The 115,313-nt window shown below is 32.6% G+C and overlaps 5 protein-coding genes across 10 annotated transcripts; 1 reads left to right on the top strand and 4 right to left on the bottom strand.

Moving 5' to 3' along the window:
• Window positions 1–18,147: 18,147 nt before the first annotated feature.
• Window positions 18,148–19,691, bottom strand: LOC140052558 (bone morphogenetic protein 10-like). The gene is made up of 2 exons (XM_072098167.1): window positions 19,511–19,691; window positions 18,148–19,010 (listed from the first exon to the last, which is right to left on the bottom strand). Exons 1-2 carry the CDS (start codon window positions 19,689–19,691, stop codon window positions 18,148–18,150), a joined length of 1,044 nt encoding a protein of 347 aa, XP_071954268.1.
• A 4,778-nt stretch (window positions 19,692–24,469) lies between these two features.
• On the bottom strand, window positions 24,470–43,595 carry LOC140051582 (phosphoinositide 3-kinase regulatory subunit 4-like). Its single transcript, XM_072096838.1, has 29 exons — window positions 43,571–43,595; window positions 42,606–42,802; window positions 42,101–42,236; window positions 41,583–41,732; window positions 40,666–40,767; window positions 40,073–40,266; window positions 39,218–39,344; window positions 38,354–38,526; window positions 37,491–37,623; window positions 37,071–37,166; window positions 36,847–36,941; window positions 36,662–36,701; window positions 36,297–36,458; window positions 35,820–35,894; window positions 35,455–35,574; window positions 35,132–35,233; window positions 34,775–34,909; window positions 33,980–34,117; window positions 33,388–33,567; window positions 32,884–32,984; window positions 32,578–32,776; window positions 31,785–32,073; window positions 31,430–31,619; window positions 30,619–30,834; window positions 30,263–30,465; window positions 29,310–29,435; window positions 28,652–28,809; window positions 28,216–28,394; window positions 24,470–26,335 (listed from the first exon to the last, which is right to left on the bottom strand). The coding sequence occupies exons 2-29, from the start codon at window positions 42,740–42,742 to the stop codon at window positions 26,125–26,127; spliced, it is 4,167 nt and encodes a 1,388-aa protein (XP_071952939.1). The 5' UTR covers window positions 42,743–42,802; window positions 43,571–43,595; the 3' UTR covers window positions 24,470–26,124.
• A 4,217-nt stretch (window positions 43,596–47,812) lies between these two features.
• Window positions 47,813–87,010, top strand: LOC140051754 (rho GTPase-activating protein 24-like). 6 transcript variants are annotated; one of them, XM_072097059.1, is made up of 7 exons: window positions 47,813–47,893; window positions 51,184–51,239; window positions 77,792–78,062; window positions 79,288–79,413; window positions 82,846–82,978; window positions 83,516–84,668; window positions 85,014–87,010. In XM_072097059.1, the coding sequence occupies exons 3-7, from the start codon at window positions 77,819–77,821 to the stop codon at window positions 85,098–85,100; spliced, it is 1,743 nt and encodes a 580-aa protein (XP_071953160.1). In that variant the 5' UTR covers window positions 47,813–47,893; window positions 51,184–51,239; window positions 77,792–77,818; the 3' UTR covers window positions 85,101–87,010. The 6 variants fall into 6 exon arrangements, with proteins under 6 accessions (XP_071953160.1, XP_071953158.1, XP_071953156.1 ...); XM_072097057.1 differs by lacking the exons at window positions 47,813–47,893; window positions 51,184–51,239 and adding an exon at window positions 54,228–54,433; XM_072097055.1 differs by lacking the exons at window positions 47,813–47,893; window positions 51,184–51,239 and adding an exon at window positions 62,490–62,699.
• Window positions 87,011–87,876: 866 nt separating this feature from the next.
• LOC140051753 (uncharacterized) lies at window positions 87,877–104,499 on the bottom strand. The gene is made up of 18 exons (XM_072097053.1): window positions 104,372–104,499; window positions 100,509–100,797; window positions 99,883–100,011; window positions 99,373–99,530; window positions 98,193–98,963; window positions 97,790–97,942; window positions 96,911–97,507; window positions 96,254–96,494; window positions 95,971–96,129; window positions 95,216–95,701; window positions 93,629–94,724; window positions 93,379–93,541; window positions 92,434–92,916; window positions 92,064–92,235; window positions 91,069–91,814; window positions 90,009–90,816; window positions 89,492–89,731; window positions 87,877–89,009 (listed from the first exon to the last, which is right to left on the bottom strand). The coding sequence occupies exons 2-18, from the start codon at window positions 100,771–100,773 to the stop codon at window positions 88,918–88,920; spliced, it is 6,759 nt and encodes a 2,252-aa protein (XP_071953154.1). The 5' UTR covers window positions 100,774–100,797; window positions 104,372–104,499; the 3' UTR covers window positions 87,877–88,917.
• Window positions 104,500–104,894: 395 nt separating this feature from the next.
• Window positions 104,895–113,259, bottom strand: LOC140052557 (short transient receptor potential channel 4-like). The gene is made up of 14 exons (XM_072098166.1): window positions 113,172–113,259; window positions 112,731–112,855; window positions 112,369–112,473; window positions 111,701–112,000; window positions 111,299–111,397; window positions 110,520–110,707; window positions 110,198–110,331; window positions 109,812–109,954; window positions 108,827–109,383; window positions 107,962–108,160; window positions 107,556–107,702; window positions 107,158–107,196; window positions 106,925–107,046; window positions 104,895–106,247 (listed from the first exon to the last, which is right to left on the bottom strand). Exons 1-14 carry the CDS (start codon window positions 113,257–113,259, stop codon window positions 105,899–105,901), a joined length of 2,595 nt encoding a protein of 864 aa, XP_071954267.1. The 3' UTR covers window positions 104,895–105,898.
• Window positions 113,260–115,313: the final 2,054 nt, after the last annotated feature.

Here is a 115,313-nt window from a genome sequence, read left to right as displayed (position 1 = left end):
AATATGCAACATTAAACATCACATGCATTCTTTACATTTTGTTTTGACAGTAACATTACATTTTTCTAAAACTTCTTCAGACATTCTGACGCTAAAGACTAAATTAGACCCTCAAAATCAAACCTCTTTCTAAAAAAACTTCATAGGTTCAAGAGATTCAAGCTGGGCTACATTCTTGTTGGTTTGCCCCCGGCAAAACATTGTTTTAGTGCTGCTCTGAACAGCGTTTACATTGTATCCGTAACCATATCCATAGCCTACACACACATCTTTCATTGCTCTATTTATTATAGTTTATTCATTATTAATTTATTATAAGGAAAATTTTGAGGAAATTTTACAATACTGATACGATACGAATCGTCATTTATAGACATATTGTTGAAAGACATGTAAATTCTCGAGCAATCAGCGTTTAAAAGAAATGCACATTGTCGGAACCAATCAGATTGGTTCTCTAGGGACACGAGACACATATGGACCAATGTTCGCTATGAATGGGGAAAGAAAGAATTGGAACAGGAAAATACATAAGAAATCGAATATGTAGGCAATATGTGGGATTTAATAATATTCAGACATTTTCTACACCCATCCATCACACACGTAATTAGAGCAATGAACACCATTCTATATGAAGGATGGGTCAGCTTTCGTTACACAGGCACCTAGTTCAGGCGCTCAATGAAAGGCATTTTCCCTTGGTATTTTTGTCTTAATCAATTTTATAATTAATTTTAATCGGCTTTACTACCTTTGTATTATAATACAATGTAATATGTTTGATATCTATATCCTAAACCCCCCCCCCCCCCACCCCCACCAACCCTAATTATGTCTCCTCGGGTTCGAGTGATAATTTGGTCGGGTCTCTTGTACCCAAAATAGCATTGTTATCAAGTGACTGCATCTGCCCTGATCAATGTACTTCACACCTTTTACCTCAATACGATTTAATTTCTGTAAAATGGAAGCTACTTGATTGTACTTAAGTAGTTATGCGTTAAACGAAATTGACGTAAACAAGATTACATCAAATAATTAGAACGAACAGATAATTGGCTATTCCGTTTGATTCTCACTAGGACGCAACGTATAGCGTAAGCGTAACGCAAGCCGTTTGACAAATCATGACGCGATTGTGATTGGTCAACCGCCTTGCGTCGCTAAGTCATTGCCTCCAACTACAAAGGAACTGAGCTTTAGCCTTCCCATGCTTTTGCCTGACGTAGTACTGTTACGTTTCTGGTTTCCGTGATTTAGCATTAGGTCTATCGTGTGCGTAAAATGTAGTACTGTCTACATCTATTATTTTATTCAGTCCAGTTCCACGAATCATACACATATAACGCTACATCACAGAACAAACAATGCCAGATAAACGGGTTAAACGTGAATACAATGAAAACGCAAATGAACATTAGAGAAACGCAAATGAACATTAGAGAAACGCAAATGAACATTAGAGAAACGCAAGTGAAAGGAAAGCGCAAGTGCGCACAGCGACGCGCAAATAAAAACGAACATTAATTACAGCCGTCGATTCCTCACCTTTGTATGGCACACACCCTAATAATTAACCCCAAAATAAATAAAAAATGAAGTAATTGAAAAGTGACGGTACGGTATTACGGTACTTTTTTTGCAAATCATCTAGAGATTACAAAAACGTTCTCATTTATTAGGTCAGAAAGACCAGTGAATAAACTTTTAAAATTATTTTTAACCAAACAAATAATACATCAACACGTTTCATTGTTTATAGCAGGTTAACCTTTAAACCATTTAAAAATGTAACGTCCTAGTTTAACGGTAGTGAATCATGTATGGACATGTTCACTAAATCCATACAATTATACATGACACATTCATGAAACGTGAACACAGTAAAGTGTTTAAGCACAACATATTAAGTACAAATGCCAATCATTTTCAAACAAGCTCCATAGTATAAAATGCACGTACGTTCCTAGTTTATAATCTTTATAGGGAAGAGAGACCACTCAACGTCCGTTACATAATAAACATGGATTCTATTTAACAAAGTAAATTAGTAAATTGATTGATAATAACATTAGATGGGACGGGACTGAAGGATCAACACATTGGTGTCTTTATTGAGAAAGTGTTTTTTTTTCTTTTTTCATGGCCGAATTTGCTCACAATTCACAATTTGATGATTTATTTAGTTTCAATCATACATAATCACAAAACTCGGAGCACTAACCAAATACGTATTCCATTTTACAAAACTACTGTACGTCTATTACATAGGCCTAGTATTTAGTTCACTGGTCCAAAACTCTGGGATAACGTACCAGTTCCCATCAAACGTGCATTTATAACAGTTTTTATATCTTAAATTAGTCGGTAGGCCCTACTCTGAAACTAAAATTCGTTAGCTACGGTACAGTTTTGTCCTGTCCTGTTTTTCTTTTTCAGTTTTATTTGCTGCATCTCAAGCTTTGCCTTGTTTGGCCGTAGCTAACAAATTTAAGATATAAAAACTGTTATAAATGCACGTTTGATGGGAACTGGTCGTTATAAATAAATGTTACGTTTGACTTTGAATAACGTGTCAGTTATCTATTTTTCTCAGTTATTTATACATTAAAAGAATTGAACTTAAGAACTACTGTAACTAACGATACAAAACATTGATATAACGTGTCTATAAAATGCCAGTAAATAACATAACACACGCCTTCGCATTTGCCATGGTTACTGTCGGTTAAATATACATTGATTGAAAGTTTAGAGAACCGAATGAAATCATATGTGTGAATATCCACACTCTCACTGCAGATCCGTGGTTGTTATTTGTTACTGTTCACAGTTAATAACAGTGCATTTAACAGTAAATATAATTACATAGCACTAACATTTAAAACATTGTCTGTTAACATTATTTATGGCATATAATATTATTATTCAACATTTATTTTAAAAAAGAGAAAGTCTTTAAAAAAATCATAAATTCGTAGGCCTACATTATACGATCTACTCACTTTTTTTAGGAATCAAAAGTAAAATCGTCAATTTATACATATTATATTATTATTTTTTTCCAGATATTTTCGAGTAACAAATAATGTATTAGTTAAATAATAATCACAGCTATGAACTAACTTTGATAGAAAAAAAAAAAGTAAACTTGATTAATTTTTTAAAAATAGAGGGTAAAATGTAGAAAATACAGAGGGCACTATAATACTAATTTAACGTGGAAATATTATTCTTCAAAAACGTTAGGAACAACTTGATGGCGCCTGACACATTAAGTAGACACCTCAGAAAATCGTTAGTTGTTGAAAAGTGATGATGGCACTGAAAACATAGTACAATATCATCTTATTCGTCTTTATATAAATTGAGAAAAAAAAAGTTGGTTGTACAATTTAAAAAGATGTAAATGATTGACTTTATTCGAAATTCTCATAAAACAATAAAATAAATTAAAACGGAAACAAATAAAACAAAACGTAACAGAGAAAATTAGAATAACCTATAAACAATAAAGCTTGGTTTCCTAAAAACATTTAAAATCTGAAAATTGAGAAAAAGAAAAGAAAATGTATAGATTTAAAGCTTTGTAAAATAATTCACAAGTTAAAAATAGATAAAATACATTAAAAGGACTGATAAAAATGCTATAAAAATTATAAAATATTCATTTAATCGAATAAAATTCGTTTATGATAATTTGTCAAAACTAAAAAAAGTTTTTTAAAAATCATGCCGTAAAACATGTACTGCTGGTGGCGATCCATGCTATTTAGCAAAAACACTAAGCATCCACGCGCCCTCTTTATCCATATAACGTTAACCTAAATCTGTCTTGATAATAAAAAGACACTAAAGCCTTTTAAATCTTTTAAAACATTCGGAAACATCGACCGTGATCAAAAGTAGCATCCAAAGTGGAGGTCGCGATGTTTCAAATTAAGAAACCGATTCAACAATACTGAGTTACGTTATGTTGTGTAGGAGACAAAAAGTCTTAACACAGTTAATAACAAAGGAATAATAACAATCTACAACCATGACGTCATATTCAAACAAGAGAAATTGCAAACAACTAATGTAAATTGCATAACATTATTGTTTAATTAATTATTACTTAGGTTTACTTAGGTGATATACTGATATATAATCATCATCATCAGTATCATCATCCTCATCACTATCGTTATTATAATTATTACGTGCAGAGCCTCGTTTAAGCAGTCCTATAGTCGTGCGTGGGATGGTAACGAGCTGATACTGTGCTTCCATTTCCAATTTATTTCTTTCATTTTTATATATTCCGTTTTAAAAAACTTCTCTGTCATAACATTTTTGTAATTGATATATTATCATAATTAAAATTCCAATCAATTAATCCCTCAAGCATTTATTCATACAATTTACATAATTATTCATATTTGTCATTTTTTAATTTTACTCATTATGATTTTAATCTGAGGTTGTATACAGAATATTAAAGCTGCATGTTATAGGGCTTAGCGTTGTTTTGTTATGATCTTCCTTGTGTTCGTGATATTATATGCAATATGACTCATCAAAGATGATCACTAATACAATGTTCTCATCATCCGAATATGAGTCAGGATTTACATATAAAATGCTTGGAATTCAAATGTGTACGTCACGGGATACTTAAGGGATATATTTCTATGATACCAATCTCTTAGGCCTATTCAAAGTTAGAAATGATGTTAATTTTTAGCCCAATTAAAGTAGGATAATGTCGATAATTCATACTTCAAATTAACCGCAATGTAGGTTAGGGACACCACCCCAACAATTGTTGTAATGTTTTCAATAATAATCGTTGATACAGTAGCCTAATACTTATCATTTCCGACATAGTCTGCAAAAAACACAACAACGCCCCCTATAGAAATCAAAACGTAATTTACTTTTATATAACTACAGCTGTGAACGAACAAGCAAGGTCTGTGAAATTACATGCCGATTCATTAATCGGTCGTTCTTGATTAAAACAAAACAGACTTGAAGTAGAAGGCTTCAATTAATGTCAGTTATTGCTTCATATATGAAAAAAAAAAACCACTTGAAAAATAGTTAAATAGGGCGGGCCTAGTCATACACTCTACATACTGATTGATCGTACGTAGGCCTAGTTTTGTCTAAGTGTCTAGTTACAAACGCGTAATTTTTTAGCACAAGTTCGAATTCTCGAATTACCTTATTTACACATAGATTTTCTCATTTTTGTCTTGATGGACTATCTCTTTTGGTTACAGTTAATTGCTGTTCAAATTGTGATAATGGAATGATTTTTTGTCAACAGAACGAAATGTCACGATTTATTGAACATTGCTGAAATACAATCCAAAAGAACAAACAAGTGTGAAAGCAATAAAGAGGAAACTACGCGCGTTATAATCGACATGCTGCAGTATGAAACGCCGTTGTCTGTTCTGTGGGTTGACGTAATGACTTTTGAAACAACCTTCGCAACAGGAGACGATGGTAATGGCGTTCCATAGAGTGTTATAGCGTACTCGCCATGGATCCAACAAGGATGCGTTGCGGCTCCCATGCTAGAATTATGTTCAATTATCTTAATAAGATGGAAATGTATAAATGTATAATCGGTGAAAAACAATCGAAACCGTTGGCATTTCCAAGTGTGTAGGTTTGTGTCGGCTGTGCGTAATATACGGTACGGCAGCGGCGCCGAGGGTACGACTCGAGGCAAGGTCTGTGTAGATATATTGAAGAAATAATCAAATTGCTATATCTAATCACAAATACGGTGAATACGTAGAAAACTACTGCGGTACAACAATAACCTAATGACCATTGCCCTAATGGACTTGGGTACTTTAGAGTGATGTAGGCATATAGAGGCAATAAGACGATGCAAGATTGAACTCGCTTAGAGTGTAGATAAAACATACGTTGCTTAATACATTAAAGTTAAATAACATAAAATGTATGAGGCTTATATATAATTGGAAAAACTGCAGTCGATCAAGGAATTTTTCATTCTATTTTATGCTGTTTTTTCGATATGCACGGAAGCTAAAAAGTGCTGAGATGAGAGCTAAAATAACTTAGTCCTATCTTGGAGTAATTATTATTACTCCATGAGCCTATACCTATATATCTATTGATTAAATAATGAATGTTTTTATAGGCTTCTCTGACTGAATCATTAAGCATAGTAATCACTCAGGCAAACCATGGTACACTACTAATATTAATTTTTATGCTAGCCCTTATAAATATAAACGATTATTATTAGTAACACGAGGCACGCGAAATCATTATGGTTAGTAGACATCGATCAAGCGATACTAATTAATACAATATGTTATGTTTTAAGATGAGCTATGTCAGAAACATGATGAGTTTCATTTACGTCTCCATCTCAACAATCAAATTATTCTAAAGCGTGGTTCCCACTAGCGACGCAACGTAACGCAGCGAGGTTTTGACCCAAAGTGCTGTATTGCGTAATATAACAAGTGGGAACCGACGACGTAACAATGCAGCAAACATCGCAGATTTGATTTCACGCAGGCGGGGGCAAACACAATTATCGGAAGGGAACCACGCTTAACTCGTGATTGTCGAAACATAATACGAGCTGAGCTCAAATTTAATAAAAAAAAAAGGTTTCCCTGTTTGATATATTGGTTATAACTGCATTGGCTATAAATAAGGACGTTTTGTACAATATATACATTTTAGAAGTTTAGATAATAATTATTATTACTAGGCCTGAAATGGTTGATGTGAAAGTTGGTATGCTTTCGTACATCTAAAATCCAGGTGTATTTCAAGGTAGGCTCCTATAGATTACAGGACTATAGCCAGGATCTGTCAGCCAGGGAGTATTTGGGACACTTGTACTATGGGGTACGTATTTGGAGGATTTTCAGAGATGGGGGTGAGGTATTGGGCATATCGGGGATGGGGTTCGCAGTCGGTTAAGGGGGGTTCGCTGTAAAGGGGGGATTCCCCCGAACCTGCGGTCCCGGATTCACACCAACATTTGATGTGGTTTAGGTAGCGAACCTTGTAAGAATTGGTAAAGATTCAAAGGTTTTACGCGCATTCAGCAAATGTTATTCGAAAAAAAACCACCCCAAAATGTTGTAACAAAATGAACATTATCCCAAACGGCTCTCCATAAACTTTCTTACAAAACTGTAAGTGTAACTATGTGAACACCGTTGAAAACCGGAGCTTCTTTTCGCATTCATTCATTTCGTTTCCTATTTATATACCGTAGGATACGAAATCGATGAATCTATCTTGAAATGCAATTTGAACATTCTAGAAAACATCAGTCAATTTCAAATATTTTTTTATAATTAATGTTTATGGTTCTTATACGAGTTTTATTTGTCAATACTAAATGAATGGAAACGAAAAGATACATCCAAAACGTCATTCCACAAAAGGCTATAAACAGTCTACGAAGAATTAAGATGCAAATATAAGTGAATTAATGGCGCAAACTAGATGGACTGGCATCGTCTGGGTAATTCACCGCCTAAAACTATCACTGATATACACAAAATGACATGTATTAAGATTTAATTCATTTCGTTTGCATTTACATTTAGTCGTTTCCATTTATGACAAAGATACAGGAAAGGGTAATTTCAAACTGTTTTCCGATTTGACATTCAAGTCTACCAGAGGCTAAAAGCATCCTCATATTTCAGGTAAATCAAGAGATTTACAATATTGTCTATTGGATTAAAATACAAATTATACATTCAGTGCATAATGATATAATGTTCTAAATTAAATTTACATCATTTACACACACACACGTACACCAATCAAATAGGTTATTAAATTAAAAACGACATGGAACGTACACATTGAAGCTTTTCAAACATTGACGAAAATTGTAATTTATGTTAATGTTAATTTAAATCCTCGTATTAAGTTAGGTTTAGTGATGAATTAATGATGACATGCCTCGGGCATTGTTTTGATGCGCTATCGGTAATTATGAGCCACTACTGCAATTTGTAATTACAATGGAATGATGTCTTAATTCAACCTTAAGAAGACAATATCTAGAAGATATTATTTTTAATGAGATATTCGCTTGTTTTGAGAGAAAATGGCTTGTTGACGGAATTTAAGGAAAAATAAAAAACGATAAAGAAAACATTTTTTATAGATAAAAATACGTTTAATAATTTTAATAATTTTAAAGGTCTAACAGAAATAAAAACAAAAGAAAAACACCAACATCAATATAACATCAATTATGAAAGGTACAAAAAGAGAACGAAAATATATAAATTGGCTAAAATGTACGCACGTACATAGTACGGTACCTTACGCAATGGGCATGCGCAGTCAAAATTGCACTGTTCCATATACTAGCTTGAGAAAAAAAGTACTGAATGTCCAAAATGTGTTGTTTACACAAACTGAAACGAAAGTTGGAAGGTTGGTTCACATAGATATGTTTGTCAATATTTGTCGCACTTAAATGGTACTTAGTCCTAATATGTTGTTGAAAAGTCAAACAAAAAACCACTTTTCATACAAATAAAGAGTATACTGTAATTTATACAGATTGAAATATTAACAGTTATAATTATTCTGGATTTCGAAGTATTACTGATAAACTGTATCTATAAATTGCCTGTTTCTTTCAACACTTTGAGGTTAGACGTTGTCTTCTTCGTGGAAAGTGAGGACCTCTCCATGGGCACTCGAATTGGGATTAGGTGTGAGTCGTCGTTCACTGTCTTGAAAACATCATTTCCAGTGTTTTTCATCTAACACTATTCTAAAGTTACTATTCTAGAGTTTAAATATTGTTCATTCTTTGTAGGCAGAAATTTCATATTCAAGAAAATATAGATGCTGTCATAAAACAAGTTATTATCATTTAGATAGATAGATTAAAGGTAGATATATTCTGTTCACATAGTTTATACATATTAGTTTTCTTCACATTGCAGTAAATAAAGTCAAAACGATTGTGTGATTTAAATTTAAAAATGGTGTCCATTTTTTATTCTGCAAAACTCGAAGAACTCCTTTATTATCAACATTACATCAACAGGTCTTGTTTTTCAGAGAAACAGTATTGCCAATATTTATTGGTCACTATTGAATTTAAATTATTACAAGTTTATCGTTAATGCTGTGACCATTTCGTTTTCATTTTTTTCTTTCATCTCTCTAGATTTGAACGATATCACGTGCAAAAGTTGAAATTAAAAGAGGCAAATACACGATACTGTAGGCTGTGTGATGTTACTAGATATACTACCGTACTAGAATTGGCAGGTAATATAATGCCATAGCTGTTTTTAAAACTTGTCAATCACCAAGCAAAAAATAAATGTTACTTCTACTGAATTGGCTTGCTTTTGTATGCGCATAGGGCTGTCATGATTGTCAAGATACACTCTACAGACAACACAAATGTATAGGATATAGTCCTTCTGAAAATATTTGAATGTTACAAAGTTCAGGCGTAGGATAATCAGGTTTCGAGAGTCAGGCAATGCACACAAATGCTGGAAAAAAGATACTGATACTTCCAAAACGTCATTCAGTATTTTCTTGGTGCGAAAATAATAAAGCGATTTGGATAGCACAGGCTACGATTCTTGTCTTTGTACCATAGCATAATGCGTCAACTGAGCCTCACTCTCTGAGTTCTTTCGTCTATGTAACGTCCCTGTTAACGCATAGCCGGAATAAAAATCAGACTTTGTAACGAATGAAGTTAGAACCAACACAAATTCCGGTAAAGGATCGTTCTTAATCTTTCCAGTTATATACACCATTCCATCTTTTGTGTCCATAAATTTAGCATGAGTTTTTATCGTTTTACCTGCCGACTTTTGAATAATCATGCAACGTTTTTTGTTCCACCAAAGTATTTTAAAAGTCCAAGTCGTTTGCAGTGCGACGCAAATCCATCCTTCATACGGGAACAACATAATCTCAATTGGATTTTTCAATTTCCGTAACAAGCGCGTGCAGGGGGCTCCCACGCTTTTATAGTATCGTAGATTGACCATTTTGCTCAATATGTAAACAACAGTAAGTATACACAAATAAGAATATCGTATAGTCGGGGAAAATAGATGAAAGTAAAATCCGTATCTATAGAAACAGCATGGTAAATAAATCTATGTATTTCTGTAGATTTAGAGTGCGTTCTAAGTTAAGCTTCTAGCTGATGTAAATCTAAACACAGAATGGTATTGCATTCAAAATCGATGTTGGCGCTAACGCTTCAGAGATGATAGTGGCAAAAAATTATAGTACGCTGTAGAACTTCAAGCACGCGAGATGCTTGTTATTATTAGCATTATGACAGACTGAGTTATCTTGGAAACTGGCCTAATCGCCGATCCACGTTATCGATGGAAATTAACATTTAATTGTTTTGCCTAGAAGAATAATTGTGACTATCAAAACGTAGAACAAGGATCAATTACACACAGTGGCCGCTGGTTTACTTCTTTGCAGGTGTATTGAACATTCCTCGGAGCGTGTCAGGTCGCTTCTTCAAACGTTGTAATTAAAACATGTCAACTAATTCATCTTACCTAAAAATTGAAAAATACTATAGTTATGAATGATGCGTCGGCATTGGTGACACAACTACTACTGTCTTTTGCGTGACGAATATGAGGTCATAACCTCGTAAATCAACAGAATATCATGATTTTTCGATCTTCTGCTTTTGATATATAATTGTATTCAGTCCTGATAATCTGCTGACTATGCACGAACGCGCAAGAAATGGATTAAGCTGTCGAATGGAGCAACCCCGAAGCAATACACTAGATGCATTAGTATACTTGATTAAACTCATCGCATACTCAGCATTTTACTTACCTCTTCTCTTACGTTTCATGTAATAAATGAGCGCGAATTGATCATACAAATTAGATTAAAAATCGTCTGCATTGTGTAGCATCTTCGTAGTCACCGTTCCGCCTGCTTGATGCTCAAATTTCTGGATATATCAATAAATTTAGCAATAATTGTCAATTCTAACTAAACGAAAGTTAATTCCTTCGTTTTTCTTGTTTCAACTTTGACTGGTAATCACAAAAGCGTATTTCTCGGCACGCGATTGTTGCTACGAATGAATTCGAATGGCATGTTTATAGTGTCTCTCAAATATTGTCTATTTCACCATCCATCAATCATTGTAATCCCGCGCTGTCCACGAACCTAGAAAATTAATAATGAGCCTCTTCCGAGGATTTCCATCGCTATTATCTTAGGTTGTGTGAGCTATAGAAACACAGCATCAACCCACATTATACGTTTATAATAAAGTAAAACTGCCATTTTCAATCACTTCAAAACTGCAAAAACACCGTAATTACAGACAATTAAGCTTCTTGTTGTAGGCGCGAACCTTCAATTATTTCATCACAATAAACCACCAAGACAACAGAGCGTCATCAAATCTCTTACTTTATCCAAGGACTTGTGTTAAGAATGGACGAAATGGTATGAAAGCTCGTCGAGCTTAACGTAATTTTGTGTGATAAATTAAATTTCCTTCTTAAAAGGCCTATTCACTCTGTGCTAATGTAGATGTAAGAATAGAAACTAATACGCATATGAGTGACTAAATAAAAGGTGATTTGTTCGTGTTAAAAGGTCAGTAATATAGTTGTATTTTGCGTCAGAAAATGCATTCTAATGGTAATTCTTTTCTTGATCATAATACAATTGGCCCTACATTATAATATACAGCTGAAAAGCTAAATATCGGAGTTGGATTGAATCGCCTCTTACGTTGCCAAGCAAAAATGACTCGCGATCATTAACATACAAGTGGCGTAGGCACAAAAATCAATATAATATTCAATGGAGCGGTTTAAATTGGCGAGGATTGAACCAGATGGAAACGCTGTAATATACTAAATTTCTAGGATGAATACGTTGTTGATATAAAATATATACAAAAATGCACATCTTCTACCACTTAATATGCATAAAATGCTTATTAATATCATCATTATTCTTTGATGTATACATTATGAATATGTCTAAACTATTAATATACATCAAATCAATAATATTATTAGTACAGGAAATGTCCTTATTTGTTTGTAGTCATCTTTATTCCTGATCTAATCATGTAAAGTGCGATTTTTTTTAATGAACTTATGTTGCCAACCTAGATCTACTATCAGGTCACATTGAATTAGTACACTTCGTTGTATGTATTAGTTATAAACTTAGAACACTTTAAACTATAATAGTGTAATTAAGGAAAACGTGACATTAGTATAAACAAACGACGACAAAATAATATCATATCAAGTCCCTAATATCCCATATGAATATAAGAAATGACACCGGCGATTCGTTGTACTGTATCTCCACATATTGCACTATATCTGTCCAGTCATTATTGGCAAATTCAATAATACATTGTCACATATGTATCACATGTGACGCATGTATTACGTTAAAGTTAGTATTAGGTTAACCGTAGGCGTCACACATGATAAGTATTTGATACAATACGGAGAATTATTAGAAATAGTGGCTGTAACTTAGAATTGTCATAAAGAACCGGCTATTAAAGGTAGAGTTAGAAATGGGAATGAGAAATATTACGAATATAAAATTCGATTCATTAACATTTGAAATTATTGAGAATAGCCTGAGGAGGTTTATATGACTATGTGTACGTGTTATTGATCTGTTCACACCGGTGTCACACATCGATATTGCACATGACCGGGCCTACATTAATGTACGCTGATGATATTTGTCCGACAGTTAAATACGTTTGGCATCATGTTGTAAACTGTTTCATGAAACCTAGATACATATCTGAATTAAGGTAAAGAGAACTTGATTTGTAATTTCAATGTCACACATTTCATCCCTTAAGAAACTATAATCCAAGGGTTTTGAAGATTTCATATTCAGGTTTTAATCAAACGCGGTAAAAACTACGATGCATGTTTAGTCACCGACGTGTTAACAAAACTGCCGCTAGTTTCAATTTTTATTGTGAACTTATCTGTTAAATTTTTAAAAATCATAACAATCCTAGGCCTATAAATTGTTAATATAATATTTAATTGCTTATCAAAAATAAGAATCGGTAAAAACAATGCTATGAAACGAACGTCAGAATCGCATTTATATCTTTGTCAGAAATAACATTGTAGTATGATCGTATAAATTCCAATGTACTGTTAGGCCTACGATAAAAATTGTAAGATTTCTCGCCGCTCCTTTGGGCAGTTATATTCAAGAGAACGGAAGCATAAGGAATCAGCTACCATGCGGTGATTAGAAACTCGGACTGGTCATGCGCACACCCCCAAAGCACGTCTGGGAAAAGAGAGTCTATTAAAACATTTGCTGATTGTCAGGTGCATGTAAACGGTAGTTATCGTGAGATGAGAGGCGTTTTTTTTGTAAGAAATATTGCTTGTTTAGGATCGTTTATACAGTGCAAACGGTTCAAATTGCGCAAGTCACGTGCCTTTTATTGAAATCTCCCTTTTTTTTATTTTCAAACACGTTATGTACTAACAACATGCGATAGCATCAATCTCATGATATAGGAAATCGGCTGTTTTCTCTTAAAACATTCCGTTATAATTGACAAAAAGAAGGTTAAGATTTCGTTTATGTAACACTGACGTCAGAATTGCAATAGATAAGAGATTGTAAGAAACATAATGTGTCATCAATGTAACGTAGAATATGGGTAGACAGACGTAGACGTAGGTGGTATGTAAACATTACGCGTCTGATTCAATCAATTTAATTGCATAGAATGGAATTACTCTGAACATAATTTAGACTAAGCTCTAAATATTTAGCCACAGCGTTCCAATTTGGTAAAAGTGGAATCCATCAACAAAGTGTCTTCGTAATGGTTGTGTTCCCTGAATATGGGTAAAGCCCTATCTACACTATCACACTTTATGTGACAACAAAATGTTATGTGCCCATATATGGACATGGTGATGTCATACCATATTTAAGCATACCAATACCATATTTGGGCATGTCAAACTATAGTTGATAGTATAGACAGAGCTTTAGCTTTGTGTAAAGAATTGTATTTCATTCTGTTGACGGAAGTGGCTCAAAGCAGTGTTTCTTTTTATTTACAAGTAGCGTTTTTGGATAAAGTGGGGTCTATGTCGGAAAATGTCCGTGGTTCGAATCCCAGCAGATTCTCAATGACCAATCTACAATCTATTTCTTTTATTTGTAATATTATAGAACTGTTATATACAAAAAGAAAATACAATTACTTTCCCGTGCTCATATTTCTGTTCTTTTTTTTAATTTAAAAGAACATGATTACAGACTAACTGCATATTTTTTTAGAATGAAGAAAGGTTATTTAATACAGATTTAAAAATAAATTCGAACATTTTGAATTTAGTTCACACATTATCCAAAAAAAATGTTTGTTTTCTTATAAAATATCATACTGATTTGTAGAACAATTTCAGGATCTAACTTTGTTTTTATAATTTTATTTTAGATTTATGAGGTTTAAAAAAACCCTGTATTATGTTATTATAATACACAAGCGTAAAGAAGTAAAGTAACATTCATTCACGATCTGAGATTATGCTAGATCATCAAATATATCCCGAAACGACAAATACAGTTTGTTGATTAATGATTGGTCGTGAAGCTAGGTTAATTGGAAGCTCGTGTGCCACGTCAAAAGCATAAACTTAAATGATTGGTACGGTGAATCTGTTGTAATTCAACTGACTTTATTATCTAATCCTACATTAAAGAGGTTCTCCGATGTTATAACAAGGATAAACACGCGCAAGATCCTGCTTAGAACTTCTGAATTCGCTTATATTGACAAAATCGTAATTTGGAATAGTTGCGGAAGCTATCGCAACGATGTTGATTAATATTGTACGCAAGTTATATTTCGCAGTCTGCTTGTGTGCTGCGTAATGCAAATTCAATGCAAGTGTTTCTTTACTGAAAAAAAACACTAGTATAGGAAACCAATTAAGTTTGTGTAACTAATGTAGGCCTACGTTACCAAATTAAACATTAATTGCGTCATGACCCATGTGTTATTAGTAGTATTATTGCTCAAGCACTGTAATTTTAATACTGTTTGTTTCTATAAACACAACTGACTTCAGCTTTTTCATATATTAGTATAAAATAGTCTTGAGGTTCAGGTCTATCCTACCGAAATACCAATTTACAGGATTATGTCATGGCGTAATTAATTATTAGCTATTCATACACATGGCTATAATGATTAAAACCATTAAATTTACATTTTAATTTAAAGCTACAATTTATTGAACAATCATTTTGAATTATGTTCCAGAATCCATAAGCTGCTTTAACATCAATTTTTACTATCCTAAAATAAGATATGTATTGGTATCTTCAATGAAAGGCGGTAGGCATATGCTAGAAGCTATTCGGTCAATTATATACAAATGAGAAACATATCAATCAAGTAGTAGCTGATTTGACAGTGATTGAGCATGCGCATAATGCTCTTGGTAACAACACCAAGCCCTCTATGTTCGTGATAAACCCAATGTAATTCCAAATGGTTTCAAAAGTTAACCTAAAGATTCCAATTAATAATAACAATCACGTTTATTTTACTAATGTGTACGTCATCATAATTAAAACATGACAATACATTTGATAATGTTGATGTTTAAACCGATTTCGTTCATGTTTTTTAGATAGTATCTTAGTTGCTCAGACTGTTGAAATTGGCAAAATATCCCTAAACGTTTCATCTTTTTTAAATATCAATACAACTTCGAATATATGTTTCTGTTGCTATGTATATTAGCGATTAATCATTGAAATATCTTTATTTAATATTCTTACTGGGTACAACTACTAATTCTATAAATCTGTTTTAAAAATAGTTTTGTTACAAAAAAAATAACAAAGGAAAAGAAATTAGATCTACATTGATTTACCTTTCAAGAAACGTCAAAGTTAAAAATTCTATGTATTTAAAAAAAAATATCTTTAATAGATAAATAATTTTGATGAATTACCATACTTCTAAATTTATGATAATTCTACGTGCAAATAACCCCGAAGGAACATTGATAGCATGTTTATAATGTTTAGTCAATAAAACATTAATCTGTATGAACTATAATTAAAATTCACAATATGTCCAAAGAAAGGTTGATCTTAGTTCATACAGTCAAGGATTTAACTTGAATGAATGTCTATTTATCCTAGTATTACGCCTATTATTTTACTTAATATTCATCGCACAAAACAATATGTTGAATCAACAATTATTCCCAAGAGGTATTTGTGACTGTTTTTCAATCTTTTAGAAGCAGGTTAACATTTCTTGAATACAAATTGTCATTTGAGAATAGAAAAAACGATATTTAAATTTCTATAAATGTTGATAGAATCTTGGTTTGTGTACTAAAATGCATGTTAGGAGGTATTTAAGTTGATCTGTTTCAACCTAAACTCAAAGAGTACAATTCCTGTACAAACGATAGCAGATTTTATGACTTTATACAGGTAATCACTAGATGGGGACGATCATGCCAGCGTCCATAAAGGAAAAGAAATAGAAGAAGAAAATTAGCAAAAATCATGATGGAATTTTTGGACTGGATTCCTCAATTCCTTATCGTTCTTTTTACTTGAAAACTTCATAGAAATTTTAAAAGTAAAATCAAATTCGATTTGTACTACCTTAATTCCACGACACGATTTTCAGTGCTGTATCTCCACACACTACAATATATGCCCAGTATCAAGGTATATTTGGTAATACAGCACCTCATTTGGATATATCTGAAACACATATGATGTTTTATTACCAAATATTCCATGATAATATGGAGAAATCTAGGTTAAAACCAAAACTTTCGACTAGGATTTATATGCAGTATTGCTCGTTGCCTGGACCTGTCACTGCATGGAATTAACTAGTCACTTAAGCTTAATGTTGAAACATATTTCTAATTATCTTAAGATTTGTTTCAAAGAGATTAACATTTATTACAATTAGCTAAAGATCAAAAAGTAAAATGCTTTGACTGAAAGTACTAATATAGATTATAGAGATTGACATAAAGCATATTTTCCCCACGCGAATCTCACGGTTTGCTTGGTTACACATTTTAGTCGTACTGTAACAAACAGTAGATACAATTTGAAAATCGACTGAACGAATTCGTCATTTTTTAAGTTACAGGTGACCGAAGCCGGCTTCCTACTCATTTATTTTATATTGTAGTATCATTAGGCCTACAGTATTTACTTCTGCAAGGAAATATATAACAAAGTAGTATCTTCATTGCATTTAATCAATTCCAGTTACCTTTAATACACACCCAGCACACAGGTAGACATCTTCAATTACACTTTGTCAATTTTAATTATGAGTAATTCATTAAATACAACGTTTAGTCAGTATTAAACAGATTACGTAGGCAGAGCTCATCAATATCCTGCATGGCCACAGCGACACGGATTACTACTAGTACAAGCAAAAATGTTATATAAGATACTGAATTCGCTGTTTCCGCGTACCAGTCGACAAATAGACGTGTGGCGTTGACCTAGTAGCTAATGCGTCGAACAACAAATGAGTCTACGTCGCCATCGAGACGCCGTCTAGTAACTTTACTGATCAATATATCACATGTTATAGGTGATATCAATTATTAAAGACGGAAATTTCAATACGTCATATATGCAATGTTGTTTTATAGTTTGATTTATCGTCATGTATCTACAAAAAAGAAACACCGTAATGATGTTCAAATCGAAATGAAAGCAAAAATTGATGCTATCTTTCGTAAAATGCCGCCAGTTAAAAACATAATTCAAATTCTTTGCAAATTAAAATAAAGAAAAGAGACGACGGATTTAATAAAAGATATAAAAAAATAAGGAGCGTTCGCCCCAACAAGTACACTCACTTCCTAAACCTGGACCGCTCTACTTTGGCTATTATACGTATGAATATTATAATGGAAGAAAACTGACTTTTGCATTCAATTTTTACTATGATCTTTAATTAGATACAGATTAAGAGTATACAGTGAAAGCAGGTTCAAGATTTAAGCTATTATTGGAGCTTAGATAATGTTTAATTACGAACCATTTCTACCGACATGCGCAATCTTTAACCACCATTCCATCGTATTTATGTTTGTACGTTATAACGCCCTCATTGATATACAGTAAAGAGATTGGTTCCAGATTGTTTGCAACACAGCAAGGCTTTGGGAATTGTTTCGGCTTAAATTCGTGAACCAATATCTGTATAACAGCATGTTTTGTGGGACTCCAACGATCTGTTAAGGGGAAGATACACCGTCCACTACAATGAAAAGCTTGATAGGATTTTGGAGCAATGATCCAATTATCGTAACCGATTTCTTTAAAATCAACCGTCATCTCTCTTTTCCGGCAGTAGTTTTTTCTATTTAATCCTCGTCTGTTTCGGATCTTCCCAAGGTTGTTGTCAATTTTAAAGTTTGCCGCCACTTCTTGATCTATCATATTGTCCAATTCGTTTGAGTCTCTCCTATGTACGTTGCTTACAACATCATCAGAGTATATAACAAGTAAAGGTTGATACTGGATGTGTTGTGAGGTATCTATTAGCATCTGCGGAATGATGTCATCAATTTGAACACGCAAGTAACACACGTGTTTGTTATTGGTCGAAAGTCGTTTTATGACGTAATCCGTCAAATCAAAAGTTTCCCAACCATTATTTTCCTTGTATATATGTTTTATGAGCACCTTTTCAAAATGGCCGTTGACATTTTCTTCATCGTTGTCATATATAGCGATTTTGACAAAGGCCCCAGTTCCTTGTTTTTGTTTAACTATTGCAAAAAGACGAAGTTCTGCTAGAACGACTTTCTCGTGAATAGGAATTGTAACGTTGAAACGTAAAAAAATCTCACTAAACTTTGTTAATGATTCCAACTCGTAGTTTCCAGAAAACTCATCAACCTCTAAGGTATAAACAAATGTATACTGTATCAGTTTAATAAACGGAAAACAAATCAACCATTTATTTGTTAACGTTTATAGATTTTAATAATTGTACATTTAACTGATAACCTAACTGTATAGCTTCAGATTGGTTTTATCCCAAAATAATACAGAGATAGCAAATTGTAAGATCATGTGCTTGTAGAGCAACATTTTTAAAGCTAATTTTTTATTTAAAAAAATTAATTGATGGTAAAAAGTTATATTAAACAGTTATTATCAGAAAAACAGCTATTCTTCTGAAAAGGCTGTGTTTAGAGCAACTTAATTTTAAAAGTGTTTTTATTTCATTGGTTTTGTAAAAAAAGAAATGATCTAATTAATTTGTTAATACAAACAATATGAACATCAAATAAAGAGTGCAGAAAGAAAGGAAAATTGATAGTAAACAATAGACATTTAAAAAACTAGAACACATTTGATCGAAAAGAATGTTGTTTTTAAATTAAATTAAACTTACCCTCATTTAGAAAACTTCGAACGATGTTAGAACTTGGATGGGCGTACCGATTTGATGAGAAGCGTTGGTAGAGTTCTATCATATATGGCGGTGCGCGAGAATCATTCTCCTTAAATTCTCTTTTCTTTTCTTGAAACTGTTCGTACACACTCTCTTCCATAAGAGCAAACTGCTGATGCATGACATCATTTTTTGATGTTTTTAGCTGAGTGTCGGAATACTTTTGTTGATTGTTAAGTTTATCGTACTGAATGCTGCTCTTCTTAAGTGACAGTGATAACGACAATTGTAGAAAGCAATAAATAAATAATACTTTTACGTTTTGAAATGTCATTCTGGTTACTTACAAATGTTGTATCAATATCCTATCGTGTTGAACAATTTACAGACTACTCTCTGGCAATCGTTTGCGCCACGGCAGTCAGAACAGTTTCACTTCCAAGATGTCGTTTTAGAGAAGCAACACGTCCTAAACAAACAGCAAAAATTAACGTGTAATCAAGTTAGGCAATTAGGCCTAGATTTGTCCCGATGAAGTTTACGTCGTTAATGCGGTACAACAACTTGAAATCCATTGACATTATCTTACTTTGAAGTTGCTAGAAACTATATCCACTATCTTTACTCAAACGAAATTGTTCCGGACCAATTAATCTTCACAAAACATGCACACATAATCAAACACATAATCTGGTAACGAGTTAACAGAAAATAAAACGTCATTTTCTACTTAACATTGCGAAAATTCAGAGAGTTTACGGTAAGTTTTATCAATGTTTGGACTACTCTTAGTAACAAGATAATAACATAGTAAGGTTCTTATAAACTTGTTAAAGATTTTTAAGGCATGCCTTAATCTCTACAGTTATTAAAGTATTTCAACTATTTTATTAACGAGTTTGTTTATTCTCGAGAATTAATTGTGGATATATTAAAATGTTCTTAAAAGATAGACATGTTATGTATAATCTATAATGTAGGCATACATTGAATTTGGGAATGAATTGAGATACGTCTATTAACCTTTTCAAAAGTTGGTTTCACAGAAGGAATTTTCGACAGGTATGTTCATTTTACCTATGTATGTTCGAATTCTCTAGAATTATAAAATCAACAGGAAAAGTCATTAAGTTAAAATTATAATTATGAATGATCACAATGCTTCAGTTGGGTTCTAATGGCCATAATGAGATAATGCTTTTAATTAAGAAAATTCAATTTACTGCTCTTCATATTGCTCAGTAATTTTAATTCATTATCGGTGTCTATTTGAGCGCTTTGGTGACTATGTTGAAGGAGGCGGGGGTTGACGGACGTCCTTTTGTGATAGCTTGAGCTACATTAAAAATGGAGGGGGAGAGGGATAGAGGGATACTCTATATAGTATAGATATGTGTGTACTTTCTTATCTCAATCCTACACTTTCCTTAGCCCCTCCTCAGGTTCTTAAGACAACATCTTGTTAGTCAACCTTTCAATTATAACCTAAATCTAGACGATATAGCCATGTATTCTTATTTTGGCCAGAAAACCACTAATAACCCATGATTTACGCTTAGGCTTCAAAGATTGAATAACTTTAGATGAAATAATACGAGTGTATTCTCTCCAATCAATCTTTTTGAAAATATTTAATTTTATTTAAATAGATAATTAATTTAATTTAATTTAAATTTTTTAAATCAATTTAAAATAGAAGTTAAATGGAATTAACCGAAAATCAAATGTTAAAAATGTGTGTGACGGTGAACTAGTACTATAATCACCGGTGGTATAATACAACGACGGCTACAAGTCGAGCGAATGCAATATATAAGCAATATAATAATCATCATTCAGTGCTTGTTAATGACGACATACATGGAACGCGCACTAACTTGTCATTTTTTCAATTGAAGGAGAATGTGATAATTATCGTAAAAGGGTATTTACAATAATTGTTGATCGCTATGAAGCAAATGACGTCAACCCTGTTGTCTAAGAAACGAACGTAAAATAAACGCTGGCCTACATGAAGAAGGATTATCGGAGCGACCGACACAATACGATAGCATTTATTGCAAAGATTGCTCGTCCATATAACTACAGTAAGTACAAAACGTTTTTATTATTTTTTGTTCCTAGTAAATAAATTATTTTTCTAATTTGCATTGATAAATTTTAATTATGTCAAATTTAATTTTTTTTTAAAAGAATAAAGTAAGCCCCGTGAAAGAGAAAAACACCTTTAAATTATGTAATATTGTTTAGATTCACGCACATTTTGTGGGACACAATGCTACTGTTTATGTTTTAGAAACTTTTGACCTGATCGAAGTTGACTGGGTTTTACGAATTTTACTTGAAACGTTACAACATAGGGTACCGTGTATCCTCAAATATCACTTCAATTGCTTTTGAACGTGTTTCAATAAGATTAAAAAATAAGTTTGAGTTAATTTACAAGTGAATCGAATTTTCAGACGTTCCACTACTATTATACGATTGGTATCCCGTGTACTGTATTTAAATACTAAACAAAGAGACAGAACATCTTATTTATTTTATTTTATTTCAACTACATCCAATTGTAGGATGCCTTAAAAATATTTAGATATAAATATAGACATAAAAATACAATATGAAACATACACATTTTGAGAATTCAACGTTCCGATCTATTTAATCCCTATACAGTATTATTCTGAGTTACACAAGTACTATTTTTATCTGAATATTTTCAATGGATCATCTGATATTGGTTTGGGTATGTCATTGGGTGAATTTGTTAAGCCTATTCACAATGTATTTTGATAGGCCTACTGTATCTCAGGGCATACGCACAGCTTCTACAAGCGGGTTTCAAGCTCTTGAGAATAAACTTAAATATTTCGTGTTTCAATTACACGAATACCATTTATTATGAAATAGAACATACATTTTGTCATTAAATACTTTAATTCGTGTAGAGTAGGCATAACATTAAACCTTATCACAATAGATACAATTTCGCAGTGGTTGTCATTATTCTATAATTACCAAACGATATGTCACAATTTCGTTATTAATTAGAAACTCACAGAAGGCCAAGCAACAAAGGAACTTTGTCTTTAGTTAGACGTCTCATCCAAATTTCATTCAATAATCATGGACGATACAAAACCTTATATACCCCTTTTTGTCGTTTGTGGGTTTGTCCCACCTTTTATTTCATCTATGATTCATTTTTAACATTATATTCACATCCTCACCAATCTATACAATGAAATAAAAGTGTAACAATTCAATTAAACTTTTTTTTTCAGACAAACTGTCCATAGATAGGCCTACATATAAATACAATTTTTAAAAAAAGGACCAACCATCAGAAAATTCTGATTATCATTATCTGTTGACATATGGTGCCTCTCTCCATTTAAAACACATTCTGGAATCTAATAATATACAGCATATACATACATATAACGAACAAAATACAATAAAAAGGTGAAAGGTTGTGTACGTCCATTATTCTGAAATGAGTGTCTGTATACAGTTTCTCTATACATTTCTATACATTTATTGATTCATTATTCACACTGTTGTCATTGTTAGATCATGTTGTTATTATGTATGTATGTATGTATTGTAAAATCTTTCACATCTTGTAAAGTGTAGCTCGTGGATTCCAACATAATGTGATAAAACAATGATGCAAGAATGAATTAAATGACTAGTAAGAATAAATGATTTTAAAGCGCATGAAACATTGCATTGTCAATGTACAGATAGGCCATGGTTAACATTGAGTTTTTTTCTTACAGAAAATGGGTAGTAGTCCGTCGTGTAGCAAAAAGAATTTGGAAACCAAAACAGCGACAGAAACCAAAAAAGTAGAATCACAAATAACAAGAACAATCACAGATAATAAAACGCACGAAGAAGATTTTAAACGCCTTCAAGAAGAAAACAAAGAACTAAAGAATACATTAAACAAAATGATATCTTGTAAACACTGCAGCAGTTCATCGTCTTCGCAAAATATAAAAAGTCCGCCACAAAAACCGAGACAAACTTTTAATGGAATAAATACTCCGAAAAATGATATTGATGCGTACGGAAAAGGACTGGCGCCAGCGGGTATTTATACGAACAGTCATAGAAGGCGGCATCGGAGGACCAGTCGTCCAAACAATGATAGGACTGTTGATCTTCTTGGCTCAAGAGAAATTGGCTCTCCTGGAAACTCTTCTTATACCGAAGAAAAATCAGACTCAACGACGGTTCACACGTCATGCTCACCATCTTCAATCGAGATGACACGGTGAAACTTGGGAATGATGACTTATTTATAATGAATTATATAGATACGGATTTGTTGACTTAGGCCTATACGAATTGACTACTTATTTAAGCCTATAACTGTCAGTTCAACTCAATTTAACTTCATAAACATTTAGGCATATTCAATTAATATATTTATACAGGCTATGTTTTTATAAATGAATTGATTGAACACATAAGGTTTTCTACCTAGAACACTATGAGTGAAAATGTACCGAATCTACCTACCAAGCAACTCGACTCATGTACTCGGACATAGCGTTTAACTCATTCCCTCGTCCCTTTAGTTTTAGAACACAACTCATAAATAAATTCACGGAGTTTGTTTAAGATATCGGTGACGGATCAGGAACGGACACGGTTATCGTTTGCAAACACCCTTCTTTGGACCTTCATGAGGTCATTGAGTTGCGGGAACGTATTGATTATCGATCTCAAACACATCTTTTGTAAATACTGTAATTAAAAAATAATTATATTGTTAGATAATTAATCATTTTGTTCAAAAGAAGATGTAGGCCTAGATTAAAGAGTGCAATATTAATACAATTTACTGTGAGCCTAATAGGCCTATTAAACGAAATTACAGTGTTTCTTTTTGCCTGTTTTTATTGAATGCCATGTTTTATTGCGCATCTTGTACATTGTTTCCCGCCGATTGTTGATGTATTACTTTATATTTTTACGTCATCATTGTTCACACTGATTTTCACGGATTTAATATGAAATATAGATAGAATATTGGAACGTATTTGGTTGGTAATTGCATGCTGAATTGTTCAGGCTTTGGCTGCCTTCTGCTTGTATGGTTTTATATACCTGAACCTGACCTAGTCTTCTTGGCATGATCGATTCTTTAAAAACAACATTTTCTTTTATATATTAAGATTTTCAGTAAAACAACACAGAACATAAACATTACTGTGCTATGATATCGATTTATTTTTTTAATAATCTTTATTACAAAATTAACATGTCTACTGTCTGGCTTTACAAGATTTAATAAGCATTTTATAATCATGCTAGTAGACAAATATTACAAACAATACACTTAGGTATCATCTGGCGATTACTGGACACATCTAGGGATCATAATAATATAATAACTAGGTTGGTATTACAATCCAATTCTGAGAACTACAAATTAAACTTTTTAAAGCCAGAACTTATGGTGTATGTGTTTTTGTGTTATGAATTGATTGCCGCTGTCTTTGAGTAGCACAATACTATAATATTGCAATTATTCAACTAAATACCATAAACATTATCAGGTATTCAAGAAAGCATATTAATATTCCTTTTGTTTAAACAATACACAATACATTTGAATGAAATATACAATTTGAATATATACAGTAGTCCGATTTACACTATCAAACTTTATGTAACAAAACAAGACCATGGCTGAAGTCGCGTGCGCAAATTTTAGTCGACGTATTGACGCAAAGTGCTGTATTGCGTAATCAAAAGTGGGAACCAACGACGATAATGAACTATAGAGTCGCGTTGCACGCGACTAAAAAGTGTGATGTGCCTAAATATGATAGTGATATGCTTAAATATGGTAGTAATATGACATCATGCCCATATGTGGGCACTTCACATTTTGTTGTCATATAACGTTTGATAGTGTAGACAGAGCTTTATATGCACACAGAGTACTATTTGGAAAATTTCGTGTAGAGAACAATGCCATTTATTTTGAATAAAAGTTATTAAAAACTCGGATGATAACCTTTGATAAAGTTTAAAGTTTATACGCATGTTATGATAGCATTTTGCAAAGATGAACAATACGTATTCAAATATTTATTTAATGTCTTTTTGAATATTTGTTAAAATGATAATCCGGAAATTAAATTTCGCGTAAGTAAAATGACAATTGAAAGATTATTAAAATTATAATATGTACAACAAATAAATGGTATACCTATAACATAATATTTCTTTGATAAAATAATACAAAAAGAGTACTGAAATGGAAAAATATGGGGAAATTCACCAGGAATGTTTGAACAATAGTTTTCTTCAATAAAAGTGTTTTCGTTTAGACCTAATTATGATTGGTTGTTTTCTTCACCCCATGTAAAACGAAGGCTATCTCAAGTTTTTGATAGCCTTGCCAAGTACCGTTATTAATCCGTTTTATAACTAAAAACATGACTATAGTATTTGAGTACAAAATATATATTTACAATTACATCTCCCCTATTTTATTTGTGAATTAAATTGTAAAATTGTATCTCTTCTTCATATAAAAGTTATATCATAATTATAAGTAATATATTATTACATATATATATAATGAGTAACTATTTCCAGATTTTAATGACCCCATCTCTTGACGTAGACACTATGAATGACTGGTCCGGGCTTGTGTGAAACACACCAATATCTGTGATGACGTCTCTATGCCCCGGTGCCACTTGTTCAGGACCTCTACGAGGTGAATCTTCGTTCTGCGTGGCCCTTTGTTTTCCATATGTCTCGACTAAAACTTCATCCCCATCCACAACTTTTTGTCTGATAAAACAAATGTTGTAAAAATAGAAGAGTTTAAAATGATTTATATTCAGTATTTGTAATTTAAATAAACAAAAAAGTATTCATTTAAAAACAAATTCTCTACATTAGTTTCTATAACTATATAACATACATAGCTTTACTAATGATAATGATTTTGGTGATAATGATGATTTAATGATAATGATGATTTAATGATGATGATGATGATGATGATGATTAAAAGATGATGAAGATGACAATGATGATGATGATTTAATGATGATGATTTAATGATGATAATGATGATGATTATGAAAATGATGATGATGATTTAATGTTGTGATGATAATGATGATGATGATTTAATGATGATGATTTATTGATGATAATGATGATGATGATTTAATGATGATGATTTAATGATGATAATGATGATTTAATGATGATAATGGTGATGATGATCATTTAATAATGATGATCTGATGATGGTGATGCTATTTATTTGGTCACCAATAAAAATAACCAGGATTGAGAATGGGCTGAAAATCTCAGGTAAATAAATAAATAATAAATGTTGATTGTAAATGTTCTTCTGGTTTGTAATAATGAAACTATCAGTAAGTATTTACCATTGGTTTGACAATAAAGAAATGTCTATATTCAATAGTAGTGTTAAGCTCTGTCTACACTATCAAACTTTATGTGAAAAGAAAATGTGATGTATATGAACATGACTACCATATTTGGGCACATCACACTTTTTTGTCACATAAACTTTGATAGTGTAGACAGATTGTTTTTGTAAAAAATATAAGTATTTGTTGACATTTACTATTTTCAGAATATTATATTTGAAATATATTAAAGTTAAAATAAATTTAATAAGGAGAAATAAAAATTAGGGACAAAGAAAATCTATTTCTTGTGTGCATTCCTTCTAACCGTTGCGAGACACATAAAAACCAGTATTTAAAACAAAATCAGCATTTTGCTCCTGGTGTGTTAATGGTTTGCAACAATTAGGACCAATTATCTTCATATAATGATAAAAGCATTTATGTGTATATAATAATGTCAAATTATAAGCCACTCACAATAAAAATTACTATCATAAAAATTCTGAATCTTTAAAGTAGAATATTATCAAGTAGAATAGACCAGTCAGGCTTTTAACAAATTAATAATTATTCTGTCACTATATTAGTGAAAGTAAAATGTTATTACATAAAATCCGTTTCACCTTCATCTCATCTTGAATTAGGATATTGAAGGTTAAACCATTAAAAACGGCATATCTCTCATTTTTTGCCACCGAATGGAGCATTTCAAATGGCATCACAGGGTTGCTTTTGGCAAAATCATTATTCACCACTTTTAGTTTTACCGTGATGCGCATAATTCTCAAAATGTTTGGAAAAAACTGACCATGCAATGTAAGTACGCTCAACCATTGAAATGGGAGACAATAATTAACCAATCAAATGTCAATGATATAAAATTATATAAAAAATTGAAGCCTTGCATCTGTCTTACTATATTCATACAGAATACAGAGTCCTTATTGGTCCAATAAGGAAATTTGTATTAAAATTAAGATAAGGTTAGATTATTTTAAATAGTATTCAATTCTGATATTCTTTGTACATGAAAGAAAATAAAAAACATCTGAGTTGTTTTACAATATTTTCAAATGCCTTAATTATTGTATGGGCTTAAATTTCATGTAAATCAATTACAATAAAATTGAATTAAAAAAAAAAAATTGCTTTAATGCATGGTGTAGAATATGAACTTCAGTTCAAATTCAAATGGTTTGGTCTTCTGGTGGAGGGGACTAATTTGTTACCAAAAGATGGTTGATATGTTATACTATACTACATTAATAGTAGATCACTTACTTATATGATACATTAGGTTGTGTTTGAGGATCATTAGCGGAGCCAGCGATGATGTAAGATCTAGCCGAGTGAGCCAGATCCCAGAACCTAATACGCTGATCCGATCCTGCTGTTATCATTGCTGAGCCTGTTCCATTTGTTGGATAGTGGTACATACTGTTAACACCATGGACTGTGGCCTAGAAAAATTATTTAAACACTTTATTTATATTGGTATTATCTCATAGGAGATTTTTTTAATTTTAAGGATAAAGTGTTTCACTAAATCCTTTGTCTACACTATCAAACTTTATGTGACAAAAACATATCACTACCATATTTGGAAATATCACTACCATATTTGGGAGCATCACACTTTTTTGTCAAACTAGTTAGATAGTGTAGATAGAGCTTTAGCCTAAGTGTGAATGACACTGATAATTCACAGTTTTCTCACCTGACTCTGTGACAGGGGCGGGGATGAACTAGCCCAGAGGGTAAGTTGCCGTGCACCAGTTTCCAGGTCCCACATTGAAACCTCATTATTTCCTTGTATACTGGAGATAATACCAGATGTATGAAGTGAATTCACCATTATTCTACGAACTCTGGCACCTACGAAACAAAGCAACAGTAACAATTTTTAAATTATACTTTGAATTAAATTTTTTGTTAATTGATAACCAAGAACTATATACAGTCAAATCCTCGAATACTGGACACCTTTAGGCTGGCCTAATCTGGTTTTCCGGAAAATCTGGCATTCAAAATGTGTCTTTAATGGTAAAAATAAATTTGCTTATTATTTTGAACCTCAAGAAGTCTGGTTTTGGGAGAGTTTCCAGTGAGTTCGGTACAGTATTGGGAGAGTTGCTTGTACTCAGTGGAGTAACGGCTATGAGCGCTTACTGGCTAAACCAAGGGGCCCTGGAGCTTATGGGGCCCCTGAGTAGTGCCCAGAGGAAGAAACATGCATTAAAATGTGTCGAAAAAGGCTAAAAACGCCTGAGGCCTTCAACGTTGGAGGGCCACTTTAGGGTTCCAAAACCAGGGGCCTCAGGTCTTAATGTTACGACACTGACTGTACTAGATAGTAAAATTTCATAGAAACGTACTAGTTGGATGTGCTATAGTAGTGATAGGTAGCTGAAATCTCATGTCCCAGCATATATGCTTGCCACTACTTGTACCTACTGCTAACCAACACTGCTTCTGATCGACTGCAAATGTAGTAATCAGACCTGTAAAAAAACAAATGAGGAGAAAATATTCAAAAAAATAATTAAATAAATTTTAATCAAATTAAAATTAATAAATTATTACAAATAGTAACTAAATACCACACAAATAAGTCTAGAAAAACATATTTCTAAAAAAAAACCCACCATATTTGAGATAAAATCAATTGATTTGTTAAAAATACATTAATAATTCGTACAGACCTAAATGTACTGTACATAAACAATACAATTACAGATGATACGTGACTATCTCTCATTGTCTTTAAAGTAGTGGCTTATGTTACATCCTTATATTACAACATTGTACTTCTCTGTGTACTTAAGTTAGGTCATTGAATACACATGCAATATTATGCTATAATTATATTAACATAAATACATTACTTTAATGGTTAAAGTATATGTTGTTGAAATATAAATAAACAGTACAGTATTACAAATTAGAATAAATGATTGAACGAATACAATTTGGTTTTTCAAAACATGATTCAATATAATTTCATTCATTCATACACATTTATTCAGTTATTTGACAATAACTGGGGCCCGCACTAGAAGCATTAGCTTGTCTCATGAGGGCCCCTGCAATACAAATATGCAAAAATACATAAAAAGAAATATTGTATAAAACAATGAAATAAGTCAAAAAACGAAAAGAGATAAAATATTGAGCATAACAAAATTAAGTTGTTTAAATGGCTAATAGGTAACGGTTTACAGCTTTTTTTTAAAGTAATTAAAGATACAGAATGTTTTATTTTAACAGGGAGATTGTTCCATAGTTTAGAATACAAAATACTAAATTTAGAAAAAAACCATGTTATTACCATATTTGAGGTCATTTTGTAGCCTCCACGCAACGCCAGGAGCTCTTAAATCCCAGCCCACAAGTTTTCCCATCACGGTTGCGTAGGTTAGCACCGACTGTGACCCTGTATCATAATGACTAAGGTCAACCGCATGACCATCCTCTGCAAGGTCAAGGTTACGGGTGTGTAAGAGAGTTGTCTTTGGAGATTCCGTTTCTATTCTAAAATGTGAAAATTGATAATTACACAATAGTAGTGTTATAAATCAAAAGGCAAATTACTGAAAAGAATGACAATGCTGTAGTACATCGCCTCATAGACTCACTGAAAAAGAACAATACTGTGTGCTAGATATACGAAAGATTCAAACTTACTCAAATACATACAAAGAGCCATCGTCGGAAGCGGAAGCAATGCTATGTGAGGATTGACAGAACGTAAGTGACTTGATGCGGCCATTCTGTCTTGAGAAGGTCTGTCGTGAGCGGTTTGTGTTACTGTTGCCAACTAGTTTATTACAGTCCCATATTTTGACGGTGTTATCATTTGAACAGGTTGCGAAGAACATGTGATCATGACTAATATGTAACCTGCAAACAAGAAGTTGTTTTTAATAATTTCTAACAAATGTTTCAAAAATTTCTATTATTTAAAAGTCGAAGATAGTCAGGTATCGGGTCCATTCTATTGTCGTCACAGATTGATATCTTCATCAGTACTTCTATGAATGGATGATTAGGTGGGAACACGAACGCTAGTTGATCATTCCCAGTACCTCTTTGATCATATGATTAATCGGGAAAACACGACACTATGGAATTTCAATCATTTACATTGGCACTTGCACAAAATTAGAATTGTTTTAATACAATCAGCATTTCACTTTATAAAGCAGTATAACATAATGGTAAGGATATCTAACTAAATTAAAACTGTATTATATTGCTTGTACACTATTACTCTTATTGCCTCATTCTCTGGATGGAACATAAAGCTGTTTGTATTGTGTGTATTTATTGCACATGTGCACAATAAAGTACATGGTACACTATTTGAATAATATAAAGAATATGGGATCGTCTTAAAGAGGTACATTTGAAAAAGCATTTTAAGGATGTTAGAAGACACCACCAAACTTCTTCCTATACACAACATAGAACTGATGGTTAAAAACGCAATTTTTACCTGTTAACAGAAGCCTTGTGCTCATGTAAGTGGGCTATCAAAAGCCCCTTTGGCCTCCAGTTGTCTTGCGGTACTTTGGTATCAATTGTTACGTATTCTATTAATCGCTGTCTCGTTTCACTAGATTGGTATTGCTCACGCTTCTTAGCTACAATTTTACGAAGCTGAATACGACAGGCTGCTTGTCGAACTAGAAAATTAAGTAAAGAATGATTCAAATATATGCAAGATATTAAAATAACAAATTTGACCTCTTGAAAAAAACCTCAAACTATCAATTTTGTTTGTTGTCTAGAAAAACAAAAGATGTAAAAACTATCATTCTTTATGGAGTATAGTACCAATTAAAACATACTTTGAGGTGGGGCAGATTTAGCTTCTGGAGATGGCGTCTTCTTTAAACTTAAGCCCTCTGTAGAGGCCTGAAGCTGCGACATGCTTATAGGTGCATTGGCTGTAAAACCTCCATGTTGTTGGTCTGATCCTGTGTTTGCTGGGGTTCTTTTGGCACTCTCTGCTCCCTCAGATGTTACCAGACTTGAATGAGCTTCTTGTGCTTTTTGTACTGGCGCTGTAGACTGTGTTTGCTTGTTTAATGTTTTTGATGCTTCAACATTACCAAACATACTCTTCCATTCTTCATTCTGAAAAATAGTTAACAGTCAGAACAAGAATATAGCTATAAATTTGGTCTCAAATAAAACAAATTTGGTTATGGTTTTAAATATAGGATTGAGGTATTATGAGTTTTATATTTCCACTCATTTCAGTAGGATACTTCGTTTTCATACAAATGAATGTCATCCAATTATGGATCTCATGCTATAGTACTTACATATATCATGTACACTATAATTTGTCTTTCGCTAAACTGTCTAGTTCAACACTAGAAGGGCATGACAGCAATAAAGAATATTATTTAAACACCAAGATAAAGCTATATCCAATTAAATTTTTTTTAGACTGTCTACATTATCAAACTAGTTTGACAAAAGAAGTGTGATATGCCCAAATATGGCAGTGATATTCCCAAATATGGTAGTGATATGACATCATGTCCATTGGGCACGTCACATTTTTTTTGTGACATAAAGTTTGATAGTGTAGACAGAGCTTCAGAATAAAAATCTTTGTTCTATGTTCCTTACCACTACTGAGTCCACATGTGATGCTCTTCTCTTTTGTTTTTTAGTTGTTGTTTTATTGCCCTCATCCGCGCGTAAGTTAACAGGTTTCAGCATGTCAGCATGGTTACGTTGAATGTCTACCTTCAACGCAAGGTTAATGGATCCGGGCATGCTCAATAGGCCTCCATCAGGAGTCGGGGCATACTCGTTCATCGACAATCTAAACACAAACAATGATTATAATAAGATTTAATTCACCAAAAATGTAAAAATAAGAACAGATAAATCCTAAATTCAACTTTAATAAATAAAAAGCAAAATTCTTACGCAAACTTTGAAGTGCTTAGTTTCAGTAAAATCCATTTCATGAGAAGAAGCTTTTCTTCATCGTCATCAGTCATTCCTTGTGAAAATAATTTTTTATAAACCTACAAAAAATGATATTGAATATTGGAGATGGTTTACAAATTAATACATTGATCTTTTAATCATTTCGATCATATATAACATACTAGTAGGATGTGAACTTGCAATAGTTTTACAGCGAGTGGAACCAGCCAGTGGCACCACAAACGACACCATAACATTGTCACAGCTATCCTTGATCATAATTCTGGTGATAGAAAACTTTTTTGTTGGGTAAGGACTTCAAACTAGGGTCTCGTTTGCACTTAAAAGAACCCAATGCATGTTTCAGAAGGAGTAGGTTATTACACCGGTGTACTGGTCAAATCTGCCGTTTGTTGGTAGCACTCAATACAAAAGCACTGGAGATGAAAATTGGTGTGCTTTGTGAGGGCTCCTATAAATTTCCAAAAATTCATCCCTTACCTGGACAAGGTCAGGATCCTCAGCACTTGTGTAATCAGGCTTGTGGCCATGTCTTGTAATATTTCGTATGAGTTGCCTATCTTGTAGTGAATCTAGTAGTTGGTTGAGATGTTTGATGCGCAGTATGTAGTCATAGATTGAACGTGGTACTGACGGTTGTAATGCACTTAAAAGAATTGGCTTCAAAAACAAACAAAAATTATTATTTAAATTTACTATAGTTTAGATGGTGTTCACACAGTAGTATGTAGTCATAGATGGAACGTGGTACTGACGGTAACGCACTTAAAAGAATTGGCTTCAAAAACAAAAAATAATATGATTATTTAAATAAATTGATTATTGTAGTCTTCACAATACAGGTGGTATTAATTCCCATATTTTCAATTAATGGCATATGATCTATCTTTAAAATAAAAAGCACATGTCATGTCTTATTCAAGATATTCTCAGGAAGCACGACTCTTCTATACAACTTGGTTTCACCTCATTGAACAGAACAGTCAACCTTTCTATTCATGAAAATATTTTCCCTATTCAACTTATAAACATTCATTCATTCATTCACACTATTTAGCAACCATATTATTACCTCTTGATCAACTTGAATGATATTTTCCTTTAAATATGGTTGTAAAAGTGGTAGAACATAGCAGAAGACGTCCGCTTTGTTTAATTTTCTTGCAACCGTGGCAACCACACCAACTGTAGCATGACGAATCCAATCACTCTGAAAAAGTAGCACAACTTAATTATCAAAAATCATTTGTATACAACTATTTGAGGTTACATACACTGATTACATTATATCAACCATGTATATCAATACCACCAAACATTTAGTTAAAACTTGTGACTGCCTTTAAATACCTGGACATGTTTCAAGAATACTATTCTCATCTTCAGAACAGAAATCAACGGCTAGAGTACTTATATACCAATAACACAAACAATCATATGGCAAGTGTGACGCCTAAGTTATAGATTTGTTTGTTCAAGGAAGGTTTCCTCCATGTGATGTGCTTCCTTGACCTTAAGTTTAAAGGTGGAATCTGCAGAATCCAGAATGGTGAAGCATTGGTATATAAGTACTCAAGGCGTTGATTTCAGTTCTGATGATGAGAATAGTATTCTCGAAACATGTCACATATTTTAAGGCAGTTTGCCTATTTACCAAATGCGATTTTTATTTTAACTTGCATTCTATCATTTTCAAAATGACAGTGAGTTGTTTTGGTTGTTTAAAGCTCTGTCTACACTATCAAACTTTTAATAAAATACAATTGGGTAGGCCTAGTAGCCTAGGCCTAGTGAGCACTATACACAGTAGACTAGACACAAAAAGTATTATAAGGCTCTAATTGTTGACAATTGTGAATGTACTTACTGGATGGCAAAGGTATGGAATAACCTCACTGGTAAGATCTCTAACAAGCAGTTTATCAATCAGGCCAATTTCAACTAGACTAGAAAAAGCATTTAGTGCTTTACATATAACAAACTCCTCACTATCTGCCAGGCCCTGAGAATGAAAATAAAATTTATATAAAGCAGTCAAAATGGTGCGAGTTTCACAAATACCTGGATAAACAAACATTGGTCATCTTTTTCTATGACATTTGACCTATTGTTCTTTGTTTTCAACTGCAATTCATCAGGAAATCAAGAAAAGAATTTCTTTGTGTAAGTATAGTAATTTTCGAGCACAGCTGAAGACCAAATATAGACTAAATAATCATCTTACTTGTTGTATTAAAGGTTTGAGTATGAAACTGCTCTGCCAACCAACATATGCAGCGACACCAACAATATTATCAAAGAACACTGCCCTCAAGTGCCAATCATGCTGAAAATTCAATACTTTTATTATAGGACAAACCTAGTAATAGGTGCACTTGTTTATACATAGTTCCATTTTAATCATTGTGATTGTAATTATTTTACTTTAAATGTTTTATTTTTGTAAAATTTGTCATTGACGGTTGTTTTAAGCTATTATTTTATTCATGTATGTCCATTTTTGGAGTGTGCAATTGTAACAAATTGTAGTGTCCAAATAAAGCTTACCTTGTCGTTGAGAAATGTGATCATGTGAGAAAGCAGAATGTCATTTGCTTTTTGACGACCAAAGAACACACACAATTGGGTTATACCATTATCTAAAAGGGTTCTTTTTACAATATTTTCCTGAAAAATTGACAATAACATTTTAAAACATGACTGCTGAACTGAGTATACTGATTGAGTACACTATTAATTATATACTGATTGAGTACACTAATTTAGTATGCTAATTTAGTACACTAATTTAGTATACTAAATTAATAATCAATTTGAGTACAGGGAACTAAATTCAGTAGATTATTTGAGTACACTAATTTAGTTTGCTAAAAAGCTCATTTTTAATAATGGCAAAAATATTTCACACTTACAGAGTCACTTAAAAGGCGAACAACCATATATTGAATCATATCATGTAGATTTTGAAGTTCAAGATCATAGCTAACCTACAAGATAAGTTAAATAAACAAACAATTAATTATGAAAACATTTTCTATCAATATTATATGAAACTAGAAAGGCGAGTGCATACCTCCGCCTACTGTAAAATTCCCCTACATAAAGTTATTTCTTCCGAAAATATATATATTTGCTTTATTTTTGTGCCTTAATGCTGTGTAATAAAAAGTGTTCCATATCTATCTGTGGTTTCAATTTGGTAAAGATCTGGCTATAACTTTTGAGTAATCCTGTCAACTAACAAACAAACGATTGACTACATAACCTCCTTGGCAGTGGTTACAAGAAAGGAGACAAACTTTGATAGATGCTGTCAAATGTCACCGATAACTGTACCAGTAGTAGGCCCAGGGTAGACACACATCATAATATGGAAATGGTTGACTTACTGTATATTGCACATTAGAACTAGGGGTCACCTCTGCAGAATCTTGACTAGACTGGCCAAGTTGAACCATCTCTAAGAATCTTAGAGCTGTTTCAGCAACTTTAGCAATATTCTCCGCATACGCAACTCTAACTTGAACTACAGGATCTTGGGCGAGTGATGTCTACGTAGGAAAGTGATAGAATAAATTACATCAAATACTAGCTATTTTGAAACAAGATAAAATGGTTTTATAGTTCTGTTGCCTATTTAGAATAAACTTCTTTTTCCATTTATTACATTGTGTTCATTCATGCATAAAATGAACCCAAGATGGTGTCCCATGAGAAGTGGTTGTTATACTCTATATGATAATCTTACACTTACCAGTTTGGGTAGTATGTACTCAGGAAAGATGTTAGCATCACTAAAAAAACACAAATTTTGTTTGAGTTTAAAATCAAGATATTTAAATTCTGATTCGATCTAATATATTTAATTTATTTAAAAAAAAACCAACCAGACATTTTCAATTTTAAAATTAATTTAATCCATATATTAAGTTCACTAACCTCCTTGGTACAGACTTGACTAAAGCAACAGTATTTGTGAGTGTTGTAACAGCGGCTGCACGAACTCTAGGATAGTCATCTTGAACAAAATACAACTAGGAAAAACATGTAAAAATGTATTATTTAAATGTTACGTCTTTTTTTTCTGTTGGCATAAACCTTAGTAATTATACTAATATACTATTAATGGTGAAGGGGTGTTAATAGTGCTTGAAGAAACTTACAATATTTGGAATGACTCTATCAAGAATAACCTCATTTGATAAATGTTGAGCAATTGCATAAAGCATTTCAAGGCCAGCCAGTTTGGAAATGCAAAACTGAAAAATAAACAAAACAGAAATATAAATACACATATAAATACTGTGCCTAGTCACTACTAAACTGCATTTTTTACATTATCTTATTATGAAGCTCTAAGTGGTCTAAAAATGATGTGACCAAATATGGTAGCGATACTGTATGACATCACCATATCCATATATGGGCACATCACATTTTTTGATAGTGTAGACAGATTATTACTACTTGAATACTGGAAAAGAGCAGTTCAGTGTAAATGTTAAGATCAAAGTGGGTACAGTTGTATTTGGGGGAAAAACATACATTGTTGATCAGCCAATGGGTGTCCGGTTTCCACTTACTTGTAATGTACGTAGGGAGGACGTAAGCAACGACAAAACAATCACTAGTCCCTTTTTGCTCTCTTCGACGATCCTTTCATCAGATACGGACGGTGATAAAGTTTCAATAATCAAAGGTATGTCTATGTTTAATCTGTAATCAAATCAAAAACATTTTTATTTTTGATGTCATATAAATGCTGAATGAATCGGGCTGCCAGGTTAATTTACCAAGTACCTATGTTTGTTAGTTCTAGACCTCTGCTTTATGAATTGCATTGGCTACCTGTTGAAAGTAGAATCACTTTTAAAGTGTTACTTCATGTCTACAATTGTATAAATAATAATGCGCCCTGTAATCTGAGCAATCTCTTACGGGCGTATAGATGTGCTAAGAGAGGCCTGAGGTCCGAGATAGATCACACTAGATTGGATCACTGTCTCGAAAAGCAGACCTCTGGAAATAATACTTTCTCAAAATTTGGACCGGTGATGTGGAACAAACTCCCATCTGTGATCCGGGAACAAACCACGGTTTTAAAATCTTAAAAAGCCCTCAAAACACATCTATTTCCTAAGAAGTAACTCATTGTTGGGTCTGCTGATGTAAAGCGCTTTGATCATTTTATACTAATTTGGAAAAGCGCTACATAAATAAAATAATAATAATAATAATAATAACAATAATAATAATGCTCACAACAGCATTTACAATTAAACTATATGATGCATATATTGGGTAACTATTTATATGATATGAGCAACAAAATTGATGACATCACAAACAAACTGTAATCTACAATTGGTTGAAAATGGAACATTTTTATTTTGTTTTCTCATTGTAGTATGGCCTTAAAATAGGTAATTTAGTAGAAACAACATACTTCCTAATCTTCTCATCGGATGGCATAATTGGTATAGCAGCAAAGTCACCTAGATAAACTTTCAAGTATGTATAGAAGTAGTCGGGGAAAACCGTATCACGCCACTTGACAAGATATTCCTCCGCTGTGTAACGACATCCAGGATCTCGTTGCAACATATGCTTCACTAATGCCTGTAGGACAATGAAACTACCGTTTGTTATGGTTTCATTATGTACTATATTAGGGACTTTACGAAAAACGGGAAGCCACAGGACGGTGCTCATAAATAATTTATGCATGAGCTTTAACAAAGTAGGCAGAGCTTAGCGTGAAATTCTGTCGTCTTAACTTTTTGAGAACGATAAAGTTACCATTTTCCCGTTTGCGGAGAACGACTAAAAATAACGTAAATATAACCTTAAGTATACAGTTCAAATTACACTTAAATGTGGAATTTTCAAAATAATTTTGAATAATATTTGAACTTCTAATTTAATTGTTTAATGAAATAACATTTTTATTGGGTTGAAATGGCTGTGTTAAAAGCAAAACATTTTGCACGGCGTTTGAATGCGAGGCCTCTAGGTAGGAAGGCTAGGTCTATGCTGTATCACCTGAGCCAAGCAATCCAGAAGGTCGAGCAAGGGAGAGAGATACTGCCGGTCGTCATCTTCATGGAAGGGTGCATAACTAATAAAACAGCTTTGTCGACAGTTGATTTTACGCTCTATCGAACACAGGATATTCGTCATCCTTGTTCTAACCGTCGTGTTTCGTAAAGTCCCTAGTGCCATTTAAAGGCAACTGATTTTAACCACTTGGCAGAATCAAATAAATCACTTTTCAAAAAATGTAACAAAAAAGTTGTTTAAACTTCATTACCTTAATGTGTACATCTTCAATTCTGTCTAAAATAGCATCTGGACTGTACTGACCACTTCTATAGGCCAACAACTGTGAGAGGTCAAACGGGGCATGACCTTCTGTGAACAGTTCAGCTATCACACATCTATATTTAATGTTACCAAACAATGTTAGAACAGTGCTAGTATATTCTATTTGTACGTAAAATGGTTTGTTTAATAACATTATGAATCCTTAAAGAATGCTTTGTACATAATATTGCATAAACTGAACATAATATTGTAAAAATTGTATTTTTTGTTGTATTGTGTGCACAACCCCAGGGAAGAACAACCATGTGTTGACCTGGGCCTCCGTGGTTAAATAAAGTTAAATTGAATTTTAGGGCCTACTCATACTATCATTTGTCTTATTAAACACCATCACCTCAAATGAAAATCCCCCTTGATCTTAAAAGAGGGTAAAACATAGTAGTTCATAGTTTGGTATTAAAAAATAATTGTGGTACTGTGGCTTGGTGGTTGACATGTTTGTCCCAGGTTGCTTGGTTCAGTCTCAATTACGTGATTATTCTAACAGCCAATATAGCACCACTACCAAAGCATCATATAAAGCTCTGTCTACACTATCAAACTTTACATGACAAAAAAATATATATGGACATAATATGATATTATGATGTCATATCACTACCATATTTGGGTATATCACTACCATATTTCGGCACATCACACTTTTTTTTTTGTAAAACTAGTTTGATAGTGCAGACAGATCTTTAGACTTTGTTTAGAATGCGTCTCTCTGTGAGAGTCATGTATTTGCTGATGGATGGATGAAAAAATAGACCTTAAAATTGTAATAAATTTATTTTACCCTGTAGAGAATATATCCATAGCAGCCGTAAGCTCTCCCTTCTTGACGTCTGTAACTTCCTGAAGACCTTCTAAGTTCTCCCCAGCCTGCGAATCAACCTGTTTCTGGCTTGTGTCTACAAAACGCTCAGGAGCAATGTAGCAAGTACGACGGCGAGACGTGTCGAAGAAGAACGAAAAGTCTGCTGGGTTATCCTGTAAAGATTTATAATAAAACTTTGAAAGTAAAAAAAATGCATAAACCTAAAAAACATCAAATGGCATTTTACCGTTTTGTAGAGAAAAAAAACCACTGCACATGGAATAGAAAAGTTATGTGTATTGCTAGATTTATTGGACAGGAAGATACTGGTTCATGATGATGGTGGTGTTGTCTTTGTTGGTTTATCCCGAGAAGAAAGTCAGAAATAAACTATCAATTGAGAACGAAAGGTAATTTTCAACCCTTTTCAACAAACGCTGCAAATTCAATTTTATACTATACTGCAACAGAATATAATTCAAATAAACAAAAAAGTGGTTCTATATAGGCACACATTATTTCTCAACTAATTCAATTGTAGATGTCATGTCAAAATGGTTACTGATATTCACCTCTGGTAGATAAGTTGGCTTGAATCCAGCAAAGTCAGAAAGCAGAACCCAATTCCAACCTGTTACCATTACATTTTCACTTTTGATGTCTCCATGGTATACCTTAAAGAAAAAGAAGCAATTTGAATATATGGCATAAAGAGGCGAGGTACAACTAAAACAAAACAGTGGCATTCATATCACACAACAATCCCAGAATGAATTTTTCTTTTTTAAGATCATATTTTTTTCCTCAAACATTTTCTAAACATTTTAAAATGATCTAATAGATCAGAACATTGAGTTTGAAATGTCTTTATTTAGAGTAGTACCAGTTTCAAATGAATTTGTGTTTTCCTAGTATTTCTAATTGTGTCAGTTATCCTTTAAAAAATGTTTACAGTTTTTCAAGATAATGGTTATTTTTGTTTAAAGTGCCTTTTATATTATTGTGTACTTTTACCAGAGGCACCATGGTTGCTAAAATTAAAAAAAAATTAATCACAAATATCACCTTCTAATGAAATCAAGCTTTTAAATAATTTTATATTCTCTATGTATATTCTTGTTCCTAGAATTAACACCAAATCTTATGGACAAAGGTCTTTTATGTTCTCTGCTGCTTCTCTTTGGAATTCTCTCCCTCGTCATTTTACTAAATCAACTTCTATTGCTATTTTTAAAAAAGAACTTAAAACGCATCTTTTTAACATCCAATATAAGCGCCTTTGATTTTTACTTCGTTTGAGTTGATTCTGGCGCTATACAAATACCTAAATTATTATTATTATTATTAAATTATTATTAATATATCTTTAATGTTTGTTATAATTTTTGATATTTTATTCATTTTATTTAATGTAAATATTGTGACAATTCAGCTTTTTTTGCTACTAAAAGTTTAATAAATAAACATTGAATAAAACATACCTACTTACCTTAACCTTATGTGCTTGGTTGACAGCGCATAGCAACTGAAATGCTATCCATTTCTTCTCTACAATATTTAGAAACGGTCGAGTACTGAGTCTGTCGTACAGATTGTTACGGACATATTGACGAAAAAGTAGTGCTGCCTTGTCAGACAACTGTAATAAAATTAGGATCTAAATTAATAAGCAAATGGTATTTTCTACTACAGTATTTCATGCATGTTTATTCTTAATGTGTAATTATTTAGATATATTGTCCACTGAGAAAGAATATTTTTTTCTAATTTGTGTTGTTGAATTTTTCTGTCTTCTGAAGAGGAATTACTTGGTATACCATGTACAAACCTAAAGCTCTGTCTACACTATCAAACCAAATATGGTAGTGATATGCTCAAATATGGTAGTGATATGACATCATCATGTCCATATATAGAAGCATCACATTTTTTTGTCACATAAAGTTTGATAGTGTAGACAGAGCTTTACTTTACTCTGACAGGTTAAAATAAAATAGATTTATTCACTGTAGTGCGTTCAAATGGTAAACAGTTGGAAGCATCTTTGAGTTGTAATCCAACGTCTTCTACATGTTCCTTATAAGGTCGTAGACGTAGAGATGGATCATGTATAGCAAATACTTTCACAACGGTTAGTCCTTCCCTGTAAAAGTTACAAAACAGAACAAACTATGAATCTCTAAAAACTTAGCTTTGTAATACACAGTTTTTTTATCAAAATAGTTAAAGGTAAAGATGTAGAAAAAAAAATTATTTCACTTATAAGTTATAAAAAGAAGGCTTTGTTTACTTTAAATTACATTTTTTTTTTCAGGTAAATAATTGTTTTTTTTAATCCAGTTTTTGGTCAAAGTGAATAACTATTATGTGACATTAAATGGCATATTAAAAAACAAAATTGAAAAAAAAATAATTTTTTTGGGACAATTATATCTTAAAATTATCACATTTCTAGTAATGTATAATAAAGTTGTTCATCCAGCAGTAGCATTATTATGTGAGTTATACTCACTTGTATCGTGCTCTTGCAACTTTAAAGAACCTGGTGCTTCCAAGGCTAATATCAAATGAATAATCCGACACATCAGTTAGATAGTGCTCAACCGGTAAGATCTGTGAAGGTGCTACACCGGTGAGTTGGTTTCCCATTCTACACTACGAGACAATAGTATTTTATCACAATAGCAACATTAGTGTTTTTATTCAAACCTAAGATAAAATTAAAAAATAAATATCATTGTAAAGTGTGAATTGTAGATTAATTTTAATGAATTAAAAAAAAGATTATTGTAAGCTGACTTAATCATTGAAGTGTAGCCTCTTATTGCATTCCATCATCATGACACGGTTTTTGTTGGCGTATGAAATCTTTTTTTTACTTTTGTTTTCACAGACACAATTTGTGCCACCCTTTTATACTCTCTTGCAAGAACAAACTAGGCCTAGGCCTAGTCTACGGTCTAACTTCATACATCAACAACAGACAATAAGCTCTTTTACTAGCTAGCCTTTAAAAATCCTAAACCCTACAAGTACAAGGTGGCTATTATTAATTATTTAACAAGTATAGGCCTAGGCCTACTCGTTCTTGTTCTTTTTTTAATAATGTAATTTCATTATTTCCGGATCATACTGCAACAATACCCTAGCTAGACTAGCTATAAGCCGGATTTTGAAATTAGCACTCCAGGCTGGGGAGTGAAAGGTTTTTAAATGAGGCTCACTAGGTCTAGGCCTACAGTACTATAGTACAATTTTTTTCTAGCCTACAGGCCTACCCAGGCGCCTAGGCTACTTACTTGTCTCGATCCAGCAGCAGGGCAGGCCTAGCCTAGTCTCTAGATATCTAGCCTACTCCACTGCTAACCTAGACCAGTAGGTAATAAAACAGGTGCTAACTAGACTAACTAATGATTGCCCAAGTTGCCTAAATTTTAAAAAAGTGAAATGCCTTATTAATTTAGATGCAAACAATACATTTAAAATGTATTCATTCACTTGGCAGCCATTTATCGAGTGATGAGGTATTGAGCGTCATTTCGCTCGACGATCGAGCATTCTCTACTTCTACGGAGCGCCATTTATGCCTTTATTTACTTCAGAAATAGAAATAGTACTACGGTATCGAGCATTCTCTACTTCTACGGAGCGCCATTTATGCCTTTATTTACTTCAGGCAATAGTACTACGGTAAACTGGTTCAGTGGACCAAATTTAGCTCCAGTGGAGCAGCACAGTGATATAAAATAGAAATAAGTCACTCATTTTAATATCTTTTCGTATGTTAATACACTGTGCTCAAGTGGACCCAATTTGGAGCCAGTGGAGCACAGTGATATAAATAGAAAAAAGTCATTGAATGTTAATATCTTTTCGTATGCCAATACACTGTGCTCAAGTGGACACAATTTGGAGCCAGTGGAGCACAGTGATATAAAATAGAAATAAGTCACTAATTTTAATATCGTTTCGTATGTTATTACATTGTGCTCATGTGGACCCAATTTGGATCCAGTGGAGCACAGTGATATAAAATAGAAATAAGTCACTTAATTTTAATATCTTTTCGTATTAAGCATATTTGAATACCTACCGGTATGGTACCATACATGTTCGACAATACAGTGTCACATATCTCTATTTAAAAAAAAAACAATATTCCAAAAAAAAAAATATATCCGTCGAGGTTCGAACTCCAGCCGCGTGCATTGCATGTATCACACTTGGGAAAACAATCACCATTGTATGGCTGGTCCTGAAGACTTATATATTTTGTCATTCTTAGCTCTGCCCCAACCATGGTTAGCTTAACTGGAGACTTAATATTTAATTTTATATTTCAATAAATATTTTTTTCAAAATTGTCTTTGCTCAGCCCCAATTATGGTGGGGTAGCGAAGACTCTTATATATCATGTTTCAAAATACTATAGGTGTCATTTCTGGGGACCTTGTAGTTATTTTAAACAGTTTGGTATGCCATGCGTTGTTATGCAAATGAGTTTGTGCAGGTGTAATGGGGAAGATGGCATTGTTAGTCATTCGCGGTGAACACGCCACAAAATTAAATTTAAAAGTTAAATTTTGATTTTGCTAATCTTTATTAGAAATTCAAATCATGTAAAGATACAATTTTCCGGGCGGGAACCTAGAAGCTCCCCTCCTTTAGTTTGCAAAAGTAATCTTGAAAAGAACCCCATGCGGAAAAGAAGCTTACCCGTTGAAAAGAAGCCCACCGTACCCAAGAGTACTAAAAAATGAGGAACACATGGGCTCTTTTTGGGGTTTTATGGTGTCTATTTAATGGAAAAGTGAATGCCATACAAATAAAAAATATAAAAAAAAACAATATTCATAAAAAAAAACCAAAACAATATTTATAAAAAAAAATATCCGTAGAGGTTCGAACCCCAGCTGATAACACTCAAAACTGGGCATTACCCGTTAAGCCACAAAGTACATGACGGAACAGCTGATAATAGTCTATTTATACGTGTATTATGTAATTCATCATTACGTAATTAATATCCTATTAACCTTGCTAAAACCAAAATGATCAGTTAGCTCAGTCGTCTGAGCGTCGTGTTAACACACGTATGTCGTGGGTTCGATTCCCACGCTGGTCGGTGGAATAGAGTTAAGGCTATGCGAGCCACTGTGTTTGGGGTTCACAGATCATACGTCCCCCTTTCCACCACACATCATGAGGCGACAACATCAATGCATCTGGTGATGTGGTGGAAACGACCCCAAAAGGCTGTGGCAGGGCCTTAGTGCTGAGGCAGGGAGAGCACATTACCATCTTTTTTTTTTGGCTCTCGCCAACTGCTTTGATGGTTTAAATTTATGTTTAGCGCCCTCAATTTATTTTAATGTAAAAAAAAGGGGAATTAATTCTCTTCGTTACGTGTTTAGAAGAGAATTAATTTTATCTCATCGTAGTTTGTTATGCCGTGCGTTTGTTATGCAAATGAGTGTGCACATGTGCTGTGGGAAAGATGGTATTGTTAGTCATACGCGATCAACACACAACATTGTTCAATCTTTATTTTGTTAATCTTTTACATTATAATTATAATACCGTTACACATTATAGTGTATTTTTAAATATCCGTTTTATGCAAGATATTGTATTGTAGGCTTACTAATATTATGTTGTGAATAAAAGTTTATGGTAGAATAAATAAATAAATATGTTTTAAGCAGATCTTCGAAATTAAAGCATATGAAGTCAAGTTTTTTAACATTTTTATTATTTAATTTTACTATTTCAATAAATATTTTTTCAAAATTGTCTTTGCTCAGTTCCAAGCATGGTGGGGTACTGAAGATTCTTATGCATGTTGTTTGAAAACATAATAGATGTCATTTTCGGGTACATTGTAGCTCTATTTTAAACAGTTTGGTATGTGCGTGCGTTGTTATGCAAATGAGTCTGTGCAGGTGTATTATGGTAAAGATAGTCATTCGCGGTCGACACGCCACACTGTTAAATTTTGATGCTGTTAATTATTTACATTAGAAGATTTTTCAAATCATGTAAATAAAATATTTAGCTAGCAGTTCCCCTCGTTTAGTTTGCAAAAGTAATCTCGAAAAGAACTCCATGTGGAAAAGAAGCCCACCCAAGGATACTAAAAATGAAGGAGCACATGTGCTTTTTTCGAGGTTTTATGGAAAATAATGCCATGCAACTTTGTTTCTGATTTTAAAAAAGGTCCACTTGACATTTACAATCCTCAAAATATCTCTCTTTCAAAATAAAAGAAAAACAATATTCATTATTTTCTATTTAAAAAAATCCACTGGCGCAAAATTGGGTCTACTTGAGCACAGTGTATTAACATACGAAAGGATTGAAACTTGAGTGACTTTATTTTTATTTGATATCACTGCTCTCCTGGTCCCAATGTGTCCACTTGAGCACACTGTTTTTACGAAAATATATTAAAATTTAGTGACTTTATTTCTATTTTATATCACTGTGCTCCACTGGGGCCAAATTGGGTCCACTTGAGTTGAGCACATTGTATTAACATACGAAAAGATATTAAAATTTAGGGAATTTATTTCTATTTTATTTTTTTATTAAACCTTATTTTGTGAGGGTTACCCTAAACAGCATGTGCAGACAGTCAAAAACATATATGAAAAAAAGGATGAACCATGTTATATATGTACTTAAATACAAAAATATAGCCTACAATACTATACAAAACGTTGAGTTTTTTCTTTTGGGATTAAAAATTTGTTTAGAGCAGACTTAAAATTATTTATTGTTACCGCATTCCTTTGTTTGGTGGGTAGCAAATTCAGGTATGTTGGTGCTCTATAGGCCTAGATGAAGTTGTTCTTAAAAGTTTAAGTTTTAGGGAAAGGGACGACAAATTTCCTCTCACTGACACTTCGGGTACATCGATGATTTGGACTGTATGAAGATTTAAGGTGTTGTAAATGTTAGTTCGTGGTGTGACAGGATGAGATTTAAGGATAATGCGAAATGCTCTTTTTTGGATGGTCTGTATTCGGTCAATATTCGATCTGATTCCCCAAACACTACATCAATAGTCAATGTGTGGGAGGATTATAGTGTTATAGAGGAGTATGGATGTGTGTTTATTAATGAAATGACCGAGCACGCGATAAGATGGAGATGGACAAGCCAGTTTGGAACGGAGTTTATTTACATGAAAAGAAAAAGATAAATTTGAATCAATGTGAATGCCAAGATGTTTCTGTTTTTCAGTTTGTGATTGTTATAATAATACTACTTTAGTATAGCGACCCATATACTGATAAAGTAATAAGACACCATAGTCATACCATATATAGATTAACCAATCACGAGCCACCTTACTGATATCACTTTGTACAGCTCAGTTACAGACTTCATACAATAAAGACTATCCTTACTATACTTGAGAGTTTCTTCATTTATTATTGATGTGGGTATATACGAAACGATATTAAAAGTAGTGACTTTTATTTCTATTTACCGTAGTACTATTTCTATTATTGAAGTTAATAAAGGCATAAATGGCGCTCCGTAGAGAAGTAGAGAATGCTCCAGTCGTCAGAATGACGCTCTGAATATACCTCAATGACGCTCTGAATATACCTCTTGAAAATAAATAAGAAAACGTCGCCCTCTATTTTTTTGTGACGCTTGAACGGTTTGAGGAAATAATTAATGATGCGCATGCGTAACAAAAGTAAACAACTTCCTGGTGCTCCTCAGTCTGGTGTGTTGTCAAGACTTTATTCTCTTATTTTGCTGCGTAAAATAGAGAACTATTTCAAAGTTAGTGGGTTACCATACTTTGGTTAATACACATTCAATATATTAAATCAATTTAAACTGTATTTTTGTTTGTCTATTTTTTTCTACAGCCAAAGTTCGCCAGAGGTAGTGACTAGGTAGTAGCATGGAGTATACTCCATGGTAGTAGTCCACATTATCAGGCCAGCTAGTTCACATGGATGGGTGGATGTGTGTGAAGGATTTCTAACCCATGTACTTACTTTCGTTTTTATTTATATATTGGCATACGTAGGCCTAAAGTTAAACCCACATATTGGAACTATAGTACGCAGTTTCAACATATGTAGACACAGTTCATAGTGTTTTCAACTCCTTCAAAAGTTTGTCTTGTTGAATATATGTAGAATATAATTTCATTTTGTAAAAATAAAGTTGATTTATTGATTTTAAACCTTTAGATGTTTTGTTCGGAACGTTATTGAGTCACAAAAATGATATAATAATTGTAGCATTCTAATTCCAGAGGCAATTTATAAGTTTCTTCTCATGAAAATGAAAGTATACCAAGATGACAGGATCCAACTGTATCACCTGTTGGTCCTTTGTGTCTTATAGAACACCAGTACATACTTGACGACTTAGCCCTCATACAATACACTAATACCAGGTAGAATAAGATAATTAACAGCTTCCTCTTTGAGAATCCATATAATTGTATTTATCTGTTATTTCACCGATTTGCGGTGAGTCAAGCATTAAATCTGAGTGTAATTTCCTATTAAAACACCTGTGCTTTTCGAATAATTTTAACAGGTGCTTATTTAAATCCTCTGTGTTGTTACCTGGATGACTGTGCTGCATCAAAAATGTCATTAATGTTTACAAAATGATTATGTAAATAACTAAACTTGTCATGTTGAATTGTTTAGAATTGTTGTATATTTTAAAACTTTTTGTTGATATTGAAATAATTTGTTGGATATGATTTGTTGGTTTCAGGATAATTTTTTGAAATTTTCAATATTGTAGTTTATATTGTAATTTTAAATGTTCCGCTCGCCATTGTTTGTGTTGTTCTTGGTGTTAACGTTTTTATTTTGTTTATATATATTCATATTTTCATACTGTATATTTTGAATTTCATTTATGAGACGGAGTGACTGGCCTGAGGGTCACTGTGTCGCTTCACTGGTGAAGAATAATATTATTTCTGTTTAAGATCCAAAATAGGCCTAACTGCTGAAAATGTTTTGTTGTTTTATTATACATTTCAGTATGTTATCTCATGTTTACTATTATTAACTACTGTACCAAGACTTAAATTTGTATTTAAAAAATAGTATAGTAGGGATACCAAAAATGTCCTCAATAAATGTAATAAAATACTGTACTGTAGTGTAGTGAGCCCTCATATTAGTAATAATTATTAGTACTGTATAATATTTTATTATTATATTCAGCTGTAAACTTTCTTTGCCTGTTATGCCTTGACCCTGGCATTTAAGCAATGAAAAATATGCAGTACTACTGTACACCCTGGCGGCAATTCTGGCCGCTATCTCCCTGTCTTCTGGACACATCACCTGGTCAATACTATCATCTCCTCTCCTATAGTGTGACTCAACCTTTGTAGGTTTCCCTTTTTTCTGCTATCTGGTGTCCAGTGTAGGACTACTCTTAAAAAGTTGGCTTCTAAAAAAAGGAATATCCTATCCAGTTCCAGTACCATTTTGTTATCTGTTATCTTATATGCCTACCTATCTACTACCATTGGAAGAGGGTGTAATAAAACAAATATTGCTCCTGTTTATTATGACCATGAGACATATTATTTTATGATATATAAAATATAGATGGTAGATTTGTTTCATACAGAGTTAATTACTAAAGTAGACTTTCAATTCTATACGGTCTGCTATAATTAACCTCATCAATCCTAGTTACTGTACCTTCTGTTTGACAGACATCGGCCTTAGAAAGGAAACTCTGACAATACTCTGTTTCCCCTGTGTGTCTCTTAGTTTATTTTACAGTTTTGTTATTAAATACAGTGACACAATATTTTCTTAGTCTTGGGTTATAGTAAATTAAATAATTTTGTTCAGTTTGATTTTAATTCTGTAGTGACTTTTCTTCTTTGAAATATCCACGGCGGATCCAGGGCCTAAAGTGTTTGCCATAGAGCACTACAGTACATTGTCGCTAATAAAAGTAGGATTTAAAACCACAATGCTACCTGGCCATATATAGTATACTTTATAAAGATAAGTTAAGAGGCAACGTTTAGCAGTTATACAAAGATATTTTCCAAAACCCAGCTTATTATGATTATTTGATCAAAGATGAGTTTTTTCACAAGCTTTTTGAGAGAAGGATATATAATCTTGATCTTGCAGCATGAAGTCTAGTGTACATTATGACATCTTCAAAAGCAAAGAAGAACTTTTGTTTCAAAGCAATCAGAATATCAAAATTAGTTTAGTTATTTCAGCACAGTGGCTAACATGACATTCAATGGTGAATTTCACAAAATTTAGCATTGAAATGGAGTTTACATTTTATACATGATGCCCATTTCTTTTTTTTTTTGCCTAGTTTTGTCTATTATTGGCAATGACATGTGTACAGTAAGCTCAGTTTGTTGCTATATTATCTACTTTTTGTTGTACACGTTTCAACTATAAGTAAACGTGAATGAAAACCCTAAGGTATTATCCGTTGACAGTTCACACAAGCGCCCACAGACTTTCCCAGATATCCATGCTTTACTTGGACATCTTCCAATTATCTAATATTAAACAGTGTAAAAGAAAAGACAGGTGGAATTACACTAAAACTTGTAATTTCTGTTTCTCATTTGAATTTTGAAATTTCTGCGTCTTATTTATGAGATCTTCTTTTCCCTTCATGCACCTGCCTGTTGTTAATATAGATCATGGTGATTTGTTTTTCTGACCTGGTTCAATAATAGTTTTTATTTAACCTTAATTTTGACATATTTTTAAAACAAAGGCATGCAGTGTTTTTTCCCTCTAAGACTAAAACCTGGCCAGAAAACCCCCCAAAATGTCGTGGTTTGCATCAAGAAAGGAAAAAATGGAACTGTGTCATAAAGTTCGATAATTATTAATGAGTATTTTGTGTACTGAAACTCTATGGTGATTTATATTGTTGCCACTTCAAAATTAACCAAAATGTTGGTCCCTTCCAATTCACTTTATACAATACTTCGGAACAATTGAAATGTTTGAATAACTAACAATAACATATATTGAATTGTCTATTATTATTATTCATTTAATGTAAAGAAATTCATTTATTTTACCTAGAAATCAACCAGCAGTACAAACTGAAAGACGTACAGTAGCTGTGCTGTTCACAGAAAGTGAGTAATGTGTGTTTTTATGATAAATTAAAAGGGAATATTTCTCAAATTCCATAACAATGCAAGTTTTTACCTTCATACAAAGATTGACTTTATGCTTTATTGAACACGATTTTGGGTGTATTAAGGAAAGCAAAACTTTTAGGCTCTATAATAACTGGTAAATAACTTGATACTTGGTTTTATCATAACCTAAGCTTGTGATACTGTATATTATTTTATTTCTTCATTCTGAAGCCCACAAAGCATATAAAAGCAACTAATTTCTACTACGATTCTTAAATAAATATAATAGTTTAATACAGTAAATTTTAAAGTATATTTGTTTTGTTCACACCTATGGAATTATGGTTCTGTATGGTACAACGCTGCGTAAACTTGATGGGTCTGCATTAAGAAAATGCAGTACGGTTGGTAAGGTTTCAATCTGACCACTTTTTCACAAAAGCCTTTGACAACCCATTGGCTTAAACAGAATTTTTTTCCTTTTCTTGCGAAAAACCGGACCACATTATTTCTTGTGGCTACATCGCTGAAAGATTACAGGAAATGGATTCTGTTGCGAAAACAGATTAGGTAGCAGATTATTAAACGATATGAATGTTTCAAAAGTCATGCATCAAAGATTTTAACGTACACAAAGTTACCAACCAATCAAATAGCCGAAAGAAGACAAGCAGAGGAACTAAAACATTACACATCAGTCGCAAATATCATTGTCTATTTTGTGCCTAGCTTACCTGGATAAACCGCCAAACGTGAGGGAGAGCAATGATATGAAAAGTTTAAATTATTTTAAAAATTTCTCTGCAATAATTGTCTAGTTCACTAACAACAACTAAATGTTCATTATAACATAGGCTAAGCTACTGTATATACATACTTTTAAGTGTGACACTTTTCTTGAGAGTCTGTAAGACAATTCGCTGAAGTTTGATTCTTTCTATCTCTTCCAAGTTTACCTACTGTAACATATTATTAGCAAAAAGCCTTTTTCGTTTGTTCACTCAAGGAAATGTACAGAACTCAGTCGTGCCAATTATTTTGGGTTTTTTAGTATACATGTTTATTTGCTTTTAACACGAAATGCCTACAGCATTTCATTTTTCTCAAATCTGGACTAGTCTAGTACATCTGTGATGATAGAGTAGATTTCTTGTGTAGATATCTAATACTTTTTAAAGCATCTTGGGAGTAGATAATCTACAAGGAAATTGGGTAGGTTTTAACTTTAAAGACTGCAGATTACAGTTTTGAAAATATAGTACACTTTTGTTAAAGAGCTTGGTTATAGCGAATAAGAATGAATGATTTAGATATTACAAATATAATTCTTTCAATTCATCATTTATTTTTGTTCTTTCTTTCTAATCGATCCCTCCTTTGTTAATTAAATTATGCTTTATAAATGCAGACCTATCAACCTTTTGGGTAAAAAAATCTGGAATTATAAATAAAGAGCTGAATTTTCCAAAGTATACAAATATTGAAATTCTTTATTTGCAACAAAGTAAACATTGTTTAATTTACAATATTTAAAAAATAACAATCAATAAATTATTTAAAATACAAGTTCACATTACAACTTATAAAAAAGACATTAAAATATATAAAGGAAAAAAAGAATGCAAGAAAATAACCAATGAGGATGCAAGATATTTAAAAACAAACAACTAATTATTTGCTGCCCTCTAAAAAAAAATAATGGCAACTTTTGATTTTGAAATGGCTTTGTTATTTATTTCATCAAAAAGTTTACGAAAATATGAATACTATTGCAATATAAAACAATATCAAATCAATCAAATTTACACATAAATCAGAGTATCTTCCGAATAATTTGTAAAATCAGTATAATGAGAGTACATTTGATCAGGAGAAATGATGATAAAAACAAAGTGAAAATTGCATTCAATAGGAGGACAAGAGATTGTATTAAAATTGAGTGACATACAACAGAGTCTGGTGAGATGGCAGGTCTGACAGTGGTATGTCCAGTTGTTATACTGTCTCGATTTTGAATATTCATAGTTTTAAGAACAGAATTCATGACAGTTGTAATAGTTTAATAAAAACCACAATCTAACCTACATTAGCGTTGGTGCAAATTGATATTTTAGGATGTTTTTGTGGAAGATTTTTTCTTTTTTAGTTTTACATGTTTCCGAAATAAAGGAAATGGATGAAGAACCATCAACAATTAAGTAAGAGGACTATTCATTTATTTCATTTATTTACAATACAAGGCATATTAAAATTTATGATACATTTTCTGCTGTACAGGAAATCTAGATTTCTACAAAATGAGACATATTTACAAGAAAAGATTATTTGGATGAGAAACAACGTTTGGGCTGTAACGTGGTTTTATAAACCAGCTTATATCTTGCATTACTCATCAGCATAAATATTAATCACTTCACACAATTTGTAGAATAATAGAACTCAACACTTTAAACCAAAATGTCACCTATTCAATATAAATAATAGATAGTACTGTTTAGTAAAGCATGGGTTCCTATTTTGGCAAGATGATTTACTCTCTTTGCCTTGTCCTTCAGATGAGACGTAAAGCCATTGATCCATGTATGGACTAATGCAAATGTTTCCCAGTTTCAATTTAATTTACAGATGATTATGATTACATATGAACACATTTAATAAAAACCCTAGACCGCTCCAACATAAAAAAAAAAATGATACAACAGGGAGCATATAATTTCCCCCATGCAACATAGGCTGATAATAATCGAAGAGCGTTGAGTGGTGAACGGGAGTAGAGTTAAGCGAACACTAGAAATCCCTGCACTACTTCTTGTTAATGTAAAAAAACAAATATTCTCACCTATACAAGAAGTGTTTTATATTTTAATATTTGTTTTTATTTATCAAAAAAATAAGAATTACCCTTTAGACTTTCACTATCATGAATATTAGTTTTATGAGATTCTCATTGTCACATGCAATTGGACATATTTCCTTGATTTTTGAAAATTGGCTGGTATCAATAGCAATCAAATAAAAATTTAATCTAGGCTCTATAATTTAAAGACAAGACAACACTGTCTAAGTATATAGGTCATTTATTGTGTAGCTGTTATACTGCTAATCATATGGAGGCTGAAGTATCATAGTGCCAGCTGTTTCATATAACAATCCAAATGGCCAGGCCTTTGATTCAATTTTTTAATAATGTAAGTAAAATTGCATTTGTAATTTGTTATTTGACGATTCTGTTATTATTTATTGTTATGTAATATGTTTTTTCCGAATCATTATTTCATACATTTGTAGCTTATTATTTTGATGATCAGTGCATTTCCTCTGGATGCCGCACCTCCACCGGGAAACAGTTAGTTAAGCTGCTAGCATGCTGCAATAATTTCAAAACAATATCTAATTTTGCAATGTATATTGTATTACAAAAATGGTTATTCATTATTATCGCTTTAATAAACTATTTCTATTATTCATCGATAATCATACTATTTTGTATTTAAAACTTTACAATGTACCTGTCTGACATGGTTATCAATAAAGTGGTTTACCAATGTCTAATGGATGGGCACCATCTACTTAGTGAATTATTGATGACCTCACTGTGACCTGATTATAATGTCGGGAATACGAAAGAAATTTACTGCATTCGGTCGTTGCAAAGAAATTTTTCTTTTTCCCAAATTCATAAAAAAATGTTGTTTTATCATTTCCGAATGGTGAAAATGTTCCCCAGCCCGAATGGTGTGAGTGGCCGTCAAGGTTTAGGAGGAGATAGGATAACACATTTTGGGCAGGCCTTGTCTTTTAAAAATCATAGGTGTGCTACAAATTGCACTCCTCAATACATTCAGGGGTGCTGTAGGTGTGCTGTTTGTATAAATAGTTTAAAACTGCTGTTTTTACAGATTTTTTCGAGAGCTTTTCCAACTTTCAAGTCCTTGATTGAAACCGAAGTCTTTAAGGTGATGTTGTGAATAATTTAGCTAAACTTTAATCGAGGACTTACGAAAGCTCTTAAGAAATCCGTAAAAGTAGCAGTTGATATAAACTACTTTAAAGTTGTAAATCGTTCGCATTTTTCAAAATGTATAAAATATATAAATACATGTACCAAGTTAATTGTCGAGTCTTGACCTGATTTCTAGGTGTAGGATCTCTTGTTAATCATCAACTATCTACTATTCTAAATATACATGCCAATGGTCAAACCAAAAAGTTAAAATTAATGTATACTGATTGATTGGTTACAGGTCATGTAAAAACTAGACAACTGTAAATGAGTTCTTAATGGTCAAGGGAAATACTAGTCTAGAGCAACTTATGGTGGTGTCTTGAAAGGCAGCGGTTCAATTGCCGAATGTCTTAATTAAGTCGTTTACATCCTTTCATTAAGACGTTTATCCCCGAATTCAAACATCTTCTTATCAAGTCTCCAGTGTAAAGAGGAAATTAACAGAAAGTTTTAAATGCCAAGGATTTGTAAAACTTTATTTTAATGAATCTTTATCTGATATAATATTGAAATAAACAAATTTGTGACTGCTTGTGGGTGCATTCGACCTTGATAAATACAGAACCTTAAAAAATGTGTTAATTGTGCTCATTTTTGTTTTTATCCAATCTGTTTCAATTACCGTCATTGCATTTTTTGATATACAAAAATAAAATTCATAATATTATATGATTTGAAATTGTGTAATTTGTAAACGTGCACTACTGTGTATGTCAAGGTTAGTATTTTATCCCTTCTTAGGTTTTAAAACTTCAGGGGGGAAAGAGTTTAAAGCTGCTACTACAACCTTGCCAAGTCTGTACTATCTTAGAAAGTGGATTTTTAGCATCATAAGAGTATTCTGCACTTAAGATTTATTATAAAGAAATTACATAGTAATGGAAATGCAAAAAGTGAAACACAATCAGCTAGTCGGAATATTATTTTTATTTTTTTTTTAACTTTTTAATAATATTTTAAGGAGTTTTTGCTTTGCTTGCTTTTTGTGAAACTTTATTTTTAAAGACTTTCACATAAATTAAATTATTGGAAATAAATTTTTGTTCCAGCTATCTCTGTACAATGGAAATCTTACAGATAAAAATAAAACTGTTCATGTTTGATTCCTTTCCATAAATTGTTCTTGTTGGAAAATACTGTAGCCTTCAAAACCATCAACAAAACATTTACTGTACGTCTGCTGTGGGTCCGTGGAGAGTCTAATCCGAATTTCCTCAGTTTCCAGTTAAACTAAGGACCAAGAATAAATACATTTTTTACTAATAGTAGAAGCTTACTGTAACTTATTAAAAATGTAATTAAGTTTACCATATTTTGTATATATTATTCGAATTATTGACCAATTTATTTAATAATTTATTTGATCTTGACTTTTATGTGACTTAAGAAATGGACAGAAATTTAAAATTCTTTGATTTTAGATTTTTAAAAGATCTACTGTAGCAGGATACCTTGGATTTTTGTTGGTGTAAAAATGTTTGAATGTCAATTATACTATATTTTATTCATTAGAAAACAAAATATGTCATGATAAATATATTAATGTAAATACTTCACTATTGTATCAACACTGATTGGTAGTTCCTGTCTATGATTTTTTTTTATAAAACTTAAAAAAGATTTTTATGTCTGGCGATGATGACATAATTTTGTCCAGTTTATGCTTCAATGCACATATTCTTGTTGTCAGGAATCAAATTAAATCTGTTCAATCCTTCTATCATCTTTTGTGGTGTTCTTTTGTCATCAAACCTCCCGAAGGTGCATGAGTATGACTTTAATTTACAATTTTCTGCCTAAAGCTTTGATATGTCATCCATAGACAATATCATAATTATTACAATTTTCTTGTAATCAAATTTAATAAATACCATGTGTTAATTTACTTTTAAGAACTTTGCTAATACTTATAGAACACCTTTAAAGGGGCCATTTTTGGAACCCAACAAAGTTGTCAGCTTAATAGCAGTTTATGTAGTGTTCATTTTACATGAATGTGTCCCTGTATTAGAGGTGTCCTCTGAATAACAGTGTCCCCTAAATAGGAATGTTCATGGAATAGTGATGTCTCCTGAATAGGGATGTCCCAAAGGATAAATTTATTGTAATCATTTTTTCATAATTAATATTTTACTGATAGTATTGTGATCATCAATTTCTCTGTATGCCATGGAAAATATTACGTGACTAATAAGACTATTGTACAGTATCCTAGGTAGGTAACCTACAGTTAAATTGAAGAATTCAAAATCTATATTCAATTTCAAAAAAATTCTAATTAGAAATTTATTAATTTATTAATTATTTAAAAAAAAAAAAATAAGTTAGGTTTAAGACCACCTACACTATATTGTTTCAGGAAGTACTTTTCTAATTATAGATCAAATTAAAGACAGTATAAAGTGCTAAACTGAGATAGTTTCCATTTCAGTTTGTGAGAGACACAACTGATGATAACTGTTTTTGCAGAGTCACTTTTTCCCTAACGCTGATTTTTAAAGAAGATGTTAACAGTCTTCCTGAATGGTCTCATAAGAATACAGATGCTTTGCGATTCCTTTTTAGACAGATAACAAATAATTTATTTTAATTGATTTCAGTTTATCCTGCTTTGTAGACATATATTAGTTTATTATTCCTCTTAAGAGCAAGAATAAAATTAAATAAATACTTAGTTTCTCATTAAATTTACATGTTTCATTTTTGGCTAAACTGTCATCCGTACCGTTCCGTATGTTTCTGATAAGATTGAAAATACACAGAGATGAATACAGGCTACTTGACAGTACATTTGCCACTAAAGAATGTATATGTGTGTTTGTACACTGGCTACTTGACAGTACATTTGCCACTAAAGAATGTATATGTGTGTTTCTAAGTGTACAGTACATTCGGTCAGTCGACTAAAAATGAAATTAAAAAAACACTGCTTGCTTGCTAAGAATGAACTTTTAAAGTTTTTGAATTAACACTACTACTATTGGAGCCTGCTTCAACAGAAATTTATAATTCCCAGCAATGTTTTAACTGTATATATGAACTGTTTTATAAGTTGTTTTGTGACTGTGCAATTTGGTAGTAGTCACTCTCATACTGTACATTTAAAAGTAACGCATCCAAATGCCAACTTTAAGTCAATGGCTACCAGATGTCTCTGTGAGACGGTTACTTGAACCAGTACCAGTACCAGTACAGCCAACTTTTTCAGATGACATCCCTGAAAAGTAAATTTTAAAATCAAACTATGATGTCACACTATTTTAGATAATATTGTATTAGAATAAAGTACTGCAAACATGTGACAACCGTGTCAACACTGATGAGATGTTCCTATCTCTGTTGTCTATTAATGTCATTGTATATTCCATGTTCATAGATTCATTATGTCTAGAATTAGGAACTAGATGAATTTATTTTTTTGTTGAACTCCATATCACAAAAGAGCCGTTGAAACTCTAGTGGTTGAAATCTAAATTAAAGTTTTTTATTAATTACACTTTTGAAAAGTGGACAGGTGTATAATCTCCTGTCTCCCAATAGCATCTGTTTCCTAATTCCTCTTTCCAATTTTTCTTTATGTGAAGCGGGTGTGAAGCGCGGTGATCATTTTTCTTTTGGAAAAGTGCTACTGTATATGAAATAATAATAATAATAATAATACATTAAAGAAAACAACATTCTAAATTTCTCTTAACTTAAAACTATACAACGTGGCATATAGTGTAGTTTGTGCATAACAATCCTATAATTCTGTAAGGTTCTTAATTCCATGACTCATTCCAAAGTCACAATATTTTGTTGATTTCTAATGGTTATTTGCCAACATTTTCATAATTCTTTTGTATCATTTCCCACGATGATTTATTGTTTAGTTTTCGACAGTGAACTATGCTTTAAGAACAAGCTGTACATTATAGACAATAAACTTGTTTGTCTCAGATCCTAATTGTTTTCAATGACCAATAATTAACGCATGAAGTCAAATTTATGTGTTTGTATTGTCATGGCAAATGTAAAATCATATCAACTTTTTCTTAAACTTAACCGCAGTAGTATCTAGGGAGAATGGACAACTTGTCAACATTGCTTGGAATATCATTTAGCACACAAGTCTTAGGATAAAAGTAGGAGTTTTTCGATTTTTTTAGCTCTGTCTGCACTATCAAACTAGTTTGACTCAAAAAGTGTGCCCAAATATGGTAGTGATATGCCCAAATTTGGTAGAGATATGACATCATCATGTCCATTATGAGCACATCACATTTTTTTGTCACAAGTCAAGTTTGATAGTGTGAGCTTTAGAGTTATCTCCTGAAGGAGAATGTCTCCAGCTTGTTTTGGAAAAAAAAAAAAATCAGCAAATAATGGCATGCTTGGAAAGCACCTGGCATACAAATTGTTTACTATAGATACTGATGCATGAGAATGTTTTAAGTAGCCCCCTCTATGGTTTGGCCATGCTTTTATAAAGTCTCAAAATTGTTTTTCCAAATTAGCACTTTTGATTTAAAGGTCATACAAACTGTCTGTTTGTATTAATTTAGGATACACTTATCTGCAACTGTGTCAACAAGTGAGTTGACCAATCACAAGCAACTTTTTGGATGAACATTGCATCATGATTGGTCAAATCACTTACAGTGGGCTTACATCCCTGCATTTCGCCCGAGTCGGAACAAAGCCTCACATTTTAACCAGGCAAATTGTAAAGTCAAAGGAACATGTGAAAAAGATGATGAAGACATATGTTCGAATGACAAAGTTTTTTAAAAGTTGGTTTGGCATTGCTGTTTTGATGACAGAATGCATTCAAACAATTAGGATGACTAACTGGAGTCAAGTACTATTATGTAGGCTTTATTTGAAAACTGTTGTTTGTAATCAATCAAACAGGAAGAAAAAATATGAGATGAGAGCGAAATGAAGATAACGCTACATTAGGCTTAACGGACTACAGAAATGTTTCAGCTGTAAATGAGGGGAGTGTGTGCTACTCCTTAAGCTTGGTTCCCACTAGCGACGCAACGTAACACAACCGACGCAACGTAAGCAAATGCCCTTCCAATAATTGTGTTTGCCCCCGCCTACGTGAAATCAAACATGCTTGACCTGGTTCATTCCGCGTACTTTTGAGTACGCGCTGTACTATTTTTCCAGTGTTCTTTTGACTTGCAGTGTTGCGTGAAATCAAACTTATTTAATTTCTCGTGGCGATGTTTGCTGCACTGTTACGTCGTTGGTTCCCACTTGTGATTACGCAATACGGCACCTTCCATCCCATCACCCCCTTCTGTTCATTGTTCTGTGCATCCATTGAGCCTTGTACAAATTATGTCTGAAATAATATTAAACTTTCACAATTTTGTTTGCGGTGTGGTTGCTAACTTGTCTCGTCTTTTTGTCTCTACCAATCATATTCAACTAATCTGATTATATTATATACAAGAAACATTATACAACAGGTGGAAGAATGGGGATCAAGAATTGTTATATTGTTAGGGGCCCACTGAGGTAATATGTGGGGCTGAAATACTAATGAGATATGAAAAATCTGATGCACGTTAGAAACAGGGGGGTTCTTTTTAGGATATAGGAAATTCTATTTGTGATATTTTGTTGAAACCTTTCATTTTATGTTACAGTATTTATAACAGAAGAGGCATCTTGTCTAATTTACCCATAGTACAAAGACAGTGTACTATTATTAACTATAATATATTGTAATTAATTCATTCAAAACAATTCAAGAAAAACATAATGAATGAATATGTCACTAAAATTTGTTTCCATTTAGTGTTACATAAACATTTTTTTCTGTATTTACAGTAGAACGCCTCCTAAAAACGAACGAGGGACAATATATAAACAGGGGTGTGTGTTTGCCACTCTAGTATTGTTCTTTGTTTCATAAAAAGTGTGCCTTAAATGATCTTTCACACCTTTTCCGGCATGGTTCCGGTCCGGCAAATCGACCATCAATGTTTCGTTTTCATGGACGCTCTACGCGTCTATAAAAAGTTGACTTTCGGTTGGATTTTCCAGCACCGCACCGGAACCGTGCCAGAACAGGTGTGAAAGACCCCTTATAGTGGTGTCTCGTCTGAATCGGAGTTGGTCACAATGGTGAACCTTATATTTTCCCTCATTTGTTTCATGGTAAAGTGTCCCCTTGATAGGGTTTGAAGTGGTTAACTTAACAGTCTTTCTTATTTTTTTCATTGAAAATGTCCCTTTATTATGGTCGAAGTGGTAATTAACAGTATAGTGTTCTTTCTGCTTTCTTGTTTAATTGAAAAGTATCTCATTAATAGTTCTACTATTTTAGCAATGGCATTGTAGATTTTTCTACTACTAATTAATTTTTGTTATTTCTGTCTCTATGATATATTGTTAAAAGTCTTGATTTCTTCAAATTAATAAAGTTTGATTGAATGAGGAAAGTTTGCATCAAAAAGCTACAGAGGACAAGGTTACATTGAAATTTATAAAAGTTTGATAAAAAATGTGTTATTTTTAGAACCTGACATTAGTTATAAGTGAAGGATATATATATACAGAATGTATTACTTGGTCTTGGGTGTCAGTATGTATGGTAATACAGATTGATATGATTCAATTATGGCGAATATTTAAACTGATTATGTACAAGTAAGTGTACAAGGTCCCCTGTTAAATTGTTATGTCATCTTGGTACAAATTATCTCTTATACTTTAGATTGCAATCTCATTCAATAATTTTATATTACAGTACTTAAAATTATAAACCCCTTTCCAGGTTCATAGAAATAGAATATTGGATATTTACTTAGAAACTTAGGTATACTAAAAGTGCCGCACTTAATTCAAAATTAAAGAAAAGACCTCTTTGATAATTCCTGTCAAATTTTATGGGAACTTTTCTGACCTTCAACACTTTTTTGTTTAAATTGTCTTAAAACTGTCTTTTATTCCAAAGTAGACGCTTTTAGTCTGTCTTATATGGGATAAAAATATCATTCTTATGGTGTACATTCTAATTTTGTTTATATTTCATCTTTCATTTTTTGTTTATTTTGGTTTGGTTTATCTATTGATAATTGTGCAAACTGAAATATCAATCTATCAAGTACAACTGCACAAACTTTTGAATATAGAAAGTCTTTAAAACCAATTCATCACTATTTGAACCTACTGTAAGTTGCGTGCGTGTCCAGAATATTACTATCAATATTTAATATTTTGTTATTGATAATATATATTGTCACATAGTTTAGTCTTTAAGACCAATAAAGAGTTGTTTCAATGACCAGGAAACAATACAGTATATTGTAGTTTGTCCACACTTGTGATTTCCTAGAACAGAACCTATTTGTCTAGCAAGCACGATAGACAGTAGCTTTTCTATAGTATCAATGCACACATCTATAAATGATAACATGGTTTTCTACACGAAGGAGGATAAAATTCAGGTATGTTTTAGTACAAGATTGAATGCATATCTGTGCTTTAATGCATATCAGTTGCTCATGGCACTTATTGGTACCAAACTCTTATAATCTATAGTAAGCTCCTTCCATTCTATTATGTTGGACATTTCTGAACCTGAATTTATAAACCTGAATTTAAATTATTTTTTATAATTAGTCATTTTCTAACTGGACTACCATAACACTATCTTTTAAGGTCTGTTAGTCTCTTCACTAATAAATGTTTTTCCTTTCAATTTGCAATGATTGGATATGGAATTCTGAAATATTAATCAATCAATCAATAACAAAGAATAGTCGTTGGTGATGATATAATGTTTGGTTCGAGTTGTAAAAAGCTTTGAATACAATAGACTATTGTATAGGACAATGCTCTTAACAATAACTGCTCCATAATTTTAATATTATGTGGTTGTAATAGATTTTTCATAGCAAATTATATCATTACTTCCTCATTATCATTTATTCTATTCTTTCGTGCTTTCATTTGTAAGAACTTCAAGTTTCACTGTTTTGTTTATTAGTTAAAAAACATGTTTAAATATTTTCGTTGCATTTATAAATCATAATTGTCATTGTATTTGATGTTCGCAACTTCTTTAAATTATTGGAGAGAACATAACAAGATAGATCTATTAACAAGGTACTGTAGCATATTTGATAAGGTAACATATTTTTGTAACTGTTTCTTCAGTGTGTCATAGCATTTGTAGATCATTAATTTTAATTTACTTTAACGATGGTCACTTCTTTCAAGTTATTGGAGAAGCACAAAGTACTGTAGATGATGAATAACGATAGAGATCATTTAATAGATAAGGTACAATGCATTATTCCTTATATCAACTCATGTTTCGTCAGTGTGTATTGTCTGTTGTATCTACAATCCACTATTTTGATGGTTTTTATGGTTTTCCTGTTGGGAAATGGCTGCCTTATTAGACTGTTGTGTTGTCCCATAGGGAAATATTTAGAATTGTAAAGTTGTAATCAAATAATAGCAAGATTACCTCACATCTTTCCTGATGCCTTCCATCGACATTGGCTGCTGCATGACCCCGTGCATGACTCATCTATTGGCGAAGTTTTCTCCTTGTTTCTGCACTTGTCTATCAGTACATCAATCACATCACAATGTTTCATTTTGCTGTTTATTACTTAAATCTATATTTCACTCTTTCACATTTTTTTTTCTAATACTCAGGAGTATCTGATATATTTAATTGCATTTTTTCTTTTAAATGTCAGTGTCTACTCTTAAATATGGTACTATCTTTTTTCAACATCAGTTTATAGTTGTGTACGTGTATGCCAATTGTTTAATTTTATTTTTCACATATTATTCAAGACTTGTACAGTGAAACGCCAGAAATGCTCCACATTAGCACTCAATTTAACCGATTTTATCGAGATAAATGTTACAATAACTTTCAAGATAAACCAGTTCTCTATTGACGATCCACACTCTATAGTGTATAGTCTATACAAACATTGTAAATTGGGGTTAGGTAAGCTATAGGTAATATTCCTACAGATAGTGATATGTTTCTATTATATTTTATACATTTTCTAAAAACAAGTTTAATAATATCATATCGTACAATAATAAATGTTGATGAGCAGAGTTTATCATGAGTTGAAAGATTACTGATGTTCAAGCACACTCTGTCCAACCCAATATTTAATAATCATTCATTTTTATCAGTTCGGTCACAACAAAACCACTTCCTTCATGTATTGCTAGGCTATGTCATAAAGGCAGAGCTTGGATTTTGGTTGCAGAGCAGGCTTAATTACAGATTTGGCAATGTTTATCTGCCAATTTTGTGACACAAAAAATCTCAACATATTGACAAGCTAGCTGTTGAATTGAATATCACTCAGAATATAAAATACCATGTCATACATAATCAACCAATTAAATGGCAGAGTATATAGAATATCTTATAGAAGTTTAGTAGTACAGTAGTAACTTATTGGGACATACATATTCAGAGAACATGCATATTTCCTGTGAACAAACAAGGGACATCCCACAAAATTAGTAAAAGTTAAAATCATCTCTTCATCTAATGATATTCAAATATTGGTTAAACCAGTGAACTGAATACAGTGATTGTAATAAGAGGGAGAATTAGGGAAGTACCCTACCACATAAAACAATGTATATTTTGATGCGTCTATGGAAACAAATGGAACAATGAAAACTCATAAATATTTTTATAAATAAATAATAGCTACAGTATCATACAAGCATTTACAGATATAGCAAAATTATTTTGTTGAGTTGTTCTCCTTAATTTAATTTAAAATATATATTCGTCTTTTATTCTGAACTTGAACTCTTTCCCACAATGCAGCAGGTATAGGTGTATATTCCTTTCACAGTAAAGTTTAAACATAATATGTTCATATATTTTTAAACTATAAAGTACCTTTAAATCAGTGCACCTTTAAAATCTAGGTCAATAATGCTACTTAACTATCATAATATCTTCATTTCCTGAAGGGGCTTGCAGTAGAATTGAGGTACGGGTACGTTACTATCATTACAATATAATATGCTCCTACAACCTTCATTTATATATAAGTTCCAAGTTCAAAGTATTTGTCATAGATAATTAGGAAATCTTGTAATTAAATCCTCTTCAGCTGAATTGACTGGAAAATATAGTACAAACTAGAGTCTGGTCCTTAGCAAGGCTAAGTATCTGTCAATATCTTTACTGTATCTTATGTATAGAATTAGATATTCTTACCTTTGACCTCTGCTGTTATTCTGTAAATAATTAAGTCTGCATTTATTATTCACTCTCTGAAAACATACTGTCTGCTAACTGATGGGAAGTACAAATGTGCAAAGTGTGTAAACCAAGGTACTTTTCTACAGCACTTTCCCCTCTCCCTTTTACATATTTGGAGGGTTGGGAGATTGTCACTTTTCTACAGCTAGCAAACCCCTAAAATGTGTATAATAAAAGTACTGGTGTCAAAAACCCTTTTGGAGGTTTTCAAAAACCATTGAAGTACAGTAGGCCTATGTACAACAACTAGTAGGCCTACACAGCTGACTTTAGTTTTTGCTTTGTAACCATTTTGTTTTGAAAGGTCAATTAAACCCACATAGATATTAAAGTAATTAGTTGACAGTTTAATTTTCAAATCATGTCAATCATTAAAACTAAAATGGTTCTACCGACAAACGATTGGTAGGCGCGTATAGTCTGAAGCTTCCTGATTAAAAGAAAAGTTCTCCTTCACAGCATACGGGTGACTCATGCCCCTCTAGGCTAGACGTCACTAATATGGCCTATATCTTTATAACGATTGGACGAAGGAGTCTGGGAGTATTTGACATTACATTCTGAAAGTTTTATCCCATACAAGAGAGTTCAGTTACCGATAGGGTAACATCGTGGGAAAGATTCATTAGGAAATACCGCTAAGATGTTCTTGCACGATGTGCATAAGCCGACTACGATGCGTATTCATTATCCTGTGCAATATCGCAAGAAAACATTTGAGAATTTCAGCGTGCACAATAAGTTAAAGCAGTTTTTTAAGCCATCGCCACGACCCCCTGCATTACCTCCAAAAGACAGACAAATCGTACCACCACCACTGCCAAGGATTCGGCCTAAGCCCCCTCGGATTGTACATAAAACTCAAGTCACTGCTAGAGTCAGCACAAAGGTTTGTTTTGGAATGTATTTCAATCATTTGTAATGGTATTGTTAATAATAGTTAATGTTTAATCATATCATAATTGTTAAAATGTCAAACACATTATTTACAGGTCTGTAAAGTGTTTGAACAGATGTTTGACTATAAAATTAATTTTTCTACATAAACACTTTTGAAGATATTTTAGGATATAGTTTATGGTATCCACTTTATTTTATTAACAATTATAAACTTTTCAAAAAATGACATGCTATTATATTAGATATGAGTTTACTATCAGTATAATCAATAATAATTTTAGTTTCCTTAATGACTATATTTTTTATTTTAAGGACAATTTTTTTCATTTTTCATTGCCCTTACTGACGTATGTATACATATGTATTTTTTTCCTTTAGATGACAAATTTTAAAATTTGAATATGTTACATTCTTAATGATAGTGAAAATAGAATCTATGTACTTTCTCTTAGTTATCTGAAATAATTTATTACATTTTAGTCGGCAATCATTAGTTATGGGTGCCAAGTAACCCAATTATGTTTCCTACATTAGAAACGGCTTTGAATATGTACTTTTATTGTTTTCCTTTATTTTAACTTAATGTTTTTCACTTTTAGTAAATTTTTTGTACTCGCAATTTCAGACTTAAGCCATTTTCTTAAATTTTGTTTTGCATCAGAAGGGTTATAGTTTCATATTTCTAAGTCTTTAAACTGGTTTTCCTCTATATATTTAGCAAACTTTATAATGGATAAATGTTATTCTATTTTTGCAGCCAAAACATTTGAGCAAAACAGTAACAAGCGAAATTACAGAGGAGTTCTTGCGAGTGATTTGGGTTTTTTTGTTTTGTATAAAATGGTTTTAAAGGCATGCTTTGAAGTTTCCAGTTGGGAGGTGACATTTACACTATTCAGAACACATTTTATGTCACATGGCTATAAACTTTCGATCATGTACATCATGTGACTAATTCAAAGAGAAACTTATTTTTTTTTTATTTAAAGCTGAGATAAATTTAACATTTTAACAACCATTAAAAACTAATTAAAAGTATAAATGATCTAATTATCCAGGGACTTACTCTAAATTCAAACATTGTAAACGTATCCTTTAATGTGTGTACCATCCATAACATATATTCTGTTTTTACAAGAACTGTTATAAATAATACAAAATAAACACAATATAATTTGATTTGTACAAAGAAAAAGAAAACATTTATTTTGACAAGATGCCTCAATTGTGACTCATTTTTTTTTGTGAATCATTGTCAGTTCTTTTTACTCCAGGGTTCCTCTTTGGCATTCAACATAAAAGAAAAACAATTATAGCCAAACTCTACAATATGTTCCATATATTTGTCTCTTGACTTGAAAAAATGAATGTTTTTTTTATCAAAATCCATTTCATAACTATGATTTAGTTAGATGAATTTCCGGTTCAGTTCTTTCCAGGTCATTTTACTCCATTCTGGATTAGCACCCTCTCAAGATTCGCACTCTCTCATATTAATTTTATTATAAATAATACCAATATGTTATTTGTAAGATCATATTAAAAACTTGATTTGAACAAATAATAGGCATAACTGCATTTAAATATTTTATTGTTTTATGTGTTCTCTTTATATTTATTGTTTTTCACTCATAGATATACAATCATTCCTCCATACAAAATTACTTTCTGGTACATACCCGTGACGGCGGAGAAAATGTGTACAGCAATTAAATTTGCTTTTGTTTAATCCTGTCACCGTCATGTGTTTTGTTATGTTTATTTGTATTGTATTATCATGTTTTTAAATGATGAAATAAATGAAATGAAATGAATAATAATAGCTTTACCTTATTTTTAAAGGTTTGGAAATTCTATCAAAACAAATTATACCATTTAAGTTTTGACATACCAACAGGAAATGTCACCTAGCAATTTGGAAAGTTACCAATCAACAGTGAAATGTCACCAACTAAATGGTTCTTAATTATATAAAGTTATTGATTCAATAACGTAATGGTTTGATGGTATATATCCTCTGAAAGGAAAAATAAAATCCCAGTGATTCAATTACAGGTTTGATTTTCTAATTTCTGTAATAACTATACTGTATGATGTAAGAACCGCTGTCAAAAAGTCTGTTGTTGACTCGTGATGGTTCTGGGTTCAATGCTATGTTGGCTCTTTTTGTTCACTAGTTTGGTCAGTTGGCTGTAATATTAATTATGTGTACAGAATAATACTTTTTATACAATATATAGCAATTTAATGTCCCTCAAATAATTTTAAATCCTATTTAATGTTGATACATTTTTTTGTACAATTATAATTACCGTATTGATTCCAGGATCCCAATGGAAATATATTTCTTTGAAACATGTCTTTGAATTGCTACATTTTAAATCATAAAAAACAATTATATTGTATTTTTATGTATATGTGACTTTGATATTACTAAATATTGTCAAACGAAATCAAATTTTCGTATACAAAGATGCATAGGTAAATACTGATTTAACAGAAATCATTTTTAATCAGTATAGGCGCACTATGTGGTTAAAACAGTCAATCAACCATACTTATTAAGGATGCCAACATTCTTTTTAAATGAATTACCTCCTACAAATTGTCATAAATCTGTGTTTACTATAAATACTTCTCTATGATTGCATTCACTAACGTTAATGCACGTTTCAAGATTAAACACAGTGATGTAGAGATTGTATGTTATTTAATTAGCTGATTCACTCTGTTAGTAAGACTGTTGTTTTGTTTTTTAACCAAAGACAAATTATACTTGTATAATTAGATTAATTAATAAAGATTGTTTAATTGTGAAGGAATAATTAATTAATTTGATTTGTCAAACACTGTATTTCTAATTTATCACGTTAACAGAATATTTATGAAATGCATAGGCTGGTGGCCTTTTGATGTCTGATTCACTTGTCTCAAGAAGTTTTCACCTTTCTGTCAGATGGACAATGTCATCTTAATTGTCTGCTGAGTTGGTTTAATACATCAAGTGTATAGTTTTACTGTTTTCTATCAAAATATTATGTTCAAATTGTTTTTATTTTGTTCATTCTTGGACTGGATTGCATATTCAGTGAACTTAATTCTTTGTAAAGTTGATAGCTATCTACATCTTGCCGGGGATAATGCTTTGATACTAAAATTCATGAATCAATTATGATTTTCTTTCCATTTTTTCTTAAATGGCCTTTCTTTGAGGCTTACCATACTCTTCACATATCCTGTGTTCAGGGTTGCGGAATATCACTACCCTGGATAAATGAATTATTTTATGATAGTTATTTCCTTAAATCGAACATTTGCTGTAGAAACTATAGCTATAGAAAAACCAAATGGGAACCGAGTGATGAACTATTGAAATTAATTTTGTTAGTGATATGCCCAAATATGGTAGTGGTAAGATGTCATCGAGTCCATACAGTATATGGGCACATCCTATTTTTTTGTCACATCAAGTTTGGTAGTGTAGACAGAGCTTTAATAATAGTGCTGTCTTTTTATTAATTAATTAATTCGTGCATTTAGGTGCCACTTGTAAAATTTACAGGATATATTATAAAAGGAAAACATCTGCATTCAAATATTGAATGTTATCGTGTTGTATTGTTATGTCTTTTGTCGAACGAGGAAAAGAATTGAATATTGCATGTAATAAATAGTTTGTAGATATCAATAGAAAGCTGCTATGGCTTCCGGACTTCCTTATTATATTGCAGATGTGATCAAATGTACAGGTTAAGATGTGGTACTGGTTTCGTATTACTTGAAGACATTGTTTTAGGGAAGCTGTTCTTTCCTAATATACATTTTGATATTAATTTTAAAGTGTCCGTTATTGGATTGCAAATATTTAGTTAACATTATTTCCTCGAGTTGTTTGTGAATAGCCATGGAATATGTCAGTTCCCCAGGCAAGTGTTTCTTGTATCAATCGTCCAACATTTGTTAAATGTTAATTTTCCAGGTAAGTACCCATGTTTTAAACTGGGTAACATGAGACCATAGTTAATAGAAATTATTGACATTGGCTAGACATGGAAATGACCAGTGTTAAAAAAGATTGTGTAATTTGTGGTTTAAAGTATTAAACTATAAATACTGTAATAATTTGATGTTAATAAATAATGTCACATGGTAGCGTTTGGTGATTGTTGTGCATTTTACATTATTTAATCCTGATTGTTGTAGTACTGTAGTATTGTAGTATTTTAAGGAGGTTTTTCTGCAAGTCCTCGCCCAAGGAGAAGTGGGGATACATAAGGTCCCCACAAAGGGTTAAGCCTTGGTGGGAGCCAGACAACCTTGTTAATAACCAATTATTTATGACATGAACAAATATGAATACAAAATATAGGGTGTTTTTTTTTTACAACTTTTGTATGTATATTTGCAAAGTAGGTTTTAACAAGTTTAGATCATACCCCTTTCACATCAACTAACAAAACTCTGGATGGAGAAATTTTGGAGTTTGATGTAAAAGGAGTGATATGTTTCTACCTTGTAGGATAAGTTGTTATCTAACCTACAGATTAGATAACTTCAACTTTTTCCATTTGAATCTATAATGTCTTTACCGAAATCCATGTATGGGCTGTAGAATATTTATTTCACATTTTTAAAATTCTTTCTTGTAATTCAGCATGGCAAAATGTTATCTTATTATAGCATCTAAAAATACACACAAGTACAGCAAGACACTGCACATTGTCACTTACTGTTTGTATACTGTATGTCAACAATTATTATTGGTTCAAACAACTTTAGAAGTTTCCTGCTTCTTTTAAAATTCTAAGAATATATAGTGTATGACAAAATTATCATCTTTATCAGACAACTAATCGTGATTAATCTACTCAGACTTTTTCATACAACAGTTTTGTTAGTATTAGTAATTGAGTAGTTTAATTTAATTAGGTATATGTGGTGGAAACCGTTAAGTTGTTCTCAAGACTTGTACTGTTTTTTGCAATCTCATGCCAATTCTTCACCAGACATTTTGGCAGCTTCTTGAAACTTGGATTGGCCATCTTAAGTCACCAAAATCTTTTAACTACTGTCGCATTTTATGTTTCAGCGTTCTAATTCCAATAGTTTTGATAAACAATTTCCGTAGTAAATAGAAAATGTCACTCGTTTTTTTACACATCCCTCATTCTGTGCATAATTTCTGACTTTACAAGATTTTTGATGCTCGGTGGTGCGTCATGAAAAAACGAAAGACCACCACCCTGTGATTTGATGCTTATTATTTTACCTGGGATGTCCCATAATTTGAGGCCATATCTTATTCATTATAGTTCTATTAATTTCTGTAGCTATTTCCATTTCTGTATGTCCGTATATTTGCATAAATTTTCATAAAAATTGGGAATCCTGAAGTTTTTTTTTTAGTTTAGCAACCACATCCAGAATGATCTGTGTTCTTATAACGAAAAAAGGAGATGAGAAAACCAACTTAATAGTTCTTAAAAAAAACATAAATTTCATATAAACAAAACAATATTATAGTATTAGTATACCATATTTGTTATATTTATATATTGTCGGCATTTCTGTTTTGGGTCCTCTTAATAAACAAATACAATAAAAATTAAAAACACCAAAAACGTAAAACTTCTTGATCCTCCTAAAACACATAGCCAATATTCTCATCAGTTTTATATACATCTTTTCCACATTGCAATCGAGAGCAATTCTTGTATTTGACTATAACTAATGTTAATTTAGAACTCAAATTCCAAAAACTTTTAGTTAAGTGTGAATATTACGTACACTGCCAACATTAATTAATGTTTTCTGTAAGTTTGACATCAGGGTCACACAGAATTGTCAAATCTATTTAAAAGATCTTAATTAGTTAATTGAATGCACAAAAGGTAGGATAAAAATCAGCATTTTTTAAATATAGTCTAGTAGAAGCTTTCTTAAATTATAATTGGAAGTTTAGTTTGTTGGCTTCTACTCCTTATTTTACAAATTGCCCAGCGGACGAAATAGGAAGTGCATGGCGTCGTAACAAGCACTTATGGTCACATGTTACGTTAACACTTTATTATTTTGTATATATTAACTTTAAACTGCTGTTTATAAAGTCAATTTTTAAATTAATTGTATTTTTTATTTTGATATTAAGTGTTTTTTTAACAATATAAGTATCAACTTTTAAATTGTATTACAAATATTTTGATTGTCAAAGGGTTGTTCAATTTAAAATTAGTATTTCATTTAAAGTAAATTAGTTTCTTAATTTAATTTCAAAGCAATGACGTAATATGCTGACGTCTCTATCAACACATTGGTCATATCAGGTTCATTCCCCTTGGTCCATTTTGTTTCTCTTAAACGATAACCTAATAATTTAGTATTGTAAAACATTCTTTGATATTTATTTTTTTAAATGATAGAATAATATCATTATCAAACATTCTCAAAACCTTAAAACAAGTTACATGAAAGTGTAATTTAATTAAGCAATGTAATTCAACAGAGATTTGGAGTAATTAAAAAAAAAATGGGGACAGCCAAGAAAAAAGCTGATTACATACTGCATAATGATTTTAAAATCTGAAACTATTTACAGAATAGGCCTTGGTTAAAAGAAATTTTATGATAATTGTTGTAATGTATGTGTATTGTTTGATAAACATAACAGTTTAATGATTGTTAATCTATTCATAAATGAAATTCAAGTTTTCTAAAGGAGGTCCACCAGTAATTGCTTTTTTAGGAGCTTATTTTTATAACATTTTTAATGTTTAATATGTTCATAATCATTCATAGTTAACTATTATCTCTATGATATGTTGCAACAATAATCAAAATAAATTTAGTAGATTATTACAATTTTTCATTTGTAAACAAATATTGAAAATTGATCTCTAATAAATTCAGTGCGAATCCACAATTTTTAAACGTGAGAGAATCACTATCAATTATGGTCAATCAAAAAGATGTGTCAAGTTTTGAAAACTCCTTTTCAAACTCTAGCGATCACAGTAGTGGAAGTAGGCTAAGCCTAGCTAACCTAGCTCATGATGATGTTTTCACCTCTTTGAAAAAAATGAACTTCCTATAAAAATCCTAGCTAAATGCTTGATATATACACTGTGATATTGCAAATTATTTCTGTAGTAAATAAATATAATACATGAACAAATTGTTTATACTGTAATATTGATGTTTTTGTTGTCAAATATGAAACATAAACGTTTTTATAATGCATTAACTGTTGAATCTACTAAGCATCTTATCTACAATACCTAAAATGTGAAACCAAATATTGTTCTTCGTTCGCACACACCAGTGGCTGAAATGTGGAGTTATGTGAATCATACAAACTGTTGAAAGATGCGTGTCAACTGCAGCGTACAATTCAGCGTCTGCGGAGTTTTAAGCTCTGTATCAAATTGGACATGACAGCATTTCCTGTTTGGTAGAATATGACAAAGAATATCTTTTGTAACTCCGGGCCTTTTGTTCATCGCTTCAAGATTTTTTCCATTATGATCTTGCAAAAAAAGATTATGTCATTTTCTTTCCCAGGCCTAATATAGGCTATTGTACTCTTTGCAAAAATGAAAATGCTATTTTTTCTTGGAATTGTCACATGGATTTGTATGCATTTGATACAGATTGAAAGTACTTGTGTTTTCCATTGGGAGTGGTTGACTGGTTTCATGTGCATGACATTTTTTTGTCTCAAGTTCAACCCATAGAGACATTATTATTTTCAACACTGACATTTTCTGTCGGGTGTAGCTCTCAAAACTAAATTTAAAGTTTGGTGTTATTTTTGTTTTCATTTTTAGTGTGTTGTTCGATAATTTCATATAATTCGTCCTATAACCGCTGTCTTGTTTAACCCTTTGATGAAAAAAGTGGCCAACAATAAGTCACATAAAATAGTGTGTTGATAAATATGCAGGCATATTTAAAACTTTATGTAAAATAATAAGTCAAAAGTGCAGAGTTTATTATCTGTCAATATTTCCACATTTCTGTCATCGTGTAATCAACAATAAGTATACCCTGTTTTCGGATATTTGTCAGGATTAATTAGGCTACTGAGGTTTTGACCAAAAATGGATGTGAAATTGATGATACTTTGGAAAAACCTGTCAAATTAGTTGTTTTGATGTTTAAGTATATTGATTTAATTACAAGATTTTTGTTTTGTTTTGCCTCTTGACTGACCCTTAGTCCAAGCTGTTGACACCAGGCTGCCTGATTATGGCCACGTTAATTTCTAGGCCACGTTAACTATCAGTGTTTGTATCTCTCTCTTATAATTGCCTTATTCTGGTCATTGCATACCTAATCAATCACATGATCACGTGGAACGTTACAAAGTGGTTGTGGTGAGCTACATTTCCTTTAAAATTATTTAGGACATCTGAAAAATGTCGTTATTGGTAATGGTACAGTATGTCCAGTTTGTAATTTATTTTTCACATTTTTTATGTGTGTGTATATTTATGTGCATGTAAATAAAATGCAGTTTTAGATATCATCAAACATGTTAATCAACATGGTTGATAGAGATGCTATGTGCATTTAATAAAAGGTGTAGGTTCAATTCCCTTTACAAACACATTTAACAAAAATGTGCTATAGGAATATAATGTAAGGCATCTTATTTAAAATTTCATGCAGTTCTTCAGTGAGTTTACAGGAACAATTCAGATTTGAACCCAAACCTAACTCTGGAAGGCACAAATATTTGGCACCAGCCTACAGTGCCACTATACTGTTTCTCTTTCAGTTTAAAAGATATTCTTATTTATTATTAGGATAAAACAAAGTACCACAGTGTTCCAGGTACTTGATCAACTCTCAAAATGTGTAGTGGATTAGCAACTTCAATCATTAATTAGTAAATGTAATCTGATATTAATTTACACATTGTGCCTTTGTTTACAATCAATACAGGCACACACCTTTACCTGTTGTAGGAATTTATGCGTTGCTAATTGAAGTATCCTTTATGCTTCACTCGATGCCATTGTTAGAAGCTAAAGGAACTCGCTCAGTCATTTTCAAGCCAAGGAAATGTTTAATTGTCGGTGTATGACTTTGAGGTCTTGATTACTCAATTACTTTATAAGCTCTTGCCTCTCATGAGATTTGAGTCCCTAAGCTCTGTCAATCATGGAAAAAAGAAAATTAATATTAACGCATTGGTCAAGAAAATTGCGTCAAAAATAAATTGAGTTTTCACAGCTCTAAGGCGTGTACAGGTAAGAGAAGATAATAGCTGGTTTTGACTCGTGATTTTGGTAGATTGTTTCTCCCTGTAGGTGAATTTTAGTTGAAAATAGATGGCCATTCACCTTTAATAAAATGATTATTAATGACTTTATCTCATTTTTTTTTTAAATTGAGTTATCCTCATCTGTGATTTATAAATTTTTGATTTTGATCATTATAATTAGCGGAAATTTGGAAATAAAGCATATAATATGATGACAATTCAGATGAATTTGATGACTTATTTTGTTTTTAATTGAATCCAAAAGAAATTTTAATTTGAAACTACTGTGCTATATAGTTTGAAATCCGCTAGAAGCAAATTAATCTAAAATGGTCTCAAGTTTGCTGGACATTCAACTTTAAAAGGAGTTTCCAAGATAACTGTTTTGATGACTTATTCAATTAGATATCTAATATTTAATATATAAATTTCAATTTTTCATACCTTGATACACTATACCTTAATAGTACATTTGAATTTGTCATAGAGAGATGGATGAAAGAAATTAAATATTTTTTGAATATTTAATTTTTTTTTTTTTACAAATTATCAGTATTATTTGTATCCATATTTAAACAAAATTGTTTTTCTCTTCTGATACAAGTACAAAAATAATTTGTTATTTGATTTTTTGGAAGGTAGGCAATAATATTACAATTACACTCTTTAATAGAACCAGTTGCTTACTAGCACCAGTGTGTTTTAATCTATTCAAACTAATTACACAGTACCAGAAGGCTGTGTAGATTTATCCTACAACATCCAATACAAATAGGTGGGCATTCACCTCAAATCATTTGCTGCAACTAATCAAATTGATGACTTATTTTATTGAATTGTTTTCAAGTCTTTATCTGTTTGACACCTGATAATAAGCTAAATTAATAGAGGATGTGAATTATGAACAACTTAAGATTTGTTTCAGATTTTCCATCACATTTGTGGTTATTAGACTTTTAAAAGTTCTCTAGGCAATGCGGAGAGTTTGAAGTGCGGAAACATGCGTTTAATTTGATTGTTTATTATGTGCGGAAATTCTAAACCATAGTACTATGTATTTTTTACATACGGAAATTCTGCAGTTAATTTGATTGAAAGTTATAATTATAGTAATATTGTTAACAATACAAAATGATTGAATTCATGAAACTGTGCGGAAATGTGAAAGTGTGATTCAATTCAGTTGATTATAGTTAAACAGTATTGTATGCATTTTGCATTGTAATTGTTGCCAGTGTGTTGCTAATGCTAGTGTGTTGAAAGCTTGTCTGGTGGAAAATGTCCATGATGCTAGCAAGGGAACTTTATGAATCAAACGCCTACGACTCTTTGTTTTCTAGGTTGTCTGATTTTCAGTTCATGGTTACTATTAGGAACTTGTTGAAAGTTTTGCAGACCCTATTCCAGACAGTGATGATGAGGGCAGGATTTAGTATCAACCTCATATTTAAAGCTTTTGTTTGTTATTAGTTATTTCTTTTAGCAGTTACAAGATGTTTGTAGCTTGTGAATAAACCCTATTTTCTTGAATGCCCTTTTCAAAGTAGAGTTACTTTAGGAACTTGTTAAAAGTTTTGCAGACTTCCATTTATTCCAGACAGTGATGATGAAGGCGGGATTTAGTATCAACCCCATATTTAAGATTTTATTTATTATGAGTTATTTCTTTAGAAGTTTCAAGAGGTTTTCTGTAGCTTGCAAATGAAACCCCTTTTTTCTATTAGGAGCTTGTTGAAAGTTTGGCAGACTTCATTCCAGATAGTGAGGATGAGAGCAGACGTTTGGTCTGTTTGACATTGAATCGTATCTATAGCAGAACCTGTAGAAGTAAAAAAAAAGAAAACATTGAAAAACAAGCCTGTAGCTTGCGATTGAAAGTACTGTACACATTTCCAAGTAGAGACCAGCAGCAAACGTGATGGTGAATCTCGTTGGAAAAACCGAAAAAACTCTACAAGGAGTCTTGTTTACTATAAACCGTAAACTGGAAAAGGCTGATTTAGAACTGTTAATCGAGAAAATTTGAAAGGAGTGCAAACAGTTTTAAGTAGAAATACTGTGAACCTTTATATGTTTATACATAATTCACTATTTTTGTCTTACAGCTTTCATTTGCAGTACAGAGACACAACATGACTGAAAGTCGCCCATTCAACCATTCAAGCATCATCCACCAGGGCTGGCTTAAGAAACAAGGAGGCGTGATCAAAACATGGCAAAGACGATTCTTTATCCTCGTAAATGATCACCTGTACTACTATCAACGAGAGGATGATCAACGGCATCTTGGAGCCATTCCACTGAAAGGAAACAAGGTCTTTAAACATGCGCATAATCCAGATGATCCCAACAAGTTTCTGTTCGAGATTTCAAACGGTACATAATGAAAATCAGCTTATACAACATCTTAATTGAAATTTTGTGAACTAGAGTATAGCCCCTACTAAGAAGACACTTTTAGGATGCAATAAAGCCTCCTTTCAATAGAGGATTGGTTGTATCATTAAAACATTCATTTTTCGTTTTTATTGGAATGTATCCTCTTAATATGGTATTCTAAAGGATGGGTTCTACTGTATAAAACAATGATAAAGTGGAAACAAACAACTTGACATTATGCAACCAAATTGTTACATTTTCAAAACAAATTTAAAATTTGAGAAATCAAAAAAAACACGGGGATTATTTTAAATATCAAAATAGATTAATTATTGTATTTTATAATGGTTTCTACATTGGTGATTTTATTTTACCCTATTGTGTATAACTATGCAAACAATACTTCTATAAAAGTATAGTCATATGTTTCCGCTAATCGGCATGTATGACAGTTGTATAAGTCCTTTGGGATCCATGCTGTCTGGTAGTATACATGGCAAAGCTGGAATTGCTACGACGACGGATGTTTAAGTTTGTAAAAGCAAACAAAAAACAGGGTCTGCCAATCAACGTCTACAAATAAATTAAGCCCACACTTAAATTTTGTAGATTCACTCCTTCATAAATTGTGTGGTGGAGATAAGAAATATGTACATAGTTTCTTAATTGAGATAATTAATTGCAATTATAGTCAATAATAGCAAAATGAATTAGATGTAAATATTAAGTGTATTAGTTTTGACGGCACAGCCTAGCCATTAGTGATAATTGTTATCAAATTTTATTTTGAATGGGAATTAAGATACAATTATAAGATATTTTTATATTGCCATTGATAGGAGTAAATGAGAATAATATGATAAAGTGAAGCAATTTAAAGAAATTTTAATCTGATTCAAGTAGTGCATGTGCAATAAACTTTTTCCATATATCACGTCTTGTAAAACCCAATAAATTTAAAAAAAATATCATAGATAAAATGGTAATAATAGTCATAGGTGGATTCAAGGAGGTATTGTTGGAGGTGGGCATTTGGCTGTGCACCACCTGCCCCTCCCCACCCCTATTAATTAAATAAAACATTTAAAAAAAATGGAAGTTTGCACTTAACCTAATATTCTATTACCTATTTTCATGTCGAGTATAAAGTCATTTTTTATCTTTTCTGAAATAAATTTAGTTCATGATTTTTTATGAAATAATGCTGTTTTTTCCTTCGTAGGTGAGGGACACACCGGAAGGTTAGCGGGTAATCATGACACTTTCTTACTATTGGCGTCTACACAGATTGATATGGACAAATGGATCCAGGAGATACAGAGAGTTATGTATGCAAAAGTTGGCCGAGGTAATTGTTTTACATAGGCCTATTATTGTGTGCCAATTACTAATAATTTGTGTTTTGAAAAGCCATTCAGTAGCAAACAGGAGCATTAAATCACTTACCATATGGGAAAGCAGTTGTTCACTTGAAATTAAATTAAATTTGACTTTCATTTGAAAATTTAGTACATAGTTTTGCAAACAAATTATTCAATTTATTAAAATTTCCCAGAATTTGAACAAACCAAGGCTAGTTCCACCAGGAAAAAGAAATATATTTATATTAAAATCAAAATTACTGAAAAATAAATAAGCATTGCAAGAAAAGACAAAATGTAAATGAAGGAAATCATTTAAACCATAAGAAGTCTAAAAAATAAGAATTTAAATGACAACAATTCTTATTGACTCAGTATCAAAATAAATTAATTTGAAATTAATTTGATTTGAAATGTAAAATAAGATTCATTGTAATACCTGTCTATTTTTAAACAATGATGACAGGTAAAAAAAATAAGAATTTAAATTAAATAAAAACAATTCTTAAACTGTATACTGCATGCATTCTAATAACTATAAGTATCAAAATTAATAAATTTGAAATTAATTTGATTTGAAGTGTAAATACTTTTCATTGATATACCTGTCTATTCTTAAACAATAATGACAGGTAGAAGATAGATAACAGTCTGTGTTGATTGAAAAGGGAAATACACCATTTTACACTATAAAACTCTAAAAATAGCAACAAAACTATAAAGAAGAATACCGGATAGCTGTTTTATAACAGTTTCTTGTTCTCCCACATAAAACTAACTAAAAGCTTACAAAATGTTCACCTGTTGAAAGTTTAATTTAATAATAATTTATTTTGAAGCTTTGCTTCATAAACAGCGACACATTTCTAAAGAAATCCAGAGTGATTTAACTAATGATATTACCTAAAAATAATAAAAAGAGTAAAATAAATTATTAAAGATACACATAAGTTACTGGTCTCTCTCACAAAAAGTCAATGCATATGTCAACTTATATATGCTTTTGTTTATGATTTTTATGTTTATTTAGGGATCTTACGAAGGTGTATATAAGTGTTTTAACTTCAAATTTGATTCCTAAAAAAAGTAGTCTGTATAATTTACCTTATTTGTTGTTTCAATGTACGATTTTATTTACATTTTCTGTTTTGAAGACTCTCTTTTTAAAATATTAATTAATTAATTAATTAATTAATTAACAAACTTCTGTCAATGACGGCCTGATGTTCTAAATCGAGAACGGCTAACTAAACAAGAACAAGAATTTAAATTATTGAAAATTCCATTACATTATTTAATAAATTTGATCACAGTAATGTTTTCCTTATTAGTATAACACAATCTTTCAAGTGCAAAGTATTATTTTATTATTATTTTGAAGTAAAAATGAGTTTATCAGCTCTTAGTAAAGTAATGAAAACTTGTTTACTGATTTCTTAAACTCTGTCTACACTTATCAAACGTTATGTGCCCATATATGGACATGATGTCATATCACCACCATATTTGGACACAACACAATTTTTTTGTCAAAATAGTTTGATAGTGTGGACAGAGCTTGCTTTATTATAATTTAAAGCTAGGTAAAATAATGTCTTCAGCGAATTAACCACTTGCCTGATAGATATGTTACACTGTGGATTACTGTATATTTGCACTTATTTATTAATCTTAGCAGAAAGCTTATTAAAGTAGGATATTAAATTACAAACTGTTACATTTTAGTTTCAAAGGCAAGTTACTTATTTATAGATGTAACATACAAGTTAAACTATTACTTGATACATAATAATATAATATTTTTGTTTAATCGACAGGGACGTAATATACAATAAAAGTCTGATATTACTATATGTATACAATAACTACAACAATTAATTCAAATTATCTTTTGATTTACAAAAAATTCAAACAAAACTTTAAAATGAGTATATGAAACTTGTAGACAATAAAATAAAATTGAAAATCTCAGAAATTAATCAAACATCATTAAAGGTGCAATTCTTTATCATAGTGACATTCACAGATTTTTAGTTTAAATTTAAAATCAGAGAATATATTATTTAGAATTACATTGTTGATCGAGTGAATGCGCCTTTCTACCATTGAACAAATCAGGGGTGAATTCAAATACAATAAAGATATGGTCGGAGTGAGAGATCAATAGTACTTACTTACTTTACTGGTCAATAATTTAAGAAATGATCATCAATTGTATTGGCACTGTCATACATGTGCTTTGTTCGTATCATGGTTTCTATGGTGAAAAGGTGTTTCTTTAAACATTAATATCAAAAGTTTCCTGCTACTTCCAGTTACGAAAGCCAAAAATTGGAAGTATATTATGATAATCGTTTTTATATAAAGTTACACTTAAAATTCAACACTTCCCAGATTAACTGAATATTAAGCAACTATGTTATGATTCTAGTATGTTATGGATTTACATGTTTAATAACTGCCATATTGATATCAATTATCATCACTAAATTAATTATTTATTAATTATGAAATCTTATCATGACAGTCAATCATACAAGTATGCCAAAGGTCACTCACCTTTGCCCTAGATATTGTATAACAACTTTTGGTTTCTGTCACATGAATGTAAATTTCAATCAATAATGAAAATCACATGTCTTGTTTATTTAATGCCGTACTGAATCTAGTATAATTTTACTGCCGACTTCCCTGGCAAATAGAAAGTCTACTGTTGTAATGGTTTTCAATTATATCTTTTCAAAGAAGAGGATATTCTTAGAGATTTTTTTTTATCTCTATTTATAATTAATTTGATTACTACATTTATTATTTCTCTGATACCTGCTTACTAATACAAACATTTGTATTTAAAGTGTGACAAATTAAATAAAAGAAAGAAAACAATTGTTTAGTTAGCTTAGATGTATTTTACCAAAATCCATATTGTTAACATAAAACTTTCTGTTGCCATTTAACTCCTTCACAATCCAACTTAAATGATTTATTTCTAGATAAGTAAAATTTTTTCTATATTTTGTATCCGTCAACAATTTAAAATTATTATAATTTTTAATGTAGAGATTTAATGCTTTTGTTATGAATATCCTTTATTTATTTATATTTATACTGGGCGACCTCTTCAGTCAAAGACTGGTCTCCCAGAGGGCCCAGTTGATGATCAGTGACTGTGATGTACTAGTACTAGTCCTATATGTTTTATCAAGGGCCCTTAATGATCAGTTCCTTTACTGGATAAGCCACCCTCATTTAATTTCCGAATATCATTAAAAATTAAATACAAATATATTGCAATTTTATGCATGTTAAGACATGTATAATTCTACCCTAAAACATTTTCATTTTCGTTTGAGAAATTTTCTTGCCGTGCCTATCTATTCAAAGTTTAAAATGATTTGATTTTTAATTGTTTTAATAAGGTGTGTTTGGCCAAAGTCTACTGGACATTATAACCAATGAAAGTACAACGTCTACCAAGATGATACCATCAATAGTAGAGCAGTGTGTTAATTACATAGTAGAAAATGGACTCCTTGAAGAAGGCATATTCAGGTAGCTTTTACTATTCTTTTACATACTATAGTATATTAAGAGACTGTATTGAGAGACTGTAGTATTGTGAAAAACATAGCAGTGAGTCAAAAATGTTTTCAATTTCCTTATACTGTAGTTAAACAGACGATTCTCGATACTGTATCTATTTCTTCAGTATCACAGGAATATTTGCTAATACATCACATGTGTTTCACATGTATCTAGTAGTAATCTTTAACCTCTGACCTTATATGATACTGGCAGCTACCACATCAACTGTTCCTTTGTTACTTAGAAAATATATAGTATGTGGAGATACAGCCCTGGGAATCGGGTGATTTTTAAATCTTGAGAAATGTTCTTAAAAGGACATTTCACAAGATTTCGTTAATTTAAACAAAATCGCTGTCTCAAAAATAGGATGAGTAGCAGAAGCCCCAAGGGGAGGCTATATTTTATCCTGTGTGAAAAAGTTAATTTAATCAAAGATGAAATTCTAAATTTTTGTTACATATTTATATTTATTTTAATTATTGTTGTTGCTTTTGTTAATAGGTTGCCAGGTCGGTCAAGCATGATCAAAACACTGCAGGATTCATTTGATTGTGGAGATAAGCCAGATTTTGACAAACAACATGTTGATATACATACAGTCGCATCTCTATTAAAACTGTATCTACGTGAGTTACCGGAACCAGTTATACCGTGGGCACATTATGATGACATCATGAACGGTATTAAACTTTTCCTGCAGAATTCCGAAAAGGGCAAAAAAGAACTTATAAAGCAACTGGCTCTTTTGCCACGTACTAACTACAACCTTTTGCGGTACATGTGTATTTTTCTACATAACGTATCATTACATGAAGATAAAAATAAAATGACTGTCCAAAACATCGCTACAGTTTTCGGACCAAATATTATTCGGCCAAACACAGATAGTCCAGCATCGTTGATGCAGTCTACATCACTTAGTCAACAGTTTGTGCATTTAATTATAGAAAAACATAAAGAGATGTTCCCACCGAATGATATGATAGATTTTAATGTAAACACTGCTCCAGCTTTACAGAAATTGGTACCAATTCAACCATACCGTCAAACAAACATTCCCGTAGCGCCTCCACGAAAAAAGAACCCGCCCACAAACGTGCATTTAGACCTCATAAAAGAGGTAAAAGCCAACGAGGATAGCTACAACACTGTCGCTGAAGGTAAATTAATAGATATTGACGATGGACCTGTAGTGAAACGGGAGAAATTCAAAACGAGAAATCCTAGCGTTGATGAAATGTTTTCAGTTACCCAAGAGGTTATTACAAGTGTAGATCAAATGGTAATATCTGCATCATCAAAATCTAATGGTCAGTATGCTAAACCAAATCGTAACAACTCAATTCTTATCGATGATGAAGCATACATACCAAGGTTCTCTTCATACAACGATGCTATTACACCTCATTCAAATGGTATCCCGCCAAATTACGTTCACCCAGTGCCGGAACGGCCACCGAAACCGCCTCAGGAGATAAATGCGAATATTCCGGATGTAGCACCAGTGATTGATCACACCCTGACGTATGAACATCTTCAACAACAGGTAGAGATGTTGAAGATGGAATTAAAGAGACAAAAAGAAGAATATGAGCAGAAAACGACAAAAATGCAAATGAAATATGATGCATTGGAGATAAAATATTTGAATGAGGTAGGATATATTATTTATAAATTTAATAATTTCATACTAACTTATTTATTATTGCTTGAAGGTCAATAAAATACTGACCATAAGCTCACATGTGATTTGCTCATATATGGTCACAATGACATCAAATCACTACCATATTTGGACACATCACACTTTTTTTGTCAAACTAGTTTGATATATCGTAGACAAGTCCAGAAGATATATTATGTATTTGGCTGAAAACATGACAAGACAAATTGTATTAAAACTGAATACTGTATTAATAAATATGTTTGTATACGTTTCGGCTGAGAAAATTATTAAATTATTATTATTAAATTATTTTGAAAATCATTTTGTTTACAGGAATCTGCCAGAAGATCAGCGGATGAACGTAACCGACATCTTCTTCAAAGAGTGAATACATTCTATGCAGAATACGGTCCAAAATGAACATGTGCAACATGATAAGTCATTGAAAGAGCAACAGGGTTGTGTCTAATATCCGAGGTACCTTCAGTAAAAGGCAGTAGAAAGGATGTGAATATTATTAACCAATTCAGAGCAAGGTATAGGCTGTTGAACAGTGGTGATGAAAGGTGGAATCCAAGGAGCATACACTATATGTAGGCTTACATAAATCATTTTGATATTAAGTAGTTGTAGGCTGTGGTGAAGGTGCTAACAATTTTATTAAAGCTTGGTTCCTACTAGACACGCAACCTACGAAACGTAAGAAAATGCCCTTCCAATAATTATGTTTGCCCCCGCCTGCGTGAAATCAAACCTGTGATGTTTGCAGCACTGTTGCGTCGTCAGTTCCCACTTATGATTACGCAATACAGCACTTTGCATCGATGCGTCACTACGTTGCGTTCTAGTGGGAACCACGGTTAAGGCTTCTTTGTCTGTGGTGTTTCTCTTTAGTCTGTACTACCAAGTATGATCTACTAAACAATGCAACGGCATGAGAAGGAATATTACTATATCTAAAAAATATATATTTTAATCATTAGATTTAGATATATAATATGCAATTAATTCAAATAAATAAATTATAATCATATTATTTTTAATTGTTATGTTTCTATAATAAATTTATAATACCTAATTTTTGTAGAATATTATATTTTGTCAATACATTGAATATTGATCTATTTTTATAGTGTAGTATAACTGACCTAAGTAACAATGGGCTATTTTGTACTAAATATGTAATGATTGATTACTATGCATTCAATCAGGGAAGAGTGAAATTGTAATTCACTCTTCCCTAATTAAACCATGTATGATTAGTTTTCAATATACACATAACGTTACACATTGTTTTTGACAAAACATGATTTTCTTGATGTTAAATCATCTTAACTTGGTTTCAAATCAATAATTTGTTTAAGACAGGTTTATTAATATTTAATCTAAGTTACAAATCTCATAATTATCTGCCTTATTTACATGTATAGTATGTGATAACTCTTCCCTCGTAAATACACTCCACTAATTGTTTATGTAAATATGTATATAAACGTGTATAATGAGTGTCGAGTTTGTATATGTTTAAATGTAAATCTCTAATCTAACAGCATTCCTGAAAATGCATAAATTTTTAATTAATAGTATAATATTATAATTGTGGATATATAATAGTTTTCTCAAACATAATCATGAAATATATTTACTAATTAATTATACAATGGTATATAACAAATATAAAGATATTAATAATTGGTGCTTGGTTAAAGAAGTCAAAGTGTGTTGAGTTATGGAAGAAAGTTCATTTAAAAGTGGACGGGTTTCCTTTTAGAAAGTGTTTCAAAACAGTCTCAAAGGTGCTGGAATGTTTGGCTAACTCTGGCCAGTACTTGAAGATGGTATGGAAAATATGTTTTGTAGAAGAAATACATTGTACATAATGATAGATTGATGTTTGTGCTTCATTGGGTAAATTCTGTGGTGATATTTTTATCAATATTTTGACACCATAATTACTCAAGTAAGTCTAAGGTGGGACTCGAACCCACGTTTCTAGATGCCAACCATTGGTAACAATTCAAACATTTTCGAGGAATTAGTGACTCAGCTAACAAAGTTTCCCTCTGTCGAATTTCAATAGTAGGAATCCAGTACATCGCGTATTTCAACAAACCAGCCCAACACAGGTGCGAGTTTACGTGTAAAAACTTTATTCAATATTATAAACCATTTAATTTCTTATTAATCATTATTTAAACACGATTGTCATATTTGTAATTATTGCTACAAAATGAACTAATACCGTCGTCTTCATATCGGTATACATATAATATTCTTTTTGTGTTCCTATGATTTTGTGTCAATTTGTTAATAAAATATGTATTTTTCAATATTTGTAGTAAATTCCTCATTTCAATGTTATCGTTATTATGTTTCCATGTCTTATATTTCAATAAAAGATGTTAACGCAATACATGCGCATATTAAGGAATATTCATAATATTGAAACTTACAACATCATTTTTTGGGTGATATTTTGAAAATTTCTGAGCTCAGGAGTTTTTACGAAAGGGAAAATGTCGACCTTCTCATTCGTTAAAAGTTTAGTTAGTACTGCGATGCCATAGAATAATGATAACGCAATAAATATGCGCGCATTTATCTATATTCGCGATTTGTATTATTTTGCTATAGTCTAGTGCAAAAGTTGGGTGGTTTATAAAAATCCCTGAGCTATAGCTCAGACGTTTTTACAAATATTAGCCACATTTCGGTCCTCTCCAACTTCCATAAAAGTTGGTTTTGAAGTGTTATGACGTCATACGTTTACTCATGCCAGAGAGCGAACGCTAAAGCCTTTGTTTTCCTGTCGACGTTAGTCGACGCTATCGTAAACAATAATCGGCAATCTTCTACGTAAACATTGAAATGTTAACGATTTACAGGAAAAGGTACTCGCTATCGGTATCATTCCAACTTGATCGTTTTCAAACGATCGTCGTTGAACTGTTACGATCAACGACGATAGCGTCGAATAACGTCGACAGGAAAACAGGCTTAAGCTGCCACTAAAAAATGTGCTAGTCGACGTACCAGTCATGAAATGACGTAATAGTGTAGCACTCGAAAGAAGAAGATAATGCAATACCATAGTTGCATAATAATTAAAGAGGGATAGAGAAATTAATCGACAATATAACGACTTGTCATGGTTTAACACCAAATAACACTTAAGTAAAAGTACAAGAAACCATACTATATATGTTGTTATATTTTACAATAGTTGTCTCAACTATGTTGAAATTGCTGTACAGACGCTACATAAAATGTAATCAATTTATCATATTAGGAAACCATTCTAAAACTGTAGTAAAAGTGACAAAATACATTACTAAAAAACATTATGTTACAAAATCGTAAAAAATACATTTACACCATCATAATAGCTATATAATGATTGTTAAAATTTAAGATTTTCATATAATATAAATTTATAATAATAACGATGTATTATAATGTATTAACTCTACCAAATGTCATGCGCCAAAGGTCATGCTCAAGGCACATTAAACGTTTACAATTTACATAAAGCATTTACAATAATAAAACTTCAAAAATATTGTATTAGCTCGAAAGTACTGTAGTAAGGAATGCTTTAAGTACCGTAGGCCTATACTTAAGTATAATTTTTTAAAGATATAAACAATATATTTTCTATAACCCATTCACCGGTAAAAATTATATTAGTAGACGTTAACTATTTAATCCATCACATAGTTGAAACCATAGTGACGTAGATACGTGTTTACAAATTACGTTCATAATAAAAACGATTTATTTTCTTCTCGTTCATTATTTTGAAAGGTATAATCTATTTTAATATTTTTAGGATGTCGACTTTTCCCACATATTTTAAATGGAGAAACTCTGACATTTAGTGGGAGCGAGTCTTGCCATTATTTGTTTTACTTCCACAATTCGACAAAACGGATCTTCTCCGTTACTTTGAAAAACTGTTTAAAAAACTAAAATTCTTTATGATACGAATTATCTAATATCATCATATCTTATCATATTTAGTTTTAGAAACTCCGAAATTTATCATCATACAAAATACTTTATAAGTACGTTTTAGTTATAAAAAATATATCTGAAATCATCACCATTTCAAACAATACAAAATCCAAACAGAAGATAAATATAGAGGAATGGATATAAGCAAAACGTTCAAACGCGTAAACTTATATTTCTAGATTGAATGGTTCGACCGCAGTAGTAGGCAAACTAAGCGTACTTTTTATACGCCAGTGTTTTCCTCCTTTTCTTCTTCAGCCAAAACACCAAGAGCAGCTGGGTTTTCAACAACTACGTTTGATGCGCTAGTGCTGCCTACAAAAAGAAAAACAGACATATATTTAACAATTTAATTACAATTAGCAAGTAAAGTACAGTAGCCGAACATTATATTGTTCACAGTGGGTTGAGAAGTTAGTAGAATAACATTATAACACAGGTACAGAAAGAACGGTCCATATTTAGAAATAGAGCAGAGTGTATTTGTTTTGATAGTGTTATATTGAGTTGTGCAAATCAGCAACATTTATAAGAAGAGGCAACATAATATTACCGCATGTTCTCCGAGAGAAAAGTCAGTCGCACAGCTTGTTTCGATCAATAGTTATATTATCTCCCGTAATATAAATGTATGTAATTTACTGTAAAGCTTTGTCTATACTATCAAACTAGCTTGAAGTGTACGTGTCCGAATATGGCAGTCATATGATGTCATCGTGTCCATATATGTGCACATTATAAAGTTTGATAGTGTAGACAGGGCTTAAGATAACTGTACATTTACTTAAAACACTTACGAGGTTCCACGTATCGATTTGCATTTGAAGTAACGGAGGAACTTCTTGAAAGGATGCTGGCAGTATCGTCAAACCTTGGATCATATCGTTTGTAAATATGAGCAATTTTTGGCGGGAAGATAACTATAAGAGTAATTGTCGCTGTGACAATAGCACCAAAGCTAATGAAAGTTGGAATGTCTTCTTCTTTGTCGGTCATATTTGCTGCAAGAATCCATATGATGAACGTCACCATTGTTCCTGGAAAAGAAAGTGGGGTTTTAATTTAAATAAAGGAAAACAATAGATATGAATATATATGAATTGGTAACTTCACTTAAATATAGCAACAACAAAATAGTTTTTCGTAAATTGAGTGAGTTAAAATAAAATGTAATTTGTACTAGCTTTCAGTCTGCTAACAGAGTCTTCTCAGTGTCCACAAGTGAAATGGGCTGTCTTTGTGACAAATATCTAATTCAATATACATACAAATACCAGTTTATTGGTACCGAACACTTAAGAAATAAGTTCTTACCGATAGTCGAAATCATGACACCAAATATCTGGGGATGGTATGCCAAATCCACTTTCATCCTAGCCCAGATTGTTACACCAAGTGTCACCAGCAACATCACGAAGATGTAAATAAAAGAAATCGCCAGAGCATCCATGTCGTAAAAACATTTTAAGGTCTCGTCTGAGCCGGTAACGTAGAGTTTCTCCAGAGGTTCAATAACGACCCACTCCACAATCAACATCACCTCAACTAACATCAGGCAGCAGAACAATATTGTTTGACTACTATCGTTTGTGTGGGTTGTTTTCTCGCCAGAAATCCTTCTCTCGTGCTTCCCGGTGCGGTACAACCGAATAGACATCAACAATGCACTTGCTGTGCGTGCAGCGAAAGCCAGTCCAATAATAAAATGTTGTACAGCACATACCGAATCAGAAGCTTCAATTCCAAAGAGAAGAGGCAGAATGTACAAGAAAAGGATTGAAATCAGATGTAGTGTACATAGACTGTAGGAATATTTCGACACCAATGAGGTCTTTCGCTTAAGGAAAAAATATAGCATTGTTGCCAATGTTAACGCTATACCCACAAGACAAAGACACACGATGACGTAATATAAATTACCCGTTACAGATTTTTCAGACGTGAGTTTCTGACTATTATGGCTCTTTTCGGATTCATCTGTCGTCATCTTTGGTGGATATGTTACAGTAGTAACAACTCGTTCTTTACACGTTGAAGTTAGTGATTCGGTTGTCTTTCCGTCATCACCATAAAACTCAACAGAATCAAGGATCAAGTTGTTCTTATTAGACCATGTTCCAACCTACAAAGCGTAAGATCATTTCGTTAGTAGATTACTTTGTTTAAAATATTGTCAACTTAAAGTATAAATGAACAGTTTAGACGTAAGTAGTAGTTAAAAAGATGTTTGTTGATATCAATTAAGATGTCTCTAAGTTGGGTAAGGTTGAGGGAGCTTGAAAGGACATATTTCCTAGACCCTTCTTTATTTCCCATTACCTATGATTACTAGAGAAATATTATTACAACAAACAATTGAATTAATGAAACTTACATTGACAAACGAATAATCATCGTCTTTTTCTTGATAGTTATATACATCAAAATCTCTCATCATATACCCATCAGTAGTAAATGCCAAATCTCCACCAGTAATACCTTTACCATTTACCTTTTGAATTACTTTGAAAAGGTCGTCAGGAGTTAGATTGAGGAATTCTGCACATATTCCAGAACCATCACCACCACTGCATGTTGACTTCAGCAATGAGTCTATCCCGTACGCAATAGCGAACACACTGTCAAATATAGCCCCTACCATTAATTGATCGGCATCGTTCAGGGAGAGCTGAGCAGGCGATGTACATGCTACTCCAGAAGTAGGATCGCACCCTCCATTAATTTGTTCCAAGTACTCTTCGAACCATGGATTACGATTGTTGTTTTTTCCTAAAATATTGAAATAATCCGTAAAACGCTTGATTGACCCAGGTGCTGTCGGTGCCACGTAGAAACTACCAGACACGGCACTACTGACATCAGTTTTCTTTAGAGGTTTCTTACCGATACCTCCTGCTTCAATCCATGTCATGTGACGCTTTGATTTAGTCGCTTCAAGCTGTAGTTTGTTTGTATCTGTTAACGTTGTAAAGAGTAACACTACTATTGGTGAGTCTGGGTCGCCGGCAATCTCACTTATTATTTCAGTATATTCGCTGTCTTCTGCATTACGTGGAACTATCAACTGTTGCTGAATACAGATTTCCTCTTTTACGGCAGTTTCAGTAAATACGTTTACATCTATTTTACAAAGAAAAATTGGGTATTATTCAATAAACAATTTGTATGTACTGTATGTGGCAGACAAACGTTGCATTGATTCACTCAATTCAAACTTTTAAACACTTTAAATAAAAAAGTACCCAGCAGACCTAGCCTATTTATTAATGAATCTTCTTATTTTATAAATGAAATAAAAAGGAAATTGAATTTTCCACCGTATCAACCTAATTCTAGAACTTCTTTATTTGTTTGCATAATGCTACTTACTTGTTTTGTTTTCCATTGTATTTGAGTATATCACAAAGACACCATTCCATTTATTGAGCTTGAGGATGTCCACTATGACTTGTATTGAAACAGAAGATGGCGGTAACGCTCGCAGAAGGTACGGGTATTCATCTAAATCGTTGAAGGAATTCGAGAATGCTCCATAGCTTACCTAGTAAAATAAAAAGTTTCTAATGTAATAACACTAATTTAGTATAAATAAGTTCTTCTTTAAGGACGATAAAATAGTTTAACAGCAGCCAGTTTCTTCGTGTTGCGTTAAACAAGACCAACGCCGCAATAAGTTCCACATAAAATGAAGAAACAAATCTCTTTTAATCTCTTTCAAAAATCTCTCCTAAAAACTTACTTGTGTATATTGATGTTCTTTTGATACTGCTGCTAAGCCTTTAGTTATGTCATCTGTCTCAGACCCCACCATTCCCACAACAGATGACCAACCATTACTTCCAACGTCTAGCAGTCCTGCAAGTAAAGATGACGCTTCTCGCACTGCTCGCGAACTAGTCATACAAGTATCGAACGCGTTCGTACCGAGTTTGACACCGGGAAGCAAAGTTTCACTGTGGTTAATTTCATCCAACGCATACAAAAATGCTTCTAGATTTATTATACCAGAATAACGAAGTGCTCCACAATCACTGTAATTAGCATGCTCATGAATGGAGAAGAAAGCTGGAATCTGCAACTCTCCCGATACATTTGCTACCTTAATTTCATCATCTCTTGTACACTCCGTGCATCGTCCAACACATTCAGATTTTACGTTGTCAACTGCTGTTTTCCAGTCTGTTCCATTCCAGGTTAACGTACCGTTAACCCATGAACCAATCTATCACAAATTTTTGAATACAAATACATTTTAAAACTTACATATACAGTGGAGAGTGTCCTCTTTAATTAAGGGTATCCGATTTTTTTTTGTTTTATTGATTTCGAATGCTATTGTAGCATTTTGTTGTCAGATTTATAAACACTATTTAAAGAATGATTACAACTTTGCTATGTAGGTTAATATTCGTTTGTCATTATAATCATCGTTCTCATCAAAGAGCCGATACTTGGTACTGTATCTAAATTTGTCTAGTATATTAGGAAAATGCGATGATATAGGATCACATGTGTTTCACATGTATCGCCTAACATAGACCATAACCTAACCACTAACCTATCATTACATGATACCGTCACCACATGTGATACACAAGAGATGTATTTCGGAATTTTCCTATGATATTCTACTAGACAAATATGGTCATATGTGGAGATACAGAGAATCGGGTTTTTATCTTACCATATTATAGGCATCGCCAACAAAGTTCAGAATATCATACTTGGGTGGCCCATTTCCTTCTGCGTCGAAACTGAATTCTTTTCCTCCGAATCCAATGAATTGTGCAGACCGTATGTTTTCTTTAAGCAAATTCGAATTGTTGTAAACAGCCTGACATACATAGCTAAAAAAATAGTACAGATTGTTAAGTTATGATGTTACATTCATTCATTGAAATTACTGTTTAAAACAACTTAAAATAATTGCTTACTTTGTGACGTCAGGACATACTATTTGCATAGTTTTATTAAGTCCAATTGCAAAAGCCTTTACAGCGTTTGCAATGTATGTAACTTCTGCTTCTTCCACGTAATCGTCTTCAAGTTTTAGATCCCAATGACATTGACTATCATACTTTTTCTCTACATTCCACAAATTTAGATTGCATTGGAAGTTGTCCATCCAAAACTGACTAAACCATGGATTACGAGTATTATAATAAGGATTCAAATTAGTATAGTATTCTTTAAATCCTTTAGCGACTGTCTCTTGAAATTGTATTGTTATAGCACGCTGAGAAGTATTTCTAGCAGCCTGTGTAATATAACCTCTTGATCCCCATGTTTCGGTTCCTAACCACTGAATGCTGGAGACGTCCTGACGTTGTGCAGCATCAAGGATCTGCTTTGTATCAATATCAGACGTCAAAAGAACAGCAATCGTTGACTGCCTGTTTGTTAGCAGCGTCTTCACGTTTTGGTCAAAGTCATTTATTGTCGAATTTATCTGAATTTTCAGATTCATTGCGATGCATATGTCGGAGTTTTGAGCAATTTTACTGAATTCACGAAGCATATCTATACCATACTCGTCATCAGAATACAATACAGAAACGTATGTCCAACCGAAGCTTGTTATGATATCAACCAAAGCGCGTGCCTGGTCTGAATCTGTAGAAACGGTGCGCATAAAATACGGGTACTTGTTTACGTCATTCAAAACTTCACTGGTTGCAGCATAGCTTATCTGGGAAATGTTTAACGGTGTTATAACGTCTGCGATTTCGATGGACGAATCACTAGTTTCTCCGCCAATAATTCCAGTCACTCGTATGCTATCCTTGGGGTAGCCTGAGCGATATTCAACCGCCTTTGAGACGAAGTTTGTCACGTCGCGTCGAGCTTTTTCAGGAAGGCCACATGTATCAAACGCTATGGCTCCTATGTTAATATCTGGTAATATAGATATATTCTTGTTGACTTCATCAATCGCCCACATAAACGCTTCTAGATGCTGTATATTGTAAGGCAGAAGTTCGTCTAAACAATTGATACGGTCGTTGCCAGGTTGATTTAGCTCAAAAAATCCTAAAAATCAGAACACAATGATTTTTTAAAGCTCAAAATCAAACTTTATGTGACAAATTATGTGCCCATATATTTACATGATGATGTCATATCACTACCATATTTGGGCACATCACACTTTCTTTGTCAAACTAGTTTTATAGTGTTTAGACAGAGCTTTAGAATAATAATTATAGCTGCAACACGAAGTATACTCCATAATGTTTCAATTAGGCCTAAACAAAGAATTATGCATTTTTGTATAAAGAATAAATAGATTATAATATTGACATTCCAAAAGATATAGAGATTAAATCATCATCAACATTATAGAACAATAAAACAGTTAACACACACTTTTAAAAAATTGTTTCTGCTTTCGTATCATAATTCAATTATCGCATAATATAGGATACCCGAATTAAATTTAGTAGGCCTAACTGCTATCAATTGGTTGATGTAACGGGTTATGGCCTATTTCATCTTAGTGTATATAAAAATTACATGCCTACCTCCGATCCAAACATCACCATTTCGTACCTCCGCCACCTTTTCTTTCTGTACTGCCTCACAGTTGTCGCAAGTACCCACGCAAGCATTACCATCGTTAGGGGCTTCTCTACCAGACTGGTCGTAATATTTCACTAACGTTGCATTTATATCTAATTTGCTCATTGTATAAGAGCCAATCTTAACATATTCAAATGGGTTTCCACCAACTTGTTGGTAGTTAAATATGTCATAATCAGAACTGCCATCTCCTTGATAGTTAAAATACACCATTTTCTTATCTTCATTTCTACTTTCAAAATTAGCACTTCTCATATTTAGGAATAGTTCATTTCCAGTGGATTGGGTCATGTCGTAGCATACAGACGTTTGCAGAGGACACTTGTTACCCTGTAGAGTGTGAAGTCCATACGCCATTGCATACAAGCTATCAACCACTTCACCAACGTACGGATTGGTGACATTAGCGGGTTTCAAAGACATGGAATCTATTTGAAACATTGAAGTAAAAGTAGTCTTATTTTTGGAAATGAACTGTAATCAGCATAAATGTAATATAATAATTGTCCTCCTTGGCCACTTGAGATGAAAGATATTTAAATACATATAAAACAATACTATACAGACAAAACAAAAATATTGCAAAATTAAAAATACTGTATACAAAATATTGTTATGCCTTGGATGATGATAACGATGAACACAATGGCGTATATGTTGATGTTGGGATAATGTACGTTAAATTAAAATAACTAACCATTACACATCTGTTTGTTGTCCTCAAAACTACAGTTGAATACATTCTGCCAATACTCTCTAAACCAAGGATTGCGAAGGTTTGTAGAAGGCTTCAGATTGCTGAAATATTGCTTAAACCCTGTGACGTCACGATCTCTCATGTTAACAACAGTTAAACCTTTGAAAAATAGAATAAATCCGATAAGATATAAACTACAAATAAACGAATATAATAACATAAAGAATTGTAACAATTAGAAACGTTTATGCCAACTGATAAAAGTTCCATTTTTGTTATGTACCTTTAAGTCCATTTTGTATGTCATTAGTAACAGTATTTACTGGCCATTTGGTTGCTGCAATTATGTAGAATTTTCCATTTAAATTTCTGGCTGTAATCTCTGTTAAGAACCGGTATGTGTCACCTTCTTCAGTCAACAGAATCGTTACATTAGCGGCATCACCTTGGGTCATATCTTCAATAAGAGAATCCATAGACACTGCATTGCTAGGCATCACTCTCTGTGTCACACAAATTCCTTTCTGTAACATAACAAATGTGCAGAAGTTTATAAAGCTCTGTCTTACACTATCAAAATTTGAGGTGCCCATATATAGACATGATGATGTCATATCATTACCATATTTGAGCATTTCACTACCATATTTGAGCATTTCACTACCATATTTGAGCATTTCACTACCATATTTGAGCATTTCACTACCATATTTGAGCATTTCACTACCATATTTGAGCATTTCACTACCATATTTGAGCATTTCACTACCATATTTGAGCATATAGAGCTTAATGTGTTAAATTAAATCAAACATTATCAAAGGCGCGAAGAAATCATTAGACAAAGAAAGAGACAAGGTTGTAGAACGATATTTACCACTGAACTTGGGTTCTTAGGCCCAACTTTACTACGAACTTTAGAAATGAAATTTGAACTTACAGGCGGTGCTTGCTGAGATAAAACACTGTATGAGTTCCAGCCGTACGAACTCGGAGTGATAACTGCCTGCACAAAATTCCAATTTTTTGCTACCAGAATTTCAATTATGGCGGCAATCGGCATGGTTTCCACGGATACAGTACGCGCAAACTCTGGATAATTATACGTATTACTAAGACTCGCTGATTGGGCAGAGTACGAAATATCAGGAACATCGTAAATGCCGGACACTTTCAAAACTTCGGAACACTCATCATCAGATCCAGGACCTATTATCCCATAAACATGTTCTATATTGCCCGATGCATCTGTCCGTTGTCCAGAACCGGTACCACCAAATTCGGCATCACTGACAAGTTTAATTGCTATGTTCCCAGCTCGGCTAGGAGAGTTACAAGTGTCAAAAGCATCAATTCCGACAGTAATATTCGGAAGTACTGAACTGTCGCTGTTTAATAAATCAAGACCGTAAAATAGAGCTTCTAACTGTTGGATTCCTTCGTTGTTTATATTGCCACAACCTGCTGAAGAAGGGTACGGCGCATTATCGTGTACTCCGAACATTCCTCCCAGAATAATGTTGCCTGGTATATAAACCTGCAAGTAAGAACAGATTGACGTCAGTAGGTCTACAACATTTTCGCGCCTAATGGATAAATCGTCTGTTCAGTTCGCAATCACTCGATTGTGTATTGTAGTGTAGGCACTACGCATAATAGTTATTTGATTTAGAAGTTAAATTACAATTACTTCTGAACGAATAAAATGTTCGCAATCACTCGATTGTGCACTGTAGTGTAGGCACTATGCATATTAGTTATTGGAATAAGTGTATGAAGTTAAATTGAAATTACTTCTGAACGAATAAGAATGGCTTACCTTTGTTAAATCCTCTGCCTCTCCACATGCAAGATCTCGACACGGACTACCACACGTGGCGTTTACATCGGATACTCTCTCTTTCTTACCTTGCCACCAAACATGAATCGAATCTTTCTCTAATGTAAGATTGTTATTTGTAAGATTTCCAACCTAAAGATTTAAAAATAAATATAATATATCGGTCAGTGTCTATACACAGATCACCAAAAAAATATGCAATGATGTTTATAGTGTACCATAAGTGAATACCTATATAACTAGGCCCACAGGAATGATTTTAATGAAAGCACAATTCCTAGACACGGGCTAATCATAATATGAATATTTAGTTGAGAGTTTCTCTAAAATTGTTCATTTAACTATGTGTGTCTCCGTGTTGTGAATGAATTGTTTTACCTACCGAAAAACGTTTATTTTGGGTTTCACTAGCAAACCCAATATTGAAGACGTCGTAGGATTGGTTCATCAACTGACGATTACTACTAAAAGACACGTTTGATCCATCAACCCCGACAAACTCTGCTTTGGTTAGATAACCCATAAGATCATTAGGAGAAATGTTTCTTAAAGTATCGCAAACTCCGTTTCCACTGCATTGGTCTGCCTGCGCATTGTGGAGTGCGTTTGCATACAACATGAAGGCATTCTGTAACGGTGCTACAAACATGTTTTGTGTGACATTCGTCTTTTGTAAGAGTTTATAGTCCACGAACCATGGATCAGCCTGGCTGTTGAGTGAGTTGTCACCAGTGAAGACGGATTGAAAGGCTTCAACTTTGGAACTCAGCACGCTCGGGGCAACACCAAGCATTCCTCTTGTTACGTTAATGGTGTCTTTCTGTAAACCAATACTATCTTTCAAAATCTCGCGCCCGATGACCCATTGCAAACCCTTTGACATACTCTGAGTTGTCTGAAAAAGCCTAATAGAATCGGCTGTAGAAGAAAACAATACTACGATATTGGGACCACCATCTGTAAAGCTAGAAATGATTGAATTGTAGTCACTGTCGTTCGAGTTCGTGTAAACAGTTTTCGAGTCACTGACACAGATTCCGTTGTTCTTTGCCAACATTTGGAAGTATTCATTTGCTGCCATATTCGATTCATCAGCTGAGGTGAAGGTGTAAACATAGGTCCACCTCAATTCCACGAGTACTTTGACTATTACCTGAAAGCGAGTAAACAAGTACGGTAAATGGAATGACACATACATACATACATATTGTGATCGTCGTGAGGTGGTTTCCCGAATGATTTTTAAAATCAAAACTGGGTAGGATAGACTGCAACATCAGTACGTCTATATGAATGGATGGCTAGTTGGTGACAAGAACGTTAGTTGGTCATACCCAGTACCGTTTTGATTTTACGATCATTCGGGAAACCACCTCACGAGTTTTCGTTTCAATTATATTAATTATTAAATTAGGAATTTAAAATACAAAAATATGATTAATTTTCATCAGAATTTCATATTGTACATGTTATATTACAAGAATGTTAAGTTAAGTTCAAATATACAATGAATTATGCCATATCGTGATCGTTTACTTGACAATTGAAGTCGAAAGTTTTACCTCCACATCCATAAAATCTGATGGAACCGTCCTTAGAAAGTAATCATACATCTGCAAATTTGATGAAGACGCCCCATAACTGACAAATGGGACCATTGCCTCGTTTAAGAGTGACGTCACAGCAGTTGCTGGTCCATTATCCGACAACCCAATCATACCTAACACGAGAATAAAAAGGTATCATTATCGTGTTATCTTGTAACTTTAGTATGTTTGCTTATCATTTCTATTGGTCAGAAGTTTTCGCCAACTTTGACGTAATAAAATTGCTTCATTTCGTTAGCCATGCGAGATTAGCGAACGATGGTGCATCATAGAGACAAACTAGTTTCCAAATGCTTTCTCTATACAAGTACAGTTGATCTACTTCTTCTCTTCTTTGGCTATCTTCAACGTGTCCGATGACTATGCTGGGTAGTTCTGGGTGTTTTGCATGTAGAAGAAATACCTTGGGGAAGGATCTTGTACAGTGTATGCTGCCAATGATGATCAACATTTGTCAGTACTTACCTGCCAAAAGGCTGGTTGAAGAACATGCTGTTCCATCATCGTTGGTGTACGACACCTGTTCATTTAAATAAGCAATGCTTCTGTCTACTGCCACACTTGAAAGATGGCAGGTGTCCCATGCTTCTAAACCTTTAAGAGCAAAGGATAGAAGAATATAAGAAGTAAATATTTAGGCCTAATACTCGTCAGATCTATCTATACTGTAGTAATCAATCATTCATTACGTTACTCGTCAGATCTATCTATACTGTAGTAATCAATCATTCATTACGTTACTCGTCAGATCTATCTATACTGTAGTAATCAATCATTCATTACGTTACCCGTCAGATCTATCTATACTGTAGTAATCAATCATTCATTACGTTACTCGTCAGATCTATCTATACTGTAGTAATCAATCATTCATTACGTTTCGGTATCGTTACTATAAAAAAAAATCAGTACGTCAGTATAACCGTCTATCAGATCTGAAAAAAATATATATATTCTTTTCTATACTAGAATTCACAGAATTTTATGCAAGAAGAATTAAGGGATCTTTCCGTACAGAACCAACTTCTTAGAAACATCTGACTAAAAACCAGGGAAGTGTAAAGTTTTAAAGCAAAATAAATATTACATACCAATGCTTATTCCAGGAAGAATCTGGTCGCTGTTGATAGAATTCACAATGTGTATTGCCGCTTCTATTAGTTGAATATTATCTGGAGACTGTACCGTTGTGTTGCAACCAACTCCGTCTTCACTAGGCCCAGAAAATGGGAAAATAAATCCAATACTTATGTCGCCATTTATGATCCCCTGTCGAGCATTGACACCACATGCCTGCGAATGACTTTGTCTTACCATCCAACAAAGGAGTCCGATGTGAAAAATAAGTCGGTACATCGTATCGTAAGATACGGTATACTTCTTTAATAAGAGAAATAACAAAAGTAATGTTCTATTCTATAACAGTTTTTATGGCGCCCTACAAAGAACATGTTAATCGAATAAATACGAAAACATAGTGATTTAAGAAACCGAAAGCTATACTATCTTACAAACATCAAATATGGTACGAAACACTCCCAGCAATAGGCCTAAATGGTACATCGAGATAAGAAAGAAGAAAGTAAAATAAATTTGAATTTGATACTTAAGAGTTGTTTAAGAATGTTAATGCCTATACAGTAGTTATTTTTATGATGTTTATGTCTTATCTGGGATCGTCTTTTTTTTTTATTTCATATCAAGTAAGAAGATTTAACATTGTTTCATATCTTAGAGTATTGTAGACTGTACTGTAGAGGATTACCATTGTATCAGAATAAACTGGAAACGTCATCAGCACTGTATTTAACTTTCCTATAGTTTTGTTTTAAGTAATGGCCTAAAATAAAACTCTCAAATCTTCTATTTTTTCTTCTCTTGCATTATTTCGCTAATTGGATTTGCTTTGAGTTAGTCAATAAACCAGGATGTCCATAAAACCCGATTATAAAGGCAACTTCATACTAAGCTCCCGTGCTAAAATAACTAAATATCATGGTTAATGGTAAAAACCTTTAAACTGTCGACAAAAGCATAACCCAGAAATCAGTTTACTAGGTTATTTTAACTCAAAATAATAATTACAAATATTGATTACATTCATTGTATTTCGTTTGTCTAATGTGTTCTAACAGATAACAAAGATACTGTCCCGTTTGCAACTGGTACGGTAGGAGGCCTATACATGACATTTTAGTTGTGAACAAGGCATAATTAAAGAGAAAAAGAACACGCACAGAGAATTTTCTTTCATCTGTTTGTTTTAAATTTATTAGCCAGGTCTGCAGAGTAAATGGTTTAATGTAGAATAGACAAACAAATATTTACCTGTTTATGATTTGCTGAGGAATACATTTAACCTGTTGTTAATGTAGAAATAGACATTTGAAATCGGGATAGTTTTTGTTTTAATAGTTTCTATATAGTTCTGAAAAGAACCGTTGAGTTTCTCGACGTTTTTATCAATATAATTTGATCGTCATCAGGAGTGAGAATTCAGAGAGTCGAGGAAATTGGGAATGTAAGTGAAAATTGCAATAGTAGTTGTTGAACAAAAGACTTCGACGAACAGAGTTTAACCATGGAGAAATAAGCTTATTTCTCCATGGTTTAACCAACTTTTGACAAATTTCGCAACTCACTTTCTCTGACGAAAACTAACAATAACCAACCTATATGTATTATTGCAAATACATAATAACGTTTTTATACCAGATTTAGTCTTATTATATGTATAATATTATAAACTTCGCTTTCAATCTTGTATGTATTGTGTACCTAGAGTGAGTCATGAAATGCCATTGTATTCATATCATGAGGTTTTGACTTATTTACACAATAAACCCGAACCTGCAACCCAGTTACTATTAAGTAGAAGATTTATTGTGCAAATGTATACGGCATTGTATGTATATAGGGGGTATAGTGTACTATAATTATTATTAGTAGCAGAATAAACGTTATGTCAACTCATGTCTACCAGGAAAATCGGTTTCTCAATATGTTTGAAATCGTGATTTTTGTTAAAAATGGTAAATTACCTACGGAATGATTGACATCCCTCCCCCTATATCTCTTCCATTTTAATGTAATACGCATTCTTTTGAGTTGTAATTGCGATTTCGATTGACCGAAACTTGCCCTTACGTAATTTGATATTACTGTAGATAAACAAAAGAATAAATTCTTGTTTGCAATAAAAGAGTATAGGTACATGTACTTTTAACATTCAGATAAATTTAAAAAAAATTGTATTACAGTATATAATATACTGTAGGATAAACAAAGTGTGTGGGGGAGGCGGGGGGAGGCGTCGGTAGAACGTCCCCCTGGATAACGCCTGATTTCACCTGTTCAAAATGGTTATGAAAGAATAGAATGAACTTATTTGTATAGCACACATGGGTGACGTTCGTTTCTATATTCTATTCTATTCTAAAAATAATAACCTGAAATGTGATTATGAGTCACCGTCAATTGTATTTAAAAAATAGGAACGTTCTGCTTACATCTTAAATTCTCACGTTCTATCACCAATACAACATTGATGATAGAACGTATACTACTGGGCCTATGGTTTCCACAGAGCTGTGTGGTATGCTTAATGATATATAATCATGCACAACGAAAAGCAGGCTATGTAGGCTTACATCGTAAAATCAACAAACATCAATACAGCTTATTATCTTTATGAGATCTGAGTCTTATACATAATTAAGTGATCTATGTATTGAATCCAATTAATATTCATGTTATTCTTCAAATCCAATTAATATTCATGTCATTCAAATCTAATGAATAATTATTATTGTATTCGTCAACATGCTATGAACAAGGGTATCTCTTGTTATGAAGATCGAGCTGGTTACCTATTCTATACTTCATAAATAGTACGTACTGTATATATTAAACATTAGGCGTGCACTTGTTATGTATTGAAACTGCAAAGTATTTTAATATTTGTATCAATTTATAACCTGATCGTTTCGATACAGCTGTCGATAACAGAATCACCAAGAATATGAATACAGATACAGTACATTTGAATGTATCTGTTTTAAGATGTGATTATTGTTCAGTAACCGTACTATTGACAAATAGGTATTTGAATTACAATAGAATTTGAAACGAATTAAGATATTCGATCCGAGCGATGTAATTATCATGAGAAACAAACAGCGATGCAGGATGTGCGTTCGTGCTATAGCCTACTTGTATACCGTAACCAGGGAACAATGCGATTTTCCTTTAGGCCTATAGACTACAAAATAGATCTAAAGAAATAGGCCTACTGAAGTAAGGCAGTTTACCCGATTGTGATAAATGACCACAAAACATGGGGCTGTGGATACCTAAGTACTGAACTATGTTTTGTACAGTAGTAGGCCTAGTCCATTATATTCTGATTGTTAAATTAGGGTCCCGGTAGTTCCTCCTCATTTCCGTCTATGAAAACCATACGGGGTTTACAGAAACAAATAGATAATTAATAAAAGGGATTGTGAATTACTGTCACAGCTATTGTCCATAAATATCGATTAGGAGTACCACCATAGGGCTAAACAATCAATGACAGATGTTTGTGGTTCAACAATCTATCATAAATACAAGATTTAATCAACAATCTACGGTTTAAGGATACGGTACGGTAAAAAAAATAATGGGGTTATTAATAGATAGTGTTTACTACGCAATTTACAGACGTCATAATATGGGGAGCACATACGTGTTTTCTTTCGGATTTAATACACTGTAGGCCTACAATGTTTGAGTTAATGTCATCACAATAGTCCGCCACAATTGCAGACTTTTTTACTCACTGCTATCATAAATACATAGGCCTAAACAGTATGACAATTTAAATCATGACCCAGTGCCTGTTCCATATGACATGACACTGCACAAATCACACACATGTCCCCAAAACAACTGGTAAACTAAAAAGAAATCTCACCTTTTAGATAACTGAGCAGTTCGATCAGGTGTAGAAATTGTAAGGCTGAAACTGTGGATTTCACTTTTCAGTGAAATGCTTGTTGTTAGATTTCGAAGAGAACACCGTCGACAATTAATTGTATATCCATGGACCATCGGGTCTTAAAACCAGGTTTTCCGAATGGATAAACACCAGTGATTTGCATAAGAATACGTGTATTGAATACAAAAGAAAGGTAAATCGCATGTCTGTCCCGTGTTAACCTCCACACATAGGTATTGTTATATATGGGATTGTGAACCTCTGGTTTTACTGCTCATAATGCCCATGGCTACATTATTCAACGCATCAATATCATCAATATCTTTATTGCTATTATATTCAATGCGGTTAACATAATAAAAGTGATCCAATATACGTTAATCGAAATAGGTAAAAAACATTGGATCATCAACTTGTATTAATTACTATTTTAATCTACGTATTACACAACCCCTTCACCACCATTAAAGCTTGGTTCCCACTAGGACGCAACACGTAAGGGCAACGCAAGTCATTTGACCAATCACAAACGCTGATGGATCTGTCGCTTGTAATTGGTCAACACGCTTGCGTCGCGCTTAAGTCGTTGTGCTGCGTCCTAGTGGGAACCAAGATTAATCAATTACTAATTAATGAACTGATACGGTTAATTATATTTACATGTATTATATCATTTGAAAAAGCGTTGGATCATGAGAACTGTCGCTTGTGATAAAATGTTCAACGCTACGTTGTTGCGTTGTATCCAAGTGGGAACAAGCTTTAGACGTTGCTTTAAAATATATAGCGAAATAGTAGGTAAAAAGGCTAATTTAGGCTACCGATCCCTGGGTCATGTTTTAATGATTTATTCTCATGATTCCAAACCAACTCCCAACGAATTAATAAGCGGTAAATATCTTCGTTCGTCTAGTGTGAACATGGTTTATGACTTTTGGATATTATTGGCAATTTGAAAATTAATGAGAATAAGGAATAAAGGTTTTTAAAAAGATGCCAAATAAGCTAGCCATCTACGTTCACGAACAACTCGATATGACCGCAGCTTTAAGCCTGTCCAGTAGCCCAAATCGGCAGCCGATTCACATACGGTATCATGCCTAGCGACAATAAACATTAAATATCGTGTCTACTGATGGCAACAAACAGAATACAACTCCTGTTAATTCTTAACCATCTAAACAATCTCTCATTAAGGCCATGGAGTAAAGAATTATTTATACCGCGTAGCTTGTCTCACATGGAACCTGTATCTATCCTGGGCGGAAACCGCCCGTCCGCTCCTCGTTTGTAAAGGAAGAAATAATATAGATTTTATATTTTTATTACCGTTACTGCTCGTCTGTGTAAATTGGCCTTTATTAACACACGACAGTATTATGTGATGTAGATTGCTGTCGGAAAGATGCGTGGCAACGGTAGGATGTTTATAGTCGCTATAACCGATCATATCGGGTAAAATCAAAATGTCCGAAAAAAACTATAGGGAAAATACTCAATAGCCTATTTAAATAAATCTTTTGCTTCTTCAGTTAAATTTCCCCCAGTCTCATCAGCGGTGTCAAAGAATGATGACATCATCGACACCCTGCTACTAGTTGTGCGTTTCAACGGCTGCTGCTTTGGCGGTGGTTTTGTTCGTTCACTCTGTTGAATCTCTTTATGAATTTCTGTTAGATCTGCATGCAGTTCTGTGAATCCTTGTTTGTGTTCAGCCACTCTGTTTCTAATATCCTCCGCCTTAGACTTGATGTCTTTAGTGATTTCAAGTTTATCTCTAGTCAACAGTGTCTGCCTCGTCGTTCCTTCCATTTCTTTATTCAGAAAATTCAGCATATTATTGCATTCGTATCTGTAATGATAATGTACCGTACAAGACTGGTTATTTTAGTAAGTAAGGTAACAGTACAAGAATTAAGAAAACGTCATGAGTAGGCCGGTATCATAAATATTCATGATATATACACGGCCTCTATAGTTTCTGCCTTAACATAATAGGAAAAAAATAACAACCAGTTACCATGTACAATATTCTAGTAAAAGGTTTTTGTGTCACCATTGATTATTTAAACATCCTGTTACAAACCTACATTTAAAATGTAAGAGCTATAGATCATTTTATGTATAACTTAAATACTGGTATATACATCTATCTTACTGTTATTTATAAATATACAAATACCATTTATTCATTCTTTTCATATGTGTACCTAGGCAAGTCCTCCAAAGCTCTGTCTACACTCTCAAACTAGTTTTACAAATATGGTAGTGATATGCTTAAATATTGGTAGTGATATGATATCATCATTTCCATATATGGGCACATCACAATTTTTGTCACTTAAAGTTTGATAGTGTGGACAGAGCTTTAAGGATATCCTTTCAAATGTTTTTACTATCATGCATATTTATATTGTGCGGTTGTATTGTGTAGAGAGACAAATAAAACGAAACGGAATTTCTTTAGGAGGGCCTTCGTAAAAACGGAATGTTTTTTCTTTTACGAGGGCCTTCGTAAATAAAACTCACCTGAAAGCCATGATGTCACTCTTAATGCTTTGTATATCCCTTTTAGAAACACCGCCCCCAGTACTCGTTTCTTCAGCCGTAACTTCGTGTGCAAATCGTTCAACTAACTTCCCAACCACTTTCTATAAAAACAAAACAAAATTAAAATCAATTCATATCAGGTGTATTTTTCGATTTCGCTCTCGTTTCGATAGGCCTGTATGTATTATCGTAAATGTAAACTACAACATTACCTGGTATTTTCGTTTGAAATAATTTTCGTCTTTTAAACCCTGAAATTAAACATTATCAACTATTATGACAGTTTTTAAAGCATAGTTGGATCAAGACAATCTAACAACAGGACAAATAGAAACTCGTAACATTTTATGTCTTGCTGCGAAACTACCAACAGCACTGTACTACGGTATGTGCATAGTCTAAGGAGCGTGTAACTGATCGTGTCGCAGCCACATAATAAATCATTTGATCTTCAGTCAGAGCCCAGCGTCCTGTTCTTAGATTGCCTTTGTTGGATCCAAGGCAAACTTCGGTAATGGTATTTAAATAATGATGGTTATTATTATCATTAACTTTCAGTATTAACAACAGCCACTTTCACATAAAAATGATTTGCAAAATGAAATGTAACCTGTGTATCGTGTTCGGTGTCTTCCTTCTTACAGATGTTCCAAGCACACGGGATTAGATTGAATGGCGGAGGCAGTGAAACAGATGGATTCATAAATGTCATCCACGTAGCAGTTCTCGAAAACTTCCATTCAATATCCGCGTTTTCCTGTTTGATATACAGTGTACATAAATATATTAATGTTGTGATTTAACAATTTTGAAAAAAAAATATTAATGCCGAATAGGTTGGTTACGACTCGTCCAACTATGTGTGGACATTAAGTATACCAAACTGAAAGTCATGATGATGTCATATCACTACCATATTTAAGCATTACTACCATGGGCATGCATATCACACTTTTTTGTTAAACTAGTTTGATAGTGTGGACAGAGCTTTAAAAGCGTTATTTCATAAAACCTACCTCAACGGTACAATATGTACTGCTCATCATAGCAATTAAAGCATTCAACAAGATAATGACAGCAGCAACAATGTAAATTGCAAAGAAGATTATAGAGACCAATTCACTGAAGAGAAAATCACCATTTCCAATAAACGAAGAACCAAAGCCTATGTTTCCGAATAGTGCCCAGTAAAAAGTTTCCAACGATGCCCGTACACTTTAATAAATAGATAAATAACAAACAATAATAATACCAGTTACAGTAATATTCCCTAGTTTTAGGATTTGACAAAACATCTGAAAAAATATTCCAGTGTGGTAAAGTTAGGCTACCGTCTTTTTCTCTCCATACAACCGAAAAGTTGAAACAATCATGTTTTTGTTTTCCTTTAGGAAACCTACAAACTGGTCTACCACAAACCTAACTTTACTAGTGTTTATTTCACATCCATGCAAACCTTTAAAAAATGAATTATATAACATTGCAACTATCTGCTTGCTGGCTCATGGAAATTATTCTGTCTCTCAGAGAATTAATACATTTTTGGTAATGTTGTTTGTAATTTTGTGTAATTGAATTTCTCTTGATTTGTTTGGTCGAATGTTGAAGTTGTTCGTTTTGTGTATGAATAGCCTATACAGTACTTGAATATTACGCATAAAAACATAATAGCAATAATAGCAAAAACAGAAAAATCTAGAAACAATAGCTTGGTTACCACTTACACACCGCAGCTACGTAGCCAATTGAGTTGACCAATCACTATCGACAGTTCGGATGAGCCATCGCGTTGTGATTGGTCAAATTCGTTTGTAGGTGCGCAAGTGGGAACAAAGCTTTAGTTATACTATCGGTACTTAAACCGGCTGGGATCAAACTTACGAGCTGAATGGTCCACGATGACAATCCTCTGTCATGGCTCGAATACACTGATCGTACTCAATGGCTTGGAATGTGTTGTGCAACTGATTCATACCAATGGAGAAGGCAAGCCATACAACGAAAAATATTCCACCAAATACAGCAATATCTTTCACCATACCACTAAGAGAAATTTGAAGCGGTCCCACAAATTCGTTAATAACAGCGATTGAGGAAAGACGTAAAAAGGCTAAAACTATAGCAAAGGAGTACATAGCTTCAGTGACTAGAACTGGATTGTAAGAATCGAGACTCAACCGAGTGTCGGATTCTGCACATTGTTCAGGTGTAGTCTGCTCTGGAGTTTTGCAGGTCAATTTCCCCAAGAGGTCAGCGAGAAATACATCAAGACTTTCATCTAGATTAGCGTTGACGTCACCTTCCGTTTCGTTAAGAGAAACCAAGATGTGACTTTTCAAACTTGGGATAGAGTTGGTGAGGAATTGCGATTCTTGCAACATTGCATCGTCCAATGCACGTTTTTGCATTTGACTCGTTGAAGAAGACCTATCCAGATCCTAAATAAAGAGTAAAAGTTAAAATGATTACGTATACATTACATTTTGTACAGTAATTTATGGTAATAAATTAATATATTTGTCAAACTATGATGTCGGTAAATATAGCTTCTGTTCTGTTCTTTTCAAGTACAAAATAACCATAAGTTAGCTAAATTCATTTGTACTTTATTTACATTACGTCTGATTGTTACAGTAGCATAACATACACTGGTCTCCCTCCAGTCCAGTACCCCGATTACCAATCGTTCTACATTTTTAACTTTCTATACATGACGTCATTCTGTTATCATGCATAACGGATTGTAACTAGCGCCATCACAGAACTTCCATTATAACATACTTGCACAATCTCACGAGTCAACTCTCTCTCTCTCTCACTCATAAATATTACTTATTAATTAATTACTAAATATTACTAAACGTACCTGTAGGTAAACAACAAATCTCAGCATAAAAACCGAAAACAATAAAACCAAGAGCAAATAGTTGTAAATACTAGTCATCAAATCGCTACCAAAGAAAGTTTCGTAATCGTTTATCATTCGTTGTATTTCAGCCCAGGTTTTTCCTAGAAAAAGAAAATGATCATATTAAAAAAATGAATCTGGAGTTGTATTGATATTGTTAGTTCCCGAAATGTAGGTCTAAGCTTTGTCTACATTATTAAACTAATTTGACAAAAATAGTGTGATGTACCCAAATATGGTAGTGATATGCCAGGACATGGTAGTGATATTTGATATCAAACAATAACGATATAAGTACAACGTTCTACCCGGAAGTTGTAACTTAACTCTCTGGTTCTACTCACCTAAAATCCAAATCGAAATTAAAATCTGAGTGGCTATGTAAGGTGCTCCCTCTCGAATATCACTCACTGTATCATACAGCAAAAGTGCAAGAAAGACTATTTCAGATCCGATTGACATGAAGAATTTGACATACCTTCAAAAGCAAGTTATCGGTAATTAACATACATTAACGTAAACACAAAATTAGTTGTTCATCGCCTAGTATCTCAGACCCACCGACTTCCACCTCTTCGCTTACCGTACCCCAGAAAATAAGTGTAGGTAATAGGCCTACTATAGCCTACCACAGACCAAAGAATATAATAATTAAGGTTTACTCACGGTACTTGTAAGAATCGAACGATATACTTTGACGGGTACACAAGAAACGCAATTGACAGAAACGGAAACCCAATCATTACCAATATTTGCGTCAACATCTGTATCATTGTTGACGCATCTCTCAACGGAATCAAGTGACGAAAATATTGATTGATGACTACTTTCTGACAGTTTGGGTGAGCAACAAACTGGTGAAGAAACGAAACCACGGTTACGTAATAACTATCATCTTGTAAACAAAGTACAGGACTACTGTTACTGTTATTTTGCACCACTTAAAGATGTATTGTCCTCCTTTACGAAAGTGAATAACTTTATTAAAACTACAAATAACATATTCAACGTCTGATTTTGGGACAATACATCTTTAATTGAATCATTTTTTCATCTTCAATGTTACCACCACCCATTTTATTTGGCCTAAAATGACTATCTTTCTTTTACTACAATAAACAATAGCAACCGGTCCCATTTCATTCACATAAAACGTAAACTTTGTACATCTTTCTTTTTTGTCGTTGTCATTAAGCTTTGTGAAGTTGTAAAAGGCTTAATTTTATGTACTTCCCTTTTAAACACATTTTATATCGTGTCTCCATTTCAATCAAGAATTTATTTATTTAAAGTAAGGAAAGTAAAAAGTAAATGGCTTCCGTTTGTCACAAAACAAACATATTCTATACTCTGATTTTGTTTAAATGTTGCCTCTTTTCGATCAACAATTATGACAAGATGACATATAAGCGTAAATTTGTGCTAAACACGATAAAATAACTTACATTTTTCTGCGAGCAATCTAATGCATAATCCACCATCGCCAGGTGCGAGATTTCTGGTTCAGTATTCTGTCCGTCCGTAAACGTAAGAACCGTTAATATCTGAAATAAATAATTAATTCAATTCCTTGTTACATTCATGAACGTTTCTGGCTGTATCGCGACTCCTTTTTTGATTTGTGCAGGGAAAGTTTATCAAGTTGTAGGCCTACTCACTTTATCAATGTCAAGTTGTAGGCTTACTCACTTTATCAATGTCAAGTTGTAGGCATACTCACTTTATCAATGTCAAGTTGGAGGCATACTGACTTTATCAGTGTTAAGTTGTAGGCCTATTCACTTTTATCAGTGTTAAGTTGCAGGCCTACTCACTTTATCAATGTCAAGCTGTAGGCCTATACTCACCTCTTCTGTATCTCGAGTTTGATCCAATAACTTCCCTGCATAAGCTTCCACTTGATGTGCTAGATCATTAAATTCATCTCTGAATTCTTCAAGTTTTTCACTGAGACCTCTCAGCTCGTTAGTAAGATCAAAAGCTGCTTGTAAAGGGTTAATGCTACTGCCTGTGATGTAAGCATCACTTGCCAGGGCCTGGTATACAATCAACATTTCCTTTGAACGTTCCAATGTTTCCGGTGGAGCGGTAAAATGTTCTAAATCCTTTTTAGGATCTGGAATTCGAACTCCGTATTCAAGAAGGATCTATATAATATGTAATAATATAACGGTATTGGTTAATATTTAGCGGTAGTTCCAACAGGAGCGCATACTAATTCATTTTTACCCAACTCTAGTAGTATTAGGCCGATAAATTATTTTAAAAAAACATGGAAACCTGTGCGGTCTCTGGATGAATTTGTAATCCGCATTGTAACAGAGAGAGCAAATTTGTTATGTTGAATAGTGCAGATATATTTATTGACAGCATAACCCGAGATAACAATAGAATTGTGAGCTTATGTCAAAAATTAACGGATTTCTAATAATGTATTACGCCTAAATGATATAGCTAGTACCGAATGCAAGTTGGCCTATACAAAATCATTTCTGATAGGTTTGTTTTATAATACCTTTACAATTGTGAAGTTGTTTTTTAATGCTGCCTGAATGATGGGAGTTGATATTTTCGGAAATTCGTCAGTTGAACACCGACAGTCGATAATTTCTTGACAATTCTGTAAATGTAACGAACAAATGAAATACATTTATTCATCAAATCACACTAGATTACTTTGACAAAATAATTTGAAAATTGGTTTACAAAATAATAGTTGAATACAAAAGATGATTGGCATACTTCGCTTCACTGACAATGAAATCCAAACGCAATTTTACAACACAAATAGGCTTGAAATCTTGAAGGTCTTTTTATGGAGAAAATATGCTTAAAAAGATAATATTATTACTAAGAAAATGATAACTGCTTACTCACTTTCTGAGGTAAAGTAATGGCGTATGAACATATCATCTTGACGACCTCTACTGCGTTATTTTCAACGGCATAGAGAAGAGCATCGCCTATTTTGACGCGAAACCGCAGAAGAACTTTGACAATAACTAAAACACAATAATATTAACAGTATTTAGTATTATTCAATACATGTACAGTTATTCACCATAAAACATGCATAAAAAGGCCTCCAATTAAATTAAGAATACGGAACAATAACCTAACAGACTTGACCCAATGTGTTTACATTGTTTACAGTGTAGGCCTATTAATGTTTTACCGAACTAGTCTTTAATACTTAATAATACTAGCAAACTAGCGTTGGGCCTACACTTCTTTCTACGAACTTGTTGTTTGCAGTTTAGCGAAGTTTGTCAACTGATGGCCTAGACCAGCAAACTTCAAACTTTTTATTTGCCAAACTTGCAGTTTGAGAAAACAAACGATTGCCAGTGTAGGATTTAGATAAAGGTACACATGTATTTTGTTTACTTACTATCAAATCCCTCATTTATTGCAATAACATAGGCATTATGTCCATTGGCGTCCAATGCGTTCACGTCTAGTCCAATATCACTGGCAGTGTTCAGCATCGTCTCCATATCTGCTATACTCCCATTGCCAATAAATTCAAAATATCTATCCTGAACTGACATCTTTATCTGAAATAATAAACATCAACATCATTTAGTGACTCTGCGCGGTCACTACGCGCGTTTTCGTGCGCAGATGATGACACAATGACCAAGTGCGATAGTGTGTTTAATTCTATATGTAATTATCGAGCTGTATACAGGTGCATTAAGATGTGCCTATCGCTAATCCAAACATTGTGGAAAGAGAGGTCGAGTGAAACTTGTTTTATATTTTTCAAATTATCTGTTTTGTCATCTTTTGTAAATAACAAAAATAGTTGTGAACCACCATATTAATCCTTATACTTTTTTGCAATTATTTTGTAGTAACAGTGTTGTTTGTAGCGAGATTAGACAAATGGCGATTGGTCATGCGTGGATTGGAGTCAGTTGGTCATACCTTCGATTGTACAATAAATGCATTTACTGTGATCTATTTGACCGTGAAATGAGAATACGATTTGTAATAATACAAAGTCAAAAAATAGAAATATATATAAAAGATTTTATACTAAATATAATTAACTCAAGTGTCAGTAAATTAACACAAATATTGATACAATGATAGCAATCATTTCGCTTATGTCGTAAATTTCTTTCTGTACTGGACGAAGACAATATCCCATACTTTACACACCATAGCCAGTTGTATGTGTGTTATTTACCACAATACTAGTAGACCGAATTGATTCGACTTATTTCGCAAGCAAAGACTGAAACGAGTAAAACCCTTAAAATCAAGGGGATAAAGTTCTTAAAGTAGGCCTATATGGATGGATAGGTGGACGACGCGATCGGATAGTAATTGCATTTCCAATAAGATCATCCAATGCTCGGTCTGTATCTATTTCCTAAGTATCATAGGAATATTTGGTAATACTTACATAACCTTACATAATACAGGCACCACATGTGATATAAATGAGATGCTGTATTACCAAATATTCCTATGATACATCAGAAATAGATAGACATCGGGGGATAGGATGGTCTGTAATCTGACTCTGGCAAATATGCCATTGTTCGAATCTTATAACTGTTTTGCATGAGACGAATAAAGTAGACGTTAGCAAAATGTTATAATAACTAGCGTACCATCTTTCAGTTCACACATTACCGTTTCTGTCGCATGTGACATGATCATTTTGTAGGGGCGTGTACAAAGCTAAACATAATATCTATTAGGATATCATTATATTAGCTATATTTGTGCCTACATACCGACACTGCTAATGATTGTGGCTAGACGAGAATAATGTACATGTGTAATAAACATGTATGATTAAAATAACTACTTACATAAGTAACTTACTTTTATTCTATTTTAATCCACTTCTAAGTAAATGATATAGAGAGATGTCTGTGCTTTGACATCACGGTTCCTATTAAACGTGACAGTTTCCCGTAAACAATTCACCTTTCAATTCTATTATTTCATGAATTTTTCGACCGTAAAATAAATCTCTGGTTTATTTTTTGGCACTATAACAATGACCTTCCTTTCTTGTTGAAGCAGAACGAAAATGATTATTAGAATATATTGTGGTATGTGGAAAATCTGAATCTATTTAATGTATAATATTCAGAAGAGTGCCAATTGTGTTAGTTAAAAGGGCTGAAAATGGTATACAATGATATACAGTAGGAATTTAGATACTATATTCAAACTTACAACCAAATCAGCACGCTTCCGTGCAAGTTTTGTCATTTTAGATAGGTGATTAAGATATTGTATTATACCCAGTACAGAGTAACAAGCTAGTATAAATAAACTTTTATTATTCATGAAAATACAGCACCGAAATTTAATAGTTTTTCATTTAGTTTTTATTATGGTCGTGCGTGAATGATAAGAACAAGTTAGAAACTAAAAAAACAAAAACCTAACTTAAACATGAACTATATAAAACAAGTCGCGTGCTAAAATTTA

The sequence above is a fragment of the Antedon mediterranea genome, chromosome 6 (genome assembly GCF_964355755.1).
Source record: "Antedon mediterranea chromosome 6, ecAntMedi1.1, whole genome shotgun sequence".
NCBI classification, from domain to species: Eukaryota; Metazoa; Echinodermata; class Crinoidea; order Comatulida; family Antedonidae; genus Antedon; species Antedon mediterranea.
This window is presented reverse-complemented; position numbering and strand designations above follow the sequence as displayed.

Coding starts and splice junctions, on each gene's coding strand:
- LOC140051582 (XM_072096838.1), bottom strand. CDS start 42,742: ATGGGAAACCAACTCACCGGTGTAGCACCTTCACAGATCTTACCGGTT. Junction 36,702..36,846: donor GTCAAGTCTGTACCAAGGAG/GTTAGTGAACTT, acceptor GTGTTTTTTTAG/TGATGCTAACATCTTTCCTG. Junction 33,568..33,979: donor TCATTCAAGTTGATCAAGAG/GTAATAATATGG, acceptor TTGTTTTTGAAG/CCAATTCTTTTAAGTGCATT.
- LOC140051754 (XM_072097054.1), top strand. CDS start 66,165: ATGTTCTTGCACGATGTGCATAAGCCGACTACGATGCGTATTCATTAT. Junction 66,411..77,791: donor CTGCTAGAGTCAGCACAAAG/GTTTGTTTTGGA, acceptor TTTGTCTTACAG/CTTTCATTTGCAGTACAGAG. Junction 82,979..83,515: donor CTTGAAGAAGGCATATTCAG/GTAGCTTTTACT, acceptor TTTTGTTAATAG/GTTGCCAGGTCGGTCAAGCA.
- LOC140052558 (XM_072098167.1), bottom strand. CDS start 19,691: ATGCATCAGCAGTTTGCTCTTATGGAAGAGAGTGTGTACGAACAGTTT. Junction 19,011..19,510: donor TCGAAGTTTTCTAAATGAGG/GTAAGTTTAATT, acceptor TTTATACCTTAG/AGGTTGATGAGTTTTCTGGA.
- LOC140052557 (XM_072098166.1), bottom strand. CDS start 113,259: ATGAGGGATTTGATAGTAAGTAAACAAAATACATGTGTACCTTTATCT. Junction 110,708..111,298: donor TAGATTGCTCGCAGAAAAAT/GTAAGTTATTTT, acceptor TTTCTTCACCAG/TTTGTTGCTCACCCAAACTG. Junction 109,384..109,811: donor GATTTGTTGTTTACCTACAG/GTACGTTTAGTA, acceptor CTCTTTATTTAG/GATCTGGATAGGTCTTCTTC.
- LOC140051753 (XM_072097053.1), bottom strand. CDS start 100,773: ATGTACCGACTTATTTTTCACATCGGACTCCTTTGTTGGATGGTAAGA. Junction 97,943..98,192: donor CCCAAAATAAACGTTTTTCG/GTAGGTAAAACA, acceptor TTAAATCTTTAG/GTTGGAAATCTTACAAATAA. Junction 93,542..93,628: donor GTATGTCCTGACGTCACAAA/GTAAGCAATTAT, acceptor CTATTTTTTTAG/CTATGTATGTCAGGCTGTTT.